The sequence below is a fragment of the Saccoglossus kowalevskii genome, chromosome 9 (genome assembly GCF_978046115.1).
Source record: "Saccoglossus kowalevskii chromosome 9, keSacKowa6.1, whole genome shotgun sequence".
Classification (NCBI taxonomy): Eukaryota; Metazoa; Hemichordata; class Enteropneusta; family Harrimaniidae; genus Saccoglossus; species Saccoglossus kowalevskii.
Genome location: NC_140649.1, coordinates 14,844,811 through 14,963,990, shown reverse-complemented (window position 1 = coordinate 14,963,990; position 119,180 = coordinate 14,844,811). Strand labels below are relative to the sequence as shown.

The window sequence follows — 119,180 nt, the reverse complement described above, 5'->3', positions numbered from 1 at the left end:
ATGAACATGGAACCTATCTTATGAAATGAAACAATAGGTAAGTATGAACATGGAACCTATCTTATGAAATGAAACAATAGGTAGGAATGAACATGGAACTCGTCTTATGATATGAAACAATAGGTAGGAATGAACATGCTACCTATGTTATGAAATGAAACAATAGGTAAGAATGAACATGGAACTTATCTTATGAAATGAAACAATAGGTAAGAATGAACATGCTACCTATGTTATGAAATGAAACAATAGGTAAGAATGAACATGGAACTTATCTTATGAAATGAAACAATAGGTAAGAATGAACATGCTACCTATGTTATGAAATGAAACAATAGGTAAGAATGAACATGCTACCTATGTTATGAAATGAAACAATAGGTAAGAATGAACATGGAACTTATCTTATGAAATGAAACAATAGGTAGGAATGAACATGGAACCTATCTTATGAAATGAAACAATAGGTAAGAATGAACATGGAACCTATCTTATGAAATGAAACAATAGGTAGGAATGAACATGGAACTCATCTTATGATATGAAACAATAGGTAGGAATGAACATGCAACCTATCTTATGAAATGAAACAATAGGTAAGAATGAACATAGAACCTATCTTACGAAATGAAACAATAAGTAGGAATAAACATGGAGCCTATGTTATGAAATGAAACAATAGGTAGTAATGAACATGGGAACTATCTTATGAAATGAAACAATAGGTAGGAATGAACATGGAACTTATCTTATGAAATGAAACAATAAGTAGGAATAAACATGGAGCCTATGTTATGAAATGAAACAATAAGTAGTAATGAACATGCTACTTATGTTATGAAATGAAACAATAGGTAGGAATGAACATGAAACCTATCTTATGAAATGAAACAATAAGTAGGAATAAACATGGAGCCTATCTTATGAAATGAAACAATAGGTAGTAATGAACATGGGAACTATCTTATGAAATGAAACAATAGGTGGGATTGAACACGGAACCTCTCTTATGAAATGAAACAATAGGTAGGAATGAACATGGAACTTATCTTATGAAATGCAACAATAGGTAGGAATGAACATGGAACTTATCTTATGATATGAAACAGTAGGTAGAAATGAACATGCTACCTATGTTATGAAATGAAACAATAGGTAGGAATGAACATGAAACCTATCTTATGAAATGAAACAATAAGTAGGAATAAACATGGAGCCTATCTTATGAAATGAAACAATAGGTAGTAATGAACATGGGAACTATCTTATGAAATGAAACAATAGGTCGGAATGAACATGGAACTTATCTTATGAAATGAAACAATAGGTAGGAATGAACATGGAACTTATCTTATGATATGAAACAATAGGTAGAAATGAACATGCTACCTATGTTATGAAATGAAACAATAGGTAAGAATGAACATGGAACCTATGTTATGAAATGAAACAATAGGTAGGAATGAACATGGAACTTATCTTATGAAATGAAACAATAGGTAGGAATGAACATGGAACCTATCTTATGAAATGAAACAATAAGTAGGAATAAACATGGAGCCTATGTTATGAAATGAAACAATAGGTAGTAATGAACATGGGAACTATCTTATGAAATGAAACAATAGGTGGGATTGAACACGGAACCTCTCTTATGAAATGAAACAATAGGTAGGAATGAACATGGAACTTATCCTATGAAATGAAACAATAGGTAGGTATGAACATGGAACTTATCTTATGATATGAAACAATAGGTAGAAATGAACATGCTACCTATGTTATGAAATGAAACAATAGGTAGGAATGAACATGAAACCTATCTTATGAAATGAAACAATAAGTAGGAATAAACATGGAGCCTATGTTATGAAATGAAACAATAAGTAGTAATGAACATGCTACTTATGTTATGAAATGAAACAATAGGTAGGAATGAACATGAAACCTATCTTATGAAATGAAACAATAAGTAGGAATAAACATGGAGCCTATCTTATGAAATGAAACAATAGGTAGTAATGAACATGGGAACTATCTTATGAAATGAAACAATAGGTGGGATTGAACACGGAACCTCTCTTATGAAATGAAACAATAGGTAGGAATGAACATGAAACCTATCTTATGAAATGAAACAATAAGTAGGAATAAACATGGAGCCTATCTTATGAAATGAAACAATAGGTAGTAATGAACATGGGAACTATCTTATGAAATAAAACAATAGGTAGGAATGAACATGGAACTCATCTTATGATATGAAACAATAGGTAGGAATGAACATGCAACCTATCTTATGAAATGAAACAATAGGTAAGAATGAACATAGAACCTATCTTACGAAATGAAACTATAAGTAGGAATAAACATGGAGCCTATGTTATGAAATGAAACAATAGGTAGTAATGAACATGGGAACTATCTTATGAAATGAAACAATAGGTAGGAATGAACATGGAACTTATCTTATGAAATGAAACAATAAGTAGGAATAAACATGGAGCCTATGTTATGAAATGAAACAATAAGTAGTAATGAACATGCTACTTATGTTATGAAATGAAACAATAGGTAGGAATGAACATGAAACCTATCTTATGAAATGAAACAATAAGTAGGAATAAACATGGAGCCTATCTTATGAAATGAAACAATAGGTAGTAATGAACATGGGAACTATCTTATGAAATGAAACAATAGGTGGGATTGAACACGGAACCTCTCTTATGAAATGAAACAATAGGTAGGAATGAACATGGAACTTATCTTATGAAATGAAACAATAGGTAGGAATGAACATGGAACTTATCTTATGATATGAAACAGTAGGTAGAAATGAACATGCTACCTATGTTATGAAATGAAACAATAGGTAGGAATGAACATGAAACCTATCTTATGAAATGAAACAATAAGTAGGAATAAACATGGAGCCTATCTTATGAAATGAAACAATAGGTAGTAATGAACATGGGAACTATCTTATGAAATGAAACAATAGGTAGGAATGAACATGGAACTTATCTTATGAAATGAAACAATAGGTAGAAATGAACATGCTACCTATGTTATGAAATGAAACAATAGGTAAGAATGAACATGGAACCTATGTTATGAAATGAAACAATAGGTAGGAATGAACATGGAACTTATCTTATGAAATGAAACAATAGGTAGAAATGAACATGCTACCTATGTTATGAAATGAAACAATAGGTAAGAATGAACATGGAACCTATGTTATGAAATGAAACAATAGGTAGGAATGAACATGGAACTTATCTTATGAAATGAAACAATAGGTAGGAATGAACATGGAACCTATGTTATGAAATGAAACAATAGGTAAGAATGAACATGCAACATATCTTACGAAATGAAACGATAGGTAGGAATGAACATGAAACCTATCTTATGAAATGAAACAATAAGTAGGAATAAACATGGAGCCTATGTTATGAAATGAAACAATAGGTAGTAATGAACATGGGAACTATCTTATGAAATGAAACAATAGGTGGGATTGAACACGGAACCTGTCTTATGAAATGAAACAATAGGTAGGAAGGAACATGGAACTTATCCTATGAAATGAAACAATAGGTAGGTATGAACATGGAACTTATCTTATGATATGAAACAATAGGTAGAAATGAACATGCTACCTATGTTATGAAATGAAACAATAGGTAGGAATGAACATGAAACCTATCTTATGAAATGAAACAATAAGTTGGAATAAACATGGGAACCTATCTTATGAAATGAAACAATAGGTGGGATTGAACATGGAACTTATCTTATGAAATGAAACAATAGGTAGGAATGAACATGGAACTTATCTTATGATATGAAACAATAGGTAGAAATGAACATGCTACCTATGTTATGAAATGAAACAATAGGTAAGAATGAACATGGAACCTATGTTATGAAATGAAACAATAGGTAGGAATGAACATGGAACTTATCTTATGAAATGAAACAATAGGTAGGAATGAACATGGAACCTATGTTATGAAATGAAACAATAGGTAAGAATGAACATGCAACCTATCTTACGAAATGAAACGATAGGTAGGAATGAACATGAAACCTATCTTATGAAATGAAACAATAAGTAGGAATAAACATGGAGCCTATGTTATGAAATGAAACAATAGGTAGTAATGAACATGGGAACTATCTTATGAAATGAAACAATAGGTGGGATTGAACACGGAACCTCTCTTATGAAATGAAACAATAGGTAGGAATGAACATGGAACTTATCCTATGAAATGAAACAATAGGTAGGAATGAACATGGAACTTATCTTATGATATGAAACAATAGGTAGAAATGAACATGCTACCTATGTTATGAAATGAAACAATAGGTAGGAATGAACATGAAACCTATCTTATGAAATGAAACAATAAGTAGGAATAAACATGGGAACTATCTTATGAAATAAAACAATAGGTGGGATTGAACACGGAACCTCTCTTATGAAATGAAACAATAGGTAGGAATGAACATGGAACTTATCTTATGAAATGAAACAATAGGTAGGAATGAACATGGAACTTATCTTATGATATGAAACAATAGGTAGGAATGAACATGGAACCTATCTTATGAAATGAAACAATAGGTAAGAATGAACATGGAACCTATCTTATGAAATGAAACAATAGGTAGGAATGAACATGGAACCTATCTTATGAAATGAAACAATAGGTAGGAATGAACATGGAACCTATCTTATGAAATGAAACAATAGGTAAGAATGAACATGGAACCTATCTTATGAAATGAAACAATAGGTAGGAATGAACATGGAACCTGTTTTATGAAATGAAACAATAGGTAGGAATGAATATGGAACCTATCTTATGAAATGAAACAATAGGTAAGAATGAACATGCAACCTGTCTCATAACTGATAACTAAGTTCCAACAGGCTGGAATGAATATGAAAACTGAACGGATATGGAAATTGATATTATGAATATAAACAATAGCTAGAATATATATGGAAACATACTGATTAAAACATGGCTGTCAACATCCTTGCATTGTGGGTAACTGTGAAATATGGAAGTGAGCTATGATAAGAGTGAGAAATCGATATATGCGTTTTATATCGATAGAAGGCGCAATTTCACGTTGGCACCGTTTACCCAATTGACATGGAGCTCTCCATGATAGCATAAGGTTGCGGACATTCTTGACCTATTTACTGAAATTCAAATTTATTTTTCAGTTTCTTTGGCATTTCTTTAAAAAATAAAATTGTTGTATGGTGACAAGGGGGTTAATTTTTGGCCCCACCATAGTCTGTGACAAACTCAGCCAGGGCAGGGGATCGTCTCCTGATAGAATCGTTGTCTACCAATCATGGGTCTGATACAATAACCACTATACTACCTGTGGTCAAGAGTATGCATATTATTTGTAGAATAATTAGCACTAGTAACGTCAAAAAAAAGCTCTCCAAATTTGCTGAAAGAAATATATTTTTTTCAAAATTAACATAATGAATTATAAGCCAAGATTTCATTTGAAATATCCAAATAGATGTAGTTAAGTAGGACTACTTACTGCAACATACAACCAATTCTAAACAGACCATGGCCAATGGAAAATAAAGCCAAAATCTATATATGAACACTAGCGGGCAGTATGGATTTCCACAAAGTCAGTCATAGAATGATACCTAGACTGGCAAAGGCGGGACTTCTTTTTTGTTTTACAAAAAGAAATAATTAATTGTTCTTTTATTCCTTTTAACATGATCACAAAAACTAATCTGACCGCAACAAAAATCCCGACGGAACTTCTTTCGCAGTCACGGTAGTTTTCGCGATAACGTTAAAAAGGCTAAATTGACAATTAACTATATTTTTTGTAAAACAAAAAAGAAGTCCCAACTTTGCCAGTCTAAATGATACCATATTACAGTTGTAAGCTCACTGATGTGGGTGGATGTGGTTAATAAATTGAAAGGGGTATGTTTATATAAGCAAGCATGGCTATCATTATACAACTTTTATTTTTCTATTAAATAGTGATCAGTAAATAATTTTTAATATATACATGTATATTTCACATATTATTAAAAATGTAGTATGAATTTACAAATATTAAAATCAACAAAGCATATCATTGTAGGTAGATTGCCAATAATCGTTTTATTCATTCTAATTCACCTGTGAACGATATTGCTAATATATACAATTTGCCACAGTAAAACTCTATTCCGGGGTCAGACTAAAATAACTTTGGAAAACTTGCATCGAATATGCACAACGAAAACTACGTATACAATCGCTTTGAAAGTCAGGATCCGTAGATATTGCCACAAGAGGGCGCTATCACAACGTCAATAATTTAGAATGTTCGATCGTTCTTCTTGGTTCTCGAGTAGTTGTTACACATTGTAACAGCTCAATTCCAATTCCAAAAATTCCTGATCAAGTTGTTTTCCAACATGCTTCTTATTTTAATAAAATTTCATTTATGTTAAATGTAAATGTAAATTTGCTAGTCTAACACATGGTAATTTTCAATAGTACACGGTTCACATTTGTAAATCACCACAGATTTCATGTGGTGAATTTCATATAAATATATTAAGTATTTTAAGTGCATTGTATGGTATATATCAAATACAGTACAGTGTGATGACTTATAGCACAGGGATCTTGATACTCATGCGCCATGAATTAAATACAAATACAACTGTGTTCACTCTATTAGTAGCACATATACTTAATTACAGAGGTGTGTCTATGCTCACAATAAGTCATATTTTAATAATCCAGCATACAATAACTGCTATTTTTGGTTTACATGCCCTTCTATTAGGGATGCACTTCTACAGAAGCAAATACCATATTCTCTCTATTAGAAGCACATGTTTATGTGAATTTATACAGAGGTGTGCCTATAAATAATTCATATTTTAATGATACAGCATACAGTAACTGCTGCTTTTGATTTATGTATGCTTGCATAAGAGTTGTACTACTAAAAGAACAAATACAGTATCCATAATTCAATTATGTATGAAATAAATTAATTCAGTTGAAATACAGCATCTAGGACATGACATTAAACTATCTTATTATAACACTGTGTTGACGACATGAACTTGGTGGAGTGAAATGCAAAGTTATCTTTCCGCTGATACGTTTTCGACAAGAACAACAGAAATTGGTTGCGCAGCACCAGCACTTGCAATGGTTGTTGTTACTTTCCCGTAAGTTTTGCTGCTGACAACATGGACACTTCACAAGATCTTTTTTTCTTTCCGGATGTAGACTTAATATGACATGTATCTTAGCTTGACTCTGTCAAGAAAACAAATGAAGGCAACAATTAATGATAGTTCCAGTAGAGATTTTCAGAATTTGTTCAATTTGTATTTAAAGCGGGGGAGTCGTCACCTGCACATGCGTCAGATGGCCATAGCGTGTCATTGTTTACAAACAAGCGTCTACCCATGAGCCTTTGCGTTTTTACCGTGTGTTGTTATCAACGCTTGGGACTCAATTTCCACCCGTGCACAGGTGATGACCCTTCTGCTTTAAAATATATCACATGACACCTATCTAATCTCATTAGCAAATCAAATATTTACACCAGGTTCTATATTAGTAAAAATGGTGTTAGTTTGAACCATTATAGCATTTGTAAAATGCTACAATTGATATAAAGCAGAATATGAACAAAAACTCAACATGTATAACCCATACAGAGACACTGTTACCATAGCAATGAATTAATTTGTTGGGGTTATTTTTCATTACAGCTACAAATTTTTATAATACATTCTTTCCTGCTTGCGTTAGTTAAAGATAAAATCATAAAATTCCATCAAAAACACAGTTTGATTGATGATAGTGTTGAAACAATTGTTTACTTCAGTAAATTATTTTCATCCGTATACTACATACATTTTACTACGTATATTGTCCCAATGTTACATGAATAGTTCAATTTACAATGACATCTATACAACACATTCAAACGCATCCTTGGACATCTTAATACTAAATCCAATGTTTTCAATGCTAGTATTATGATAATAGCTTCTGTTTAAATATTTATTATTAACTGATTTTTGTTCCCCTTAAAACAAATCAAGATCAAAGAAAGCTTAGAAAGAACTCCCATGTGCGGAGAGTATTTAAAGACACATTAAAAATAATTTGATGGAAAAGCTGAAAACTAATTATGCAAATCAGAAAATTAATATGTACAGATTTGCGTGTAAAACTAATGAGGTCTGCGCAAAGTAACAGACCATCTATGTACCAAGTTTTATTGAAATGTGATTAGAACCAAAAAATTATGAATTATTATGCTAATTAGGAATCAATATGAACAGATTTTAACCCCAAACTAATCAGGTTTGTACATTGTCCTACAGCATCATTGAAATGAAATACAAAATACAAAATACAAAATGTAATTAGTACTTTAGATATCAGTGTGATAGCTTAGAATTGGTTAATTATGCAAATTAAGCAATTAATATGTACAGATTTTAACCCACAATTAATCAGGATGTCTATTGTCCTACAGCATCCTTCTACAAAGTTTCATTGAAATGTGATGATTAGTACTTGAGATATCAGAGGAAAAGCTGAAAATTAATTAATTATGCAAATTAGGTAATTAATATGCACAATTATTTACCCTGAAACTAATCAGGTCTCTGCATAGTCTTTGAGTATCTATGTACCAAGTTTCATTGAAATGTAATGCTTACTACTTGAAATATCAAAAGCTGATGCAAATTAGGCAATTAATATGTACTGATTTTTACCAAAAACTAATCAAATCTGCGCATAAGTTCCATCAAAATCCAATGTGTGGTTGTTTAGATATCAGTGGAGCAGTCATGGAACAGCTAAAAATCAGCTTATACAAAAAAACTAATCAAATCTGCACATTGGCCCAGAGCATCTATGCACCAAGTTTCATCAAAAACTGATGTATGGTTCTTGAGATAGCAGTGGAACAGTCGGACACACATACATACACGCACATACAGACAAACTAACTGCAAAGACTTCCATTGTGTGCTGTCAAAAATGTTTGTGACGGTGACAGACAGGTTTATATACTATGGAGTATGGATATCAAATGCTGTTTTCAGATATAGATTTTGCAACGTTATACAAAATTATATTGGTGAGTTGTATTCATCACTTTATGAAATTGACAATTAACCGTTTACTATGAGATACGTTTACTATGAGATACAAGTCATAGCATCACAGTGGCAACACAACATCATGTAGGATTCGACATACCAGTAAGCTAAAGTATTTTTGGCGTATTTCAATGCTTAAATGGCGGTAATCGTCTTGTCACATATGCGTGATATATATGGGTCTCAAACTAAGATGGCGCCTTTGACTGTTGCGCGATCAGTGAACAGGAACTGAGACATTTCCAAGCTTTAATTAGGTAATTTTCAGGTGATTGGAAGACATCGAAGGAGTCACCGGCGGTCATCAGGGCAAGTCGCACCCACATCAAAACCCATACTTGTGATTTTCATTTGAAGAGTGCATTGGATTGTGGGAAAATCCGTCAACACAAATGTCGCACATGCACAGTGCGACGACCACCACACTTTAATAATGTGCTGAACACATTTGATAATGGTAAATTTTGATGAAGTTAAAATATCTCAAATTCAAATTGTTTGATTTTTGCAGCAAATGCCATGACTTTCCACAACATACAAGATGTTGCAGTGAACGAAAAATCATCCATTGGCAATTAACTTTACCTCCACTTGTGGTCTAACAGTTGTTCTTCTGATGGGTGCGACATAGTCTTGACGAGGGTCATCTAGTCCACGTGCAGCACATGAAGAGAAATGTCCGTAACCTACGATTGCTTTTTGACACAGCCAACAAAATTCTGTTTTACACTTCACACATGTCATGTGATTACACCTGTCAATATTAAAAAATAAAGACACAGTTGTGAACTTTCTAGACACGAAAACAGTGAGATTCACATACCTCGTAATATATTAGGAATCTAGCTAACTTAAAACTACACCAAACATTCACATAAAACGCTGAAAACCAAGACAAAATGGAAAATGCTATAAAATTTGAACTGTATTTGAATTAAACACTAGTCATTTCAATGGTTTAAATTCAAACCCCAATGGCACCCAAAAATAAAATGTTATAATAACACTAGTCATTTCAACGACTAATATAGAATCCTACCCTTGATTTCTTTCAATTCTGACCCAACATCCAGGACATGCCACAGTCGTACATTTAATGGCTTGTTTGGATGCATGTTCCTCTTTCAAATACTGTTTAAGTTTCTGTGCCACTAGTTTAGCATCTGCACGTTGACTATCAGCATCTGCTTCTGCCATTTCTTTCAATTTGTCTTCCAGTGTTACACACTTTGTTCCCTACATAAGATGCCACATTTGTTATGAAATCTGTTTTTATGAATGTTTCTTGTTACATACATGTATGCTAATGTTTCATACAGTCATTGTATTTATTTATTTATGTATTTGCATACAATGCACAAGTATATACTGTAGAATACTTTATTTTCGCTGGAAAGACTTTTTGGGTGTTTTGTATGTTTTGTAAGCCGGGATATTTGAAACCGAAATTGTCATCTAAGCATTAGGCCGTCGGTGATTGGCTGCTGAGCTGGAATGCCAATTTTTAGTTTTAAATACCCCAGGAAAGTGTTCTAGGTTCTTCGTGTAATTAGGTGTTCGTATGCAAGGGATTTCAAGATGGCGGCCCCCATATAGTAAATATCGTATTTATTTTATTATCACGTGTGCGCCAGCTGACTGTGGTATAAAGCACTAGGTTACAGTCTGACAATAATGGATATCTCACCTGATGCCATGACTCCTTGCATGATGTACAATAAGAATAGAAACATGATGTACAATGCGCTAAATTAGAATGATCGGATTCTTTGATTACAGCCATATTACAGCGTGGGCAATAGTCAATATCATCCATGGCATCAAGTGTTTTCTGCAAAGACAATAGAGAGGGCAATAGTCAATATCATCTATAGCATTGAGTGCTTCCTGCAAAGACAATAAAGAGGGCAACAGTCAATATCATCCATGACATCAAGTGTTTTCTGCAAAGACAATAGAGAGGGCAATAGTCAATATCATCTATAGCATCAAGTATTTTTTGCAAAAACAATAAAGAAGGCAATAGTCAATGTCATCCATGGCATCAGGTGTTTTCTGCAAAGACAATAGAGAGGGCAATAGTCAATATCATCTATAGCATCAAGTGTTTTCTGCAAAAACAATAAAGAAGGCAATAGTCAATGTCATCTATGGCATCAAATGTTTTTTCTGCAAAGACAATATAGAGGGCAATAGTCAATATCATCCATGACATCAAGTGTTTTCTGCAAAGACAATAGAGAGGGCAATAGTTAATATCATCTATAGCATCAAGTATTTTTTGCAAAAACAATAAAAAAGGCAATAGTCAATGTCATCCATGGCATCAGGTGTTTTCTGCAAAGACAATAGAGAGGGCAATAGTCAATATCATCTATAGCATCAGGTGTTTTCTGCAAAGACAATAGAGAGGGCAATAGTCAATGTCATATATGGCATCAAATGTTTTTTCTGCAAAGACAATATAGAGGGCAACAGTCAATATTATCCATGGCATCAGGTGTTTTCTGCAAAGACAATAGAGAGGGCAATAGTCAATATCATCTATAGCATCAAGTATTTTCTGCAAAAACAATAAAGAAGGCAATAGTCAATGTCATCTATGGCATCAAATGTTTTTTTTCTTCAAAGACAATATAGAGGGCAATATTCAATATCATCTATAGCATCAAGTATTTTTTGCCAAAACAATAAAGAAGGCAATAGTCAATGTCATCCATGGCATCAGGTGTTTTCTGCAAAGACTATAAAGAGGGCAATAGTCAATATCATCTGTAGCATCAAGTGTTTTCTGCAAAGACAATAGAGAGGGCAATATTCAATATCATCCATGGCATCAAGTATTTTTTGCAAAAACAATAAAGAAGGCAATATTCAATATCATCCATGGCATCAAGTGTTTTCTGCAAAGACAATAGAGAGGGCAATATTCAATATCATCCATGGCATCAAATGCTTCCTGCAAAGACAATGAAGAGGGCAATAGTCAATATCATCTATGGCATCAAATGCTTCCTGCAAAGACAATAGAAAGGGTAATAGTCAATATCATCCATGACATCAAGTGTTTTCTGCAAAGACAATAAAGAGAGCAATAGTCAATATCATCCATGGCATCAAGTGCTTCCTGCAAAGATAATAAAGAGGGCAATAGTCAATATCATCTATGGCATCAAATGCTTCCTGCAAATACAATAAAGAAGGCAATTGGCAATATCATCCATGACATCAAGTGTTTTCTGCAAAGACAATAGAGAGGGCAATAGTCAATATTAACCTTAGAAGCTAATTGTCAATGTCGTTATTACTCTTGGTACACATTGAAATTTACAGTACACTCACATATCAACAAGGGCAGACTTCTTCGAATAATCTATTTGAATGGTTACTTACCTGAAGACTCAGCTTTTCCCATCTTTCATACTGCTCTTTAGTCAACACATCTCTCACTAATGCAGGGGGTAGCGGATTTTTGCAATCTGAATCAGGACACCTGGAAACAGAAAATATCTACCAGTAACTATGGTACATTTCAGTCATAGACTTTTTTTTTTTATTTAAGGTCTTAGCTTCTGTCAAAGTTCAATTACCTTTGACCACACAGTGTTGCTGTTCACAGCTGTATACTCCTCCAAACTTAAGGAATACAATAAATTATATTACTGTAAATGCAATAATTAATCACTGGGTTTCATATGCTGAATATGCTCAAAACATCAGATTATGTTTTTACAGTAATTTTATCAGCTTATCTGGTCAGACTATGAATTTACAACTCTGACATTTAAAACACAATGGTTTCACACTGGTAAAAAGTTATGGAACATATTTACAATGTCAATCAAACTAAAAAATAATATTATTCTGTGTATGGTTTAAAATTTACACTTTTGACTACTGAGGGCGCCGTCACAAGTTTAAACAGCAATGATGAAATTACTTACACTAATAACTGAACGGTTCCTTCTGATACATGTGTCGTGCAGTATGCCGCTAAACATTCATGACAAAAATGGTGTGTGCAGTTACCGAGACGATAGAATTCACTTCCTGTCCTTGTATCGAAACAAATTCCACATTGGTGATCTTCTCTCTGGAATTTCTCCATTTCACATGTAATATTATGTCTAGTAAACAAGACAGATTCACACAACAAATTCAAATATAGAGATCTCATTTCATCTCATCTGCATCAAACAAAACTTATTTCTAACTAGTGACATTACAGATTGTGTACATTGAAATACAGTACAGCAAAACAGCCAAAGATGAACTCTAATAAGGTTTTTCACAGACCCACTCATTTATATTAGTACCTTGTATTTCTAGAAATGTTTCTCTTAAGATTTCATGGTCAATTTATGTGTATGAAACCTGTGTCATACCCTTATCGCATTTATAACATGCATATCACCACAGTGTGATGTAACACAGGGCATATACATTACATACTGCCAAAACTTTTTTTAGTGCAGGAGTTGTCTGAAGGTTACCCAGAGCATGAAAGGTAGTAACGGAAGGAGCCACGACGCCTATCAAGTGGCCACTTAAGCCTCTTAACTGGTTTATTACCTTTTGTTTCAACCCAAATTAATCCTGATAAGGACATTGTCTAGCTCATCTTTGATGTCGATGATAGTTTGCGATTGTTTACACAAGTAACGAGTTAGCAGAGTATGATATAACCTCGCCGATTTTTAATGTGACCATAAAATATATGCGCATTATGAAACTACGGTCATCACACATGCGCACTGGGTTTGTTTAGATGTGAAAGGTCAAAATACGTATTTCACGACCGGAAATTCAACAGATGAACGTTTGACTTCACAAATTTCACATGTTTTAATTATTAGCGATTGTCACTATTACAAGATTCCGAGTGCATACAACAATTCCTAAGGACTCCTACAAATATTATCACAGAGAAAGTGTCTAGACATGCTCTTCTTTCGATACTATCTTTTCTGACGGTGTTCGCCGATGTCCGGTGGTCAAAAATTTTGACAGTTTCGGGCGCCAAACCTACAATGGTACCATTGAATAATACAATCGACACAAGCAATCATTGATTAAGTCTCATTACCATTACAAATACAAATACAAAATTCACGATATTTCATCAGTTCTTCTTCAATCAATTTTATATCTGACAAATTTCCATTAAAGTTCGCCAAGATCTCCGGAAACAACAGCATTCAAACTAGACGTTATTTTCAACATTCTACATGCGAGGTTCAACTATTGCTTCCGAACATGCTCCGAATATTACCAAATGTTCGAGATTAGCATAACCCATTGTACGAAGGTGCTAAAAGCTAACAAGAACAATGTTTGTGAACAAACATTGACAAACGATCATGGGGTAAAGCTAAAACATAGTTATTCTATTCTATTATTATACATCTGTTAGCGTAACAACATAAGTTACAGCGTGCCGTAATTTTGCGGTATTGCACTGGGTATTTTCATCCTACCATATTAGATAATGCAAATTTCAAATATGGAATGATTAAGCATGTAAGTGTCCTGTATTAATAAAAACAAACATGGCTGCCAGCAGGGTTTGACCAGACTCCACACAAAGGAGTTCGCTGATTCTGTTCTAAGCTTTTTGGATTTCGGCATTCACATCATGTATCATTGGAGGAAAAGATGTATAATAATAAAGTTATTATGAGGATATCGCAAAGTATGCACTCAGACAGTATGCTGTTGCATTGACCTCATATTCTTTTCTATTCCATTCCATTCTATTCAATTTCACTTCATTCTATTCCATTCTATTCAAAGCCATTATAGTGAGGATTAATTATACAATGTACTAGAAACAATGCAATTGAATAAAAATATTTCACATATACTCCTATCAAAGTAGAATTGTCAAATTTTATAACATACACCCCCCCCCCTCACTGCCAAAAGATTTCCCCAAGCCTAGAAATAATGAATAAAATCTTTTGAATAAAAAAAAAAATTGCACATGGAAAATTAGTCCCCCCCCCCACCTCTATGATAATGCTCTCCCTGATACACAATGAAAAATATCACCTTAGTATTTGAATAATGCTTTTTTGTAAATCAACACATGTTGGCAAAGCCCTTGGATCAACAGGACCTACTATATCATCATCTGTGTCTTGATATGGCGATAGTACAACTGTCTTCTCCAAACCTAGGAAACTGATAGAAATAACATATTTATTCTCAAAATCCACAAAATGTTATCAACATATGTACAATTTCCATGATTTTGACTTGGGTAGTTAGAAATAGATGAATTCTATTGTTACTTATTCACTACGGTATGTGCATTGGGAGGGGGGTAGATATCAATTATGATAATGATATAAAAGATCACACTATTTTACACAGACATTTTACTATACCAGCTGTACCAAACATTTTCATATTGTACAAACCTTATTGTTATTTTTTCAAAACTTAAAAAAACAGAAGCAGTTAAAAAAAAAAAATGCGAAGTAATAGAACAATAGCCAAAAAACAAACAACTTGTTTCCCTTGCATGCACCTTCAGTGGTACTGGTTGGTTTCTAGCCAATGACCTCTATGTGTCTAAATGTATTGCTGGAACAACCAGATTAACCAATCTGAAACTGATATATTTGTAAATCAGATCACATTTGATAGAAAGAAAAATATTGTCTGCTTCGATCGTTATTATATTTTTCCTTCACATATTTATTGTTCAACTTATTGTGATATCCACGAATGACTGTATCATTAAGTTGGCATTGAAAAGATTGCCGCGTTCACTGAAAACACAGATGTTGAGTATGTGGAGTCATGTGAGCACTGTGCTCCATACACTTGGAACTCAAACTTTGCAAGAGACACGTCATTTGTTTTTTTGTGATCACTGTTAGTGCCCGCCCAGTAATGTAGCAACCATAACTCTCAAATCTATTCTTTATAAGATGAACAACTTCAAAATAATCAAACGTACCTCAAAGATTCATTTTTTAACCAATCTACCCATGAATACACTATTGGTAGTTGTGACATCTCTCCCCACATTGCATCAAGGTGCCTACAGAGGGCGCTCAACTGTCCACCGTCTAACCATTCACTGCATAAGGTGAAAAACGGTGGATCATCGGAGGGATAGCTTAATGGGAATGTCACATTGATTTGTAACGGTGTAAGTTGAGCCACAGAGAATGTCGAATGCCATCTTTTACCTGGTGGAAAAAATTAACGTATTTATTGCTCATGCATCTAGATCAGCAGGCAAAGATCCAAAGTGATGACCAGAAGAAAACAATCAATCTGTGGGAATCTTGTTCACTTTGCCTTGAGGATACAAGCATGGGTTTTTTAAGGTAGAAGCCTACTAATAAATTCAAAAACCCAGAATTTATTCATTTTGCAACAAACTATACTCCAAAGCTATATAAGGATATTGACTTAAAAAAAGTTGGGGGTCACCAGTCTTATTTTTGAGAAATTGATGGTTGTATTTTAGTGGAAAGTCTTCATTTTGTCACTATTATAATGCTTTTACCATAGGTTCCTATGGCAGAGATATGATGCAATATCTCAAAATCTATCCTGGTGGCATAGGCTGAAAAAATCATATATTGTTAATAAAGGAGTACTTTTTTGTTGTTCTGAATTATTTAAAAAAATCTGGGTTTTAAAAAGTGTCAAACAATCCAATTGTTCTTTAATATTGTGTTCTATGGAAATGTTCTAAAAATAGCAATTTTCAAGAAATATTAGGACACGCTACTCAAAAATCTTAACTGTAACACAGAAAATAATGCTATTTCATTGTACCATGAGACATTAACTTCATGATTGTACCATGGAATTATGGGGTTTGTAGTTCCATAATTGTACATAATAAACTAATGAACATTGTCATGCAATTTATGACCAATTTTGTAAAAACTTATGAGAACTAGTATAATGTTTGATGGCTTCGGAGAACTCATCGGTCTATTTTATACAGCTGAGTGAACTGTCAGTTGAGAATTGAATATTTGAGACAAACACACTACACAACAATTAGAATGCAATGTCTGCATATTAATAAACTGTTTGAATTACCAATTGTGTCTTATTTCAACATTCGAAACTAACATGGCCAATTAAAGTAACCCTACTATACTTTCCAGTCCAGTCAATGCTCCATTAGGACATGGTTATTAGAAGAACCGTGATTAGGAGCAAATTTACAACAGGAGCGCATATAAAACAACAATTGTATTTATTATATAATGAATTATTAATATTTTGACCATAGACACACCACTTACATAACACATGCATTAATAACAGAGAAAACATGGTAATTGTCATTTTTTTTTTTAGAAAAATTGGCAACACTCTATATTTGTTATAACTCATCATAAACTACTGACTGTTCCAGGTTCGGTATGAGTGCACAAGCAAGGGGTATGAGGGCGCTGCGCCCCTATTTCCCAGTCTGAAAGTGCCCCTGATTGTGTTGATATTCTTACATACCTGAATCGGATCTGCATATATTTGGGCGACCGTTTTCACTCTTTGAAGACAATGCCTGGGTATTGCTCATATTAGTCTCTATCGGCATCCAAGCCTCAATTTCAATATGGTCACCTGACAACTGCACAGGAATCAGAAGCTGCAAAACAAGTGTACAGTGGGGATAGCATACATTATGAAAGCATGAAAGTCTCTTATGGAAACTTATCATGTTATAAAACATTCACCCCAGAAGACCCTCATGATTCACTTAAATCCAAAGAATATGCTTTCACAGTGATAGAAGCTACACAAGATATGTAGATGCTCTACTAGAAGCAACACCCCTTCTGCTGCATTGTACCATTTTAATAGCAGTCGCAGTAGTCATAGAAACCAATTGGAAACACCCATTACAGGGCTTTTTGTTAATTTTTAAACTCACTTATCCAAGATGTATGTTGTCTAAATATTTACTATAGTCTGCCAAGTTAGAACGCTACACAAAAGTTAAAATATTATCATTGTTCAGTGACAAAATACAAAATGGAATAAAAATTGTCTATATCAGGGCATTTTACCATTGTTTGCTATGGAATGGATATATCTCAATCTCTAAATTTTGCTTTGTGACGTACGTTGAAAAAAAGATATACAGTGTCTTACAAGGTACTTTTTTATGTTTAGACAAATTAAAAAATTTACAATGTTTTAGTCGTTTTTTTATCGGGGAAATGTGTTTTCATTATGGTCTATAAAAACTGCTACTAAAATCACATTTTATGCATATTATTTTATCGTTTTTTGTCCTCACAAAACAGATTGTCAAGTACTCACTTTAAAAATATTTTGACTTTCAGCATCTTCGGAACTTGTACTCAATAAAGTCAATTTGTCCTCAAATATAGACTGCAAAGCTGTCAACTGAAGAAGAAAGATTCGTTTGCCATCCTACATCTTGGCGTGTTACCATGGTTACATACACTCAAAATAAGAAAACACTGAATATACTGTTTCGACGGGTCTAGCAAGTAAACACAAAACAAAAAGAAAATACAATTATATTGACCTTTCTGAAGGTGAAAACACTTACCTCGTCTTCTTGTTCTTGTAAATTTTCCTCGCAAACCGCTTTCAGTTTCACAAGTTCATCGGATTCGGAAGGTAATACGCCCCCTACCGCCATTACTCTGGAACCAGAACCGGGTTAAAGTTGGCTTTAATACGATCGGAAAACAAAATCAAAGGGGTTTATAACATCGACTTTAACACTAGCATCAAGCTTCAATGCAATACACAGAAATAAGAACACCTAAATCTGGCGTTTCAACCTCGCCACTTTACCGCTGAATTTCGAAACCTCACGCAATCACTGATTATGTCGATCATCTGACCTGATTAACCCAACAACCTCGTTCCATAAATTAACTTTAACTGATCCGTAATCGGAATTAATATTCATATTGAAATGGTTTTGACAAACAACAGTTTTATGTTTATAGTATTGTAAACAATACTGTTTGAATCGTATAGAAATAATTCTAATCTATTGAGAAATCGAATTTATAAAACATTATGCTGTGAGCAAGGATAATAAACTTTCAAACTCGCGACCTCTCAGACAATACTAGATAATTATGTGTTGTGTTTTAATCACAACACGGAAAAAAGCATCAAAATGTACTTATTGATACTAATAACATGATTAGAGACAACATGATCTTATAAATATGTAGGCTATACCGGCGTGTCAGGATGGCCGAGCGGTCTAAGGCGCTGCGTTCAGGTCGCAGTCTACTCTTGTAGGCGTGGGTTCGAATCCCACTTCTGACAATAACAATTTTGGAAGCCACCCACGGGAGTTAATTACTCGAATTTAACTTTGACTATGTACATTGATACATACCTCCACGTTTGTGTTCGATACATTCAGTAGACATATGTAATGACAGTTTCAATAAAAAACGTCTGAAAACATGCGTACTGGAATTCATTTTAATTTGCCATGATTGCTGGTGGTTTTGTTAAATTTCCTGTATAAATTAATCACAAAAGTGTGGCCAGGTTTGCATTCAATCAAGAATTTTGTTTTAAATCCATGAGCATAAAATGTGAAAGAAAAATAATGTATCTGTTTATCAGTATTATAGTATTTACATTGTCTAAATTTAGTCCTAGTCTAAATCACAGCCATTCTGTATCTAAACCGCAAAACATTAAACATCTCAGTTACCACGCAGAGTGGATTTCAAAATGGTTCACCCTTATAAAATCAGTGTTTTACGCAATATCAATACATCTAATAATTATTTACTAGTAGCATATAGTTTATTTCCGTGTATGCGCAACATGTGTTCTCCGTATCGTGATTCTATGACGATCGACGTGTCTAAAGTTCGCTGGGTAATAATAGCGTTATCGTGCTCGGAGTGTTTACGTTTGTAGCCAGCTGTCGCCACTCCAACGAATGAGGCGTGCCAAATACTTATAAGGGTGTGATCGTAGAATGCAACGCCAGATCCATTTATTTTTCAGTGTCTTCAAGACCAAGATACAAAACAACGTTTGCTCGCTGAGTATTGGGAGAAAATAAAGTTTGTTTAAAATCGCGCCGAATTCGGTTCACGTCGGGGAGACACGACTCACCCCTGAACATAATGGTTTGTTCTCCACCCTAATGAACCCAAACTGTGAGAGACCTTCGTCCTTGGTCAAATTCAGGATATATCGTGCTCTGTGTATGCTGTGATTTCTCACATAGAACCTCTGCTACATTGCACAGAATTCGCTGACACAAAATCGTCATGATACGACAGAATGGGGGCGACACTGGTGAGTTCCGTGAAGGTGCCAAACTTTTGCCGGACGATTCGCCAGGAAGTGACTCCGACGCGCCAGAGTTTTCTGTGCCAGCCCGCCGTAAACACGGCAAAGGCCGATCGAGAAGGTGGGTAACTGATTTTCACAAATTCTTGTCGAATAAATAAATCAGGCGATAATGACACTGTGGATGGTATGTAGTCCTTAATATCAGTTTAATAACTATACACGATAACCTAGCAGAACAATACACGCTTGAACTTTAAAAGTTAGTAGTGTGATGCGTAGACGTCAAAGTATGCAGCAACAGGGCAGAACACCTACGTACGTGTCATCGTATCCTTTGACCCCTTCTCCCGTGTTTGTTATTCCATCGTCGAGAGAGGGAACTATTTACAAATTGACAATATATCACACTATTCCGATCTGTATCTGTCCTATATATATCAATAGAATGATATTTACAAAATGTTAATTTAAATGTTATTTCAGGGAATAAATCTCACGAATTGATGAAATACTTGTAAAGAGGAACCTTGTCATTCTATATGAGACATTAGAATCAGGAAAATCCCTTCATTTTCCCGGTTGTCAGCTAAAGATGTTTACATCACATCAGAAAAATAAAAAATGAAAAAAATATAAAATATTGTAAAGTAAAAGCACAATGTTAAACTTAATTAATAGTGGTTTAAAAATAAAAATAAAAAAACGTTTGTGTACATTTTTAAAAACAGGTAGACAAGAAACTTTTTTTTTTAATATTTAATGTAATTTTAAATATAAACCGTCTTACAAGTGTATGTTTCATTCAAAATTGTGACTATTTAGAATATCAAAGCATATTCTCTTACTGTATTACAATACAACATTCACAGTCCTGTAAAGCAAAAGCTGACACATTGGCATTCAGTACTAGTGCCACTATTGATATTTTTTTTCATTAATACTTTTTAAATATCTGTCAAGCTGACCATTTGAAACAAAATCTGTCTACAGGAATTTTTGTTTTTGTTTTAGATGATATAACTACTAGCTAGTTAGTATATAACTTAGGTACCAATAAATTTAATATCATGTTACAGTGTCTTACTCCTACATGTATAGCATTTCAAGGATACCATCCTACCAAAGTACTTTAAAATCTGTATTAAACTGGGACTGCTTAAATGCATTTTTTTGGTTCTCATTTGTTCAAAATAAATAAGTGAAGCTTCTACATGTATCAGAGAGGAATATTTTAATCCAGCTTTAATGGTATACATGGAGTCAGCACAGCAAGAGTATCAACAACAGACCAACTCATACCTCATTTATAGTACATCTTCCTGGTCCAACGGTTTGGTGTAGAATGGATAGATCTGAGTAAAATGGTGAAAATATTACAATATTTCTTGGAACATAATTTTTTTGACTTGGATACTTGGATCCCAACAAGAATTCTCCTGGACACAACCAATTTTGCGAGGGGTGCTGGGTGATGAAAACAATAAAATTGAATGCTTTAATTTTTGGTACAGAGTTTCTAGGAATCCCAGGTCAAAATGGAATCCCAAAAATCAAGTGAGTAATCTTGTGACTTGGATACCCAGGTACTTATAATCCCAACAAGAATTCTTCTGGACACAACCAATTTTGCGAGGGGTGCTGGGTGGTGAAAACAACAAAATTGAATGCTTTAATTTTCAGGACAGATTTTCTAGAAATCCTGAGTCAAAATAGAATCTCCCAAAATCAAGTTGAGTAATCTTGTTGACTGCTAGGAAGGTCTTTAAGAAAAAAATAAAATTGTATGTGACTCACTGTATAGTTCCTCGAGGCATAAACAAAAAAACAAAATGTTGTTGCCCCTTTTGTTTATCAAGTAAGAATTTCATTCCAGATGTTTTTCAAGAATACTACATGTACCCCCCCCATATATCAGTGTATGATGACACGTCAGTAAATTAACCAAACTACTTATGTCACAGCAAATCTTTGTGCAACAGTTGTGTCTCATATCAACACATGAAATCCCGCTTCTGTAGAGAAGCTTAAGAAAATATCCCATTTTCCATCAAAATTATTGGGTTCTACACTGTAAGTCAGCAAAGACATGTTTTTGCTTATAAACCCAACTCTCTCCATTTGAAATCTGACTAAATTTGAATAATTGGAACCGATTGACGAGGAAGGGTCTTCGTTCTTTCTTGGTGCATGCAAACACTTGCTCATCCGACAGAAATTAGAACAGCCAAATTAGCTGAAGTCAAACTCACTCATACAGTGTAAACTGCCACTGTTTATAAATATTTAAGCATATAAGTAATTGATAATATACATGCCTTTGCTGACTTCAATGGAACTTTTCTAGTGTTTATAAAGAAATTGCAAACTGAAGCATCATTCAGAATTTGACAAGACAACTCCATTTTTTTTAAATAACCTGAAAAAACATCTTGTGAAAATCTTAAATATTAATTATAATTCATGAAAAATTTGAAACAAGAGAAAATTAGCGCTCTTATTTATTGAATCAGATAATTTACTGCAATGACTTCTGGGAGATTCACATGTACATATGGTGAACTCCATAGTGAGAAGGGTCAAAGGGCACTCACCTCATGTTGAGAAAGATCAATTATCACTATAGGAATGACATTTTTATATTTATTTCAACATCGTTAGCTTCCTCAGTGTGTCAATAATGTGTTGTCCTCTTAGTCTTACATAGAGAATATTGTGCGTTAATGCTGTATTCCCTTCAAGTAGACCATGGCACCTAAACAAAACATAGCTCACAACCAAGATCAAATAATAATGGTATATAGTTAATCAGCTCAACATTTTGAAGTTAACTTTCCTCATCTTTTACAAAATAAACACGCGTAAAATTTCAATATTTCTCAAGAAACTTTGATCAAGACCTGTTGTAGCCAAGGATACTGTAGATTATGTCCATTCAGTCAAAAATTAAGAAATAATTATATAGAAAAATACCTAAAAATGTTGAAGTTTTGGCGAGAAAAATCAATGCATTAAAAGGAAAGTCCAATGTCAATTTCTTGATTGCAATCTGAAAGTATAATCAAAATACCGGTAGAACTATTTGCAGTGTTCTCTCCAGAAATTAAAACTACGGTGGTGGTAAAAATGTACATATTAATTTGCATAGCATTTGCATAATTATTTTAAACAGAAATTGTGATGATTATTAAAATATTCACTAAAATATTCACTCACACAATTTTTCACTTACATTACAATAAAATTGTGGTAGTCAAGTTAATGAATGTGGCGATGCCAGATTAGTGTGCTAGTAAAACAAAGTACTGTTGCTTTACCATGTGATGTGTATCTAGACCCTGAAGCTTTGACAACACTTACCTGGACCACCTTCTGTTGTAAAAAACAGATACATGTACTTAGTAGTTAGATATCACCAGTTACACTGGAAGACAAAGAATGATGTCATCTGTTGTTATGTAATCTCCCATTTGTTGGTCTAAGCAGGAAGAATTAGATAATTCCTCTATTGTTCGCATAACTGAGATGCATTATGGTAGTACCACAATGTAAATAATTATTAGGTACCATATTTGCACTATTTGAAGCACATCTTCAATATAAGCTCATGTAAATTAAAAATTGAATTTGGTATATTTTTACCATAGAAACACCTTTGTCATTTACATATTAATAAAGTACAATGTACATGCACTACTAATAGAGCAAATACAGTATTGTATACTGAGTCATTAAAATATTATTTATGTTGACCTTAGAAACACCTTTGTCATTTACATATTAAGTACATGCACTACTAATAGAGCAAATACAGTATCATATACTGAATCATTAAAATATTACTTATTTTGTCCATAGAAACACCTCTGTCATTTATGTAAGTACATGCACTACTAATAGAGCAAATACAGTATCGTATACCGAGTCATTAATATATTACTTATTTTGACCATAGAAACACCTCTGTCATTTATGTAAGTACATGCACTACTAATAGAGCAAATACAGTATCGTATACTGAGTCATTAAAATATTACTTATTTTGACCATAGACACAGCTTTGTCATTTACATATTAAGTACATGTACTACTAATAGAGCAAATACAGTATTGTATACTGAGTCATTAAAATATTACTTATTTTTACCATAGAAACACCTTTGTCATTTATATGTTAAGTACAATGTACATGCACTACTAATAGAGCAAATACAGTATTGTATACTGAATCATTAAAATATTACTCATGTTGACCATAGAAACACCTTTGTAATTTACATAAGTACATGCACTACTAATAGATTGAATACTGTAGCAGTAACTTCTTAATTTTAATTGTTATATTTTTATATTTTCTGTGTGCAACCAGCTCATTAACTGCCCACATTTATTGGCAGAGCTTACTCCCACATGTAGTAGATGGGATTTATTTTCACTTGTTTTGCTGACACATGTAGTTATATTAAATCACAGGGAATATATAGAATTTATTTGTTTCCTTCACAAACCAGTGAATTTAAAACTTCTTTCTTAAATATATCTTCAACAATTTACATTAAATCTGCTAAAATTCAAACCTGTGAATACTGTTTTCTTTAATTTAGTGATAAAATCAGGAATTCTGCTGCAGTCCTAAATTCGCTAAGTCACGGCGACTTTCAAGAAATTTTGATCTTATTAATCCCATCAAATCATAAAAGTGTCTAGCTGCAAAATTTAAATTAGTGTTAAACTTTACATAGATAGATAGATCATATCATTCATTCTTCAAATTGCTAATAATTCATTGGTTGACATGTGAATTTATGGAAAACTGAACTGTCTGTCATGTCTTTAATTATGAGTTATGCTTCATTTTCAATTGAATTACCATGTAAATAATATACTTCTGTAATCCATTTTTCTGCTAAAAATGTTTGAAGAGCGTTTACGTGGACACAATTTTGTGAAATTCACTGTGACTTGATGTATTTAATAAGGACCCCAGTGAAATGTTCCAGTCCTATTACTGGTATGTTATTTTTTACATTTTCTATGACTTACAAATTATTTGTCTCTCTCAGAGTTGAAGCAGTTTACATTACAGGTAATTATTATTGGAGGTGCTGACTGGTCAATAGCATCTACCATGTCAAATACTACTTTGTAATGCAACTGCTGTTGAATAATCACTTGTATGCATGTGTGCGTGTGCTGAAATAAAACTGGTTGTTTAATTCCATTTATATGCACTTGTGTACCTTTCCTGGATATACAGCTTTTGATAATATATCAGACATTGTTTTTGAGGGCAGTACTTGTAATGGAATCTTATGAACCCTTACCCTTTCAATAATTAACACATTCTGCAAGGAGATATGTACATGTACTGGTAAAGAACATCATCAACTTCTGTGCAGTTATAAACATGTAACTACTGTAGAATACTTTATTTTCGCTATTTTCGCTGAAGGGATGATTCCGTGAAAATAAAATCCAGCGAATATACTTTTTTTCCTATATTTCACATTAAACTCATGAAAAATCAGTGAAAATAAATTCCAAGCAAAACGCCCAAAAAGCCTTTTCAGCGAAAATTAATTCCAGCGAAAATAAAGTATTCCACAGTATTTTGTACATGTCCTGCTGTGCTATGGTGAATAGTTTGTAGTTGATTTCCATTCAATAGTTTTTTTTTCACACTTTTTATTTGAATTGCTTCCATATTTGGCATGTAGGTGTCTTGGTGTGATCTCATTTTGATTTGTTTATTCCATGACAACTGTCAAATTTTAGCAATTTTGTTTGTCATTTTTGGTAAACAAATATTGACATCTTTCTGAAAATTACAAGTACATGTACAATCATTGGAGCTTTATTATCCTTTGGAATTGTTATTGCCGATACTGACATTAAGTGCTTTATTACAGATATTGGGTACATGATCTGATTAGCATATTTAATAATCATATACATGTATGGAGCACTGTTGCAGATAGAAACATTCAACCAATGCTTTATTGAAGACAAACTAGTCCCTTTATTTGATCAACACCATATATGGCCATGTGGTCTCATTAGCGTACAGTTACTAGTAACCGTGATTAGCGTTAGATACACTAAACATTGCAACAACATGTCAGGCCTCAAATGCATATTTTAGTCCCAAGGAATAATTGTACCGGTAGTAGTATATTTATAATTAGTACTATCGTATGTACTTCCTATGTCATCTTATAATCTGCCTAAAACTTAATGCTATTTAATGTATCCAACACAATCACTTTACAGAGTCATGCCAGTTTGGCTTTCTAATGGTTTTTTTGTCACATTTGTTAATTTGTGGTGATAACATCATTTTACTTTTTTCCTGAATATTTTTGTCGTTTTCATCCTAGAATTAACTCCTTGCCCAATACAACGGTGCTGTGGAGTATTATTAACCTAAGTCACCATTTAGTTTGTGTGTATTTAAGTGTGTACCGATAGTAAATGTGCAATGTAGTATTTCAGAAATTGGCTGGTACCTAAAATACAATATACTGGTATTGGTATTACAAATTACCAATATAAGTCATTCAAATCCATTTATAGTGCAATTACGGGATGCCAGTTAAAAGATGGGGATTCCCAGCATGCCTTACAGATCATAGATTTTTTTGTGGTGAAACAATCATTTCTACGTATTTGTTTCACTACGGGGCACTCGTAAAAATAATCCAAACATAATGCAGATATTGAATGGTGTGTACATAAGTTGTACAAGTTGTGTCCTGACTGCTGGCTTAGAGGGGACTGAGTGCTCAGGAAACAATGGCTACAGTGTTGATTTGTTAAGTAAAATTCTGGTGACTTGCTAACCACTTACCGGTATCCAACTTTAATTGATATACAGGTACATGTGACACATGCAAATTTCAGGAAAAAGCATTTTATATGGACTTCATTTCTACTGATTTAAATAAAGTTGTATTGTTTGAAAAACTTAGTTGAAAACCCTTTTTATTGTGATTAATGTGGACCAAAGTAAAATCTAAATGTTACCGAGTCATACAATGTACAACAATAAATCCCATCATGCATTGCTCTGTTTCGAGAGCGTATCTAGACACAACTAATCAGAAAGTGACTGATGTTCAACATTTGTTCAAACGCTGCTGTAACATAAGTAAAATATTTGTCCCATAAATTCAAAAGTTAGAGTGCTAATGATTATTCAGAAAACAGTTCAAGAGTCTGGTGTCCTATGGCAAATGCTTCACATCCGTAGCTGATATATATATATGTAGTAGTTTATTTGGTAAGCATTGTTCTAAGTAACTATTTAGAGTAGCTACATGTGTAGATGTTGAGCAATGGCTTGATAAAACCGGAGAAAATGTTCAAACTTATGGGTTACAACGCAAGATCACACATAACAACAATAAAATGGAATCACTAAAAGATTCCGCAACAGAACATTTATACTTGCAATAGGTAGTAAGCAAGGGAAATGAGTTCGTTAGTTCCAAGGCGGAATCTACTTTCCTCCTGGACACGCCTTGAATTAGAATGAAGTAGAACCAGATTTAAAAACCTATTATGTCATTGATGTTGTTTTTATTACTTTCCACACATTGCTTGCTTAACATGTCAAAGTTTTAAAACTAAATTTTGTCGACAATACAACTTTATACACTACAATACTACAGTAAGAATAAATTTACAGTGAAAATAAAGTATGCTATACTGTAGTGTTAGTTATCGCACTATATTAACCACATTAAAAGAGGAGACAACCAATACACTTTGATACAGGAATTTCCTGAAATTTTGCTAATTTTTTTGTTCTGACTGCCTGTTTTATGAAAATCTGAGATGTTTTTAAATTAATAAATTAAGAATCTCAATAATGTGTACATGCACTTTGACTAGTTATCAACTTAAAATGGCTGCCAGACTCTGGCTAATCGCTCTAGGAGCAAATGACAGTCATTGTTTCTATGGAAACTAGTTTGAGTACCCCATACCCCATATTTTTATTTGCTCTTTTGCTTCTAAATTTTCTGCTCCTCAACTGGTTAGCAACATCTCTCCTTAAAGGGGAGTGGTTGCTACGCTGCATTGTGTTTGACATGGGTCTCGTACAAAGTGTGTAAAATACATTGTTTACACAAAATTTGATTTCACAAATGCACAATGACCAATGTGTGAAAACAGGAAGTCAACCCAGCAATTGTACCTGGGAATTATGGGACACCATTGGTTATGTTGGTACAACACTATTAATCAGTCTTTTATTTTGTAATTGTAATTTTAATCCAGTAAATAAAATTAGCGCGAAATTAGAAGGTCTAACTGAATGTGCTCCTTTAAGGCTTATTGGCCTTAGATTACCTTAAAAGTTTATCTTTGCTTTGCTATTCCGTTTAAAATATAATGTCTGCTCCCAAACCTCACTGACCGCCACATGTGTAGGATTCCATGCCTCACTAACAGCAATACACCAGACGCCATCTGTATGTTAAAGCGAGCCTCTTCTTACAGAAGATTTTTAATAATAATTAAATTGTTTGTACATATCCATATTTGATTGAATTTTATTATTTACCAGTACATAAACTGTAAAAGGATTAATTATTCCCTGGGTTTTAATTTTGCTTATTTCGCGGACTGGCAATTGCGCTAAAATAGAACCCAGTGAATATGTAAAATTGATCATAAAACACATTATCTAAATGATAAAACCGTGAATTTAAAACCCACTAAATATGCCTGAAATGCTAAATCAGTGAAATTTAAACCCAGTAAAAATTAGTCATTTTACAGTAGATAGTTCAACCTGTTTTCTCACTATACTGTAGAATAATTTATTTTCACTTGGAATTTATTTCCACTATTTTCGCTGAAGGGATGATTCCATGAGAATAAAATCCAGCGAATATACTTTTTTTTTCTATAATTCTCAATAAACTCATCAAAAATCAGTGAAAATAAATTCCATACAAAACGCCCAAAAAAGCCCTTTCAGCGAAAATTAATTCCAGCGAATTCCACAGTACCGGTATAAAATTGAGGTTTATATGATGAAACTTATCTGAACTGCTTGTATGCATGTGATATCCCTGAGCCCTAAAGCATTCAGTTTGGGGAAACGAGTGAGCTTTGTGTAGTGAGTGAGTGAATTTTCTTTGAGTCGAGCATGCAAGTGTTTTGCCAAAATGGCTGCCATTTTAAATCATGTTACCATCATGGATGTACATGTAAACAAAATCCTGGTACTATGGAATTATTACATGAATTCCACTTATAGTACATATATACATGAAGGCCAGTATGGTGATCTTGTCAAACCCATACAGAATACCATCTTAATACATGTATATAATTTAGTGAGATACAGTATAACAGCAGAAATGCCAGCGAAGAGTATCGTAAAAGCATCATGATTCCATTTTAGTAAAATACTTTATTTTCACTTGGAATTAGTTTTCACTGTTTAATAATAATAATTCAGTGAAAATAAAATTCAGTGAATATACCTTTTTTCCTTTATTTTACATTCAACTCATCGAAAATCAGTGAAAAATGAATTCCATACAAAACACCAAAAAAGCATTTTCAGCGAAAATTAATTCCAGCTTAAATAAAGTATTTTACAGTGTGCGCTACATTGTTGTGTTCACTGTAAACAAAGGAGAGTGTTCGAATGTGACATAAACGTGTCGCACAAAAACAGTAAAATATACATGTCAGCAAAATGTAATGATTTATAATATCAGGGATATATAAGATGAGGATATGCCATTGGTGTGATGGATGATGCGGATCTCACAAGAATTAAATAACAATCATGCTTAATGCGAGACGACAAGCATAAGTTTCTAGCAATTCTACTGCAAATTAGTGAGTCTGGGAGATTGGGGTCTTCAAGAAATTGGAAGATTGTCCGTTAGTATGTCGCTTCAGGTGACTTCTGAAGGTGCAAACTAAAATGTGGCCTCTATTTTCATCACTTTCTCATTTGTTTTGTTCATGAAATGTGAATTTCAATTTTATGAAATGATTGCAAATTTAAATAGGATATATTGCAAGGTAACATTTTCAATGTATAATTCTCTGTTGAGTCAATGACTCGTCAGGGAATAAACAAAACTAGTTATGTCACGGAAAAACTCTGTCAGTGTGAGATTGACTTCCAGAGCATACTGATCCACAGTTCTTCTTTCTGTGTTGAAGAGACTGTGCGTCATGATTAATCTGGTAAAAACCTACTTTGTTAAATTACTGGTTCTTATTGACCTTTGACTCCAAAGTCAATATATTAATTTTTTTCAAATGACGTCACTAAGCATTTCGTCATGTGACTGATTATTCATGAAGAAATTCATTTCAGACAAACAAACAAGTAAAAAAAAAGTAAAATATCAACATAAATGTCACTATTGTACTAGTTGTGTTGAAATTATTTCTTTGTTTAGACAATGGAATGACCAGGAAGTCGCTACAAAGTAGCACAGTTAAGGTTGAAGACATCTATGTTCTGTGATTACAGTGTATACCTGTACTATTTTTAGTACGATCTTAAAATCATGACAAACACATTATTAATTCCCTTTGAACAAAGTATACCTGAATGATTCTTTACATCCATCTGCTCTAAATTACAAAAGAAAATGAAAATACTGCCACAAAATTTGCAAGGGAGAGCTGTGGCATTTAAAGGAATAATTGTCAAAATATATCTATATAAACACCAAACTTTGCAGTGTATACATGTATGTAGAAATGACGTAGTGGTACCGTTATATCTATGCTCACATGACTGACCCATATACTTCCTGTCTAATTTGCATACAATAGCCATTCTAAACATTTGTAACAGGTTTAATGTCAAGGTTTTATTGTTGATTTATTCAAATTGTTACTTAAATGAACTATTTCGTGTACATGGTTGTTAGGCTGGTAAATAATCTACTCGGTTTCTAGTCTTGTTGGCAAATTGTCAGGATTGAAGATTAGTATTGAAGAGTATCACAGGAACTATCGTAGTTAAAGATGAAATTTTGAAAAGATGACAAATTCTGGATATTTTAATTGAAAGGTTTCATAAAATAAATGACAAGTAAATAAAAATTGGGGTTCCTACTTGGCGGCCATTTTGGATTGAAAAATGGCAAAATCCATACAATTTAGGTTCATAATTTAGAAACCAGTTAGGAAACATGTATCCCACAGAATGGAACATTAACCCTTATTCTGCCAGCCTGATGTACTTTTACATTGACTTGACCAGAGTTATTCTTTCAAGTCAAATTTGTAATAGCTTACAAATTCAAACAAATTTTCACATTTTTTCAAAATTTTGATTAAAACAAGAAGCCATATATAATTACCGGTATGTCCATTTAGTCAAAAATTCTCAAAACAATAGGCAAATTGTTACACCAAAATTTAACAAGAAAAATTATTGCGATCAATCGGTTAAATTGCCATTGATGGCTCTGTCACGTAATCCCAACCATGGAATTAGGTTTCTGTTGCATAATGCACCATGTGTCAGCACTTGCACATTTGTACATAAAAAAGTAAGGAAAGACAACAGTGACATTCGATGTTCGTAACTTTTGCCTGACATCATTTCATGTTTGTATTCGTTAAATGTTATTTCATTTTGCAGATTGGCCTCCTCAATATCAAGACCAACTAATTGTAAATCAAACAAGTTTAGCATTACTGTCCCGTTGAGTACGTCACATATTACAACACTATAATTATTCCGATAAAATAATTCATTCATTTCAATTCACTAATATTTATTTATCTAATTCTCGTAACAAAGTGCATATTTAATAACATAAATAGTGCAATGAGTTTTCAAGTATTGCACTAGTATTCTGTTATGTTTTGTTTTATAAATATTTTCTCAATTCTTATTATAAGGTATGTATTTCATTATAAATAGTGACATAAGTTTTCAAGTACTGTGTAAGTATTTCTTGTGTAGTATGTGTTTTATACAATATTTTCAACAACCCAATGTTGATGTTCAGCTGCCAGCAAAGGTGATCTGGCTGTCGCTGTTATGTTGGACAGCAAAGCTGAAAGTCTCATGAATATATCACACAACTGTTGTACTCCATTATCTGTACTCGTACCATATTAGAATGCATAACATGTCTAATAAGTGCAAACTAAAATAGATAATGCTACATGTTGCCGTAAGTCAATATTCAATATTATTATCCCATATTATCCACTATTATCCTATATTAAACACTCATTATCTGGTTATCTGGCACAAGGGTTTAACTGATTGATCTTATGGATCTGTGCAGTTTCCATTTGCTATGATTTTTAACCACTTTGCCAAATTGCTGAATGTTGAATTGCTGATTACAAATACCATAGCTGCTCTTTTTAGAAATGGTGTACCTCAAAAAAAAAAAATATATTTATTGTTTGGATTATTAAAATACATTGTTATACATCTGTGACCGTAACACCATAAGTTACAGCGTACCGTAATTTTGTGGTATTGCATTTGGTATTTTCATCCTACCAAACACGAATGCCGAATATGGAACGATTATGCACATAATTGTCCTCTATTAATAAAAAACAAACATGGCTGCCCCAGGGTTTGACCAGACCCCATACAAATGAGTTTGCTAAATCTGTTCAACATTTCAGCATTCACATGATGTATTCCTGGGAGGAAAAGCTAGATGTATAATAATAAGGTTATTACGAGGATACTGCAAAGTATGCACAAAGACAGTACAGCAGGAATATCAACCGATGCTCAGTGGAGGTCGATGCAACCGCATACTGTCTGAGTATGCAGTATCCTCGTAATAACCTCATATTATTACTGTCGGTCTATATATTCACTCCACTGTCATTTGTTTACTTACTATAAAACAGGTATAGTGCTTTTATGATTTCTTAATTTATTGCTTTTAGAAATGATGTAAATATCAAACAGTGCAGGTGAAACAGATTGAATTAATTTCCTGTATTTCAAAATACTACATTTATGTAGGTATGATATACATTTAGCAGTATCCATGGAAATGGAATTACTGATCGCTGTTCTGTAAAAAGATTATGGGAATGTGTTTGTGAAAGTGAGAAAACTGTCTTATTTACTTAAAATAAGGAAGTTGTTACCTGCGCATGCATCAGACGACCATAGCGTGTCATTGTTTACAAACAAGCACCTACCCATGAGCCTTTGCGTTTTTAGCGTGTGATGTTATCGTCACTCGGGACTCAATTCCCACGCGTGCGCAGGTGACAACCCTCCCACTTTAAATTGTCCAACATAGTATATAATGGCTTGTTTACTGATAAGATGAATCATTTATTAGCAAATATCTGCTATATAAAGCATGTAAATAGACAGATGATTCATTGTTCACTGTTTTATCTGTTAGTAGCACAAATGCATAATATTAACATGAAGCACATTTTGACAATGTCATAAAAGTGCTCATTAATGGAAAATTGAATTTATTGTATACTGGATTATAAAGTCTTGACTAATAATATAATGCTCCCAGATGAAAGAGTTGCACAAATGTAGGAGAATGTACTGTAAAACATGTTTAAACAGCTACATGTCATTTGACTCCATGCATGAATTAACTGAATCATCCTTTGGCTAAAGTGTCAACAATCTCATTGTAAGAATATACTTTATTCTAAATTAGCAAAATTACATGCTAGCTAAAAAGACATTTACAGTAATTTACAGTTTTTTCATCACTTTTCATTTTCATTTTTTACCAATTGCTCATACAGTACAGTTGTATGCAGTGTTCCCTCTAAGCCTTATTTTCGCTCAATTTTCTCAGATTCAATTGTAGTTTCTCAGTGAAATTTTGTCTTTTGAGAAACTTTCCATGCATTTTGTATGCAGAAAAAACATTCAAAGGGGAAAATTGGAAAAATTTTCATAGTATTTTCAAAATTCAAAAAAATTAAAAGAGAACAGTGGTTGTATGTAACCTGATAACTGTTTAAAGGGGTCAAACAAGTTTCAGTCTATTTTCATAGAAAATAATTATTTTATTTATTTTGCCTTTTTGGCAATATTATTATTTTATATGCATGAGTAATATTCACACTGAGAATTTGAACTAATTCTCCTTCATATTTTTCTAGGTATGGATGAAATCGTTTTCCTACATGTAATATTTTGCAACAGATGTTGTGATTATCATGTTGTTAGCCCGGACCTTCCCTTTAAAATAGAATTACCGATATGGACCTCTGTATTTAGGACATGTGCAACAAACATTGTACATGCTATGTTTTGTATTTAAACAAACTTTCAACGAAGGCCTAAAAACAGAAAGGGTAGATAAACTTTTTCAAACGCCATAATTTACTCTGTCAAAATTTGGATGCTGCATTATTTTACATTTTTATCCAATTCTTTGTTAATTTTTGACCAAATAGACTTTGTTCACAGATCAAAATAAATGAAAAAAAAAAACAATTATGCAGATTGTTTATGTTAATAGTGAAAAATGTTATATTGGCGATCAAAAGGTTGAAACACAATAGCATCCGCTGACCTAGTTAGATGTGATTGACTGAAGATCAACTTGACAACTACTCATGTTGGTAGAGATGCTATGTCACAATAATTGTTGATTTTGAAAAATGTTACTGCCTGGTACATGTGTATTGGTCAGAAATTGTGATGATTCATTGCAAAGAGTTTTTTTTTCCCCCTGTCCCCGTCATGTACACATGTATTGGAGGGGCATATATAATTAAATTTGAAGCACTGGAGGGTAGGGATAGGAATAGTGTTTAGGGATGGGTGATGCAAAAAGAACTCTTTCCAGTTCTTCTATAATTTAACGTCTATCTACTTGTACTGTATTCAATTACATGTATCTGGTTTCGATATTAGTCACCAGACAAAACAATATTTTTCAGAAAAAATTAATTTATTGTCTGATCTCTATCACTTATTTTTTTTTTAATGTTTTTTGTGCCAGGTGACAGTTCTGGACATTGAATGTCAACCCTAATGATGTTCAGTCTATGGTAGGATTTGAACTTGGGTCTACCGATCATGAGTCTGATGCGCTATGCTACCAGTGACTGGCACTTATGTTTGTTTCCTGTATTCACATACATTGTAGTGTCTTGAATTTCTGATCGAAAGGAATAAAAAAACTACGGGGGTATGTGGTTACATGAAAATAAACAACATTGCAACCTATTTCGTCAACGAGTTCAGTAAGAATTCCCCAAAATGGATAAGAAAAAGAATGAGCATCTATAATTGTAATATTTCATTTTGAGTTTTAGTATGACGCTTAAGTTTCTTTAATTCTAATTGTGCAAATATCATTGACAATTTTGTGATGGTTTCATTTCCAAATGCTTCCATCCATCTTTATTATCGACTATGATGCATAATGATTGTCACTCAGTATTCTATCAACATTTCAACAGATGGCATCTTTATTGTTAACAGCGCTATAATAATATATACATATGGATCCTGGTTGCTAGGTAACCAAACATCACCTGTTACAATCATTGTCTACATAGCCTACCGGGAACTGGCTTTGTTTTCCCTGGCAAGCAAATGATAGCTGAATGTGGGTTTTAAACAATTAAACAAAAAGTAAACACTAAAAATAATGTTTTGTGCTTCTGAAACCTAGCGTAGTAAATGCATGAGACCCTCGCTGTGTGATGGTGAAGGAAACCCAAACTGCAAAATATATTTTTTGAGATTTCTGTGTCACTGTGGTATTTTGGAAGAATGCTATTTAACAAGTTTATTTTTTTTAACAACTGCAAGAAGTTTTTTCATTAAGTTTTTAATATGGTATCAATTTGAAATTATTTTTGTTATTATACATTAGAAATTATTATTATTGTACATTAGACTATAAAATTATGTCGTTATTTCAAGTGAGATTGGTTTCCTTGTATTTGAAATACCACCAGAAATATAGAAATTTTTTAATCTTATATTTCCCAGGGTTTGTTTAATTAATAAATAAATTAGTTAGTTTAATTTCTAGTAGACCAATTCTGAATTTAATTCATCGTTCAAATAACATGGTTTTGAAAGCCTGCTAAGGTACATGTATTGTGGTGGAGCAGTGGCTAAATAAACAAACCTTTGCTAGTAAAAAATAATGTACATGTAATTAACCCTACTACTGTACAGGATTATATGCATATCCTTTAAGAGTCATGTTTAAGGCCAACTAGGTCTGATGTAGTAGAACTTCACTGGCATTTGATTTGTCAGACAAAATATATTTAATGCTAACATTAATGATCAATAAATTTTTAAAAATTGAAAAGAAGTATATTTATTATTGTCAGTGCTATATTGTAGACGTGGAGCAGTGGGTTAATTAATCTGGTTTGCTAGTGTCTAGTCATGATGATAGATACCATAGATAATAATGTGCAGAACTGCTGTGTAGTATGGTTTGGTTTTATGTGCTTTATTTAAATGATGTAAAACAATGCTATGAATAAACAGAAAAGACTGGGCAGTGAGTGAGTGGATGGATGGGTGGGTGAGCTTGTGTATGTGGGTTAGGGTAGAGAATACAAGACCAGAGCTCAATCGCTGAACTTTTTTATGGTTAGAAAAGTTAAAGCTGATGTTGTAGTTTAATTACACTTTTTGCTAAATATCAAAAGCACACTTACATTGTGCCCCGGTAATTCCAAAAATGTATTTATTATACGCCAGATTATTGAAATCTAATTCGTTTTGGCTATATATATCGACACACCTCAGCCATATATGTAAGTGCATATACGTATGCTGCTTGTAGGCCATATATGATTAACACAAATTAGTGGTTATTATTGAAGCCCCACTGTCGTTACCCCAATGTCATTACGCGATACATGTCCAAATTTAATGTTTAAGCAATGTATTGTATGGTATACATCACATTGGATCCACGTCGATCATGATTCCCAGAATAAAAATTGATAAATGAACAATTATATGCATAAATAAATAAATAAATAAAGTTATTGTCTTTATCTAACTGACTTGATGCGTTGTAAGAGTATACAATGTGAGCCAAGTGTGGTGCCCTCAGTGGTGATGTTTAGTCACCCTTTTATTTTCTGAATGGATTACATCTTATTATGTACAAATTTATAATTAACTTTGTATACTACATCATTTCTAGTACTGTATTTTTTGTAACAAATGCTGTTACACTATTAATGTGAAAATAAACTGAAAAAAATAGCAGATGGTCATGATAATGTATTTTGGTTGTATTTTTCAGAAGGGCTGCTGCGATGAAAGACGATGGATGTTGTGATTGTTGGGCAGTGCTGAAAGTATTCTCCTGGGTCATTGTATTTGGTTGTATTGCCACACTAGCGTGGCTAACGTACAGTTTGAAATTAGACATGGATAACCTTCGTAGTGAGTTTGACCGCTTTAAGCATCACCAGACTCCCCCTATAGGTAAGTATTAAGACTGTCCGGTCACCGGTTATTGTGCCGGACACATGTGATCAACCGGCGTCCTGGGTGAGTATGGGTTACAGATTCAATGGCAAGGCCAGAGCCACTGGTCGGGATTAATTCACTTATAATTCCATTTTTTGTGTGAACCTTAAGTCCTGCAGTTCGACCAGACCTGGTTGACGCTGGGGTTGTGCACATAAATTGTCATTGCAATAGGAAGATGTTCTCCAAGGCCGACTCCTAGTCCCAAACAGGAAATATGTGTATGTGACTTAACGTTGATTAATACAGTATCATTTTTGTTTTCTAACCAATTATGTGTTCAAGTAATTTGCCATTTTCTGTATAACCTAAAGCCCATCTTGAAGATTCAGTGTAGTAATAAAAATTGTATCATATTTAATATCTAAAAGATTGAAAAGTTCAAATCCATTTGCCTACTACCGTACTATGAAATACACAAACTGATTTTTTGAATTTAAAAACAAAAATATTTTTGAAATTTAAGAAAAAAGTATGAGTTTAAAGTGGACGCACACGATTTATTTGTTATGTATTAGCCTATAACGAACAACCAATAGGTCCATGATCCTTTTTTTCTTCTTTAAATAGTAGTTTGTGACACATTTTTCATTATCTTATGTTTAGAAAAAAATATCACGGTTACAGTGTATCTCAATATCAGCAGTTTCTAAAAACATTCATGAAACTGCATTGATCGACAATAATAGTCTATATGTACATGTACCCATCACCAATTCGCAAATAGAAATACTAGTACCCTGGTAGTCAAAAAAAGGTAAGTGTTGAGTTGTAGTGCCATCAGTAGGTTTCCCTGCTTCATGACGTTCTGCTGATTTTACGAACATTTACGCAGCAAAATCAACCTCCCTACATGGATAAAATTGGAAGGTTTTTTTCTCTAGAGTCACCTTGCACAAAACCGATTTAAAATGTTGGAATTTATTCTCAACATGTAGTTGTATGAAGAATCTAACTGGCTGATATATTTACCAGAGAGAATAAACAAACCCAAATGTGGTAATGATGTTGAGTATGAATATTGAGACAGGTTGATTTGCAGGTGTCAACAATTGACTTGGTCAGCAATGTTTCAATTCATCTTTTATTCTCTTCTGTTCTTCTGTTCTGATGATAACATGGAAATTTGTGTGTATGAATGCAATACATGCTGCTTGACATACTATACCTGGTACTCTATTACCGATAGAAACAATGCACTTACGAAATGACAGGTTTGTCTGTGCTCAAAATGAATCATATTGTAATGATCCAAGATACAATTAATGCAATTCCCGGCTTATGTGAGCTTCTATTAGAAATGCACTTCGTATAAGAGTAAATATGGGTTGCTGTAACGTGTATGTCATTTTGTTAATGAAAGACTGAAGACAGGCATTCAAAGATTAGGGTACATGTATATTAGTGATGAGTAGTTCACACTCATTGTCCCAAGTCCAGTCAGAATCAGTCAGAGTGTGAACAAACTGTCATGGGGAATACAAGTATACCTTTTCTATAGTGCCCCCTCTAACAACAAATATTTATGTGTTAATGGGTGACTGCAATGTGTTCAAAATTAAAAATGTGTTTTTTGTAATAATTCATTTTTTATTGGTGAACAGCTCTAGAATGAACATGGTCAGTTTCATTCAAGCAGAGTTTTATGTCTTGTGGGGAAGATGTATGGTCTACCTTATAATAGATATTTAACGTTTTTATCTTCATACACGGGCAGTTCACCTGCTATTCCATGCATACCGGTAGAATATGTTCAATTAAGGTGTTGAGGTGACTAATGCAACAAGACCCAAGTTAAGAGTTTCTCTGGCAATGTCGATGCTGGTCGAATTAATATTTAATACATTTTTTTGAGAGAGACTCTGAATCATAAATGCGTAATTTAGATCCTACCAGTAGATCATAAAATAAAACAAATTTGCATTCTAGATCATTTCCTCAGAAACACCTCTGATATATTGAAATGGCAAACTTTTTCAGAACCATACTATAATGGTGTGCAGTTTCACATATTCTAGAACATACAGATGTACAAATGCTGTCAGATATCACACCATCAATACTGTAGTTGTGGCAGCAAGGAACAAACATGAAGAAACAGTGTTTCGTCTTGAATGAAGTCTTATGATAGTACTTCACATGTATGTCTTTCCAAAGTTATTTATGTCACTCACGCCATCTAGTGTTGAAATAGGGAAATTTTTTTTTAGTATGTTGTATGGTGGCGCTATTGCAACTTTCCTTGGCCTTGTCAATTACTAGTAGTCATTAGTTAGCGAGATGACTTGCAACTTTGTGTTATGTTTGACATATTGTGTATAATTCACTATTTCCATCATTATGATCAATATGATAATTTGCAAATCTTTTATACATATTCAATAGCAATTTTTCTTTTCTTTGTCTACATTGTATGTAATTCAAGAAAAAAATCTGCACTTTACACCCTTATCTAGTCTCATAATGGAATGATCTAAACTATGCGTGTGTCAATGGAACGGCGCTGTCAAGTCGAGATTGGGTAAAAACCGAAGTGTATTGCAAAGTGGCAAGCCATCTTGCTAACTATTAATATTTGAATAATTGTCAAAAAGGCAGTGAAGGAGAAGAGGACTTTTCATATGTATACTTTGTGTGAATATATTCGATCCCTCCCTCCTTTTAAATAAATAAATCCCAATAGCATTTATGTTTTGAGCTTAATGTTCAATTATGTATGCGTGTTGAAATGATGAATTGAAACGTGGAAGTTCATATAATTTAATATACAATGTTATTGTTTGCATCGATTAGCTTAAAGCCTGTATGATTGCAGTTGTTTTAATACACTCAGACCACTAAAATGCTTGCGCAAGTTTTTGTTTTGATAAGAACAAAATAGTTTTGTTGTTTTTTCAATCGCCAGGAACTTGGATTCTTGAAAGCGTCTTGGATAATTTAATCTGACTTTCAATGACGTCACCTATTCTTCTGAATCGAATTCCGCCATCTAATGCTCACGTGATATGTAACGGCTGATCTCGTTGGTCGGAGTCATACTGCTATTAATAATTATTTGACGATGATTTCGGATTTTGTTTAGTTAACCTGGCCATTTCTTGTGAATTTGTTTCAAATGCTGTTCAATCCGTTGATATTCTGTGGTTTGCTGTATTTCTCACTCGTGAATCTTGTTCTCGGTAAACAACTTCCGGGAACGATCGAGCCAATCGCGTAGCTCGTGTCACCGCATGTTTTCCACTCGGTGGCGAACGTCGATATCAGTGTGACGACGGCGGTGTAAGCTGGAATTAGGTTCATGTGGTGTACGCAACAGGAAACCCACTAGGTCAGGGAATTGTACTCAGTTATTACGTGATCTGTTCACAAACATTTTAACACTGGATCCACATGGGAATAACGGTGTGGACGTTCAATTTAAGACGGGTAAAAAGATGAAAAAACGCAAGGAGCTTGACGCCCTTGTCGGCAATGGCAAGTTGGTCAAGAAGAAAAAACGATCAGACACTGGCCATGAACTGCTTCGAATGCACGACTCGTCGTCCGAGATAGAAGAATTTTGCGCAAGGAAAACTGTTATCAGAAAGTAAGGAAATTGGTTGGCTTGTTGTCATTTATTTGGCTTTTCATGGCTGTTCACACGATTCACGAATTGTCCAGCGAGCTGTCACGCGTGAATAGCAAATGTTGACGGAATATAATTACGTGCCGTTCCATGCTGTGATAAGTCACAGTTCCGTAATATAGCGACTGTTTTTCACATTTTGTGCGTTTTTTGTGGCGCAGATTCGCTAAATCTCTTCAAGGTTGGTCCATTATAATACTGGTTTGTGGAAATTTGTTCGGGCGTCGAATTAGTCGAAATTTTGAATCGGTATTGTTTATAAATGCAGTACACTCAGCTTGACCATTGTCACACTCAGAAGTTCACTGATAAATTGGAAGCACCATCAATTCATGGTTTACCGAGACCACACTAGCCTGTATTATCGATGTTACAAATCGACCCATAGAATATTATATATCAACACATCTGTTTGATTATCCCACTAATATCAGACAGTGTTGATATAATATCAGAAAAATTGTTCGATATTATTTGAATTAAAACTGATTTATGATAAGCATTGATATCAGTTTGTCAGCCTGAACCAGTCACACACTAAATATTACAAGCATGATAATTTCCAACTTATTGGTCTAAGGCTGTCTCAGTATAATAATTAGTGGTTTTCCATCGAAAACTGAAAAAATACAATAATAGAATATAATTATTAGCAAGAATTGTATATTCAGTTTCTTTATAGACAATAATGTATTAAATATGTATTTGGGCCCATAATTCTTAATTTTATTCTCCAATGAAACGCTGTCTATCTTTCTTAAGTTGCGGTATTCAAATCTTGCTGGCCATAATTGCAAGTTGCTGCAATTTTCAATGAATAGGGATGTATGCAAAATAGATTTAAAATACCAGTGTTCCACCTTTACATACAACTCAGTCACTGCTCCCTATTTTGCCTAATATAGTGCTAAAATTTAACAATCCTATAAGTATCAGTGCTATAATAAAAACAAGCAATTAGTGATAGATGTTAATAACGTATATTTTTACATCTTTTTTTATCTTGCTGCTATTAATTTTTGAATCATGATTATCCTCCTTAACAAAAATTGGAAATGGCTTCGAGAAATAGGGTTTCGTGATCTCTGATTGAAGAATACCGGTTGCCTCAATTAATCAATAGCCAGTGGGCTTAATAATTGCTTTGGCGGAAATATCTTGTTATAACAGTACTGCTAGAATTTCGGCTCAATAAATTTGTGCTTTCCTCATTCTTGTAAAATTATCTTTATAGGACGGTGTGTCCTGAGAATTCAAACTTTCTTTCCATCTGTGTTTTGTCACTTGTTTGATGTAAACTGTTCAGTGTGAATAGCTTTTCAAAATTCATCTCTTCTGTTTAGTTGCAATTGTTTTGTAAAAATGTTGAGTGAGCCAAAACATGGTGTAAGTATGCTGCGGACAGAATCGTGTGAACAGCCCAGTGAATATTTCTTCAAAACAATTTCCTTGATTTCTGTGGTGTTTTACCAATATATTTATGTATATCCAGGCCGTCTAGGACGCGAATATGTGCGACATGCTTTCCCATCTGTGCATTCATACTGGTTGTAGCGTGTATAGCGGTATGTAGCGGACTTGTCTGGATGAACCTGGACTTGAAGAGAGATGTAGACCAACTTAGACATAGGCTTCAAAAAGGTAAAGCAAGAAAACTAATTATGAGTATTCAAGTCCTGGTATGCATGTTTTCATGATTTCGATTGTGGAATTATTCCTATTCGCAGACGCCGTTGGCAATTATTCCTGTTCACAGGCGCTGTCATTGGAGATATTTCTGTTCATCACTTCTGTTTATGTATGCCGCAAGTAGCTACCAACAAGTGATCGGGAACTATATTTTATTACTTAATTAATTATTAGTATATGTACACCTGCGTGTCCCAGCCAATTGAGCTGATCTAAATATAGCAAAACATACAAATTTCAGTATTCCATTAATTTTGTCTTGGTACTATACCTATTACAAGTGTGTCATGTGTTCTGCCATATGTTTAATATTTTACTATAAACAGAACACGCATATATATAGTACGCAGATACACTAGCACTGTAAGACATAATACTTGTCACACCCATAACTCTAATTCTAAGCCTGCCCCTCCACAGTGCCCTTCTCCATTTCAATTGTATATACCCCTTTTTAGATCACTTACAATTATTATGTATTTTTCTGGTTCATTATTTTTGTCTTACTGTATTTGGAGGAAATTTTCAATGTTGATATTTTTTGCGAAGGAGAAGTGACACATTGGGATTTTCCAGTTTCTGCTATATGTAGATTGTATTTGCTTTGTATGTTTGTTAGTAGTGCATACACTTACCTGGATGATAGATGTGTCTATGGCTAAATAAGTTTTATTTGATCGATCCAACATACAATTTTTGGTTTATTTGCACTTTTGCTAGGTCAACATGGTGTCTATACACTAATACTAAAAGATGTGCATTTTCTCATCTATTATATTTACATTCTCAAAATTAAAAATGCTCTTAAGATTGACTTGAGTTGACTCATTTTCATTGAGTGTTCAATTATTTGCTATGAATAAGAATTCATCATGAAGCAGAGTGAAAATCGAAAAGAAATATTAATTTTTCAATTAATTTCCGTATATTTGTACATTGATAAGTTGATTATCAGTACTCACCCTGTACTGCTTTTCCGTGTAATAGATTACAGGTATTTATAACCATTTCTTTTGTGGCCTTTATGATATATTTCACATAAAATGTTAATTGTGTTGCGTTGGCATTTAAAATTTAGTTAAAATGTTAGCAAGGTTATTAAAACCATGTCACATTGGCTTTACGTGATGTGTGTGTATGCAAGGTTAAAATGTCAACTTTATTAACCTTTTCACCACCAGACTTTCACAAGCAAATTTTTCTGCACTTTTTTCCTGATATTCTTCAATATTTCTGTAAATAGGCCCAAATTTTGGATAAAATTTGAGTCAGTTTTTACTAAAAATGTTGTTACCCCAATCTTCTGATAGAAAGTGAAGGCTATAAAGAGGACTATTTTGTGAATTTGTGATGAAAAGTAAAGAGGGAACTCGTGGTGACAAGGTTAAGGAAGTATGAATGTCATCTCTTCAATAGCTTCTAGGAATGCAGGAAATGTTTGGAAATATGTACCATATTTGTTATACTATATATAATATACTGTGAAATACTTTATTTTTGCTGGAATTAGTTTTGGCTGAAAAGGCTTTTTGGGAGTTTATTTTCACGGAATCATCCCTACAGCGAAATAAGCGAAAAAATAAATTCCAAGCGAAGTATTCTACAGTAATAGAAATGCACACAAACCCTAATAATATTTTATTGCATGCAACTAAGTGTATATCTTGTGATAGGTTAGTTGATCATGTGGTCTTGTTGTATCATGCCTATTCCCTGTGATAAAGACCACTGAATATTAATGATGAGTATTGGTGATTTGATTGGTCGCTGTTCAAAATAGTGATGTTATGGTCTTTTCTTGTTAATAACTATTAATACATTTCTGCATTTTTTTTCTTATATTTTTCAATATTTGTGGAAATAAACCCTAATTTTTGAGCCAACAGACAAAATTTGAGTCAATTTTTGGTTTTTACTCGTAACAATTTGGTTATTTTTGTCCCAGTTTTGATGGAAAGTGCTGACTATAAATGGGACTATTTTTGACTCCCATGTGCGAAGCACATAATGGGAGTCTTTGCAGTTAGTGTATGTGTGTATGTATGTGTGTCCGACTGTTCCACTGCTATCTCAAGAACCATACATCGGTTTTTGATGAAACTTGGTGCATAGATGCTCTGGGCCAATGCGCAGATTTGATTAGGTTTTGGTAAAAATCCGTGCATATTAATTACCTAATTTGCATGATAATTAGCTGATTTTTAGCTGTTCCATGATTGTTCCACTGATATCTAAACAACCACTCATTGGATTTTGATGAAACTTTGTACATACATGCTCTGAACTAATGCTAGGTTTTGATTAGTTTTTGGTAATAATCCGTGGATACTAATTACCTAATTTGCATAATGATTAGTCAATTTTCGTTTTTTCTCAAGTACTAATTATCAAATTTCAATGAAACTTGGTACATAGATGTCATATGACACTGCACAGACCTGATAGTTTTTATGGTAATATCAGTTCATATTAATTACCTAATTTGCATAATTAATTAATTTTCAGCATTTGATATAAGTACTGATCATGACATTTCAATGAAACTTGGTACATAGATGTCATATGACACTGCACAGACCTGATAGTTTTTATGGTAATATCAGTTCATATTAATTACCTAATTTGCATAATTAATTTTCAGCATTTGATATAAGTACTGATCATGACATTTCAATGAAACTTGGTACATAGATGTCATATGACACTGCACAGACCTGATAGTTTTTATGGTAATATCAGTACATATTAATTACCTAATTTGCATAATTAATTAATTTTCAGCATTTGATATAAGTAGTTAGCATTACATTTCAATGAAACTTGGTACTTACATACTCAAGGACTATGCAGAGATTGATTGTTTTCGATAAATATTTGTGCATATTAATCACCTAATTTGCATAATTAGTTAATTTTCAGCTTTTCTACGGGTATCTCAAGTACTAATCATCGCATTTTAATGAAACTTGGTACATAGATCCTTTAGGACTATGCAGAGACCTGATTAGTTTTAGGGTAAATAATTGTGCATATTAATTACCTAATTTGCATAATTAATTTTCAGCTTTTCTACTGATATCTAAAGTACTTATCATCACATTTCAATGAATCTAGAATTATGCAGACCCAATTAGTTTCCGGTAAATATTTGTGCATATTAATCACCTAATTTGCATAATTAACCAACTTTCACACTGATATCTCAGGTACTATACATCACATATCAATGAATGTACATGGATGCTGTAGGACAATAGACAGACCTGAATAATTGTGGGTTAAAATCTGTACATATTAATTACCCTAATTTGCATAATTAACCAATTTTAAGCTTTCACACTGATATCTAAAGTACCGTAAAAACTCCAAAATTTCGACCGGTTTTAAATAATTAATGTTAGAAATGTGACGTGTTTTTAGAGTCAAAATTAAGGTGCATTTTCGGACGGTCGAATTTTTCAGAATAGAAATCAGCAAATGAAAAAAATGGGGATGATAGACAGTGTGCTTCATTAGTTTTTAAAAAATGCAATGTCCGTCAATTGACGTAAACTTCCTCATGTTTCACGGTAAAAGCAAAGGTCGTGGCCGAGTTGTAACTCAAAATCTAAACAAAGTCATCAATCAGTGAGTATTATGACAAGCAAGACAAAACATCAAGACGCGGAGAAGAGGTCAGCACAAAACTAATAGGTCAAAAGACAAAGCTGTCTCGCACTACCTAGGAAAACTTGCGAATGTTCGAAGTACAGGAACCCATTGGACAAAAGATACATGGAAGTTTAGCAAACTATCTCCCCGACCCAGTGCAATGTATCCGGTTAGAATCAAAGCTCACGTGTCCCTTATTTGAGGGACCAGATTCTGCCGTAAATTCGCCCTTGGATTAAAAAATAAAATGGGATTTAAGAAAATAAAATGGGACTTTTAAGGTGTATTTTGGAGTCATTTTTCGGACATTTCAATCAATCCTGCCGGCTAAAATAGAGTCTAAGTTTTACCGTAGTCATTGACGTCTGTCTATTCAAGAGTACACGTGTATGATTTTTATCGTGACTAGCGTGAGCGGGTAAGCTTCCTTTCGAGAATGAGCTGTTATCACTGTGAACAATGTTAAATTATTCTTCAGATGACCAGTTTATTTTTTAAAAACAACTAATTTTTTTATTTAAAAAAAATCATGCCGTTTTCGCATCAAAATCCAAGCCAAAATATCGTACTACAACATCAATCTCTTCCGCATTGCGTTCAATAACATTAACATATTTAAATAAAATAAAATCTGTTCATATTAATTCCCTAATAAGCATAATAATTCATAATTTTTTGGTTCTAATCACATTTCAATTAAACTTGGAGACATAGATTTTCTGTTACATTGCGCAGACCTCATTAGTTTTACACTCAAATCTGGTCATATTAATTTTCTGATTTGCATAATTAGTTTTCAGCTAAGTAATTTCGAATTATATTTAATGTGTCTCCAATACTCTCAGCACATGGGAGTTCTTTCTAAGCTTTCTTTGATTTTCTTATATTTTTCAATATTTGTGGAAATAAACCCTAATTTTTGAGCCAACAAACAAAATTTGAGTCAATTTTTGGTTTTTACTCATAACAATTTGGTTATTTTTGTCCCAGTATTTTGATGGAAAGTGCTGACTATTTTTTGAATTTGTGATGAAAAGAGGGAACTGGTAGTGAAAAGGTTAATGTTTCTTTTATATAATGATAATTTCAGACATTTGCTATAGTTTTTAGCTCCGCTGTCGACTTTATCGAGCGGAGCTTATCATATGAGTGATTGTCCGTCGTCGTCGTCGTCTGTGTCAATGTTTTACTTTTTCGACTTCTTCTTGAAAACTACAAGCCTGAATGCTTTGATACTTGGTGTATATGTACCTTGGGTAGACCTCTCTCAGATTTGTTCATTTCATGATGATATCTTCAATTCTCTAATTTTGGTGAATATTTTTGTCATTTTTAGTAAAAAGTGATATTTTCGACTTCTTGTTGAAAACCGCAAGTGCAATTGCTTTGATATTACATATATAGGTACTACATGTGGACCTCTCTCAGATTTGTTCATTTTGTAATGATATCTTTAATTCTCTAATTTTGGTGAATATTTTTGTCATTTTTGGTAAAAAGTGATATTTTCGACTTCTTGTTGAAAACCGCAAGTCCAATTGCTTTGATATTACATATATAGGTACTACATGTCGACCTCTCTCAGATTTGTTCATTTTGTAATGATATCTTTAATTCTCTAATTTTGGTGAATATTTTTGTCATTTTTGGTAAAAAGTGATATTTTCAACTTCTTGTTAAAAACCGCAAGTCCAATTGCTTTGATATTACATATATAGGTACTACATGTCGACCTCTCTCAGATTTGTTCATTTTGTAATGATATCTTTAATTCTCTAATTTTGGTGAATACTTTTGTAATTTTTGGTAAAAAGTGATATTTTCGACTTCTTGTTGAAAACCGCAAGTCCAATTGCTTTGATATTACATATATAGGTACTACATGTGGACCTCTCTCAGATTTGTTCATTTCATAATGATATCTTTAATTCTCTAATTTTGATGAATATTTTTGTAATTTTTGGTAAAAAGTGATATTTTCGACTTCTTGTTGAAAACCGCAAGTCCAATTGCTTTGATATTACATACCGGGTATATAGGTACTACATGTGGACCTCTCTCAGATTTGTTCATTTCATAATGATATCTTTAATTCTCTAATTTTGATGAATATTTTTGTAATTTTTGGTAAAAAGTGATATTTTCGACTTCTTGTTGAAAACCGCAAGTCCAATTGCTTTGATATATTATACATATAGGTACTACATGTGGACCTCTCTCAGATTTGTTCATTTTATAATGATATCTTCTGTTCTTTAATTGCCATGTGCATTGCTAACAGCGGAGCTATCTCAGCCGACAGGCTGCTTGTTTGGTTTTTAAAATCTCCAAAATAGATTTTGCTCTATTTCTCCCAATATCAACTAGGTACGCACAGGATTTGTTTCCTCTAATATTCTAGCTGACAAATTTTCATAAAATGTATTAAATAGCCACCAATAGAGTTACTTTGAATGTTAGTCAAAATGTCATCAATGTGTCCTTAAACTGCAAATATATTGAATTACTAGAAACTAAATAAACTTGTTTACCATTGTCTATGTATAAATTGTCAGTAAACTGTATTCGAAGAACGATGTTCCTATGTGAAAATTAAATACTGAACTCGCTGGAACACTCTTCAACATGCTCATAGTTGATCTATTCATGATGATAAAACGCTGAAATTTTCAAATGTTACTCCAAAATTACATGTACAATCGTTCAATAAATTTGATATCACACTCCCTTATAGAAAGAAGATCCTGTATGTTTTCGAAACAGGAAATGACCCAGATTCCTCATCGCGTGCACATATGCTGCCAGATGTGTGCAGTATTATGCATTGGAAAACAAAAAAACTACTTTTAGTTTTACCAAAAACAAATATTACATGATATTGGTCACTCACAGTAACTTGGAATTGTTAAATTTTGTTGCATCTACCTACCTTATTTTTGTTTTCTATGTTACTGGCAACATTATTTTATTTGAATATTGCGAGACAAGACATACATGTACAGTGCTTAACTACATGTATACATAGGATTGCCATCCAATTTACTATACATGTTTGTGGTGCTGTGATATAATATTGCTTGTCAGTGAAATAACATTCTGTAAAATACTTTATTTTCGCTTGGAATTAATTTTTGCTGAAGGGATAATTAAGTGAAAATAAAATCTAGCGAATATTTCACATTCAACTCTATCAAAAATCAGTGAAAATAAATTCCATACAAAATGCCCAAAAAACCTTTATAAATAAAGTATTTCACAGTTGTTTGCTAAATAACCCAGACACAATATAGTGATTTTTGTGTTTGTGTGCACTACTAACATCATATGCTGCCATTGTATGTCAGCTGATGTTTTTGATAAATATGGGCCTGTATGCGACTGGCGCATATCCACATTTGGATTTGAATGATCTCATCAGTAGGTTAAAATAAAGAATTTTTTTTTAGAATTTTATGATAAAAACTTGCATCAGATTATTGTGGTGTTATTTGTCATACTGTAAAATACCTTTTTTTCGCTTGGAATTAATTTTCACTATTTTTGCTGAAGGAGATATTCTGTGAAAATAAATTCCAGCAAATATACTTTTTTTCCTATATTTTACATTCCACTCGGTGAAAATCAATGAAAATCAATTCCATACAAAACGCCCAAAAAGTCTTTTCAGCGAAAATTAATTCCAGCTAAAATAAAGTGTTTTACAGTAGTCACAGTCACCTTACTTTAGAGTGTCAAAGTTAACTTTATCCACAAAATAGTTCCATTTATAGTCTGCTCTTAACATATTCAAAAAAAATTCAAATGTTTTGATCAAAAACTAGTTTAATCTGTTTGACTCGCTAGGGCCTATAGTTTGGTTCAAAATTCAGTGGAAATTACACAAAATTTACCCACATTTTGAAAAAATATTTGGTTCTTGACAATTGAAAACTGATATAAGTAAACATCTATTACAGTGACCTATGATTCCCTGATACAACTTCTGCTTTTAAATTCAATACAGAAATGCTGTGAATACAATTGGTATCATTATATTAGCAATTTTGTGTACAATTGTCGGTTCTCACAGTGTTGGCAGTTTCTCTAATTGTAGGATAGATATGTGTAGAATTTTCACCCTTATTTCTCTTAGTCTGTGGTGGAAAAATCTGGTCAAGCTGTCAGGGTCTGCTTGTGTGCATGTGTAAAATTGAAAACCATGTAACAATGTGACATTTTATTCTACATTCCATGAATTTCTCCAACAACACAAATTTAGTGCACAACAACATAAATTTAGTGCACAACAACACAAATTTAGTGCACAACAACACAAATTTAGTGCACAACAACACAAATTTAGTGCACAACAACACAAATTTAGTGCACAACAACATAAATTTAGTGCACAACAACACAAATTTAGTGCACAACAACATAAATTTAGTGCACAACAACATAAATTTAGTGCACAACAACACAAATTTAGTGCACAACAACACAAATTTAGTGCACAACAACACAAATTTAGTGCACAACAACACAAATTTAGTGCACAACAACATAAATTTAGTGCACAACAACATAAATTTAGTGCACAACAACACAAATTTAGTGCACAACACAAATTTAGTGCACAACAACATAAATTTAGTGCACAACAACACAAATTTAGTGCACAACAACATAAATTTAGTGCACAACACAAATTTAGTGCACAACAACATAAATTTAGTGCACAACAACATAAATTTAGTGCACAACAACACAAATTTAGTGCACAACAACACAAACTTAGTGCACAACAACATAAATTTAGTGCACAACAACACAAATTTAGTGCACAACAACATAAATTTAGTGCACAACAACACAAATTTAGTGCACAACATAAATTTAGTGCACAACACAAATTTAGTGCACAACAACATAAATTTAGTGCACAACACAAATTTAGTGCACAACAACACAAATTTAGTGCACAACAACATAAATTTAGTGCACAACAACATAAATTTAGTGCACAATAACACAAATTTAGTGCACAACAACATAAATTTAGTGCACAACAACATAAATTTAGTGCACAACAACACAAATTTAGTGCACAACAACATAAATTTAGTGCACAACACAAATTTAGTGCACAACAACATAAATTTAGTGCACAACACAAATTTAGTGCACAACAACACAAATTTAGTGCACAACAACACAAATTTAGTGCACAACAACATAAATTTAGTGCACAACAACATAAATTTAGTGCACAACAACACAAATTTAGTGCACAACAACACAAATTTAGTGCACAACAACACAAATTTAGTGCACAACAACATAAATTTAGTGCACAACAACACAAATTTAGTGCACAACAACACAAATTTAGTGCACAACAACATAAATTTAGTGCACAACAACACAAATTTAGTGCACAACAACACAAATTTAGTGCACAACAACACAAATTTAGTGCACAACAACACAAATTTAGTGCACAACAACACAAATTTAGTGCACAACAACACAAATTTAGTGCACAACAACACAAACTTAGTGCACAACAACACAAACTTAGTGCACAACAACACAAACTTAGTGCACAACAACACAAATTTAGTGCACAACAACACAAATTTAGTGCACAACAACACAAATTTTTCCTTTCAGCATTTAAACTTGCCACTGCCTGAAATTTAATAACTTTTAGCGATTGTTCATATTGTAGTGGAAAATCAGAATTTTTGTCAAGACCACTGTAAAGCACTTAAATTTTGTGAGACCCAAACATTTCATTAGCGCCCTAAAGACGCGGGGTCACATAAATATCCCTTGCAAGCACATCTACCGTAAAATCTGTATTAGAAGCCGCATCCCTAATAGAAGCCGCACCCATTATTTTTGAATAATTGAGAACCCAAAATTCATCATTTCTCATATGTGTAGATGCTCTAATAGAAGCCGCATTCCCTCTGTTGCATTGTACCATTTTAATAGAAGCCGCGGTTTCTAATACAGATTTTACAGTAATCGCTAAAATTCCTAACCATGTAAATTTGTGGTTACAATATTTTTCTGCTGTTAAAATACTAATGGATTTAAAGCTTGTGCTATTTCCAGATTAATGTTAAATGAATGGAATTTGAGGTTTTAGATTTCACTAAGAAAATAAAGACAAATTCAAAATATCACAACACAATAGAGATTAAAGTTTGTACGACATGTGTGCCTAAGTGGAAATCTGTGACCCCCTATAATACTGGGTACATTTATATTTTTTAGAAATACTATAAATAAATACCAAAGCAGTGTGTGATCTTTGTCTAAGCAGATTTCTGCTTAATATAATGCAAAGCTACAATGACAGTGATATCTCATTACACTTGCCTATACCCAGTACACATGATTGGTTGCGAGTCAACATAAACATAATTATTGGTAAATTCTTGAGCACATTTAAACTGAAACAATGAAAAAGGAAACATTTACATATGTACGTTAATATAGTAAATGTAACGTATCAAACGCCACTTAATTCATCTGAGGACTGGATTGCAATTTTTCTAATTCCATATTATCAATGCTGGCACTTACCCCCAAGGTAAATTAAATCTATAAGTACAATGCCTGGTAAGTTGACAATGAACAATTTAGCTAATCTATGTGACAAATTTTAGTTTTTGATGCATTTGTTAATAATCATCACAAATGGAAGGTGTATATACATGTAATGCTTTAGTATAAACCGTTAAATTTTGTCTGTGGATGAAATTTGATGAAAGCTCTTGTGACTCTTAGGAACCCCAGTGAGAATAGTTTCTTGCTAATTTTGTGATTTTTTTTTTTTTTTTTCACCCAACTTCTGATAGTCACGATTAATTTGTCTGTTATGTGGTTAACAGTTTATTTGTAAGCACAGTACACTATGTTGGTGCATTACATAGCTCATAATGAGAATTTGATATCTCTATTTAAATGCATTGCAGATCATTATGTTCCATATCAATATTTGATAAGTGCAACTACCCACACATGTAGTTACAAAGCTTTTGGATTTAAACTTACTTTGTTGCATATTTTGTACCAGACTCTATGATGCCCAAGTTCATGTGAAAATAATCTTTTAAATCTTTTAGCGATGTATAAAACGTGTGCAAAATGCATTATTTACACAGCTGATCACTCTTGAGTTGAATTTTGTAGCATGTAATTTGTCGCAGTCAGCCAGTCGTGCATATATAATGTAAGCTGATGAGGTGAGGTACATGTAGGTGGGGTAGCCTTGTCTAATGTGTATGTTATATATCCATATACATGTACATGTATACACAGCCTTTCAAGTCTTTGTATAGCTATCGGAATGACCAATAATCATTGCGATTCTCAGCCAATAAGATTTTAGCTGGGCAGGTAAATTCAAAAAATGCCTGTATGTGGAATTAAGGCTGTCCACCTGTCCCAGAAAGACAGAATTTTCATGGGACAGGTAAATGTAGAAATTGTCTGTCCATGTGGCTCTGTGAATAAGGACATCGATTTTTTACAAACTGACCATGTACTGTAAAATCTGTATTAGAAGCCACAACTTCTATTAAAATGGTACAATGCAACAGAGGGGATGCGGCTTCCATTGGAAGCATCTACACATATGAGAAATGGTGAATTTTTGGTTCTCAATTGTTCAAAAAGAATGGGTGCGACTTTTATTAGAGATGCGGCTTCTAATAGAGATGCGGCTTCTAATAGAGATTTTACGGTAGGTCCCAAGCTTTTCCCAACGTTCAGAAACTCGATATCCGAATTTGTAAGAATTATGAGATGAGCCCAGAATTTATTATTTTTATCACACACACACTTGCCTATGCTGTAGATGTAATTTTACCCGCAACTTGATTAATGCATTAAACATATTCTGTGTGTAAACTATCTCAGTCTATGATTCTGGTACATGTACCTGCATTATGTCTAATCCATTGAGTATGTGGATTATATTATAGTACTTACTGATACTGTAATTTTATCCCTGTACATGTATGTATTCTGGATGTTTTTTGTCTGTGTATTATGGTATGCAGGTAGGAGTAGTCTTCTTACTTTCTAGATCTACTGTAAATTACTTTATTTTAGCTAGAATTAATTTTCGCTGAAAAGACGTTTTGAGTGTTTTGTATGGAATTTATTTTCACTGATTTTTAACAAGTTGAATGTATAATATAGAAAAAAAGTATATTCACTGGATTTTATTTTCACTGAATCATTCCTTCAGTGAAAATTAATTCCAACGAAAATAAATTATTTTATAGTACATGGATAAATGCAGACAAATAATACATACATTTGTTGTCATGCATCAGGTTGTATGAAACAAACTCAAAAAGTACCCAATAAAATGTTTATTAAAATAAAAGTTTTGCATTTCTTGCATCCCATTAATGATACTACACATAATACATGTAGAGGCAATTTGTCACAGACTGTATGGCCATCTTCCCATCATAATAGCAATATGTGTAATCCCAGTGTCTACCAAAGTTTGCATTGAGTCAGTGACTTTAACCTCTTCTGTGTTTCAATATAGCATACTCTGTCGGGATTTGGGTTCATTCCAGTTTTTTCAACTACAGAGTTCCGTTTAATCACAGGAATGAACATTTCACTTTATCTGACTATTTATTTTTTGAATTTGTTTTCAGTGGAAGCCAGTAATGGTGATAATTCGGGTACCATGAGTGCACTTGGCTCGAGTTTAGACAAACTTAATGAAGATTTAGACACATTCAAAAATGAAGATAAAGACAAAATAAACAAATTACATAGTGATGTAAACGATATTTTATCTCAGGTAAGAAGCTGTACAATGCTTTAGTAATAATACCAGGCAGCAAATAGTGTTCTTTTCATTACATACCAACAGATGTTGGGAAATTTACAAGGCCTATGATTCCCTGGAAATTATCACATCCATACTTCCTCACTGTGATGTACTGGCATTATTGAACAGGGTATCTGCATAAATATGTTGTTAGGAAATGGGAATTCCAAATATAGAACAACTACACTGTTTCCCAGTTGTAGGATATGTTTGAAAATAAAAATGGAAGAAGCACAATAATAAGATTATATGGATAATAAATACAAAGGATGCTTCCAGACAATACATGGTCACATAGACCTTCATTGCACATTGGTTAATACTTTGGCTTCACTGTTTTTGTACATAGATTACAGTATCGTTGTAATCACCTCAAATTGCATACAATTATAGAAAACATCTACAGCATCATTGCAATCAACAAATCAAGATTTTCTTTTTTTAAATTTTACGTGTGTTCATGTGCTGAAATTCAAAGTTCAAACAATCAGTTCAGTCAGCATCAGTTTTTGTGTTTAACATTGACATTTCCTGGTACGTAGTACATCATATCAATCAAACCTGGCTTATCAATGAAGGAGAATGTTCTCGAACAAGTAATATTTTTGCAAATTTTCTATCCTTAGTAGGTATTTTTCAGGATTTTCACCATTATCCCTTATCCTGCCAACCCTATGTACTTTTACAATGATTTGACCAAATATCGGTAAGGGTTAATAAACTCTCGCAAAGTCCATTTACACACAGAACCCATTAACCAATCGTCTTCCCCTGTCTGATGCATCATTGTTACTATGTTGCTGATCCTACTACTAATTTGCATACTTGTACTGTATGTACTAAGGAGGCTGAAAAGCTGCATGACAAAAAAATATATATATTGAAGTTGTTTTTTTCCATCATATTTTATTATCAACCTCTCCCACCTTGTCTATATATTGTACATGTATAACATAATTTACAATAAAAAAAATATTTTTCTGATAACTTACAGATTGATTATCTTAATAAAACAGCCAAACAATTAACAGATAGTGTAGATTCGGCCAAAGAGTTGCTTGCTGTACCATCTGCTGTGCTCACGTTGCAAAAGGTAAGACCTTGATCTTGTATATCAATAACAATAATACCAAAGTCTCTTCTTTTTTTGGTTCAAAATTAACAATAAATTTACGAAAGACTAGATAATGTTTGAAATGTTGTTTCACAATTATGGCAGGAAAAGTGTTTAATTATTAAAAAGTGTCATGGTAGTGTGTTAAAATGTTGGTGTGAACTAAATTAATACTGTTCACACATTTACGTTGTGTAGGAATAACAAACACAACACAGTGGCTTCAATTATTGATGTATTGCTGTAGGTGGCAACAGATTATCTATGTAGGTTATTTGCTGAGGCATTACATACCGGTAATACACATACACATTAGTCTAAACTAATCATCTAACATAAAAAAAAATGGTACAAAATCACACAAGATTCCAATGTGGAGTTTACTGTAAACATCATTAAACATAGGACTTCTTAACTCATTAGTAAGCTAGATCAAAGAACAGATGTGATGAAGGAAATTTAAATCTGACCTACTCTGTTTTTATAGTGCATGTTATCAGAGACGCACATTTTTTTTTACTCTAATTTTTCAACATGGATCAAATATTTGCCACTAAATGAGAAGTTACAATGTAAAACTGTTATTATACAGGTTGATTTCATGAAAATGCACAAAATGATTACCAAATAAGTAAAGGACATTTTGCATAATGGCAATTGTTATATTTGCTACTGAAATAATAATAATATGTAAATTAATCATATCTGATGTAATAGATAACATCTGTATAAACTTTGTCACGGTTACCTTGAATTATAAATAATTGATATGCATAGACAGCTTTCACTATCACATGGTGTTTTTATTACTTGTATATCGTAAGTCCACCATATTATTCAGTTCACTTGGTATCTCTGCCTTTTTATAATCATTAAAATACTCCTTGAATTTATTTCTATCATACCACCATTTGGCAGCTAGTTGTTTGATTTTGCAGTGGCACAGAATTCTCAAAAAGTTGCTGTTGTTTCATGCACACTTGGCAACCGTATTTGAATCCCATCTCCAATAAACAAATATTTTATTCCGTAGTTATTATGTACTTGATTATTAAATTTACATAGTCCCACCTCTGTCATATATGTAAGTGCTTGCGATTCTAAAAGAGCTAAAACTGTGACCGTCAACAGCTCTACTTTGTCTTGCAATGTAAATTATGAAAAATAGTGAGGGTCGTCACTTAGTCAAGTTATCATTATTCACAACTTTGAACAAACGCCCACTCTCTCTAGCTTTCCATGAAACATTATTGATAATCAAATATGATCTTTTAGTAGTGGATAAGCTGTAACCAACAGGTGTGTCTAAATCATAATTTAAAGCAGGGGAGTCGTCACCTGCATGTGCGCGAGATGTTCATAGCGTGTATTGTTTACAAACAAGCGTCTACCCATGAGCCTTTTAGCGCGTGTGATCGTCGCTTGGGACTTGCGCATGCGCAGGTGACGACCCTCCTGTTTTAATGATCCAGTATTCAATAAATTCAGTTTAGGAGATTATATTTTTGTTTCAACAAGAAGCATAAATAGAGTACTGTAAAAAACATTTATTTTCATTGGCAGTTATTGCCCCTATTTTGATGTCTTTAGCAATTTCACTGGGTTTTAAGTTATTGAACTTGGCAGGAAAACAATGAGTTCTATTGTTATTTTACATATTCATGGGAATTTACTTATCGGGGAAATATAAATTTATCAGACTTTACTTTTACCAAGTTATATTTGTGATATTAATTTCTTAATCACATTTCAGAGTGTGGCAACACAGGGAAGCGATATCAATGGCGTTCAAGAACACGTCACTGGCCTCCAGTCTGCACAAAGACAAACCGAGGATGACGTTGATAAAATCAAATCAGATGTACAGGCTTTAACTGTAAGTACCACATTCCCTGTATTCTCAGTATTTTTAATATGAGCATGCTCTGTTCCGTGCATTATGACATGGGTTGCAGGCAACACAACATCAGAATAATTCATCAGCTAAGGCATGTACACAAAATGGCAGACATATCTCCACTTATGTTATGGTCAATTCCCTGCAATTTTCGTAGTAAACTAGGTCGAGCAAAACATTTGGTACTGCGAACACCAGAATTATCAACTCCAAAAGTTTGATATTTGAAAAGTTACAACATCATGATCCCTCAAGACCTTTAGGATTCTTAGAATTAATGTATAATCTTTGCAATTGTCTGTGAATTATAGGGCTCAGTCGTTTTTTAAGAAGAGCATTTTTACATACATGGTCACAGATGGGCCTTGCTTGAATTATTAAAAAAAATAATGGAGGATATTGATATGTTTGATATCTTTGTATTGTAATAAAATACATATGCAAATTAGATTTATTATGTATCAGCCATGCTTGGTCATTCAGCCGAGGAGATCGTTACATATAAATCCGTTCATGATGAGAAACAGCACATTTCTGAAATAGAATTGATTGAAATTGCATCTAACTACTTGAAAAAGACTACATGATGGTACCTCAATCAATGTTTTACTGTTAATTCTCAACATTTGTGTCAATCATTGATATATTGATTTGTGGGATTCACTGCCGAACCAAAAGGTGTACAGTTAATTAATCTGGTCTGAGCTTACATCACGTGTACATGGACCATTGTCTAGTTACATGTATACCATATTTGCTTTATCAGAAGCGTCTCCACTTCCTATAAACCAAAAATCAAATTATACTGAATCATTAAAATATTACTTTTTTTTGACCATAGAAACACCTCTGTACCGATAATTTATATAATCGTATGCGCTACTAATAGAGCAAATACAGTACCCACAGTAAAAACTTTATGTGATGTGAATTATACCTCCCTAAGTACCGGTTAAAATAACAATCTACTTTTATAAAAATTATTAAGACAAATTTTGTATGTGTGCTAATCCATGGCAATATAGCCTAAGCTGTTGGATTAATAATCTGAGGCAGCTGGTTTCACCATTGATATAAAAACATGATGTCATAGTGCTATTTTTAGAAACTCGCATGCATATGCATATGCACATGTATTTTATATTCCTTGATTTGTTGCTTTTCTTTAGTGCAAATAATATGCGGTGTTCATAGAAATTATAAGATACTAATTATCAACTGACCTGCTGTTACAACTCAAACCAATGCTTACTGCAATGTTACATGGAGTTAAAGAGGGGGAGTCATCATCTGCGCATGCGTCAGATGGCGTGTCATTGTTTACAAACAAGCGTCTACCCAAGAGCCATTGCAATTTTAGCGTGTGTTGTTATCGTCGCTTCGGACTCGATTCCCACGCGTGCGCAGGTGACAACCCTCCCGCTTTAATGTTGTTATTTTTCTTGGCAGAGAGCACCAATGCTTTTACATCAGTTTATTGTGATTTACTGAGGTGACTAATATTCATGACTAGATTACAAAATAATGAGTTTCACATCAATAGAGCATGCATTCAAATTACCACCAATAGCTTGTTGAGAGCAAGAGTCACAGGACTTGTTTATTTCTCTGCAAATAGTGGGTCATTCTTCCTTGCATCATTGCTTGCTTACTCTGTTCCACTGTAACCATGGTAATTGGAACAATGGATTCGATTGCAGGGAGAATTAGACGCTATATGAGTGACAAAAACAAGTCATGCAGCTCTCTTGCTCATTTCTTCTAGGGTCTATTGTGGTTCAGATGCATCTCAAAATGCAATGAGATGCAAGGCAACTTGATTGTTTATCACCAAACCTGGGATGCTCCATCAATTTTTTTTTCTTCAGACAGTCATCGATTTTCACTAAAATATTCACAGCAATTCAGTGCGTGTCCTTCAAATTCAATTGAGAAGTTTCATTGCTTCAACAAATAGTGCCAATTAAAAACAAATTCTGTTTTTCAGTAACCCTATCTACTCGTATGTTTTGAGTGAAAAAGTTTATTTTATGCAAATGAGCAACACATTAATTATTTTTATGCAAATGAGCAAAATATCATTTTTTTTAATGCAAATGAGCACTAAATTATTTATTTTTTATGCAAATTAGCTTTGAGTATTGCACTAGTGTTGTGATTTTTTATACAATTTCCTTTTTTCCTTATACTGAATAACTAGCATACAGTTATATTTAGGAAATTTCTTTAAAACTAATTTGGATGTCATTTTTCACATCTTTAGTTAAACTATGATTATATTCTCAAAAAAACCTAAGAGTTAACTCATTGAGAAAAATTAAAAATATAAAATCCCTCCCTAGTGACACTAAATTTGATTTAATTGTAATATTTGCAAAAAACTTTTTTTTTTTTTTCCTTTTACTGAAATATTTTACCGTGATTATTTGCAGTTTTGAAAGGCAATTATTCTTCTTAAGAATGACTGGATTAATTTCATATTTAATAACATTGGTTTGTTTTTATTTTAGTCTCGCTTGGACAGTTTGGAGCTCTCCAGTATTTCAAACTCTAATGTAGAATCCAATAATGTCCAGAAACCAACTCCACATCCTCCAACAACTTTAGCAAAAATAATTCAAGCTACAACGTTAGCACCGCCGCCGCCAGCAGTAGTTGTGACAGAAGCTGCCAATGCACAGCAAGAAGTGAACATGGAAGTTGATGAGAAAGAGCACATATCCGATGGAAATGATGCAGAAAAGCTAGTTTCACAGCAGGTGAGGGGGATAATTGGAGACATCAGCTTTGAGTATATTATTTTCATTTATTCCCTCCTGTGTGTGTGTGTGTGTGTGTGTGTGTGTGTGTGTGTGTGTGAAGCACACAAGTGAAGTAACGAGTCTTACAGAGTTAACATTGATACTTACATGTGTATTAAAGACTTAGCTTCCAATCACGCAGAATAAATATAGCTCGTAACAGGATCTGACGCCTCGTATGACTACATTACAAATTTCTTTTATTTGATGTGTACCTCCCATTCACATGTACCCTATTCACGCCATTAGTAGAGTATATCCAATATGCTGACATAAATGACATACATGTAGGTGAGTCTATGCTCAAAATAGGTCAAATTGTACTTTGACCTCTGATGTTAACTTTGTCGATCATATGAGTGATTGTCCGTCTCAGTTTTACTTTTTAACTTCTTGAAAACTACAAGTCTGATTGCTTTAATACTTGTTGTATATGTACCTTAGGTTGACCTCTCTTAGATTTATTCACTTCATGACGTTATTTCAAAGTGATATTTTCGGCTTCTTGTTAAAAAGCGCAGGTCTGATTGCTTTGATATTATATCTGTAATTGAAATGTGGAGCTATCTCAGTCGAGAAGCTGCTTGTTTGTTTTTTTTCTTCCACCCCCATCACCACCGTTGTTTCTTCAGAAGCCAGCTGAATCCTTTTAGAATCTCTAATCATCATCACTTATCTGACATTTTATTAATGTAGAAAATAGAAAGAGTTGAAGATGACTTAGAAGACATGAACGTCACCTTAAACAACTTGACTGATGAGTATAACGAGTTATTAAATCGAATAGTAACATTAGAAAATCCACCTACCAGCCAATCCAACGACACAGATCTGGATATCCAACAAATGTACGATGACTTGCATGCATTGGTAAGTTGACCTTTGACATGTGTATGCAGATGAAACAAGTTTGAAATACTGTAAAATACTTTATCTTAGCTGGAATTAATTTTCGCTGAAAAGTTTTTCACTGATTTGTGACAAGTTGAATGTAAAATATAGAAAAACAAGTTATATTTGCTGGATTTTATTTTCACTGAATCATTCCTTCAGCGAAAATAGCGAAAATAAAGTACTTTGCAGTACTCTAGACTGTATGAAATTCAGAATTAAATATTGGATACCTATTAGGATAAGGCTTTGATCAATTATTTATAAGCAACCATAGGCTTATTGAAAGTTCAAAAAAACTATTAAACTGATGTACAAAACTTGTGCATGATGATGGTGTGCATGTCTGTTGCATACTGTACTCGTATTCAGAAACTTTTTTTTCACCTCTCATACTGTAGATGGATCGACTATCTAACAATAATGCAACATCATCGCCATCATCAGACGACAGTGAACTTACTTCTGATACTTTACTTACAATAGAAGATACTGTGCACAATATGACGGTGATAGTAAATGATCTGAAAACTAGGGTTGATGAGGTAATTATAAAACAGTATGCACAAAGGTCTTATGACGATTGTATCAACAAATGCGCTATCCTAATGATAGTGATAATTTAATGTGAGCTAACATCCCAGCATGGCGATGGAAAACATTTTACGCTGTGCGAATGTTTGTCTTGACTAAGGGACGACGTCAAAAGATCGATGTCGGATACAAAACTTAATTCCTTTAGTTTTTTTTCCAAATCCCCCTATCCCCCACTGAAACTTAATTGATAAATATTAATCATGGCGGACAGTAGTATTGCATAGCAGTTGGTTGTCGGGTGGGTGTAAAAAGACTTTACAAATGCACCTCATTTGACGCACAGATTTACACTCAAACCAAACCATTTTTCTGTTGTTTTTTTCCCTTTTCGGTTATTTCTGTCCATGATTGGATAGAAAAAAACGAACTACAAATACTCCAAGATTTTTTTGACTTCATTGAAAAATAAAATCGTTTTTGTAGGATGGAAACTTTTTGAGGTCAAAAACCCCCCACCCCCAAACTAAAGGAAATAAGTTTTTTATCCGACATCGATCTTTTGACGTCGTCCCTAATGCGATTTCTGTCACGTTCTATGGTGCTTTATTATGATTTCACCACTTCTCAAAAGCATTTTTTCATCCTTCTGAACATGTGCACGTTTGTTTAAAGCAACACTGTCGTAAGAACTACGCATGTGCATATTCTGCTATTCTATGATTGGTACATCATAGACTTCTGTATGCGTTATAGTCAGTTAATTCAACACAGTACACAAAAACATTACTGATGATTGTAACTAATAGTTTATCGTCACAAAAAAATGTAACTAACATAATTTTGACAAATGTTGGAATTTACTAGTTTGACTGTAAATATACAAATAGTTGTTATCAATATACTGTAAAATGACTAATTTTCACTGGGTTTAAATTTCGCTGATTTACCATTTCAGGCATATTCAGGCGGTTTTAAATTCAGTTTTATCATTTAGATAATGTGTTCTATGCTAAATTTTACATATTCACTGGGTTTTAATTTAGCACTTTTTCCAGTCAGCGAAATAAGCCAAATTAAAACCCAGTGAATAATTAATCTCTTTACAGTATATTCATTGGTAATTTTGTGAGCCCAACCTTTAAAGATGCAATAAAAACAAAAATTGTTCATTTTTTTATGCAGCATATTGAGAAGATTGTGATTTATTGTAAACTAATAATCTAGCTTTTGCAGTACACTCTATAGTATTTTTTCAAAGAAAAATTACACAGATGCAGCGATTATTTTGCTGTACATATCAAAGCAAATCCTTGCACATGCGAAGTTTCATTGAAAGAATACTGTGTGCTTCAAGAGTATCGTTTCATGATGAATTATAATCTAGTGTATTCATCAACAGCAATGTTGAAAATTACATATTTTTTGTCTATAATGTGAATTGTAATACTGTAGAATACTTTATTTTCGCTTGGAATTTATTTTCGCTATTTTAGCTGAAGGGATGATTCCATGAAAATAAAATGCAGCGAATATACTTTTTTTCCTGTATTTTACATTAAACTCATCAAAAATCAGTGAAAATAAATTCCAAACAAAACTTCCAAAAAGCCTTTTCAGCGAAAATTAATTCCAGCGAAAATAAAGTATTCCAAAGTATATAAATCAAATCTAGTGCTTCAGGAAATGTAGAAGGTGTATATCTCTAGTAATTTACACAAGTGCTATTTCAAGGAAAGTCATTTTTTCTGTCTCATAACAATAATAATGTTTCTAACACTACTATACAATTATTGGCTTTGTGTTACGTCAAGAATTAATGTCCCTGTTAGCTGTTATTAGCCAACGGAACAATATAATTCTTGATTATAGCCAAGGCCAAGGACAATAACTGCAAAGCGACGAGCCAAAATGCAATCTTTACGAGTTAGATCTAAATTATCCCGCAGTGGAGAAACAAATTGAAAAGCATCATTCATCTTTATCGTCAATCAAAGTGTTCAGATGTTATGAAGTCAGAGGCTATTAACTCATAAAATGGCATCAGACACAAGAAATGAACTAGGAGAGATCAATATTTATCACTCATATTAATAGGGGTAATAATGTTTTATTTATTTTTTTATATTTATTTTTCAGTTGAACCCCAATGATTTGAATAACAACCTTTTGAACGTGAATACCACACTCGGCATGCAGCAGATTTTACAGAATGCAGCGGATAAGATGAAAGAGGAAAATGGTGTAGTGATAAGTCAACTACAGACAAATATGAATACTGTATGGACTCAGATGACAACACAGACTAACACCATTACGGATATGCAAGAAGACATTGCAAAGATTAAAATCACAATTCAACAACTTGAAGGTAAAAGTATACTTATGATCATAGCGCCCTCACTGGTGACTGTGGGAGTTTTCTAGCTAATGGGTAGTTGAGAGGAATAACTGCATGTATGCTACATTACCATGGCAACAATGATATTACAAATTGAAATAAATAAAATGGTGATAATGCAGCACAGTTAAGAATGTTGTCCTAACAATGTTACATGTAAAAAGCACTGTAATGCTATAGAATGTAGTGATTCAGTATAAATAAAATCCAGCGAATATACCTTTTTTCCAATATTTTACATTCAACTTGTCAAAAATCAGTGAAAATAAATTCCATACAAATCACCAAAAAACTCCTTTAAGCAAAATGTAAATCCAGCTAAAATAAAGTATTTTACAGTATCCGTAATTAGGTTTTTTTCAGATGGTAAAAACAAACCTAAAATATACTTCAGTGCTCTTTGTTGTTTTTTTCCCGCAAAGTTGCTCTAATCATCAAAATTGCTTGATAAAACTGTTAAAGTGCACTCCCTCAGAAACTTTAGTAAACTGTAGTTAAACTATTGAAATGTACCCTAAGAGGAACAAAGCATTTCGTCCTTCGTGATTATAAGACAAACAAAATGATGCTCACCAGTTTTGGAGATTGTTGGAAGTTAGATTCGTTCAAATCAATAGTTTGATTGGCATATATAACTGTTTTTTCAGAATCTCCAGCAGCGGCCCACGAGTCAGAAAATGTGAATACAGAGCAAGCAGCAGACCAAGAGCTCCCAGAAGAAGAGTTTGAGCAACCAGGTGCTGAAGCAGGTCTGGGACAACCAGTCGAAACAGGTTTGGAACAACCAGCCACTGAAGCAGGTTTGGAACAACCTGCGCCTGAAGCAGGTTTGGAACAACCTGCGCCTGAAACAGGTTTGGAACAACCAGCCTCTGAAGCAGGTTTGGAACAACCAGCCTCTGAAGCAGGTTTGGAACAACCAGCCTCTGAAGCAGGTTTGGAACAACCAGCCTCTGAAGCAGGTCTGGAACAACCAGTTGAAACAGGTTTGGAACAACCAGCCTCTGAAGCAGGTTTGGAACAACCTGCACCTGAAGCAGGTATGCAACAACCAGGCCCTGAAGATCTTGAAGAAACGGCCCCTGAAGCGGGTCTGGAACAACCAGTTCCAGGAGAAGAAGCACAAGGTAAGGATGGGAGCTGGCAGGTCTATCAGTTTCTGAATCCATATTCTGCATTATCAAAGTTCAACCTTGAAATTTAGGTATTCTTAATATTTTGAAAAACTAGCAAATTTGACACATGTACCATATTTAGAAGCACAAGTACTTTAATTTTCTTTGTATTTTAATGTCATTTTATTTTACATACAATCATCAAATTCAACGGTAAGAATTATTTTCGGTGAGAACTTAATAGCAAGAAACAAACAAGCATGTTTTTTGACATTTTTGTGCTTCTGATGGAACCACTTTTCCAGCTTTTATGCGTTTCTAATACAATACAATACAATACAGTACAGTATGCATCCAGTTCTGCAAACATTGTAATGAATCCCTTGTATAATTGTTTCTAGAGACATTACCAACCAGCGCATCACCTCATCTACAGACGATTTCCTTGCCCGGTATATCAACTACAGAAAGTATGTATTTCAGCTGATTCAGCAAAACTGATGAACAAATTTGCATTATGTAATATACTGTGATGTTGCATGTTCTAAAATATCAGGGTTTGATTATCACCTTATCAGGTTTCCCAGTCAGGTAGATTTTAGATTGAACAAGTAAATGTAGAAATTGTCTGTCTTTGTGGACAGTTGTCATCAAGTTTTTAGTAACTGGCCAAATTGGGGTAATATTGTCTTAATTTAACTTGCTTGGGACAGGTACATCATTAATTAGGACAGATACCTCTATTCCCCAATCTGGCAACCCAATCATACCATTGTGATGGTCTGAACATTGACATGCAATGTATAAATTACCTAGAATCAAAACTTAGAAAAAAATAATATTATGAAATGTATGCGTGTTCTGGCCATTATGTGCAAATCAATAGAATAAACGAGGAGTTACTGGCAAATCAAATTCTGCATTAGGTATGCCTCTAACGCATTTTGGTTCACTTTTTTGGACTCTAAACCTAATATTACATGTTACATGATAACGTAAATAATCCATTGAGTTTTCACATTTTCCTCGTAAAGGCTTCTTGGCTGTTCCCTCTCTCAATAAAGAAGCTCGGCACTAAACACAAAGGAAAGTTTATTGGTTTAAAGTAGGATTTAGATCATGTTGTACTCGTAATCCAAATTCCCCTGGGAAGAGTTCTAAGCAGAAATTTTGAAAAGCTCTAATCAGGAGACTTGAAGTTGAGTGAAATAATAGACCATTTTCCGTACACTGCGAGAATCACGCGTTATGCGTGAAATCTAACATAAAAACAGGACAAACAAAGGTCATAGCGTCGTAGTCGCGTCAAACATCGCGTGGGATTCGACAAACGCAAAAGTATTTTGGGGACATTTCCATGCTTAATAATGTGCTGTCCACATTTGATGATAGGCAATTTCGATTAAGTAAGAGTATTCGAAAGCAATATTTCTCTGTCGAAGATCGGCCAGTCGGTGTGAGCTACGAAATAAGGAAATTCACTACGTTCAATTACCCACCATAGACTCCAGTCAGTCAAAATGACTATTTTGAACTGTAGGCATTAATCAGCGATTCTGCCGGTGACGGAGAGATAGAATCCAGGTCAGGGGAAGCCCCACGTGACCGAGGCCACCTGGCAACGCCACAGGTAGCCGTCCATCACTCTTAATTTCTCTCCGCCTCGAGTGAAGATGAAATTTAGCGAGCTCTGCTGGATCGCCTGCTTTTTTTTTTTCCTGTCCGGATTTATAGCTTGGGTTGTTGCCGCTGCTCGGCATCCGACATGGTAGCTGGTAGGATAAGTTTTCCTTGTCTTTTTTTACCCTCGTGTCGTTTTCCCCTTTGTGTGTAGTATTTTTCACAGCAAAGAAATCAAAATCCGGCGCCACTACGTAGTCACATGTTGATTTCATGGCGGCACCTTTTACAACTGTAATTCGTTTCCCTCATGCATGTCGTCTTTTATTTTTAATGTATTTAGCAATATATAGGTGTAATGACAGCACCAGGGCTCGCTGCCGTTTTTCTTTCCGGTCTCCTCGTGTTTCGAGTCGACCGTGCAGTGGTTATATTCAGAATTTACCAGCATAGAAACCGCATCCGAGATACTTTGTCGTAGCTACGTGCGGGTTTCGGGGTTTTTGCATGAAAGCGTGTTTTTTTCACTGGAGTTCTGAGGCCTGAGATTTTCTTTCAGAGCCATCAAGATCGCTGAGACGGCGTGACCGCGTCACAACAAGGTCGCGCGTCCAGTAAACAAATCGGTTAAAGTGAGTTGCGTGTTTTGCATGAGTGGAAAGTCCTCACGCTCGGCTACCGGTACTTCATGTACCGGGACGTCGAGTAAGAGGCCCGACGGTGAAGGTACCGATATTTTTCTCGGTCTCCTCCGCCGATCGGAGGGCATCCTCACAGTCTGTTTTTTTTCAGGCGGTGGTTTACCCGATTTTACCGGCTGCAGCGAGGCTGTGCCCCTGGAGGCTTTCCTCCTATGGGGCCCGTTGCGGGTCTCTTTGTGGACCCTTCCTCGCACTGCACCGGGTTTGCCTCCGAGTTGAGGGCTTTAGTCGAAGGACTGTCGGGGCAATTGCGTCCCTGGCAGGCCGGGTAGATCAGACGCAGTCGGAGCGAGCTGTCTCCACTGTGTCCCCTCGGTGGGCTAGCAGGAAGAGATACAAAAGCATGTTTGCATTCAAACACGTCTCTTCCGGGGAACCCCCGTTCCCAGTCACGGCTCTCCCACTATTTTGGGGGGTGGCCGAGGCTCAGGCTAATTGCACCGGTCCTTCTCTGGATCCGCGGGCACTGAATGCCAACGGGGTGCTGGCAGCCAAGTCTCCGATCTCGGGGCAGGGCTTTCAGGGCAGGGCACGCGTTGACCCCCCCCCCCACACTTTCAGCCAGCTAGGGTTCATCACGCGGTAACGGTACAACGGTAACGAATTTATCCTTGTGTCCGGTCCCCGCTGTGGGTTTTGACTCCTTTCTTACCGGCCCACGGGCGTCCCCAGAGGGAACCGACCCTGTCATGAGACGCACAGTCGAACACGCTCCCTCTCACATATTTTAAGTTAGAGGAGACGCAGTTCACTCGCGTTGGATACAGCCGGTACTCCGGGCGGTCCCTCAGAGTCTTCCATCTATATGACTCGGTGAGCCACGCTTTTGGGGTGAGGCGGAGTATCATCGATCCCAGTGATACGATGTATATACCCCCACCCTTGATCCTAAAGCGACCACCTAAGGTTGCTTCAACGCTTATGGGATCACGGGCGTCGGGATCCAAAGCAACCCCGTCGGCACATCTCTCCCCTGTCCGTCTGAGTGCGGAGTGGGGCGCAGAGCACACAAACGGTGTTGATGGGCAGCGTTGGTCAGCCGCGGAGGATGTAATGCTTAAGGCCCCCGGGTGGGGATAACGTTAGGCAACATTTCCCACTGGACCAAACGCTACCCGGTCAGTGTATTTCGGGATCAGACCCCATAGCGTGGGATGAGACCAAAACACCCCCAACCGGATTCCAAGGCTCCTTCCCCAGACCCCGGTACCATGAATTTGGCAAACCGGGCAAAGGGAGATAGCCGCGTTCCATGGGTGTCTTTGCCAATTGAGGACGACCCATCTAGCCCTGAGGGCAGAGTTGCTTGAGCGCCTTATTATGCGTGCCCAGCACTCTGGTGACCTTGGAGGCAGAACGCACCAGCCTCCTAGACCAGGCGACATTTTTACTGGTGGGTCACCGCACATCTACGTGCGACACCCCCTAGTGTTGCCTGGCTCGCTTGGCCAGGGAAACTACTGTGCTACGAGACGCAGCCTTAGACGCATGTGTTTTCGCCGACAAGCTGAGCCGGGGTACGTCCCCACCTCAGTGACGCAGACTGGATACCCTCCACCCTCTTTGTTCAGGGAATGGTGGGTACAGTCTCGGAGCTTCGGAGTGCAATGAATCAGAGGGTTCAGATTGAATCCGCTAGCCAGTTGGTCCTGCCATGGGCAAGCGGAGGGCACCCCAAGCACAGAAAACACAACGCCCTAGGGCGTTGCCCGCTAGCCAGAGTCAACCAGGAGGCAAGCGCTTATACCCTTCCATGGGAGGGAAGGGTAGTGGCGTGCCCCCAGGGAGGTAAGAGCCAGGTGGTGGCTCCTCACCCTCTCTGGGCGGATGTCTACCCGGCAGCAGGGGAAGCATGTTTGACGCTCACCTCTGCAACCGGGGGAGACAGGCACGTGTTCGGTGAGTGGCCAGGTCACAACTTAGTGACTACTTCAGGCCTTGGGGAACTCGCCTCATGGGGGAAGGGAGCACCCTCCCCCCTTGCAACTGCCGAACACATGGCCACACATCCCTGTTGTACACAGATTGCGCCGGTGTAGTCCGGTTTGGAGACGGCGGGTGAACGACCTCTGGACCTTCCCAGGTGGTGACATCCATTTACGGCATACCGCTGAAAGCTCCACTTCCCCCCGTCAGTGTCTCCCCTGTTGGGCACTGCCAGGGGACTCCCGCAAGGCGGAAGCAATCAGACAGGAAGTAGCAGTTTGCTGGGGAAAGACGCCATACACAGGGTACATCAGCCGGAACTAAGTCCAGGCTTCTACCCAAATGTGTTCGTAGTACCAAATCTACAAGTGGCAGGCGTCCAGTTTTGGACCTAGACAGACTGAATCAGTACGTGCCCCTCGATCGGTTCCACATGGAGACACCATTCAGGGTTCTTCTCTCCATCCACCGTTTTGACTGGCTAGCCCCGCTAGATTTAAGCGGGGCCTACCTGCACGTACTGATGCACCTAGCGAGTTGCCATCTCCTTCGAATCGCCCAGCTGGGCCAAGTATTCGAACTTCGGTGCCCCCCCTCCGTTCGAGTTAGGCACAGCGCCCTACGTGTTCACCAGAGGGATGAAACAGGTAGTGCTGCTGCTTCACCAGATGTCGGTACACCTCAATCCGTACCCAGACTACTGGTTACCAACAACCCGGGCAAGGGGTAATAGCCAAACGCATCAGGCTAACACAGGATTTACTTCACCAGCTGGGCTCGTTAGTAAATCGACAATTCCCACCTCGAGCCAACGCGCAGTTGGTGTCCCTGGGCATGGAGTTTTGACACAGAGGTAAGCTTGGCTTAGCTATTTCAAGCATATTGCTTAGCGCTAAGCAGCCTAGCCCGAATGCCTAGTCAGCGTTCCTTCGGTGTCCCTCCGTGAACTAATGCGGATCATCGGAATGATGACCTCGGTTCGAAGGGTCGTTCCCCAGGCCGCACTACGCAGCCGCCCGGTATAACACTTGTTATATCGCCGAGCTCTTCTATGGGAACTAGATAGGCGGGTTTCGATCTCGGACCAAGTGAAGGAAGCCCTGCCCTGGTGGTCGTCACTGACCAACCTCGGGCAGAGGGGCCCCCTTGGACCCGCTCGCCGCAGGCATGACTCTGGTAACAAATGGCCCCCCCAGGGTTGGGGAGCGCATCTATTGGACGAACAAGCCCAAAGATATGGCTCCCGCATAGTTTTGGGACCACCATATCAACCGGCTCGAACTGTGAGCAGTGTACAATTAGCACTACCACGCTTTCTACCCGTAGTTCGAGACCACAGAGTCCTGCTCCGCACAGACAACGCAGCGGTGGTCTCCTTCAAGAAGGAGGGGGGACGCATTCCCCATCATTGTCAGTCCTAGCGGAGCAAAATCCTCCTTTGGTGCCTGGAATACAATGGGGAGCTAACCGCACACCACCTTCCAGGGGTGAGGAACAGTCTGGCGACGCCCTTTCAGGGCGACTCAGTCTCCAGAACACGGAGTGGCTGATACCCCAGTGGGTAGCCTCCAGGCTGTTTCGGCTGTTTCGGTCCAAGGTTAGACCGTTTGCCGCATCCCGGAACACCAAGCTCCCGACGTACGTAACACTCCTGCTGACTCCAGGAGCCTGGGCCAGGGTCGCTTTGCTACCCCCCGGATCCACTTAGTTGTGTACGCTTTTCCTCCCTTCCCGCTAGTCCACTGGGCACCGGAGAAGACTTCGACAGGTGCACACCTGCATATTAGCATTGGTTGCACCCAATTGCCTAGTTTCCACTTCTGTCGGAAACGATAGTCGAAACACCAGCAGTGCTTCCGGACTTACCGGACATGCCGTCCCCACCAGACGGTGCACTACCACGAGCCCAGCGGGTATCACTTACCCGCATAGAGGCTCTCATTAGACCCGCCCATACAAAAGCTTTATCTGAGCGGGCTGCCAACGTCCTGGCCAGGGCGAACTGGGATTCCACCAATGCAGCCTACATTTCTAGGCTGCGAGCATATACTGGTTAGTGTAGCGGAAGGGAGATTGATCGATACCATCCCTCTATTGGCCAGGTAGCAGGCTCCTTCGTCCACCTGTTTGACGAAGTGGGTTTGTCCTACGCAGCGATCGTTGGCTACAGGTCGGCCTTGTGCCCCACCATTCAAACGTACGGGAACAAGACTAACCGATTGTCCTACTATTAGGAGACTATTTACTGCTTTCCAGATGCTGAAACCCCATGCAAGGGAACTGCCCAACTGGGACTTGTCGGATGTGTTGTCCGCTCTAAGCAGACCGCCTTTTGAGCCTCTCCAATCAGCACCACTCAATTTTTTGAGGTGGAAAATAGTCTTCCTACTGGCCCTCGCCTCAGGTAGGCGCCGGTCAAAGCTAGGCGCGCACTATCCTTTGCGGACGGTTGTGCCGCTTTTATGGGCGATCAAGTTGTACTAAGACACGAATCGGGTTCTCGCCAAGAACCAAATCCCAGGACACGATCCTCAACCGATCGTCATCCCCCGGCTGGCAAATATTGTCAGTCCGGAAGATCAGGAGGAGTTGCTTCTCTGCCCGGTCCGAGCGCTGAGTTGCTACGAGAACCGTACCAGGTTCAGGGTTCTGCCCAGCTTGATTTGAGTGCCGGTCGCTAATTAATATTCATGAGCTAATTAATATTCATTTTCCATTCTACTAGCTACGAATTAACTACTTTAATTATTTTAACTTTTATTTATTTCAAATATTTCAATGTAAAATTAATCTGCTTTAATAAAAGTGAAAAAATATATATACTTTATTTTTGAAATCACCTCTAAAATACGTATTTTTAGACATTGACCTCTGACCTGGCAGCCATTTTTTTTTCAAAGCGTGTCGTCCGTTTGTTACGGCCAAAGTGGCAACAAGAATTTAATTGTTTTCTTTCCCGATGGAACGCTGGTAAATCACATTAATAGTGAGAAATTAGTATTCCTTGTATCGCTGACTGAATATAGCTTATGAATTTATTTTTATGAACGAGTCATGAAGCCAAAAACATCAATCACGGTTACTACACTCGAGTGCAAGTGCAGATTAAACGAACGACAGCTTGATGCATCGCTGCCGGTGAAGTGAGCAAGTTATTGTTAAACTCGGCACGCAACTAAACTTGCAATGGTAATCCTTTCTGTTTATTTATCATTGTCTCCCCTTCCATTATCTTGATGTACGACTTATTCCGATCTGGTTCGTTTGTTAAAACTAACAGAATGTCAATCGGAGGTTAAAACAAAAACACATTAGGCTGATGTCACACGTGTACGTTGATTTTGAACAGCGGTATCTTCTTTCAAGTTTTGTTGTGTGTTAATTTTTTGCATTGTGTTGTGTGTTAAAACCAACAAGGACAATAGAATGATGGTCCAGTGGCCGACATCCTGTGTGTATCATAAACAAATAGAATAGTGCTGGTCGCCAACTTTTTGTCCTGGTCGGAAATTCTGAGTGCCGGTCGCTAGCGACCGGCGCCGACCAGCGTGGGCAGATCCCTGCAGGTTTTCTAGACGGGGAACCAAACACATGTTTTTGTGTTACGGCCCTGACAAGCAGGATAAGCCGGTTTCCCTGACTTCCATCCCCAGGTGGATTACTGCGACTGTACTGGAGGTCTATAATACACTATCCTCCTCAACACAGACCTTGCAGAGACACCAAGTACAAGAACATGAGGTCTGTGCGATTGCTAACTCACTAGCGCTAGCGTCAGGTGCCCCCCTCAAACACATTCTGAGGGCAGGCTTCTGGAGAACGCAGAACGTCTTCATCAACTACTACCTAGGAGACACCCAATCTATTGAGCAGGGTCTCTTCAGGTTAGGCCCCGTCGTAGCGGGTCAGGCCTTGTTTGCTGACCCAGCCCGAACGACTGCAGGGGCCTCTGCGCATAGGCGATAAGTCAGTCTCTGCATTTTTGCGGGCAGATTGGCTGTTCCACTAGCACTTCCTGGAAGCTTCCAGGTTTCGCTTCTGTCGACCTACGCCCTCATGCGAACTGTTTCGGTCCTACTTCAAGCTTATCACCCCCGAGTTCGGCTTGGGTCTAGCTTTCTCGGGCACATCAAACCCTGTCACCACAGCAGCATTGGCTTCTTGCTTCTGGGACAGCACAGGCAAGGTAAGACACCACCCTTCTTAGGTCTTAACTTAGGTCTTTTGGTTTGTTTTTCATCCCGGACTGGGGGAAAGTCTTTCATCATTCTCCTTTTTTTTCTGTTTGCTCGGAAAAACCCGCCACCTATCGGTGTCTGACTCTGCCTACAGTTCAAAATAGTCATTTTGACTGACCGGAGTCTATGGTGGGTAATTGAACGTAGTGAATTTAGGCGAGGGTTCTTCGAACCCGCCTATTCACATAGTTCATACCCACCATAGACTCCGGGTCCCCCCCAACCTCCCCACTCTTTCCGTCGCGTTGGTCTAAGTCCTCGAGGCGGAGAGAAAGGAACCAGAGTGATGGACGGCTACCTGTGGCGTTGCCAGGTGGCCTCGGTCACGTGGGTTCGTGACGTAAGGGGTAAAAGAATCTTGAGGTCATGGGGCTTCCCCTGACCTGGATTCTATCTCTCCGTCACCGGCAGAATCGCTGATTAATGCCTACAGTTCAAAATAGTCATTTTGACTGACTGGATTCTATGGTGGGTATGAACTATGTGAATAGGCGGGTTCGAAGAACCCTCGCCTAAATTCGAGTTCAAAATCAAATCGTTCGATTTTTGCGGCAGATGTTCGATGCGCGTCTTTCATGCATCTCGCGAGATCTCACAATTGTACGGAAAATCATCTATTGAAATGAGATCTATAAAATACTGTCCATGCATTATACATGCTGATAATCTGCTTGCTTGTACTTTTCAGTGATGATTAACCAATTTTATTCATGGGATAAAGACAGTGACGGTTTTGTCAGCTACTTGGACTTGTCTGAATTCTTTGGTGCATTTATGCCATCTGAACAAATCCTTAACCAGTTTGATTTTGATCATAATGGAAAGTTTGATAAAGATGAATTGGCAATAGCTTTAGGATTTTTAGAAGTTCCTCAAGCACCTGTACCGGATAATAATGACCAGGAGAGTCGAGATTTACCAAACCCTTCCGGGAATCAATCAGGTCCTGGTGAATCAACAGGTAAGGACTTCATAGACGTGTCATGTTATGGAGTGTTATGACTTTCACAAAGTTTTGTTTTCATGAATGCTACGAAATCATCAAATCATGAAAGTTACTAGCAATGATTATTAAGCTGTTTACAATATAACTAAATACAAGACATTTTTTTTGGTTCATTCTTTTGGTGTAGATAAGCCAGGCACATGTCCCGTAGTTGCTTCAGAAGTGATTGGTACTTGTAGTGAAATGTGCACAAGTGATGCATCCTGCCCAGGTATTCTCAAGTGTTGTTCCAATGGTTGTGGTCATGGTTGCACAAATCCAATCCTCAATGCAGGCAAGTTTAAACATTTTATACTGGAGTAGTGTTCATATTGTAATAATTTCATCATTGTGATGTTTTGTTGACAACCACATTAGGCAAAAATGAAACAAATACAACACCATAAAAGCCACTTGAAATTAACATGAGTGGTAATGACTACATTAAAATGTTCTTGTCCAAACTTATTGGCATGTAGGATTATCAAATATATTTAAGTTTAAATAAAAATATTTTCACATCCTTTTTGCATTTGCAAACTTCTATTCGGGGATTGATAATATCACGCAGATGGTAGCCATGCAGTCAGGAAACTCAAGACTCATCCATTACCACTCATTGTGCTCTAATTACTTACATTTTCAATTATATTCCATGCTATTCATAGGACAACCATCGCAATAGTTCACCTTATGCTACATTTTCTACTGGTAAGATAATATGCTTTTGTCTTCACATGCTTTGCTATCAATTCATATTAACGTCATATTGTGTTGTTAACAATTCTTCGAGGTATTCCAAATTAGTGAGCAAGTTGGCTAACTTTGCTGCTTAAATTCTTGCCTTACAACTTCTGTTATATTCTTGTTAATTTTTTTTTATTCCGGTAATTTGGTTCATCTAAATTATGATTCATATTTGTCTTCACATTGCGTGTCGATGCAAAGCTACTTACAAGATTGCGTCTGATTGGCTACCCAACCCAAAAACCTAATAATCAGACCAATCAGACAGCAGATTGTTCAATGTAATAAATTCTGCCCTGTGTATATGCGTGGAGTAAGCTGCATAATAGCAGTATGTAATAGCTGTGGATGCATTGTCTTGCTAATTACTGTAAAATGACTAGTTTTCACTGAGTTAAAATTTCGCTGATTTAGCATTTCAGGCATATTCAGTAGGTTTTAAATTCACGGTTTCATCATTTAGATAATGTGTTCTATGCTCAGTTTTTCATTTTCACTGGGTTTTATTTTAGCACATTTTCCAGTCAGCGAAATAAGCAAAATTAAAACCCAGTGAATAATTAATCCTTTTACAGTATCTGATTGCACAAAAAGTGTACAACTGATTCTTTGCATTTGCGAGTAAAAAAGCATCTAGCATTGTAGCTACTGGCTCAGCCTCTACTGTTTTTGGTTACATGAAATATGTGCACTTTGACAATTAAATTAAAATGTAGCGGTGCTACTAATTACTTAAAGGGGATCCTTCCAAGCCCAGGGATTGCACCAAAGAATCATGGGACACTATTGTTTATGTTGTTTACAAAGTTAATCTATCTTTTGTCATCCATTGTAATTTTAATCCAGAAAGTAAATTTGTTGTGAGATTAGGCTTAACTGAAAGTGCCCCTTTAACATTAGCTGTATTAACTTTGTAAATAAGTGAAATGTTATATTTGTATATTTTAGGTACCACAAAAGCGTCAATTACTGGAAAAAAAATGCAGCTACAACAAGAGCACTCTCTATCAGCAGCGGAAAGACAGAAGCTATGGCGAGCACAACAGGCAGCTGCAAAACAAAAATACCACCCTAAATATCCATTCCGTAACCGTCATAACAAGCAGTGATAAAGAGGATACGAATACTGTTTGCTGTAAATCACTTGACAGGATACATCAGAATTTACTTACAAAGAAAAATTTAATTTACAATTACATTTAGCATTTATCTGTAGCAATTGCTTAGTGATACCGCTGTAATTTTGTTTATTAACTTGTGCAAATTAAACACAAAAATAATAGAACCCAAAATATTTGGTTTCCGTATCAACAACCTAGCAGAAAACCAATCACAGCTTGTCTAGAAACGGTAATGCCATATCCAGGCACCTTCTCACCAGATCCAGGTAGCTTTACACCTCATCCGGACACAGCAATCCCAAATCCAGACACCTTCAATTCAAATCCAGGCAATCAACCTGATCCAAGCTACTTCCCTTATGTTTAGGAGATGTGTGGCTGCAAATCTTGTCGCTTTGAACTTTTAAACACTCATTTGCATAAGTTATAACTCAATAAGCCAATTTCTAAGATACTTTGATGAAAGTTTTTTTTTTTTTACTTTGTAAATCTTTATTTCTGTTATGGGTTGCAGGGTGTGCAGCTCCAATGTACTTTATGAAACCACTCTTGTGGTGTGTTTTTTATTACAAAATTAAATCAAAATGGTTGTTGAAATGTTTTCATTTTTGGTATAAATGTGCTTTTCTAGTCTTAAGGAGACTGATTTCAACACATCTTGTATACTGTAGAATACTTTATTTTCGCTTGGAATTAATTTTCGCTGTAGGAATGATTCAGTGATAACAAGACCCAACACTATAACTTTTTTCCTTAGTTTACATTCAACTCATCGAAAATCAGTGAAAATAAATTACATACAAAACACCCAAGAAAATTAATTCTAGCTAAAATAAAGTACTTCACAGTAGTATGCTGCTTTGAATAAACTCGTCATGTATTAAATTTATAGCCAGTATTCTAATGGAATCTGTGTAGTTTATATTTGCTGTTATCTAAAATTCTCAGAGTACAAAGATGTTTTAAAAAATTCAGCGATTAATGTAGTGTAAAATAATATTGCAATTTAGGTGTATAGTTTTGTAAATTTGCATTCCTAATCTGAAATGTACGCTCACCAGGAGAATTGAACTTCATCACTCTGATGATTTTGTACTTAATGCTTAGTGTCACAGCCAGGCTTTGTAATTGTCAAGTGATACACATGTAAATATCTTGTAGGTTTGAGTTAGGTATGAGAATTAAGGTCCCATTAGCCAAATTATCAGTTGTCTGGTTGCTTGGTAAGCATTAGGGAAGATGGGATTACCAGTCATGTTGATACACCTGTAGTTGCCAGGAATATAGTTCACTTTACTAGCTCAGTTGTATCATGTGTATTCAAGTTGCAGAAAACTGGGATTAACTGTTTTGCCAACAGCTGGTTATAAAACTTCCCTTCCTCCCTTGTTTGTGTCGCACCGCCACACTCAGTAACTTAGCAACCAGGGACCTATTTTTCATTCAAATTATAACTTGTCATTTGTGTAAAGCATGTGGTATTACGGTAAATTGTTAATGTGATCAGGACATGGAAATATGAGAAAATGTAAAATATATTGAATAGCTTGTTTTATATTTCCCCTTTTGTCGGTACTTTTCTCGTCAACTGCTCCCTTTTTGTGTTGACTTGTAAATAGGACATTTATTTTGACACTAATTTTATCTGGACCTCATCATTTATGGATGTAATTCTGTGTCTGTAAGGTGCTTTTGAGTAATTTTTGTTTTACCTTTTTTGGAAGATAATTGCTTTATTTGGCAGAATGGTACTTTCATCATATGAATAATTAATATTTCCTTATTTGGGACTTAACTGCCGTATATGGCAGATTGAATAATTAAGGTGCAGTAAGATGGATACCTTGTATTGCCATATATGGAGAACTTCTAAAACTTTTATATGTGAATACAAGTACATATGTGCTAAAGCTTACTCTTTTTTTATAGCCATCAATCTGAAATGGTTTTCTCTTAACTACTGTGTAGATATGTGTTGGAACGATATCATGTTTTATAAATATATATATTGTCAAATGTTATCAAATTTAAGCACCGATATTTTTAAAGGTGGCACCCTTCAAAACTTGTTATATTAAAGATATGTATGTTAAAACAATTATTGTAAAAGTCATGTTGAAAAGACAACAAAGGAGGAATCAGTGCTTGTAGTTTCATCCATGAATCAGTGATGTGTTATTTTTTAAGGGTGACATCTTTACAAAATCAGCTTGTCCAAAATGGTGATTTGGGTTCTAACTATGCATTGTGATAAATTGTTTGTATTTTAAGAAGGAATATTATTTTTTATGTGCAACTGTGTTGCTGTTGTACATGTGATTATTGGGCAATTTCTGTATAAAAAAAAAAATTGTAAGAACGTAAAAAATATGTGTAATGCTATGGTCTTACAATAATAAAAGTATTGTAAATCTAATGTTTGTGGTTATTCATTGCTTGGCCTGTGGAGTGGAGTACGTACTGTGTAGTGTAGTGTTTGTGGTCATTGCTTTACCTGTGATGTCGAGTGGAGTACAGTGTTTATGGTTATTGCTTTACCTGCGGTGTTGAGTGGAATTCAATATTTGTGGTCATTGCTTTACCTGTGATGTTGAGTGGAATTCAATGTTTGTGGTCATTGCTTTACCTGTGATGTCGAGTGGAGTACAGTGTTTGTGGTCATTGCTTTACCTGTGATGTCGAGTGGAATTCAATGTTTGTGGTCATTGCTTTACCTGTGATGTCGAGTGGAGTACAGTATTTATGGTTATTGCTTTACCTGTGGTGTTGAGTGGAATTCAATATTTGTGGTCATTGCTTTACCTGTGATGTCGAGTGGAGTACAGTATTTATGGTTATTGCTTTACCTGTGGTGTTGAGTGGAATTCAATATTTGTGGTCATTGCTTTACCTGTGATGTCGAGTGGAGTACAGTGTTTGTGGTCATTGCTTTACCTGTGATGTCGAGTGGAGTACAGTGTTTATGGTTATTGCTTTACCTGTGGTGTTGAGTGGAATTCAATATTTGTGGTCATTGCTTTACCTGTGGTGTTGAGTGGAATTCAATATTTGTGGTCATTGCTTTACCTGTGATGTTGAGTGGAGTTCAATGTTTGCGGTCATTGCTTTACCTGTGATGTTGAGTGGAGTACAGTGTTTATGGTTATTGCTTTACCTGTGGTGTTGAGTGGAATTCAATATTTGTGGTCATTGCTTTACCTGTGATGTTGAGTGGAGTACAGTGTTTGTGGTCATTGCTTTACCTGTGATGTTGAGTGGAGTTCAATGTTTGCGGTCATTGCTTTACCTGTGATGTTGAGTGGAGTTCAATGTTTGTGGTCATTGCTTTACCTGTGGTGTTGAGTGGAATTCAATATTTGTGGTCATTGCTTTACCTGTGATGTCGAGTGGAGTACAGTGTTTGTGGTCATTGCTTTACCTGTGATGTCGAGTGGAGTTCAATGTTTGTGGTCATTGCTTTACCTGTGATGTCGAGTGGAGTACAGTATTTATGGTTATTGCTTTACCTGTGGTGTTGAGTGGAATTCAATATTTGTGGTCATTGCTTTACCTGTGATGTCGAGTGGAGTACAGTGTTTGTGGTCATTGCTTTACCTGTGATGTCGAGTGGAGTACAGTGTTTATGGTTATTGCTTTACCTGTGATGTCGAGTGGAGTACAGTGTTTATGGTTATTGCTTTACCTGTGGTGTTGAGTGGAATTCAATATTTGTGGTCATTGCTTTACCTGTGGTGTTGAGTGGAATTCAATATTTGTGGTCATTGCTTTACCTGTGATGTTGAGTGGAGTTCAATGTTTGCGGTCATTGCTTTACCTGTGATGTTGAGTGGAGTACAGTGTTTATGGTTATTGCTTTACCTGTGGTGTTGAGTGGAATTCAATATTTGTGGTCATTGCTTTACCTGTGGTGTTGAGTGGAATTCAATATTTGTGGTCATTGCTTTACCTGTGATGTTGAGTGGAGTTCAATGTTTGCGGTCATTGCTTTACCTGTGATGTTGAGTGGAGTACAGTGTTTATGGTTATTGCTTTACCTGTGGTGTTGAGTGGAATTCAATATTTGTGGTCATTGCTTTACCTGTGATGTTGAGTGGAGTTCAATGTTTGCGGTCATTGCTTTACCTGTGATGTTGAGTGGAGTACAGTGTTTATGGTTATTGCTTTACCTGTGGTGTTGAGTGGAATTCAATGTTTGCGGTCATTGCTTTACCTGTGATGTTGAGTGGAGTACAGTGTTTATGGTTATTGCTTTACCTGTGGTGTTGAGTGGAATTCAATGTTTGTGGTCATTGCTTTACCTGTGGTGTTGAGTGGAGTTCAATGTTTGTGGTCATTGCTTTACCTGTGATGTTGAGTGGAGTTCAATTCAATGTTTGTGGTCGTTGCTTTACCTGTGATGTTGAGTGGAGTTCAATGTTTGTGGTCGTTGCTTTATCTGTGATGTTGAGTGGAATTCAGTGTTTGTGGTCATTGCTTTACCTATGATGTTGAGTGGAGTTCAATGTTTGTGGTCATTGCTTTACCTGTGATGTTGAGTGGAGTTCAATGTTTGTGGTCATTGCTTTACCTGTGATGTTGAGTGGAGTTCAATGTTTGTGGTCATTGCTTTACCTGTGATGTCGAGTGGAGTACAGTGTTTGTGGTCATTGCTTTACCTGTGATGTCGAGTGGAATTCAATGTTTGTGGTCATTGCTTTACCTGTGATGTCGAGTGGAGTACAGTATTTATGGTTATTGCTTTACCTGCGGTGTTGAGTGGAATTCAATATTTGTGGTCATTGCTTTACCTGTGATGTTGAGTGGAATTCAATGTTTGTGGTCATTGCTTTACCTGTGATGTCGAGTGGAGTACAGTGTTTGTGGTCATTGCTTTACCTGTGATGTCGAGTGGAATTCAATGTTTGTGGTCATTGCTTTACCTGTGATGTCGAGTGGAGTACAGTATTTATGGTTATTGCTTTACCTGTGGTGTTGAGTGGAATTCAATATTTGTGGTCATTGCTTTACCTGTGATGTCGAGTGGAGTACAGTATTTATGGTTATTGCTTTACCTGTGGTGTTGAGTGGAATTCAATATTTGTGGTCATTGCTTTACCTGTGATGTCGAGTGGAGTACAGTGTTTGTGGTCATTGCTTTACCTGTGATGTCGAGTGGAGTACAGTGTTTATGGTTATTGCTTTACCTGTGGTGTTGAGTGGAATTCAATATTTGTGGTCATTGCTTTACCTGTGGTGTTGAGTGGAATTCAATATTTGTGGTCATTGCTTTACCTGTGATGTTGAGTGGAGTTCAATGTTTGCGGTCATTGCTTTACCTGTGATGTTGAGTGGAGTACAGTGTTTATGGTTATTGCTTTACCTGTGGTGTTGAGTGGAATTCAATATTTGTGGTCATTGCTTTACCTGTGATGTTGAGTGGAGTACAGTGTTTGTGGTCATTGCTTTACCTGTGATGTTGAGTGGAGTTCAATGTTTGCGGTCATTGCTTTACCTGTGATGTTGAGTGGAGTTCAATGTTTGTGGTCATTGCTTTACCTGTGGTGTTGAGTGGAATTCAATATTTGTGGTCATTGCTTTACCTGTGATGTCGAGTGGAGTACAGTGTTTGTGGTCATTGCTTTACCTGTGATGTCGAGTGGAGTTCAATGTTTGTGGTCATTGCTTTACCTGTGATGTCGAGTGGAGTACAGTATTTATGGTTATTGCTTTACCTGTGGTGTTGAGTGGAATTCAATATTTGTGGTCATTGCTTTACCTGTGATGTCGAGTGGAGTACAGTGTTTGTGGTCATTGCTTTACCTGTGATGTCGAGTGGAGTACAGTGTTTATGGTTATTGCTTTACCTGTGATGTCGAGTGGAGTACAGTGTTTATGGTTATTGCTTTACCTGTGGTGTTGAGTGGAATTCAATATTTGTGGTCATTGCTTTACCTGTGGTGTTGAGTGGAATTCAATATTTGTGGTCATTGCTTTACCTGTGATGTTGAGTGGAGTTCAATGTTTGCGGTCATTGCTTTACCTGTGATGTTGAGTGGAGTACAGTGTTTATGGTTATTGCTTTACCTGTGGTGTTGAGTGGAATTCAATATTTGTGGTCATTGCTTTACCTGTGGTGTTGAGTGGAATTCAATATTTGTGGTCATTGCTTTACCTGTGATGTTGAGTGGAGTTCAATGTTTGCGGTCATTGCTTTACCTGTGATGTTGAGTGGAGTACAGTGTTTATGGTTATTGCTTTACCTGTGGTGTTGAGTGGAATTCAATATTTGTGGTCATTGCTTTACCTGTGATGTTGAGTGGAGTTCAATGTTTGCGGTCATTGCTTTACCTGTGATGTTGAGTGGAGTACAGTGTTTATGGTTATTGCTTTACCTGTGGTGTTGAGTGGAATTCAATGTTTGCGGTCATTGCTTTACCTGTGATGTTGAGTGGAGTACAGTGTTTATGGTTATTGCTTTACCTGTGGTGTTGAGTGGAATTCAATGTTTGTGGTCATTGCTTTACCTGTGGTGTTGAGTGGAGTTCAATGTTTGTGGTCATTGCTTTACCTGTGATGTTGAGTGGAGTTCAATTCAATGTTTGTGGTCGTTGCTTTACCTGTGATGTTGAGTGGAGTTCAATGTTTGTGGTCGTTGCTTTATCTGTGATGTTGAGTGGAATTCAGTGTTTGTGGTCATTGCTTTACCTATGATGTTGAGTGGAGTTCAATGTTTGTGGTCATTGCTTTATCTGTGATGTTGAGTGGAGTTCAATGTTTGTGGTCATTGCTTTACCTGTGATGTCGAGTGGAGTACAGTGTTCATGGTTATTGCTTTACCTGTGATGTTGAGTGGAATTCAATGTTTGTGGTCATTGCTTTAGGGACGACGTCAAAAATTCGATGTCGGATAAAAAACTTAATTCCTTTAGTTTGGGGGTGGGGGGTTTTGACCTCAAAAAGTTTCCATCCTACAAAAACGATTTTATTTTTTAATGAAGTCAAAAACATCTTGGAGTATTTGTAGTTCGTTTTTTTCTATCCAATCATGGACAGAAATAACCGAAAAAGAAAAAAAAACAACAGAAAAATGGTTTGGTTCGAGTGTAAATCTGTGCGTCAAATGTAAAATCTTTTTACACCCAATCAACTGCTATGCAATACTACTGTCCGATTATCAATTTGTATTTAATGGTGAATGTAGTCTGACGCCATGACCAATATTGATCAATTAAGTTTCAGTGGGGGGTAGGGGGGTTTGGAAAAAAACTAAAGGAATTAAGTTTTTTATCCGACATCGATCTTTTGACGTCGTCCCTTACCTGTGATGTTGAGTGGAGTTCAATGTTTTGTGGTCATTGCTTTACCCTGTGCTGTTGAGTGGAGTTCAATGTTTGCGGTCATTGCTTTACCTGTGATGTTGAGTGGAGTACAGTGTTTGTGGTCATTGCTTTACCTGTGGTGTTGAGTGGAGTTCAATGTTTGCGGTCATTGCTTTACCTGTGGTGTTGAGTGGAGTAGTGCTTGTGGTCATTGCTTTACCTGTGGTGTTGAGTGGAGTTCAATGTTTGCGGTCATTGCTTTACCCTGGGCTGTTGAGTGGAGTTCAATGTTTGCGGTCATTGCTTTACCTGTGGTGTTGAGTGGAGTAGTGCTTGTGGTCATTGCTTTACCTGTGGTGTTGAGTGGAGTTCAATGTTTGCGGTCATTGCTTTACCCTGTGCTGTTGAGTGGAGTTCAATGTTTGCGGTCATTGCTTTACCTGTGATGTTGAGTGGAGTACAGTGTTTGTGGTCATTGCTTTACCTGTAATGTCGAGTGGAGTACAGTGTTTGTGGTCATTGCTTTACCTGTAATGTTGAGTGGAGTTCAATGTTTGTGGTCATTGCTTTACCTGTGGTGTTGAGTGGAATTCAGTGTTTGTGGTCATTGCTTTACCTGTGATGTTGAGTGAAGTTCAATGTTTGTGGTCATTGCTTTACCTATGGTGTTGAGTGGAGTTCAATGTTTGTGGTCATTGCTTTACCTGTGATGTTGAGTGGAGTTCAATGTTTGTGGTCATTGCTTTACCTATGATGTTGAGTGGAGTTCAATGTTTGTGGTCATTGCTTTACCTGTGATGTTGAGTGGAGTTCAATGTTTGTGGTCATTGCTTTACCTATGATGTTGAGTGGAGTTCAATGTTTGTGGTCATTGCTTTCCCTGTGATGTTGAGTGGAGTTCAGTGTTTGCGGTCATTGCTTTACCTGTGATGTTGAGTGGAGTACAGTGTTTGTGGTCATTGCTTTACCTGTAATGTCGAGTGGAGTACAGTGTTTGTGGTCATTGCTTTACCTGTAATGTTGAGTGGAGTTCAATGTTTGTGGTCATTGCTTTACCTGTGGTGTTGAGTGGAATTCAGTGTTTGTGGTCATTGCTTTACCTGTGATGTTGAGTGAAGTTCAGTGTTTGTGGTCATTGCTTTACCTATGATGTTGAGTAGAGTTCAATGTTTGTGGTCATTGCTTTACCTGTGATGTTGAGTGGAGTTCAATGTTTGTGGTCATTGCTTTACCTATGATGTTGAGTGGAGTTCAATGTTTGTGGTCATTGCTTTACCTGTGATGTTGAGTGGAGTTCAATGTTTGTGGTCATTGCTTTACCTATGATGTTGAGTGGAGTTCAATGTTTGTGGTCATTGCTTTACCTATAATGTTGAGTGGAGTACAGTGTTTGTGGTCATTGCTTTACCTTTGATGTCGAGTGGAGTTCAATGTTTGTGACACCATTCAGGGTTCTTCTCTTCATCCACCGTTTCGACTGGCTAGCCCCACTAGACTTAAGCGGGGCCTACCTGCACATACCGATGCACCCAGCGAGCTAGTTGCCATCTCCTTTGAATCGCCAAGTATTTGAATTTCGGGTGCTCACCAGAGTGATGAAACAGGTAGCGCTGCTGCTTCACCAAATGTTGGTACACCTCAATTCGTACCTAGATGACTGGTTACTACACAACCCCGACAAGGGGTTATTGGCCAAACATGCCAGTCTAACACAGGATTTACTTCACCAGTTGGGCTCTTTAGTAAATTGACAAGTCCCACCTTGAACCAACCCACAGTTGGTTTTCCTGGACATGGAGTTTGACACAGAGGTAATCTTGGTATAACTATTTCAAGCGTGTTGCTTAGCACTAAGCAGCCTAGCCAAACGCCTTGTCAGCAATCCCTCAGTGTCCTTCAGAGAACTAATGCCGATCATCAGAATGATGACCACGGTTAAAAGGGTGGTTCCCCAGGCCGCACTACGCAGCCGCTCGGTATAACGCTTGTTATAGCGCCGAGCTCTCCTATGGGAACTAAATAGGCGGGTTTTGTTCTCGGACCAAGTGAAGGAAGCCCTGCCATGGTGGTCGTCACTGGCCAACCTCGGACAGGGGGTCCCTTGGACCCACTCGTCACAGCTATGACTCTGGTAACAGATGCCTCCCTCCAAGGTTGGGGAGCGCATCTATTGGACGAACAAGCCCAAGGATATGGCCCCCGCATTAGTTTCGGGACCATCATATCAACCGGCTCGAACTGAAAGCAGTGCACTTAGCACTACCACACTTTCTACCCGTAGTTCAAGACCACAGAGTCCTGCTCCGCACAGGCAATGCAGCGGTGGTCTCCTTCAAGAAGGAGGGGGATGTGTTCCTCATCGTTGCCGACCGAACCAGGTTAGGTTGGATCCCGTCATGGCGGGTCAGACTTGGTTTGCTAACCCAGTCCAAACGGCCACAAGGGTCCCTGCGCATAGGCGATAAGTCAGTCTCGGCATTTTTGTGGACAGATTTCTCTACCATCAGCACTCCCTGGAAACTCCCAGGTCCCTCATGCAGAACTTTTTCGGTCTTTACTTCGAAAGCATACCACCCCCGGAATTGGGTTGGGGTCTAGCTTTCTCGGGCACACCTAACCCTGTCACCATAGCAGCCTTTTGGCTTCTTGCTCTGGGGACAGCACAGGCAAGTTAAGACACCACCCTTGTTGGGTCTTAACTAAGGTGTTGAGTGATTATTGTAGAATGTTTCATCCCGGACTGGGAAAAGACTTTTATCATTTTTCTGTTTGCTTGGAAACCCACCACCTATCAGCGTCTGACTCTGCCTACCATTCAAAATAGTCATTTTGACTGACCAGAGTCTTTGGTGGGTAATTGAACCTAGTGAATTTAGGCAGAGGGTTCACGTAGTTCATACCCACCATAGACTCTGCCCCCCCCCAACCACCCCACTCTTCCCGTAGCGTTGGTCTAAGTCCTCGATGCGAAGAGAAAGGACCAGAGTGAATATTTAGCACTACCACACTTTCTACCCGTAGTTCAAGACCACAGAGTCCTGCTCCGTACAGGCAATGCAGCGGTGGTCTCCTTCAAGAAGGAGGGGGATGTGTTCCCCATCGTTGTCGACCGAACCAGGTTAGGTTGGATCCCGTCATGGCGGGTCAGACTTGGTTTGCTAACCCAGCCCAAACGGCCACAAGGGTCCCTGCGCATAGGCGATAAGTCAGTCTCGGCATTTTTGTGGACAGATTTCTCTACCATCAGCACTCCCTGGAAACTCCCAGGTCCCTCATGCAGAACTTTTTCGGTCTTTACTTCGAAAGCATACCACCCCGGAATTGGGTTGGGGTCTAGCTTTCTCGGGCACACCTAACCCTGTCACCGTAGCAGCCTTTTGGCTTCTTGCTCTGGAGACAGTACAGGCAAGTTAAGACACCACCCTTGTTGGGTCTTAACTAAGGTGTTGAGTGATTATTGTAGAATGTTTCATCCCGGACCAGAGTCTTTGGTGGGTAATTGAACGTAGTGAATTTAGGCAGAGGGTTCACGTAGTTCATACCCACCATAGACTCTGCCCCCCCCCCAACCACCCCACTCTTCCCGTAGCGTTGGTCTAAGTCCTCGATGTGAAGAGAAAGGACCAGAGTGAATATTTTCACTGACCGAAGTCTATGGTGGGTATGAACTGTAAATAGGCGGGTTCTGAGAACCCTCTGCCTAATTTTCCTACATATTGTTACAGTAACGCCAAAACGTAACCATTCAACCTATTGAGTATTGTTGAATGTTTTTGTAGTATTTGCTATTTTTAAAACTACTGAAAGTAATAGCTAAAACTACTAAAAGTACTAGCTAAAACTACTAAAAGTACTAGCTAAAACTACTAAAAGTAATAGCTAAAACTATTGAAAGTAATAGCTAAAACTGCTGAAAGTAATAGCTAAAACTATTGAAAGTAATAGCTAAAACTACTGAAAGTAATAGCTAAAACTACTGAAAGTGATAGCTAAAACTACTGAAAGTAATAGCTAAAACTACTGAAATTAATAGCTAAAACTACTGAAAGTAATAGCTAAAACTACTAAAAGTAATAGCTAAAACTATTGAAAGTAATAGCTAAAACTACTGAAAGTAATAGCTAAAACTACTAAAAGTAATAGCTAAAACTACTAAAAGTAATAGCTAAAACTATTGAAAGTAATAGCTAAAACTACTGAAAGTAATAGCTAAAACTACTAAAAGTAATAGCTAAAACTACTGAAAGTAATAGCTAAAACTACTGAAATTAATAGCTAAAACTACTAAAATTAATAGCTAAAACTACTGAAAGTAATAGCTAAAACTACTGAAATTAATAGCTAAAACTACTAAAATTAATAGCTAAAACTACTAAAATTAATAGCTAAAACTACTGAAAGTAATAGCTAAAACTACTGAAATTAATAGCTAAAACTACTAAAATTAATAGCTAAAACTACTAAAAGTAATAGCTAAAACTACTAAAAGTAATAGCTAAAACTACTGAAAGTAATAGCTAAAACTACTGAAATTAATAGCTAAAACTACTAAAATTAATAGCTAAAACTACTATAAAAGTAATAGCTAAAACTACTAAAAGTAATAGCTAAAACTACTGAAATTAATAGCTAAAACTCCTAAAAGTAATATCTAAAACTACTGAAAGTAATAGCTAAAACTACTGAAAGTAATAGCTAAAACTACTAAAAGTAATAGCTAAAACTGCTGAAAGTAATAGCTAAAACTATTGAAAGTAATAGCTAAAACTACTGAAAGTAATAGCTAAAACTACTGAAAGTAATAGCTAAAACTACTGAAATTAATAGCTAAAACTACTGAAAGTAATAGCTAAAACTACTAAAATTAATAGCTAAAACTACTAAAAATAATAGCTAAAACTACTGAAAGTAATAGCTAAAACTACTGAAAGTAATAGCTAAAACTACTGAAAGTAATAGCTAAAACTACTGAAATTAATAGCTAAAACTACTGAAATTTATAGCTAAAACTATTGAAAGTAATAGCTAAAACTACTGACAGTAATGGCTAAAACTACTGAAATTAATAGCTAAAACTACTGAAATTAATAGCTAAAACTACTGACAGTAATGGCTAAAACTACTGAAATTAATAGCTAAAACTATTGAAAGTAGTAGCTAAAACTACTCACAGTAATGGCTAAAACTACTGAAAGTAATAGCTAAAACTACTGAAAGTAATAGCTAAAACTACTAAAAGTAATAGCTAAAACTACTGAAATTAATAGCTAAAACTACTAAAAGTAATAGCTAAAACTACTAAAAATAATAGCTAGAACTACTAAAAGTAATAGCTAAAACTACTAAAATTAATAGCTAAAACTACTAAAAGTAATAGCTAAAACTACTAAAAGTAATAGCTAAAACTACTGAAAGTAATAGCTAAAACTACTGAAATTAATAGCTAAAACTACTGAAATTAATAGCTAAAACTACTAAAAGTAATAGCTAAAACTACTAAAAGTAATAGCTAAAACTACTGAAAGTAATAGCTAAAACTACTGAAATTAATAGCTAAAACTACTAAAATTAATAGCTAAAACTACTAAAAGTAATAGCTAAAACTACTAAAAGTAATAGCTAAAACTACTGAAAGTAATAGCTAAAACTACTGAAATTAATAGCTAAAACTACTGAAAGTAATAGCTAAAACTACTGAAATTAATAGCTAAAACTACTAAAATTAATAGCTAAAACTACTGAAAGTAATAGCTAAAATTACTGAAATTAATAGCTAAAACTACTAAAAGTAATAGCTAAAACTACTGAAATTAATAGCTAAAACTACTAAAATTAATAGCTAAAACTACTAAAAGTAATAGCTAAAACTACTAAAAGTAATAGCTAAAACTACTGAAAGTAATAGCTAAAACTAATGAAATTAATAGCTACAACTACTAAAATTAATAGCTAAAACTACTAAAAGTAATAGCTAAAACTACTAAAAGTAATAGCTAAAACTACTGAAAGTAATAGCTAAAACTACTGAAATTAATAGCTAAAACTACTAAAAGTAATAGCTAAAACTACTAAAAGTAATAGCTAAAACTACTGAAAGTAATAGCTAAAACTACTGAAATTAATAGCTAAAACTACTAAAATTAATAGCTAAAACTACTAAAAGTAATAGCTAAAACTACTAAAAGTAATAGCTAAAACTACTGAAAGTAATAGCTAAAACTACTGAAATTAATAGCTAAAACTACTGAAAGTAATAGCTAAAACTACTGAAATTAATAGCTAAAACTACTAAAATTAATAGCTAAAACTACTGAAAGTAATAGCTAAAATTACTGAAATTAATAGCTAAAACTACTAAAAGTAATAGCTAAAACTACTGAAATTAATAGCTAAAACTACTAAAATTAATAGCTAAAACTACTAAAAGTAATAGCTAAAACTACTAAAAGTAATAGCTAAAACTACTGAAAGTAATAGCTAAAACTAATGAAATTAATAGCTACAACTACTAAAATTAATAGCTAAAACTACTAAAAGTAATAGCTAAAACTACTGAAAGTAATAGCTAAAACTACTGAAATTAATAGCTAAAACTACTAAAATTAATAGCTAAAACTACTAAAAGTAATAGCTAAAACTACTAAAAGTAATAGCTAAAACTACTGAAAGTAATAGCTAAAACTACTGAAATTAATAGCTAAAACTACTGCAAGTAATAGCTAAAACTACTGAAATTAATAGCTAAAACTACTAAAATTAATAGCTAAAACTACTGAAAGTAATAGCTAAAATTACTGAAATTAATAGCTAAAACTACTAAAAGTAATAGCTAAAACTACTGAAATTAATAGCTAAAACTACTAAAATTAATAGCTAAAACTACTAAAAGTAATAGCTACAACTACTAAAATTAATAGCTAAAACTACTAAAAGTAATAGCTAAAACTACTAAAAGTAATAGCTAAAACTACTGAAATTAATAGCTAAAACTACTCAAAGTAATAGCTAAAACTACTAAAAGTAGTAGCTAAAACTACTGAAATTAATAGCTAAAACTACTCAAAGTAATAGCTAAAACTACTAAAAGTAATAGCTAAAACTACTGAAAGTAATAGCTAAAGCTACTGAAATTAATAGCTAAAACTACTCAAAGTAATAGCTAAAACTACTAAAAGTAATAGCTAGAACTACTAAAAGTAATAGCTAAAACTACTAAAATTAATAGCTAAAACTACTAAAAGTAATAGCTAAAACTACTCAAAGTAATAGCTAAAACTACTAAAAGTAATAGCTAAAACTACTGAAATTAATTGCTAAAACTACTAAAAGTAGTAGCTAAAACTACTGAAAGTAATAGCTAAAACTACTGAAAGTAATAGCTAAAACTACTCAAAGTAATATCTAAAACTACTGAAAGTAATAGCTAAAACTACTGAAAGTAATAGCTAAAACTACTGAAAGTAATAGCTAAAACTACTGAAAGTAATAGCTAAAACTACTGAAATTAATAGCTAAAACTACTGAAAGTAATAGCTAAAACTACTGAAATTAATAGCTACAACTACTAAAATTAATAGCTAAAACTACTAAAATTAATAGCTAAAACTACTGAAAGTAATAGCTAAAACTACTGAAAGTAATAGCTAAAACTACTGAAAGTAATAGCTAAAACTACTGAAAGTAATAGCTAAAACTACTGAAATTAATAGCTACAACTACTAAAATTAATAGCTAAAACTACTAAAATTAATAGCTAAAACTACTGAAAGTAATAGCTAAAACTACTGAAAGTAATAGCTAAAACTACTAAAAGTAATAGCTAAAACTACTGAAATTAATAGCTAAAACTACTGAAAGTAATAGCTAAAACTACTGAATGTAATAGCTAAAACTACTGAAAGTAATAGCTAAAACTACTGAAATTAATAGCTACAACTACTAAAATTAATAGCTACAACTACTAAAATTAATAGCTAAAACTACTCAAAGTAATAGCTAAAACTACTAAAAGTAATAGCTAAAACTACTGAAAGTAATAGCTAAAACTACTGAAAGTAATAGCTAAAACTACTGAAAGTAATAGCTAAAACTACTGAAAGTAATAGCTAAAACTACTGAAATTAATAGCTACAACTACTAAAATTAATAGCTAAAACTACTCAAAGTAATAGCTAAAACTACTAAAAGTAATAGCTAAAACTACTGAAAGTAATAGCTAAAACTACTGAAAGTAATAGCTAAAACTACTGAAATTAATAGCTACAACTACTAAAATTAATAGCTAAAACTACTAAAATTAATAGCTAAAACTACTGAAAGTAATAGCTAAAACTACTCAAAGTAATAGCTAAAACTACTGAAAGTAATAGCTAAATATGTATATTGTGCTCGCTTCACGCTCTTTTTGGTTTGTGGAATACTGACTTTTGTATTTTGACTTCTGCTTCGTTAATGACTACTATTGTAGTCTGGGATTCCGGCCAATACTGTAGCATCGCAGCAGCTCATCTTTTGGCAACGTCTGCATGGCTATTTATTAAATTTGCTTAATTTTGACTTGAGATTTTATAGAAAATTAAATAAATAAACTATGAGTAATGTAGCGTATACATAAACCCTCTGAATGGGGTGTAAAATCATTGTCGGCTGTGGCAGAGACTTGTTCTGGATATCCCAAATTACGCCACCAGCGACAGGAATCAGTCAAGGCTTGAAGTACTAGAATGCACATAAGTCTGTCCTGGAGAGCGCAATCACGGTGGAGTCGCTATCAACACTTTCTTTTTAAGACTGCTTGTCGTTGGTTTTGAACATATGAAGCTCGCAATTAACTGAGATATGAATAAAGTAGAACATCCATTCCTTTGTGATCAGAAAGAAGTGTTTTGGAATGACGATTTAATTTTTGTTGCTGAGTTTGGTAAGACATGTACCAGCAACTTGAAGTACAAGTATCATGTCGAGTTATAACAGTAACAACAGCCGAATTGGTGTACATCTAAAAATTATACTCGATGTGCGTTGAATTTCCTAAACTCTGAATACTCCGTATTTCTTTCTGTCACAGAGGGACGAGAGAATTATAGTAAGGCAAATTTTAAACATATTTGTATTTGCTTATACTAAAATATTTAGAGTACTAACAAATTCCCACTCTCGGTCCGGTTAGACTTAAAATACACCACGAATATTATTCGAAATAAAAAATTATCCGTAAACCAAGTGCTTGGATAAGCCGAATGGAGCATATAGAACACAACTTTCTAGTAGTTCCATGACTGTTATTTTCGTGTGACAATTCTGGCAAATATCGTTTAGAATACATTGATAACAACTTGAAATGGGTGCGTCGTCCGGACAATAAATTGTGATCTAATAAACCAGAGACATAGTCATTGTGAATATATTTACATATATTTAGTGGTCCTGCGTAAACAACTGAATTCTGCCGAATTTGTAATAGACTTTATTATTGAATATTATAAGTTTGTAACCGTATTGAGACTTTCCAGTGCATGATTTGTTATTATTGATTTGCTGGAAAATTGTAAAAAGACAATAAAAATATAGGTATTCACAATGTATCAATATGTTTAATTATAAAATTATTGAGTTACCCAACCATCATTGGTAAATTATCATCGCCCTGGAAATGGTGGCGAATTTTCCTACATATTGTTACAGTAACGCCAAAACGTAACCATTCAACCTATTGAGTATTGTTGAATGCTTTTGTAGTATTTGCTACTTTTAGAAGTACTGAAAGTAATAGCTAAATATGTATATTGTGCTAGCTTCACGCCCTTTTTGGTTTGTAGAATACTCACTTTTGTATTTCGACTTCTGCTTCGTTAATGACGCTGAATCACTTAGCGATGGATGAACGGACATGACCCGGAAGTAGACAGTTACGCTCTCAAGGTGTTTTTGAATAACAATGCTTCTATGTTTACGCATTTCGTTATATATTGGTCGCAGTGGAACTGTGCGCGGTGATCAAAGAAGCTGTTAAGACAAAGCCAAGCCATAGCCAGGTATGTGCGTAATTATTACAGGATCCACTACGGTAACAAATGACAATGCAGGTTTTTAGTGACATATATTGTGGACTGGGTCACGCTGCTATTGTACAGTTCTCAAGATACACGCAGAAATCGAGGGCACTGAGTCAAATGTTACTGAAAATAAAGAATAGATATACGTGCATTTTATCTCGCACTATTAGAAGAATTAGTGATCTGGGATTCAATCCATTATATTGCTCTATTGTCGGTACTGTGTATCTGAGAAATTTGTATCACCGCCCATTGAATGGTATAAATATCAGGCGAATGTCAGTGATACATATATAGTCATTGTTAATGTCAAGGTCAGGGTTTTGAGCTATACAAAGGTGTACTTTCACTGTTCAGCAGGAAATTCAGTTGATAATTACCAATGACAGTTACACCAGCAATAAAAGAAATAGTCGATGCAATCGTACTCAAACTTCTAAATGCAAATTTAAATTTCCATATAGCACTGGAAATATACGGTTACCGTATCAAATGATGGGTACGGTCACTGGAAAGGGCAGTTACTACAACGTTGACCACGGCATTAATACCCTTACAGTAATAGCCTTGGTGTTGACGTGTACATAGTTTATAAAAGTGTACACCTGAGCCTCGTAGTTAGTAAATATCGACGCTTGAATGCGTAGTGATTTACATTCTATGAAACAATAGAGACAGCCGCGACTATAACGACTTGCGCGAATGTGCCATATAAATACAACCACCACAGATGGTTATAACGCGGTTTCTAAGACGGACCGTGGTCGTACATGTATCGGGGTGTTATTTATTCAATTTTCAGTGGCTGTTAATACATTGTATCCGCTGTAGCTCCGAGACTGGCTACAAACCTTTATCAATTACCTTTTTTTGGCAGTTACGAATACAGCGCACTGTCCCCACGCAACTATTACGATTTGTATGGTCCAAGCGTTTCTATATGTATACGGTACGCCTCGTCATACATCACATTCTCACCAATTGTGGTGCATATATACTCGTGTATCGTGCTCGCACCTCGACAAAATAATTCACTTTGCATCGCCTACAGCTTAGTTAGAGTGTGAATGATTAACCATCGTGTGGGCGTGTTCTGACTATCTCTTCTCGGCCTCACTTGTAATTATAGGTTCCACACTACACTTAGTTGTAACTTGTGAGAAGGCGTGTGGACATGGATCAATGACAAAGTTACATATTTGCTATGAATATTCATCTGAACAACTCCAGTAGTAGTGGTATCAGCCTGAATGTTTTATTTCAAAAAGACTAGACAAACATTTTAAAAATTATGCGTGCTCGAATCATTGACTTTCCAGTGTTGTAAGTATCTGTATTGCTTAATTTCAAAAAGATAGATAAACTTTCTTTTTTTAAATTAGGCGTGCTCTACACATTCGCCTTCGTATTAAAACACTGTCTTCTACGGAAAAAAACGTTTAGCATGTGCGCATGCACCATTTGTAACATTCCTTTGTACTGCTGTCAAATGTCAGTTTGAAAGAATGTTAGACTGTCTCTCGGTATGGTAGTTTGGTAACGTTTCATCGCGTGCACACCATCTACATTAACAATTTATGTCTGCAGTGCGATACTTCAGAAGAATGGTTATGTAAGGCCGGTATGTGACCACGTGAATTAGGAAAAAAAATCGCAAGTCAATACCGTGAACACGTGTTCACGTCACTATGTATTCATATTTATTTGAAGGGCGATGGTCGTCGCGCCGCGCATGTGCGACGTTTGTGTTGATAAACATTGTTTTCCCCACAATGCAATGCGCTCTTCTAATTAAATCACGAGTACGAGTTTTGATCTGGGTGCGACGTTCACTAATTGTCGACGATGACTCATTCGACACCTTTCAATCACCAAAGAAATTACCTAGTTAAAGCTTGGTAACGTCTCAGTTTGTACTTATTGGTCTGCACAACAGTCAAAGTCGCCATCTTTGTTCACATGAGACCCATATCTCGCACATGCGTGGCGCGACGACCACCGCCCATTAACAAAGTCGTGTTGTGCGTGTCGCATGCCAGACAGGACGCGTCGCGACGACTGTGGTGCACTGTGACACAAACCAATTCAGTGTATCTGCATTAAATATGTCCGATCATAAATGGTATGTACACCATACGAAATTGTTCCAGCTCACTTCATTTGAGCATGCAATATACGTATATGAATATATTGCATGCACAGAATTATTATTATATTATAAAAAGATAACCTTTATGCTAAGTGAAACAGGAAGTTGGTGCAATTCAATGTGTCCAAATCTGATCTGTTCCGCTATAGACATATGCGAATAATTGTGAGATCTAGAATACGTGACATTACACTTCACAGCCAACAAATTAAAGGGCGATGGTCGTCGCGCCACGCATGCGCGAGACATGGCGACTTTGACTGACGCGCAGACCAACGAGTACATACTGGAAGGTTACCAAGCTTTAATTAGGTATATTTTTTTAGGATTGGAAGGTAATTAGTGCAAGTGGCGCTAAGGTCAGAACTCGTACTTGTGATTTCATCAGAGAAGCACATTTAATTGTCAAAAAATCAATGTTTATTCACACAAATGTCGTACATGCGCGCGTGACGACCACCGCCCTTTAAGAGTGTTCATTGAATGTATTAACGTTTACAGTGATTGCCTATAATTTAAGTTGCAGGTGAATAGTGCAATGGAAAATCTCAGAGGTCTTCTTATATTAGTAGTGTGTGTCGTATCACTGGGAGTGGTGGCATCAGGTAAGAAATTGTGTCTTAGATTTTATTTATTTATTTATTTATTTATTTATTTATTTATTTATTTATTTATTTATTTATTTATTTATTTATTTATTTATTTATTTATTTATTTATTTTCCATGTGGATGTCGAATAACGCAACTATGAGTATCACAGTTATAATAGAACTCCTAATGGAAAATCAGAAATAGACAGCTGTGTTTTGCTTTGTTGTCTTTCGCCATTTCGAATATAATAAATCTATAAAAGAAACAAATTTATTCGTGTTATAATGTCGTACATCACAGATCAAAATCAGATTAACTCAGTGTCTGTGAACAACGTCCAGTATCGTCATTTAGGTCACAAACACATTTCGACACTAGAGGGCGCGTTATAGAAATGGGTCGTTCACGTGGGCCAAGCAAGTAACCCGCGGCGCGTCTTTCTAACGACGACTTGTTATCCTTTCACTTCATAGATTCAATAGAAATAAAGCCATCAACAAATGTTAAATCTGAAGTCGGTAAGCGTATAATCCTTACATGTTTGGTCGAAACCAACGACGACAGAACGCCCTCTTTGGTTTGGAAGTTTGCCGGTTCCCAAATCTCCGAAGACTCGCAAATGATGAAGTACCAAATGGAAGTCACGTCTGTGGTCGGTCGGAGTTCATTTAAATTGACGATAAATGACTGTCAGCTGCGTGACACCGGCACGTACACGTGTGAAGATTTTGGATCTTCTCTGACAATGGATGCAAGCATCAACGTGTATACACGTAAGTAAAATAACTACAGTTGTCACACCGCCCGGCACACCGCGTCCTGTTCGAGACGTACGTGTAAATTATCTGGCGGTATTCTGGTAATATTTTTCACACACAATTTGAACATGCGCTGCGCGACGACTGTAGCGCTTCAGGGTAGAACGCTACATATTTTTACCTATTTGATATGTTCAACTTACAACAGCGTTTTCTAGCAACATGGAATTATTATGACCATGGATATTTCACTTCACCAGTAGAAAATGTAATAATAATTCAAATTACGAACATTTTGAAAATTACTATATAACTACGTATTACTATGTCTGTTATTAGAACAACTCGGGGGATAATATTATCTCCCTTGCTGGGACCTAGATGAAGAAAATATCGGGTTACGGCACTTTTGTACCTTTACTTTTGTTACCTATAGCAAGAATATGTCTCCATGTCTCATTTTTTTCTCGGTAACTTATAGTCAAAAAAAGATATATATTGTCCTACAGGGTACTATTTGAAGTCTAGAAGTATTGACAATATTTTAATGTGTTTTTTTTTTTTAGCGGGGAAATGTGTTTTCATGTTGGTCTATGGAAACCACTACTAGGCATTTTATGCATATTATTTTACTGTTTTCTAAAAACAAACAAACAAAACAGTTTAATTAAATTAAAACGTTTTCACACTAAAGAGCATAACTTAACTCGATGCTTGTCTAATGTAATACACATAAAATGGACATGCAAACATGAACATAGATGTCGTCACTACATTAATGGCACTGAAACTGTTTACGTGGCAAATAATGACAGCCATTGTTTTTACTCCTAGGTCCTAACATCACGGCAACTGATGACCAGATCATTACGCCCGGAGTAAGCATGGTGCTAACATGTCTTGTATCTACAAACAGTCCTGTCATTTGGAACAAAAACGGTGCGGACTCTCTTAAAGAATTGGGTCTACATGATGTTAATATGGATGGGAAAGATGATGTTCAGGTGCTTAGCAACAACAGTCTTATTATTTTGGATCCAAGTGATGACGACATCGGTAACTACGAATGTACTGTATTTTTCCAAGTCGGGGGCGATGTTCTACAGGAATCTAAACGCATAAGGATATATGGTATGTTTTGTACTTGCTTTTCAGAGCCAATACGAAACTACTTACAAGATTTAGCCTGATTGGCTACGCAAACATAACATCTAACAATCAAACCAATCAGAGAGAAGCTTATTTGTTGACGTTTTTTTAGACGTATCAAATTCTGCCTTGCAGGGCAGTCATGTTCAATATGTACTACTCATATTAAAGCGGGTGAGTCGTCACCTGCGCATGCGTCAGATGGCCAAAGCGTGTCAATGTTTACAAACAAGCGTCTACCCATGCGTGTTTAGCGTGCGTTGTTATCGTCGCTTGGGACTCAATTCCCGCGCGTGCACAGGCGACGACCTTCCGGCTTTAATATAAGTAGCTTTAACATGACTGCCCTCTGTCGAATAGTTATGCTAATTATAAAGTGACGCCATGACTTTGTTAGCCTGGCATGTAGGCGTAGTAGCGCCCACGCCGGCCAAACGGCATCAGACCTCACTAAAGTTTGGAGCACCACTGAGGGCGCAACTCACGCGACCTCGTCAGACTATGAATTTATTGACGTCATTGGGTTAGTTAGAAGTTGTCCTAAATATTGTACAGTGTTACTAGTTGTGTCATTCTTCATTCATCTGAAACCATCTCCAGAATTCATTAATTCCCAACGTTTATTGCTAACTTCCTTTTTGTTTTGCAGCTTTGGAAACAGAGGCCTGCTCTTTGACTGCACCAAGCTCGGTACTGGTTATGGTATCTCTGACGTGGACGCTTTATTTGTTTCCGTCTTATTCCCTGACAAGCGCCACCACATGACAGTTCCAAATGTACCACACATACTGTTAACTGGTGTGTAATATAATTGTCGTTATAAGGAAAAGAAATGTCGGCATTTTGAAGTATTAGAATCAAAACGTCTTAATCAGATCACTACCAAGATTTTAATAAACTAACTTTTTTCTATTTTGTAATAGAGCGGATTTCGCAATTACGTGGATTGTTACAAAAATAATTAACAAGCTTTCACTAAATCCCCCGCTGACATCATAACTATATGCAGCTTTTATACTGCCTACTAAATCCCACCAAAAAACACTTTACAATTTTTATACTGCCATGTTATGTAATATAATACACTGTAGGGTCTCCATGGTAATCTGTAAATACATGGAGCATTGTTTTCTTCTTCTGATGTCGATGTGCGCTGTCCAGTTTCGATCTGTACTCATTCTGATAACGGAGGGCGAGGGCGCTAGACTTATGAAAAGAGCGTACAGAGCACCGGGTTTCGTAGATTGGTATACAGTATGTGATATAATATGTACAGTATGAGTGTGTATCTAAATAACTGATATCATATTTATATAGTATATATGACTGGAGTTTTGTTATTGAATTTTTTTTATAATTGTTACTTTTTTACAATACCGCAAAACGAACGAAAATGGATGCCTTGTTCGATCATGATCGATTTTCCTGACATCTGAGGACGCACTCTCCATCCCAGAGTTCCTAGCGCAGTGATTTCAGGTTGAAGAAACGCCATCTTGCGTGGAGAGTGCTGGGACAAGGAAGCATAATATGTGATGTATTCAGCGAATGGTGGACTATTTGCGATGAGCATAGCGGTTGTTGCTATGCCGGGGTGGGAGTGTTTCTCATTCTGTCTATGCGTGGCATGTTTTATACGTGTGTGTGCTATGGTTGGTTTCCAGACTTTCGGTGTTCGATAGGCTATACCCGGCGTACCAGTGGATGACTCCGGGGTTACAGTGTCCGGAGTACTGAGTGATTACTAATCTTGTATGTGTGGGCTATTATTTCATCCTGCATTAAGTACGAACCAATCATTTTTGGTATAATAATGGGAATCAAAATTTTGAATTGACAAATTATAATCAAAATAAAAATCGTATTTATGTTTATGTTTATTTTAAATTTTATGTTAATATGAATCATGTTGCTAACATATATGTTCTACAAGAATCATATAATTCTAAAAATAAATATTATCTTACACGTTATGATATGAACATATATATGGCATGGTATAACGTAATACATATTTATATATAATTCTGTGTTTCACTTTGTATTTTCAATATTAATTTTTGAATAAAATAAAAGTATATAACAAAGTTGATGGTCAGTTTTCCAAGATATTCCCATAATTATTAAATTATTTTTTTTACATAATTTCGTACATACACTAGAGTTATCTTCTCATTTGACGCATGCGCAGGTGACGACTCCCCCGCTTTAACGCGTGTGAAATACAGAAGTACACCCTGTGCATATTCTTGGATTACGAAATCTGATATATATGGTAAGTGGTAAAGATACGACGAAATAATTTTTATAGCCCCATAAATCCGGGACTTCTGAAAATCTATAAAATTGTGTTTGTTTGTTTTTTTAAAAAAAAAAAGATCGGTCACATTGCTTAATTAAGCTTATTCCACAATCTCAGCACATCGTTTTTAAATGCATGATTATTAAAGATATTTGTGCAGTCAATTTAAATTAATTTCTGAAACACGAGATGCCATGACTAAATTGATACACATGCATGGACCACGACACGACGTGTTTCAACTGTGAGATACTATTGAATTCTGCTAACATCTCTGATGAGGAAATATACAGATTTTGCAGACGTGTATACGCGATTCTTTGTGCTCACGTGAATGTCACTATCCTAAGATTCGTTGCTGTTTTAGTAGGCATATTTGTAGTTGTACTGCAGATTGTGAGGTCACCCGAAGTAAAACAGCGCTGTCTTGTCAGAATTCAACTTGAGTAGGTTATCTGTTTTCCACATGTGAATGCTCGACATTACATTAGAGCTTTCCATGTGTGTTATGATACCGTCTGTTGTTTTGTATGACAAATACACGATTATCATCTCCATACATGTGGGAATCCATTTCGTACTTCCTGATGTTTCCAAGTGATAAGGTGGAAAGAGAATATTTTGATTTACTTCACTTTATTCACATTTCCTATAAATACAATCGCGCCCTCTAGTGACGAGACCATATCAATGAAAATTATTTCACATTTTACGACAGCACAGCCAAACATAGCGGTCGGTTTCAACGACGTTGCCTTCACTTATATACGTCATTTTGACGTCACAGAAACGCTTCATTAATAGAGGGCGCGATTTATTGGAATGGTATATTTCAGTGGATGTATTACTCCCATGCCAAATTGGAATAAGTTTAGTCGATAAATTTCTGAAGAATAGCGCCCAGACTTACAATTGAATGATGGGAGAAAATATGAGAAAAAAAAAACAATATAAAAATAATTATCTGAACAGGATAATATAGTATTATCTTCGAGATATAGAGATATATTAGCCGCAAATAACCTGTAAGTAACATCCCCCGTACCCAGGGCATGGACAAAAATGAAGGACGGTTATATTTGTTTTTTAAAAGACCCTCTTAGTTCAGTTCTTGAAAAATGTTGGACGTGAGGGGTCAAAAATATAACTAATTTCGACTTCTTTTGACAATTTAATTCAACCAATCAAAACTTGAGAAAAAAACATTTTAAAACAAAATACAAAAACAAAATTTGGCAGAAATTTGTTTCCAGGTAGCGATTAGCAAATTTGAATTTGTGAGTAGAAAACTTATTATTATTGTGCAACGTTGCTTTGCCATCCTTTCCATCTAGTTTTCATAACCACTTACAGATTCTTGTTTTGTACCGAGGATCACCCGAGGGGATTCGCCGTCATGCGCCACCAACGACAACAATTGCAATACAGCTGTTGAGCTTTTCCGGTTTTACGGCATGAGCTCTCAGTACCAGTGTGTATGGGTCTTACAACAACTGCATCTATCCGATTGACGCCTAATTGCCACATAAACCAAAATTATAGGGTTATATTTCAGCGAAAAAAGGCCGTTTCATTTAATAATTTCAGTGACTCGACAAAATTCCAGATCGCGATCGCAAACCGTCGTCACCAATATCATGGAGTTTCAGGCCGTGATCTTAGCAGCTGGTCGAGGCTCCCGAATGTTAGATTTGACTTCCAGTACACCTAAAGCACTTCTACCCATCGGGAATAAACCGCTGATTTGGTATCCAGTTAATCTACTAGAAAGAGCTGGGTTTGAAGGTAAGGCGATCTGTAACATACTATTTTCCAACGTCAAGGTATTACTGGGCATTTCATCAGCCGTACAGTGTGTATCTATGATGGATCGTCACGGACTACCCATTTATTATGATCATCCCATATAGTACCAATATGTGTGCTTTTGCCTTCTCCTTTATATGATTACATAATTAATAATACTCAGGTCTGTGTTGCAGACAACCAATCACCGCCCCCTATCACCATTTCGTAATTGAAAATGGGGGGGGGGGTGTTAAAAAAAACAAGAAAAATTTTAACTGCATAAGTTTGTTTTCCCTATTTTCCATTCTCCCAATTGTTTTACATTATACATAATTGTATAGATTTTACTTCCGTGCTCTTCCACAACAATTCAGTTTTCTAAACTTTACTTTTGATTTGTAATCTACATTAAGTGTTTATCTCCAAATCATCACGATATCATACTTTTTTGATAAAATTGATAAAATAAAATTATTTATTTTCTTTTTCGATCCAGACGCCATTCTTATTTGTTTAGAATCAGCATGTACCGATATAAAGAATGCATTGGCGTATAACACTAAACTAAACCTAGATATCGTTAGTATACCGACAGACGAAGACTGGGGTACGGCAGACTCTCTCAGATATATCAAAGATAAAATAAAGGTGAGTCACCAGGAAGTATGCATTTGGAGCATTTCTTGTAATTTTACCATCTAACATGGAGTATGTTTCTATATTTTTCTAAAAATTTGTTTTAAGCATCATTAGGCATCACACAATTCTATCCCACCTGGTTTTATTAAAAAAATAATTGCTATCCCAGTTTTATTTGTTATAATAAAACCATGGTTTTCTAAATTAGACCATATTACACAGGAGGCTATTTATTTTTATTCTTAAATTGTCATCAAATTTGTGATTTATCATGAAAACTAAATTTTTCTTTCATCTTTTCTAAAATTCTGACAGAATTTGTTTAAAAAAAGATGTGTACAGTGACAAGAACACTAGGCACTGACATCTGTATCACATCGATAAATAACTGAACTTACGTGTGCAAGTTTCCTTGTATGGAACAGACAGTCTAGAATATCTATCACTGTGTTTACATTTTTTGCTGTATTATTGGAAAGACATTTACTGATCTTGTACGAGAAGTTGTACTTCATTATTAGCATGAAATGTAATTAATCATGACAGGATCATATTAATAATGTTTTCATTTCCAGACAGACATCATAGTATTGAGTTGTGATTTGGTTACCAACGTCTCATTGCACCACATAGCAGATGTACATAGAACATACGATTCGACTATTACAATGTTGTTATCGAATATACCGGAAGAGTCGACTGATAATATTACAGTACCCGGTGTCAAATCAAAACGAAAACAAGGTAGATATTAGATTATATTTACATTGTGTGAGATTCAAATATTAGATATTATTGCTAAAGTGCTCTACCCCTTTTTGATTGGTTGATCCTTGCATCCAATTTGAATATGCAGCGCCATGATTTGACTAACACTGCATAGATAGCTTGGCAATAAATTTATTGAAGAATTATTCAAAATTAATCAACTTTGTATTTTAATAGAGCAGGGTTCCCTCTAAGCAAAATTAGCACTAAGGAATTTTGTAATTGCACTTCAAAAAAACCACCTTGAATCAGGCTGTGTATTTGAATACAAAAAGCATGAAATTAAAATACACCATGTAAGTTTTTTTTCAGTTTGTCCTATTTCACTGAGAAATTTGGTTCTCTCACTAGGAAAATTTGTGCAAAATAGAAACTAGAGGAAACACTGAGCAACTGTTTGTAATTACATTGTTACAACAGTATTGTTCTTATCTTTAGAATGAGACACTTTCTCATGTGTTGTGTAAATTTAGAAAACTAGTTTACTCCCCCTCCCTCCCCACTAATAAATCAGTGATGGATAAAACTACTTTGTTTGATAGCTTCAAACTTCTATTCAAAAATAAAAAAGAAATTTCAAGTACTAATCAAGCATTTTTTCACAGTAATCTTTTCGCCTTTTTTCAGTCCAGCAAGATCTTGTCGGTTTGGACAAAAAAGGAAAACATGTCTTAATTCTGGCATCAGAGGCTGATCTTGAAGATACTTTAACTGTCAGACTTAAATTATTAAAAAAGTAAGTGAAATTATGTATACAGCGCCCTCTGTGGGCTAAATCATACTTTGCATACATATACAGAGCCCCCACCACAGTGATCTAAATAAATAATTTTTTTAGACCATCACACCCTCAATTATACCATATTTACTCTATTAGAAGTGCATTCCTAATAGAAGCGTACATAAACCAAAAATTGCTTTTATTGTATGCTGAATCTTTAAAATACAACTTATTGTGTTAGACACCTCTGTCATTTACATATTTGAGTGTATGTGCCACTAATAGAGTAAATACGATACGTACAGTAGTAATGAACTATACAGTAAGGAACTGTAATGAATTCAATCACTTTTTCATTCATGGATTCCAGCAAGAAGTAACAGTATCAAATTTCACAGTGTCCAGTGATCTTTAATTTGACTTTCTGCCACAGATGTCTTTTTCGTTTTAGATTTTATATTTTGTTTATGCTCCTTGAAAATGGTAATTTTGTTCATTGCATGTGAAAACTGACAATATGAGTTGACGAGTAGAACATAGCGGTCAAGATAATGCTCTATTGTGTACATTACAGGCATCCACGAATCAGAATACATAATAAATTACTGGACGGTCATCTCTATATTATGAAAAAATGGGTTGTTGATTTCTTGTGCGAAAAAAAGTAAGTAGGTTTTTTAAATATTAATAATTTTCATCAAAATAACTGAAATTTTTGCTCAGAAACATTAAATTAAGATATAATATTTTTTATAGCAAATCAGTACACCCTCGCAAATTCACTATTTCATAAAAATAGGTGCATTATTGGTGTTACAGTACGTAGATTGCAAATTATGACAAAAATGTGAGCTCAATAATTCGTACAGTTTCTTCAATAAAAATGTTTAATTACAGGTCTATTTCAACCATCAAAGGTGAACTTTTGCCATATTTGGTGAAAAAACAGTTTTCTAAACCCAAAAAAGTAGATGAAAAGTTGGCAGATATGTCTGTAATACCGGAACCTGATGAACAGCCACAAGGTTAGTAGTGTCCCTGAATGTTTTGATAGATGTAACTTTTTGAATGATGAATTTCTATATAATGTGACCCTTGTCAAATTAGTTGTTATCATCACAGTTAAATGTTGGAATTCACTCTTATCAAGTGGCAACCATGGCTGCCAGTTTGCGGTTAAAGGCTTGCTTTCGCATTGATAGAATGTATCATGGCTGCAGCAAATCCTTTGGAACCAAAACGAAGGCTTGGAATGCAAATGAGTGAATATTTGATAACAGTATTTAATAACGGCTTTCCAACACATGTTGAATTGCAAGGAGGAAATCACCTTAGTCTTGAATTCCTTTGACCCACAATAAATCTGGACAAAACCAATTTCTGAATTATTTCCAGCATTTTGTGCATATTTATTTTATTGATATTTCTAATAATAGTCATGAAATCACTGAAACTGATGAATTTATCTCAGGGTGCAACTTGAACCCATACAATTGAGTGCCAAATTCAAATTTTGACACAATTCACAAAATAAAATCATTTTTTTTTTTTTTTATTTCTGTAGCCAAGAGAAAATTATGTCAGTTTCATCCAAAACTATTTTCACAAAAAATACATGATAACAGGCTAAATTTTTGTGTCAACATTTTGGGGCAAAAATGTTGGTGTTCAAGGGGATAAGTATTATTATTAATCTGAAACAGTATGGTCTAATGTATCAACCAAAAATGTTGTCATAAAATGCTAAAAAAAACTTTCTTTTCTAGATGTGTTTAGTTTTTGTAAAGAAGATGAGCTGACAGCATTGACACATGATATGTCTACGTGGAATGATCATACAGGAGATATGGCAGACTGTTACCATAACGACATCATCCGTTGCTATGCCTACACTATGCAGAGTGGACACTGTCTTCGTGTGAATACATTGCCAGCATATATAGAAGCCAATAGAAATGTAAGTACCGTATTGACTATAATAGTTGTGCATACACTATATATAAATGACAGAGGTATGTCTTTAGTATTTAATAATCCAGTATACAGTAAACTTAATTCTTGGATTTTGGATGCGTTTCCAGTAGAGCTAATACTGTTTTCAGTCTACCGTGGGAACCAAAACTTTATATATACCCAATTGTTGTTGACCTCAGCAGACAGGATACACAGTGCAAAATTTTATTTGTTTATTCTTTTCTCCCTGTAACTGTTCATATGGTTTTGCTGTAATAACATTTTTTTTTTTTTAGATTTCAAAGCAGATCAGTTCTTTGCTGTTAGATGCAGAAGAGCCACTGATACACAGTGCGGCTGTCGTCAAGAATAAATCACAGGTGAGAGGAGTATGTAAAGTATTCAAAGTTGCAACCTCGGTATTCTACGAACATTAAAATGTCTAAAAACGTGAAATTACTTAGGCCAGGCAAAAAAAAATCTCTGTTTCTCGTTTCATGAAAATTATTAAAATGAGGCAGCGAGGTGATTGTAACATTTCAAACTGTATTGTTTTCAGATTGGGCATGATTGTATGATTGGAGAAGGGTCTAACTTAACAGAAAAAGTCTCTGTAAAGAAATCTATTATTGGTAAACATTGTAAAATTGGTGAGAAAGTGCGAATTTCATCGTCTATCATAATGGACCATGTTACAATATCAGATGGGTAAGGATACTACAATATAGTTCCAGTGTCATAGAATTTTTTTTTTGAGAAAAAGTGAAATTGATCGAAGCTCTGTTATATTAGAATCATGATGAGATTTATACAAATAACAAAAGTTAAGTTTTTTGGCCACCCCCCCCCCAAATTACGTAATCTATCCCTGACATGCGAATGATAGGCACATGTACATCACCAACTATACAATACTGTTAATTATTATCACTATATTAAGTCCAGTTCTGTTTTATTACTTACTGCTGAACAGTTAGACTAGCAAAGTCGGAGACTTCTTTTTTGTTTAAAAAAAATTAATTGTCAGTTTAGCCTTTTTAGCCTGATCACGAAAACTAGCGTGGCCGTGAAGGAAATCCTGACTGGACGCATCTGCAGGCGACCTCCCTGTGTTGTGAAAACCGGAGCGAAATCACTCCGGTGATTATGCTAATTAAAAGTTCTTGCTGCTGCAATGTTTGAATCATATTTCCGTTGTCATTTTTAGTCCCCGGTCAACGAAGTCCGAAAACAGGGACTATTAATTTGGGTTTGTTCCGTCTGTATGTCCATCTGTACATCCAAAGCTTTATCTCGGACACCCATTGACCGATTTCATTCAAACTTTACATGAAGACAATACATAATGTCTTACATATGCACGTCAAGTTACTTTATGATCGGAGCAAAAATGGCCGACTGGCGTCCATTTTGGATGTAAAATTTGCTATTTCTGATACCTAAACGTGTCCGCAGCAGTTTCTCAGAGATGACTGGGCAGATTTTGATCAAAGTTGGTATGGTGATCATACATATTGGGTTGTAGGTGCACGTCATTTTTTTTTTCGTGATTCGAACAAATATGGCCGACTGGCGTCCATTTTGTTTTTCATGGTACCCATGCTACTTTCTCTTGAATGCAATGAACGTTTCTCTTTAAATTTTGTACAAAGATAGTATACCAATAGATACATCAACATGTAATTTGATTCAATATGACTGCCCAATGTTCAATTCTTGTGTAAAAACACTAAATCATAATTTTTTACAAATCCATCTCCTATTAATGATTTCAATCTAATCTCAATAACTTCATCAGCATCAAATTGATATGTCAGATCACAAAATTTTGGACAGGGACTGTGTCATTAACAATGACTTGTTGAGAGTGAAATAACTAAACTCCACCGTAATTATAACCTACACTACGCTACATTACATTACAACAGTTTATCCCGTGTCAGCTACATTTTCAGTTCTAAACTACAAGATACGACTAGCAGCAGAACATTTGCATGTTTCAGCGAGTCATCCGCCATTTGCATTGTGACCCAACCTTTAAAAGTTCATGTTGACACACCCACTCATGAATAATCAATGACATCATGAATAATTAATAACAGTCAAATGCCCGCAGATGCGTCCAGTCGGGATTTCTTTCACGGTCACATTAGTTTTCGTGAAACAAAAAAGAAGTCCCAACTTTGCCAGTCCATTGAACAGTGTGCCCACTAACAGAACTGATTTTAAGCAGATCCTTAGTTAAAATGAAAGTCAGAGGGCACACTGCTTCTCAGTTCGATAATGGCAAGATAAAACGAACTAGAAGCAATTTTATGTTTTTAATATTGCTGAAAATATCTAAATCTGTGAAAATAGTAATAAGATAAGTGAGTGAATATCCAAGACAAGTCTTTGCACAAATATTCTGTACTGTATCTCTGTATATTTTATTTACCTGCTAGGTGTACAATTCAAGGCAGTGTGATCTGTAATAACGCAGATATCAATACCCAGTGCGAGTTGAAGGATACCTTGGTTGGTGCAGCACAGTCTATACCAGCTAAGTGTAAGTATAAAAATGTTTTGAGTCACATCAGGATTTTAATATGCCTTAACCAGTCTTAGAAGCAAAAACAAAACTTTGAGACACCTTATGTAAGAGTGCAGAGTAGTAGAGCATTTTTTGGGCAGATTTTCAAGACAAGTGTGGGGGACATGCAGAATAATTTTGGGGTTTATGATAAAAAAAAATAGTTTGAACCATTTAATCTTGCTTGGGAAGCATCTTCTGTATTCAAGGAGGTAGTTCAAATGAGCCACCTCAATATAAACCAATCACAGTTGTTCTAATTTGTGGAAATGGAAAAGGTTTCCTGTTCACTCGTACAACGATTATCAAACGTGACCTTTGTGTACATTGAAAAACAAAGAAGAATTTGGCCATTTCATGTTTCAGATGATAATACTGGACTCTTTATTTCTTTGCAGCAAAATTTAATAATGAAGTTATAGTGGACAGTGAACAGATGATGGAATTCTGATGGATACACAATGTACTTGATCTACATTCATACTTTACCTGTAGGACTTTTTGCTGGTACATTTTGTTTACATTAATGGTGTATTGCACACGGCCACTTGCATTTGCTGATTACCCTCAAAATTTTATCCGGTAACAACAAAGATTATCTTCAGCCATTCAGTTTTTTTTTTTTTTTTAATAGAAAATATTTCATATAATTTGATATCCCTGTTTGAAATCAATTATTGTATTAGCTCTATTAGTAGTCCATGTGTGTAATAAATACCAGAGGTCAGTCTATGTTCAAAATAAAGTCATATTTCAATGATTAAGTGTGTAATACATGGAAATAATTGGTTTACATGTGCTTCTATTGGAGATCTTGTGTCGTATGGGACCCACAACTAATATACGCACGATTCCATGCTTTTATATCAGTAAGCATTGCTATGTAAAGTAGATTTGAAATATTAAATAACGTTTGAGTGTATAATGTAAATACATTGTACATATGTACACTACAAATTAAAACATAATACATGGGTGGTATGATGTGCCTTTTAATGGGAGACCAGAACATATTAGAGATGCAATGCAATAGACAAGTTTTGAGTAACAGCGACATCAGTCGTTTTTTCTGGACAAGAATGGGAAGCTGATTTCTGCCTCTTGCAATTTATTTGGTTTTCTGATGAACTATCAAACATTTAAGCAGCTAAATCACACCCCGTCATGCACGCATACACACGTAATTAGATTGTTTTTTACTCCAGAGTGTGCAACTTTCTAAGGTTTCGGAAAAACTTGAAACTTGTCTGGTAGACCTGCACGTATATACTGTTTGTGGACGGGCTCGTCAAATATTGTATGTTAATATTATGGGATTGGAAAGAAAGGTCCAACAAATGGTGATATTTATCTCCACATGACAAAATTTTGTGGATTGCTTGGAGCATGTTTAAATAGGTACCTTACTGTTGGCAAAAATGTAAACAGTATTCTTTTGATGAAGATTTTAGCCATTTTAGCCAATTAAAAGATTATACGTCCTTTTGTTCATGCTTTGATTACGATTAATGACATCAGAAAACTGAGAATAAAAAAAAAATGGAGTCACCTGATAAGTATGGAAGATGGTGAAATTTTGCATTTTTACTATGGTAGCTATAATGACATTATTTCTTCACGTCTCAAAATCATGCTTGGTGACATGTGATGAATAAGTTGCATTTTATTATCTTCAATGTTCTTAGAAGTCTTCTAATACTCACAAACTTCATTGAAATAAATCAACAATTTGTTGTTTTCTTAGGATGCTACAACAAAGATCAGAGTTTGCCACCTACACAAAACTGTTTTTTGACCAAAATATTTTTTATCTCCACGGTTGACTTTGTCAGTGATTATTTTTATAATTTCTTTTTATCAAATAAGTTATATTTTCAATTTTGTCTTGAAAACCAAAAGTCTGATTGCTTTGAAAATGAACATATGGATCTCTCTCAGATTTGTGATATCTTCAATTATGTAATCGAAATGTACCTTGCTAACAGCTGAGCTATCTCAGCCAATAGGCTCCACAATATGTGATTGTAACTTATGTATATCACACACTTAATTGAACTTGGACGCAATTGGTTGCAGAGATCTTTGATAAGAGAGCCAGGATAGTTGTTTTTCCCCCTCAAATAGTCTCCCATTTTCACCAGTCATTCTCCCACTGTCCCTCTTGACCTATTTAACCATAATGTTAGGACAATTGGATAAGAAAAAATGGGCAAAAAATTGCACTATGTCTCCTTACTCTTGGCGAGCTCTCGGCATGCATACGAGTCTGTCTATTAGGTGGGACAGAACCCGCTTTGCTAATAACAAGTCATTGTTAATGACACAGTCCCCGTCCAAACTTTTGTAATCTGACATATCAATTTGATGCTGATGAAGTCATTGAGATTAGATTGAAACCATTAATAGGAGATGGATTTGTAAAAAAAAATATGATTTAGTGCTTTTACACAAGAATTGAACATTGGGCAGTCATATTGAATCTAATTACAAAAATAATGCTCATGTTGATGTATCTTGGTATACTGTCTTTGTACAAAATTTAAACAGAAATGTTCATTGCATTCATTGGAAAGTAGGCATCGGTATCATGAAAAACAAAATGGCCACCAGTCAGCCATATTGGCTTGAATCACAGAAAAAATATGACATGCAACTATAACCCAATATGTATGATCATCATACCAACTTTGATCTAAATTGGCCCAGTCATCTCTGAGAAACAGCTCTGGACATGTAAAGAATGACGATTTAATGCTTTTACAGGGAATTTGGGCGTCGGTCAGCCATATTGAATCGAATCACAAAAATAATGTTGGTACAAATGTATCCCTTGGTATACTATCTTTGTACAAAATTTAAACAGAAACGTTCATGGCCACCAGGCGGCCATATTTGTTTGAATCACGAAAAAAAAATGACGTGCACCTACAACCCAATATGTATGATCATCATACCAACTTTGATCCGAATCGGCCAGGTCATCTCCGAGAAACTGCTGCGGAAACGTATCAGTCGGCTATTTTTGCTCCGATCATAAAGTAACTTGACGTGCATATGCAAGACATTATGTATTGTCTTCATGTAAAGTTTGAATGAAATCCGTCAATGGGTGTCCGAGATATAGCTCTGGACATACGGACAGACGGAATGAACCCAAATTAATAGTCCCCGTTTTCGGACTTCGTCCGAATGGGGACTAATAAGAAGACTGACTATACCTCCATTTTGCTATCAGGAATGTCTTCATCACATGAACACTATTGAAGATGTACCGGTATTAATCCCAGAATAGACAATCGTTAGATGACAAGCCACACCATAGAGGATAATAATAGTGTAAAATACCCGCTGTAAAATTAACTAGTAGCACAGTGGTTGTTGCATTGGACTCGTGCTTGATAGACAAGAGTTCAATCTATCTGTGTTGAACATCAAAAAGGGATGATCCCAACTAATTTCTACTAATTGGCAAAGATAATTTGTTTACCAATGAATAAGGCTTTTGGATACCTTGGTTAATGACTCGCAGATGCTTGTTTGACCCAGTCTGGATAGCGCATTAAAATAATATTATTATGATTGGAACTATCACTATCACACAGTCCCAAATTTAGAATGTGACAAACTGTATTATATATCAACATTCTCTCTTACAATTTGGACACAAAAAACAGAAGATAAAACTAACAATGTCCGACACCGTCACCTGGCTCCAGGAACGAACAAATTTTTAAAAAATTTGTGTTCCAGTATATTTATCCTTCTTATTTTTGTGCACAAATTTATTCCAATTCGCCATAGTATTTGCACTCTATCAAATCTATCAACAATGCCTGTATTGAAAAGGATATGATTTAAATATTCATGATCGGACGACGACTCTGATATTATTAAACTATATTTTCTATTTAAAGTTAATGTCAAAAATGTAACTCTTAGTTCTATTTCTGTGCTATACCACTCTTGGTCATACAACCCATTGTTCTGACCATATGTTTATTCCTGTAAATCTACACGACTCTTTGTCCTAATGCTAATTTTATAAACAGGGTTTAATTGCTACAAATAACTGTACATGCTTTGTAAATCACCATTGTAAATCAGACTTTGCACCTTGGATTTAGCCTTTTAGTCAAGATGCAAATGTCTGGAGTTGACGAGCAGATGCAATTCATCCTGACAAGTATGAGAAAGGGTAGAGCCTCAATCGACTGAGCTATTGCAATTTACAAGAGGTTTTTGGTTAGAAAATGCACTCATAAGAATGCACTCATTTCAATGTCACATATGCTATACATTCAATTATTCAGGAGCTAATTAAAATAGTACAGGATAAACCTTTATTATTTATGTGAATTAATCTTTGTTAATTCATGCATGGAGTCAAATTCGCTAAAATGGCATGCAGCTATTTAAACATGTTTTACGGTATTCTTCATATGTAACCAATTCCTCAGAGTCAGGGTAAATGGTACTAACTCAAAAATATCAAATTTGCAGTTAAAACCCAACTTGAGCAACTTTTTCAATACGATGAGGAATGCTCATTCTTGTGTAGATTCCAAACCTTGACAGCCCAAAGTTCACAAATGTAGTGAAAGAAAGTAAAATATGCAAATTACTGATTTGCATATACATGAACCAAAACAGGATGTTACAAGGTGATTAATAATCTGCATATAAATAAAAGCGAGCAGTAATAGAAGTGGTATAAGCTCACAAAAATCTGTCCAAAAAGTACCAGTAAATACAAGCACGTTGATTGGTGCATTTGCAAGGTCTTAGCTGTAATACACCAATGAGAGCCTATGTTACACTGAGAGCCGCAATGGTCATGGTGTATAAAAAAAAAATTTGTTAACACATTAAAATTATAAATAGTAGATCTTTCTCAAACTAAAAGTTCTGAGTTCTTATAATGTCTCTGTATATCTACAACCTCGAGTTTCCACATTTTTTCATACAAGTTTCTATTCTGTGTAATCTGGGTCACTTTGATGGCCCTGACAACTGGTAACTCTCCATTCTTTATTATATTACCAATAACCATAACATAGTCACCTGTAAACAAAAGAAGATGTTTAGTTTATTCACAGTCCCTCAACAATTGATTGACAAATGTATCACGTTGGTCAAATTGTTTATTCGTTCATTTGACGACCAGATGTTAGGGCAAGCCTACTCTGCTATTATAAATGAAATTAGCATATGCAACGACCACCAGCCATCCACGCCGAAAATCGCAATGACATCTGTCAGGGCTGCGAAAAGCCTATCGAACCTAGTTTATGTGTTAAAAACACGACCTACGTTTGATCTGGAAGAAAACAAATACAATATTTACAAAACAGTCATAAAAACAGTATTGGACACTTTTTTGAACTTCCACCTTAATATTAATTTTAATAAAATTATAGTTCAAATCGGAAAAACGTGTTTTGGAGGGTAGTTACAATCAGATACTCTCACTATAACATCAACAAAGGTTGTTGCAATCGGCATCTTGATATCACATATGCTCTAAATTCACAGTGATTTTCTGACGAGAATATTGGAATCCAACCACACCAAATTGATTCAGTTATTTCTAAGATATAAATCGATGGTTCTTAAAAATTTTAGTCATCAATATTAAAAACAAAAACAAACTTTGAACAGTCGTTGTCTTTGAGTGATACCATCTTGATTTGTGGGTGAATACAAGTATATATGGGGGGGGGACCTAAAATATCAAACTACCCGGCACCCCCTGGTACATAAATATGATGACTGTGATTGATTTAGATATAGGAAGACATTTTTACAAGGTGAAAACTTTTTGTACAGCGTCACCATCACACGTCACCCTGCAATGAACAGTGCTGGCCTGATTTTTTACATCAATTCAATCAGCATATCTTTAAAATTACATGTGCCTTATCAGAAAGCCTTTATGAACACAAATACATACAAATAACACAGAATAATTACGAAATAAGCTGTATAAATTGGTACAAGATTCACAGAACAGAAGACAATTCAATCTAGGAAGACGCCATGATGCTATGACGTCATCGGTTTCACTCAAAAGCATAATGCATACTGTTACCAGCAATTTCCCAACCTGTTGTTGTGGGACTGTTGTTTGTTTTACTCATGAATATCCTTACAAGAAACTGAAAATTCCCTTCAGTGCAACCCAAAGTTTCATAATGTGGAAATTACATGTGGGAAATTATAATAAATAGTTTATTCGTATTTATGCCTCTGGCCGATTTATGCAGAAATAACCATACATTATATTTCACCAGTGTCATAGGGTTGGATGTGAATAGAAAACAAATTATATTATGAAATTGCTCTTTAACTTTAAATGCATGAAAACAGAAAGATGCTAAACAAAATCAGATAGTGCGATAGATGCATAGTTTTATAAATACTGTGGAAGAAATGTATATATGAGTGTAGTGACTTTGGGGAATATTAAATGAAAATAAAACTCATCTTCAATTTCATCCAAACACAGATTACTAATTCTAAGCTCTCTGTCAACACCATGTGTCCTCCAACTTCTATAGCCAAAACTTAAAAGGTGATTTAAACATATTAAGGCGACGTACTTCTTTCTCCCAATTTGATTTTAAATTGCCCACAATGATTAGTTTTCTCATCTGAAGAGGTGTCTGAATACTAAATTCATCTTGCTTCGCATTTAGCCCAGATTTCAAACTTGGCAGAAAACAGTCTGTTTTCCACTCCTTGATTCCCCCACACTGAAAAACCTAGATTATCCAAAAGTTGCATAATTTCAGTTGTCCATTTTTTTTTTTTTTTTCGTGGTTATGAATTATTTTAAAACATTTTAGATGCCTTGTTTGGTAACCGCTCGATCTTCATTCCAGTACTGTAACTATCAGCTAATATGTAATACATCACATAGTATTTACAGTAAATTTAATTACATGTGTTACGCACAGATTGAGACAATTTTAAGGTACAATGCTACACAAAAATAAAAATATTATTATTTTTTATTTTTCCATATTCGATATATCATGTTAGAAGGATTAGGAAAATGAAATAAAAAATACAGTGAAAATAGCATGTTAAGTCTGTCTATGGCAAGGATATATCTTGATATTTCAAAAAACATCGCTCGGTGACATATGGTGAAGACACATATGTACATTTTGATGTAGAAGTATTGAAACAGTTACAATATTTTTAGTGGGGTTTTAAAAAGAAAATGTGTTTTCATTGTGGTCTATGGAAACTGCTGCTAAAATGTAATTTTTTGTTTGCAAAAATCAGAACAACAATTAAATTTAAAACTTACCAACTTTAATGTCAGTTTTATTATCTTTCATAAATTTCTTGAGTTTCTCTGATGTGATCTTGATCTTTGCAAGTCCCGTGTTATCCGACAGACTAAAATCACCATCTTCTGCTGTTTCCATGACAACGCCTTGTAACCAAGCAATTTGTACGTCTATGACAGTCCCGTCGTCAAGGTCTAGTTTCCAAACTTGGCTGACCTCTGAATGGAAACTGTTGCACTCTTGTAGCTGCGATATAAACAGCTTTCTAGCAGGATGACCTAGTTTTGCGTTCGCCATTGTGAGTGACGAGTCGATTCTCGGAACGCACTTCCGTGGTTTGCTTCCGGTCGCTACGTGCACGTGGTCGACTCCAAAGTGAAATATTGGTCACAGTGACCGTATTATGATGATATGTTGACCAACTCAAGGACTTATGGTCTAAATGAATGGCAACCGTTCATTACCCGCTACATAGAAGATACCGCCAGATCCACCACGTTGATATTTGCCGCTTTTCTTTTACAACGTTTCTGATTGGCAGTTCGTGGTCAGAGTTTGTTATTCAAGGTTCTGGTCGGCTAATACAGTTGAATTAATAATAAATATGAAACAATGTAACACCATGGAGAAAGTTTCTAGCTCCATGGTAACACTGACTAGCCAATAAACATAGAACATCAATAGCAGGGTGATCAATAACATTAGTTTGAACCCTGGTTTGAACCAGATAAGGCAGGAAGATAATCACGTGACAATACTGGCCAATCACCATGAGGGTAATACTTTTTATCTTATACTGAGTTAGCCTGACAAGGGTGTGGGAAGTGCGCCCTCCGCGGTGCTCCAAACCCACACGCCTAACAGAACGATGTAATTTGTTCACTTCCCCCGACGATTTTTTCTCGGTACCAATCAAACTCCATTTATGAATACTTAACGGTTTGCCCGAACGCATGGCACAGTTGGAGGCGTGCCTTGTCAACAACCAATCACATGACTGGTTACGAAGTATTCAGTCACGGTTAAGTATTCATAAATGTCAATTTGTGTAGTTTTCTTGATTTATTCTGCAGATATTCTGCAGGGAGCCTTCATCCCTTGTCTATTTCTTACACTTGATACCAGCCGACCCCCCCCCCCCCCGCTCATAGAGACTGCGTACAGTTGATTATAGTTCCTGGGCTCCCTGTGGTGAGGGGTGGACAAAAACTGGGATGACCCTAACTGT

At 35.5% G+C, this 119,180-nt stretch overlaps 5 protein-coding genes and 1 non-coding gene across 8 annotated transcripts; 4 read left to right on the top strand and 2 right to left on the bottom strand.

The window, feature by feature from the left end:
- Positions 1-6,160: 6,160 nt before the first annotated feature.
- Positions 6,161-19,079, bottom strand: LOC102807840 (E3 ubiquitin-protein ligase RNF14-like). Its single transcript, XM_078010389.2, has 11 exons — positions 18,774-19,079; positions 18,518-18,604; positions 17,702-17,840; positions 16,179-16,413; positions 15,263-15,394; positions 13,156-13,338; positions 12,605-12,704; positions 10,899-11,042; positions 10,251-10,447; positions 9,797-9,965; positions 6,161-7,340 (listed from the first exon to the last, which is right to left on the bottom strand). The coding sequence occupies exons 1-11, from the start codon at positions 18,864-18,866 to the stop codon at positions 7,107-7,109; spliced, it is 1,713 nt and encodes a 570-aa protein (XP_077866515.2). The 5' UTR covers positions 18,867-19,079; the 3' UTR covers positions 6,161-7,106.
- Positions 19,080-19,429: 350 nt separating this feature from the next.
- TRNAL-CAG (transfer RNA leucine (anticodon CAG)) lies at positions 19,430-19,513 on the top strand. Its single transcript has one exon. It is a non-coding gene; the product is annotated as a tRNA-Leu (tRNA).
- An 842-nt stretch (positions 19,514-20,355) lies between these two features.
- LOC100375824 (uncharacterized) lies at positions 20,356-80,326 on the top strand. Of its 3 annotated transcripts, XM_085503195.1 has the most exons (15): positions 20,356-20,627; positions 37,771-37,955; positions 55,641-55,789; positions 56,814-56,912; positions 58,687-58,809; positions 61,341-61,589; positions 62,328-62,501; positions 62,924-63,067; positions 65,196-65,427; positions 66,105-66,584; positions 66,974-67,042; positions 75,746-76,018; positions 76,191-76,337; positions 76,711-76,753; positions 77,738-77,970. In XM_085503195.1, the coding sequence occupies exons 1-14, from the start codon at positions 20,485-20,487 to the stop codon at positions 76,725-76,727; spliced, it is 2,484 nt and encodes an 827-aa protein (XP_085359321.1). In that variant the 5' UTR covers positions 20,356-20,484; the 3' UTR covers positions 76,728-76,753; positions 77,738-77,970. The 3 variants fall into 3 exon arrangements, with proteins under 3 accessions (XP_085359321.1, XP_085359319.1, XP_085359320.1); XM_085503193.1 differs by lacking the exon at positions 76,711-76,753 and having other exon boundaries at positions 77,738-80,326; XM_085503194.1 differs by lacking the exons at positions 20,356-20,627; positions 37,771-37,955; positions 76,711-76,753 and adding exons at positions 41,000-41,586; positions 43,118-43,266 and having other exon boundaries at positions 77,738-80,326.
- A 14,844-nt stretch (positions 80,327-95,170) lies between these two features.
- LOC144354715 (hemicentin-1-like) lies at positions 95,171-101,998 on the top strand. The gene is made up of 5 exons (XM_085503750.1): positions 95,171-95,242; positions 97,933-98,017; positions 98,478-98,777; positions 99,597-99,893; positions 100,561-101,998. Exons 2-5 carry the CDS (start codon positions 97,951-97,953, stop codon positions 100,674-100,676), a joined length of 780 nt encoding a protein of 259 aa, XP_085359876.1. The 5' UTR covers positions 95,171-95,242; positions 97,933-97,950; the 3' UTR covers positions 100,677-101,998.
- A 1,675-nt stretch (positions 101,999-103,673) lies between these two features.
- LOC100375678 (translation initiation factor eIF2B subunit gamma-like) lies at positions 103,674-111,439 on the top strand. Its single transcript, XM_006818098.2, has 11 exons — positions 103,674-103,998; positions 104,498-104,649; positions 105,216-105,384; positions 106,036-106,144; positions 106,704-106,793; positions 107,027-107,154; positions 107,896-108,086; positions 108,379-108,462; positions 108,642-108,790; positions 110,527-110,630; positions 111,053-111,439. The coding sequence occupies exons 1-11, from the start codon at positions 103,851-103,853 to the stop codon at positions 111,103-111,105; spliced, it is 1,377 nt and encodes a 458-aa protein (XP_006818161.2). The 5' UTR covers positions 103,674-103,850; the 3' UTR covers positions 111,106-111,439.
- A 3,249-nt stretch (positions 111,440-114,688) lies between these two features.
- On the bottom strand, positions 114,689-118,480 carry LOC144354716 (recQ-mediated genome instability protein 2-like). The gene is made up of 2 exons (XM_078010390.2): positions 117,970-118,480; positions 114,689-115,715 (listed from the first exon to the last, which is right to left on the bottom strand). Exons 1-2 carry the CDS (start codon positions 118,247-118,249, stop codon positions 115,546-115,548), a joined length of 450 nt encoding a protein of 149 aa, XP_077866516.1. The 5' UTR covers positions 118,250-118,480; the 3' UTR covers positions 114,689-115,545.
- Between the last annotated feature and the right edge of the window lie 700 nt (positions 118,481-119,180).

Coding starts and splice junctions, on each gene's coding strand:
- LOC100375678 (XM_006818098.2), top strand. CDS start 103,851: ATGGAGTTTCAGGCCGTGATCTTAGCAGCTGGTCGAGGCTCCCGAATG. Junction 105,385..106,035: donor CAAATCAAAACGAAAACAAG/GTAGATATTAGA, acceptor GCCTTTTTTCAG/TCCAGCAAGATCTTGTCGGT. Junction 106,145..106,703: donor AGACTTAAATTATTAAAAAA/GTAAGTGAAATT, acceptor TGTACATTACAG/GCATCCACGAATCAGAATAC.
- LOC102807840 (XM_078010389.2), bottom strand. CDS start 18,866: ATGGCGGTAGGGGGCGTATTACCTTCCGAATCCGATGAACTTGTGAAA. Junction 17,841..18,517: donor AAAGTCAAAATATTTTTAAA/GTGAGTACTTGA, acceptor CTTGTTTTGCAG/CTTCTGATTCCTGTGCAGTT. Junction 7,341..9,796: donor CTGTTAGACCACAAGTGGAG/GTAAAGTTAATT, acceptor TTTTCTTGACAG/AGTCAAGCTAAGATACATGT.
- LOC144354716 (XM_078010390.2), bottom strand. CDS start 118,249: ATGGCGAACGCAAAACTAGGTCATCCTGCTAGAAAGCTGTTTATATCG. Junction 115,716..117,969: donor TAAAACTGACATTAAAGTTG/GTAAGTTTTAAA, acceptor TTTTGTTTACAG/GTGACTATGTTATGGTTATT.
- LOC144354715 (XM_085503750.1), top strand. CDS start 97,951: ATGGAAAATCTCAGAGGTCTTCTTATATTAGTAGTGTGTGTCGTATCA. Junction 98,778..99,596: donor AAGCATCAACGTGTATACAC/GTAAGTAAAATA, acceptor TTTTACTCCTAG/GTCCTAACATCACGGCAACT. Junction 99,894..100,560: donor TAAACGCATAAGGATATATG/GTATGTTTTGTA, acceptor TTTGTTTTGCAG/CTTTGGAAACAGAGGCCTGC.
- LOC100375824 (XM_085503193.1), top strand. CDS start 20,485: ATGATACGACAGAATGGGGGCGACACTGGTGAGTTCCGTGAAGGTGCC. Junction 20,628..37,770: donor GGCAAAGGCCGATCGAGAAG/GTGGGTAACTGA, acceptor TGTATTTTTCAG/AAGGGCTGCTGCGATGAAAG. Junction 76,338..77,737: donor AAATCCAATCCTCAATGCAG/GCAAGTTTAAAC, acceptor TGTATATTTTAG/GTACCACAAAAGCGTCAATT.